At 46.0% G+C, this 144,179-nt stretch overlaps 1 protein-coding gene and 1 pseudogene across 1 annotated transcript; one reads left to right on the top strand and one right to left on the bottom strand.

Moving 5' to 3' along the window:
- Positions 1-10,018: 10,018 nt before the first annotated feature.
- Positions 10,019-10,635, bottom strand: LOC147709640 (28S ribosomal RNA; annotated as a pseudogene; the record flags this gene model as incomplete).
- Positions 10,636-32,964: 22,329 nt separating this feature from the next.
- EIF2B4 (eukaryotic translation initiation factor 2B subunit delta) lies at positions 32,965-120,986 on the top strand. The gene is made up of 13 exons (XM_086928160.1): positions 32,965-33,188; positions 63,948-63,988; positions 64,790-64,940; positions 67,506-67,706; positions 72,773-72,855; positions 78,132-78,223; positions 85,976-86,090; positions 89,232-89,308; positions 103,525-103,627; positions 104,414-104,541; positions 105,096-105,273; positions 119,668-119,848; positions 120,720-120,986. Exons 1-13 carry the CDS (start codon positions 33,122-33,124, stop codon positions 120,917-120,919), a joined length of 1,617 nt encoding a protein of 538 aa, XP_086784286.1. The 5' UTR covers positions 32,965-33,121; the 3' UTR covers positions 120,920-120,986.
- The last annotated feature ends 23,193 nt before the right edge of the window (positions 120,987-144,179 follow it).

Here is a 144,179-nt window from a genome sequence, read left to right as displayed (position 1 = left end):
GTATGCCCCTTTCAAATCCAACTTGGTGTAGATACGAGCTTTCTTGACCTGTTCCAGAAGTACACTGATGAGAGGCAAGGGGTACCGATTTTTTATGGTTAGCGCATTCAATGCCCTAAAGTCCACACAGGCTCTCAGCTCCCCATTAGCCTTCGGGATGAAGAAGAGTGGCGAGGCGGCCGGAGACTTGGACGGGCGGATGAATCCTAGCTTGAGGAGTTTATCCAGGTACCCCCGGAGATGCATGTTTTCAGGCTCCGTCAGGGCATACAGCCTGCCGCTGGGAACGCTGGCCCCTGGCACCAGGTCGATCTGGCAGTCAAACTGTCTATGTGGTGGTAGCACTTCCGCCTTCACCTCATCAAATACATCCTCAAAACTGTGATAAGCCTGGGGGAGAGCCACATCTTTTTCTGCCGCTGTAGCCATCGTCTGACTCCCGCTCTCATCTGCGTCAAGGGATTCCGTTCGTATTCCACAATGCAGGGTGCAATACGGTGACGTCATTTCGATGCGATGTGTTGGCCAATCCACAGAGGGGTTGTGTTTCTGTAGCCACGGCAATCCCAATATGACGCCATATTGGGGCGCTCGGATGATGTTAAAATCGATTTGTTCCAAATGGTTCCTCCCATATCTCATCGGAAGGACCCCCGTGTGCTGCCCGATGGGCCCCGTCACCAATCGCCTTCCGTCTACAGCATAGACGTCTTCGGGTACAGCTTTGGGAAGAAGCACTAGCCCTAGCCTGCATGCCTCGTTGTGGTCCATAAACATGCAAGTGGCCCCTGAATCCACCATGGCCACAACGGGTATCCACTGGTCATGCACTCCCACGTGCACCGTGAGAAACAGGTGTCGTTGTCCTTTAGTGACCGAGTTGGAAAGTGAAGGGATGGATGAGTGACTCCGAGATGCCCCTTCTTTGATCTGGGAGTCCTCTAGTTTTCCGCCGGTATGTCCACCACGGCTGTTACCGACCGGTTGGCCCGATAACGTGACGTCTTCGGTTTGGCAGGGCATTCACGTACGTAGTGGCCTTTTTTGCCACAATATAGGCACAATCCTTGTTTACAGCGTGACTCTTTCTCCGTGGCTGTGAGGCTCGCTCGTATTGCGCCGATGTCCATGGGTTCTCCCTTGGATGCGGTGGAAGTTTCAGGACTTCCCACCGTCACATAGGATGGAAGGGATTTTCCTTTTCTCCCATGATCCCCCTTTCTTTCACTTAGCCTATGTTCCAGCCGTAATACCAGGTTGATAAGGCCCTCATATGTCTTGGGTTGAGGGTCAATATGAGCCACGGCGTCATTGAGCTCATCGCATAGCCCTTGATGGAAGAGCGCCGTCTGTTTAGCAACAGGCCACTTGGTTTCCGCAACCAGCCTTCGGAACGCGTTGAGATACTGTACCAGGTCATTGGATCCCTGTCTCAACTCAAGCATTTCACGGTCCGCCGTGTACGAGTCAGCCCTTCTGTCGAATACCTTCAGGAATTCCTCGCGAAAAGCACCCCAAACACATAAGATGGGGTCGTCCCTGCTCACCAGAGGTACGGCCCATTGTGCCGCGTTTCCAGCCAAATAGGAAATAAGGAAAGCCACACGAGCCTGACTCGTGGGGAACGCCTTTGGTTTGCACGATAAATGTAGCGCCACTTGTGTGAGGAATACCTGCACTGTGTTAGGATCCCCACTGTACCTCTCTGGTGTTGCCAAGGGGATGGCTACCGGCATTTCCACTACTACCGCAGGGGTCTGGTTCGTGAGAGAGGTGCTGGGCGTGAGCGGGTCCAATTGGATAGCATCCAGTCTGGCTTTTACATCGGCTGTTTCTTGCCTAGAGGCAGCCAATTCAACTTGCACGGTCGCTAAAGCAGCCAGCACATCATCAAGTGTTGCCATGTCTGTTATCGACCGGGAGACAGTTAGTGTTATTAAGGTCGGATATTTTGTAACGCCCTGAACGTCTCAGGATCGTTTAACAGACACGATAATGAGGACGCAACCACTTGTGAAGGGTTAGTTATTTTAATGAAGGCAAAAATAATACAAAGAGTAAACAAAAGTTATAGTCACTGGAATCCTCCAGGCTAAGTACGTTACCAGCCCACAGCACGGATGGTCCTAACCGTCCTCTGCATATACGCCGATCCCGGCGTATGCCAACAGAGGGCAGAAATGAAATGGCCGACAATGCCAATCGGTAGGCTGTGAGGGGCACGAAGAGTGTTGGGGAGAATCGAGGAGTCAGGGAAACACCCAGCCGGGGTCTCTACCTGAAGGGAGCAGCCGCTCAACCTCTTCCTCAGACTGCACCGGGACGCGGAGTCACCTCCTGGTGATGCGTCGCCGATACCCCAATCAAAAGCAAGAAGACTGAACCGAGAGCAGCCGCTCGATCGATCCTGTGGACTTCCGAGTCTGTAACGCGGCAAACACCTCCTGGTGTGCGTTACAGCTGGCAGTCCCTGTATCTCTGGTCGGGCTGGGAGTTACGACTCCAACCAGCAAAAGCGCCACTGCGCTTTGACTCAGCCGAGTCAAAAAGCGTAGCTCAATGGTTGACCGGTAGAGCTTCCGGGTCCTTCACAGGTGACGATGGGGCAAGACACGGCCCAGGGAGTAACGACTCGACCTACCTACGTTCTTGCCTTACTGGAGCACCACTCCGGAACACTGCTCTTCACGAAGCAGGTACGTCGGTGTAAACACAATATCCGACAGCGTTGTACCTCCCGGTTCCTCCCTTTATAGGGCGTGTTTTCCTTGAGTTATGTAACAGCTCTCCTGTTTACATAAGGGCGTGTTTTCCTTGAGTTATGTAACAGCTCTCCTGTTTACATAAGGGCGTGTTTTCCTTGAGTTATGTAACAGCTCTCCTGTTTACATAAGGGCGTGTTTTCCTTGAGTTATGTAACAGCTCTCCTGTTTACATAACCTCTCAACCGCTAAGCATCCTGGGAGATGTAGTCCGTTTTCGCTGGTTACCGTTTTCCTCCCCTCGCATGACAGGAATTCTTGACATGCGCCGCATCAAGGGGCAAGCTGGGGGCGTGTGCCACGTTCCGTACTTCATGCCATCTGGGTCGTACATTAATCAGATCGTCTGCTGTGGCCGTGTGCTGGGGGCGTCACAAAGGCGTTCACCTCGAAGTGTGGTAAGTAACCATTCGCTCGACTCCCTTGGGGGACTGCCCATTGTCTCACACATACTGGGGGTGCCGAATGCAGTGTGTGCCTTGGCCTGGGTGCACCTGAAAGGGCAGAATGCAGTGTGTGGCTTGGCCTGAGTGCGTCTAAAAAGCACTCAGGGCCGAAGAGCGTCGGTGTGGGTCATAAAAAAATAAGAACAGCGGGAAACAATCATTCAAGACTCACACAATTCTAATTGTTAAACGGTCGCCGCTGGCCCTCGAGCGGGGGCACATGCGACTGAGCGTGTCTGCGGGGACAATTACTGCAGCCTCTCATGTGCGCTGTTACTGAACTATCACATTAAACCAAATTACATGCGCCTGCTAACATCAGCCAGGGCTGTAGCCTAGCTCAGGCAGCGGATCACTACACTAATTACACGCGCCTGCTAACATCAGCCAGGGCTGTAGCCGGGCTCAGGCGGCGGATCACTACACTAATTACACGCAACTGCTAACATCAACCAGGGCTGCAGCTTGGCCTCAAGCTGGGGAACACGTGAATGAGCGTATCTGCGGGGACAATTACTTCAGCCTCTCATACTCGCTGTCACTCAACTCTCAAATTAAACAGATTTACCCGCGGCTGCTAACTCTCTCATTAAATGAAATTACACGCGACTGCTAACATCAACCAGGGCTGTAGCCGGGCTCAGGCGGCGGATCACTACACTAATTACATGCGCCTGCTTACATGAACCAGGGCTGCAGCTGGGCCTCAAGCGGGGGAACACGCGAATGACCAAATCTGAATACACACATTACACACATTCTATTTCATACCCGGACAACGTCGGGACAGCCTGCTAGTACTCTATATGTTACTGAATTAAAATTGTTCAACAGTTAGTTTAGTTTGTAAATTCAAATTGTACAGTACGACAAGAAAGGATTGTAATTATCTTACCTAGATGAAGGTTTTCTCCGCACTGCATCTGGTTGGTGATTAAAACTGAAAATCTTTTATTTTTTTATAAAACTCTTTTTTATTAAACTTGTTCATTATACATCAATAAATTAAACAGTCTGTACCGGTTACTGAGACAGTCACATTGTGCTATCAACATTTGATCAATTTACCGTGTTCCATCACAGTCGGGTGATTTGTTTATAGTTACATCTTTAAATAGCAGATAGTCAATGTATTTATCATTTATACTACAACAGATCTATTGAAGGGCCCAGCACTCTTTGTGTAGTTGTACTCACCCCAAGTCCAGTGCACGATATGCTTGCCATGGCATCCATATTTTTTCACATTTTTTTAATGCAGCCCCTACTGCGATATACTATTTCATCCGCCCTCTGGCACCAGTCTACGTCCTCTTCCAGTCAGCCACCGCTGGTATGAGCCTCGATCCCCATTTCCATGCAATATTCCTTTTAGATACCCCCCGGCCAATGCCAACCATATTCGAGCATGTCTGGGCCAGTCTTCTTCCCCTTGTATCAACAGCAGCAACCCCTTTGCCTCAAGCAGTACCTCCACTGAGAGTACCTGTGACACGGTAGCAGTTACTGCCTCCCAATATCCGCAAATCAGCTGACATTCCCATAGGATGTGGAAAAAAAGCCATCCTGCCCGCACCCCCTCAAGCTCAGAGGGTCTCCTGCCCTTCCAATTTGTGTATTAGACTGCGCAAATAATATGTTCTGTGAAGAATCTTAACCACATCCCTGCGGCCAAGATTTACCCCCGGTGCTGGGCCCTAATGAAAACGGGCGTGGTCATGACGGAACGGTTCCGTCATCAGCACTGCCCGACTGATGCTCATGACGGAACCGTTCCGTCATCAGCATCGAAAGGGTTAAGTTGTATGAATTATAAATCGCACGTGGATCGCTATTTCTCTGGGACCCTCATCTGTAATGTCACCTAGGTTGTCAGTCCATTTCGCCCTCAGAGGTCTCAGTGGGTCCGGTGAGTTGTTTAGCAACTTTTTATGTACCACTGAGACTCCCTGTTTGTGGATAGGGTCTAGTAGTACATGGTCTTCCAGGGGGCGAGGAGTTGGGGAGAATGCTTCCCTCCTGGATGTGCACCCTGAGTTCCTGGCCCAGCCTGTAATATTGAAGTGTTTGAGACGTTGCCAGATCAAACTCCTGCTTTAGGGACTCCAAGGAGATGAAGGCTCCACTTCTCCAAATAACTCCCAAACGTTCAATGCCTATTTTTTCCCATCTATAGAAGTCAGTCCAGTTTGAGACTTCTGTCAGTCTATCACTATGCCAGAGGGGAGTCGTAGCTGTCAATATATAACGGCTTCCTACATGGGTCTCAGCTTCTGTCCAGCACTGGACGACAGCAGCCATGTGATTGGGAGGAGTCCCTTTCTTCTTCCTGTTGTACAAAATGGCTTCATAGTTTTTACCTGCCATTGCTTCTCTACAAACCCTATAGGCAGGTTCATCTCAGCAGGAGTACACCCAATAATTGATTACAAACATCTGTGAGGCCGAGTAATGTAATTTCATTATTGTTACTGCTAGACCCCCATCATGGATTCCTCTATGTAGCTTCTTTAAGGCAGTCCGTGGGGTACCTCCGCTCCATAGCAGCGTCCAGAGCTCTTGATCTATTTGGCTAAAGAAGGTCAGGGGACCAGGGTAGGGCGTGTTTTGTAGCACATACAGAAGTCTTGGGAGGGACATCATCTTGTTTAGGGCTGCCCTTCCCATTAAAGTTAAAGGGGGATCTACCAATGCACCACATCCGACCTGAGTCGTTCTATTTGAGGAGCAAGATGACATTTCAGAAACAAACGTTGATACCTAGTCACAAATATGCCCGGGCATTAGAAGGCCACCAGTTCGATTAGAGCTGCAAACTGTGACGGCAATCTTGGGGGAAGAACCCGACATGGGAAAAACCACTGATTTGGTCCAGTTGATTCTGTAGCCCTTGTAACTACCAAGCAGCATGAAAATGTGGAGAATCCAAGCGATTGAATAGTACGACCTTGATACATATAGCATGATGTCATTGGCTTATAGAGAAATACATTCTTCCCAACCGTCGCTTAAGGTGATTCCTCATATCATTGGGTCGGGCCTGATCTAGGCCCCCAGCGGCTTCAGTGCAAGGGCAAAGATAAGGGAAGACAGCGGGCATCCCTTCCTAGTGCCTCGTCCGAGCAGGAAGGGCGCTGATAATGCTCCATTCACCCTTACTCTTGCCAATGGGTCTTAGCTTTACCCAGCTACAGAACTTTGGCCCAAAGCCCAGTCTAGCCAAAATAGTGAATAAGTATGGCCATTTCTTAAATTAAACAGCGATAAGATGGAGGTGCTAGTCTTCGGTAACAAACCTGATCTATGGAGCCCGAGACACTGGCCTTCGACCATGGGTTCCTTACCCATTTCATCGGAACGAGTGCGCAATCTTGGGGTCATTATTGATAAGGATCTATCTATGAAAGACCCGGCCAACAAAGTTGCAGCCACCTGTTTTACCATCTTAAGGTGGCTGAGAAAAATCTTCTGGATTCTGCCTTCTGACACCCAGAGATCCGTTGTGACGGCCTTGGTGACCTCTAGACTAGACTACGGGAACGTGCTCTACCTGGGGGCTACCAGGGCGGTCATACGCTGTCTCCAATTAGTTCAAAATGCTGTTGCACGGCTTCTCTGTGGTTGTCGAAAATGCGATCATATCACCGAGCGTCTAAAGGAGCTGCACTGGCTCAATCTTGACAACCGGGTAAAATTCAAGGCATTGTGCTTTATGCACAAGATCAAAATTGGAGTTGCCCCCTCCTATCTTCAGTCCCTTGTTAAATCTTATGTACCTGCCCGTTCTCTTAGTTCTTCTTCCCAACACCTTTTTTGTATTCCTAAGTTCAGGCTCTCGAGAATGGGTGGTCGCTCTTTTGCGACCTTAGGACCCAAACTCTGGAATTCTCTTCCCTTGGACTTGCGTATGGAGAACTCTCATATTCTCTTCCGTAAAGCCGTAAAGACCTGGCTTTTTGTCCAATAAATTTCCCTCTGGATTGTATTCTGCTCCCACTGTCTTTCAGCGCCGGGAAACGCTTACGGGTAGCTGTCGCGCGATATAAAATTAATAAATAAATAAATAAAAATAAAATAAAATTCAATACTGCTGAATGCCATAGAGGCATCCTGTGCCATCAGTGTTGTTTGTGCCATATGTGGCTGGGCCGTCATGTGTAGCACTCCGAATAGCCTCCACCAGTTTTAGAGAGTGTTTCTGCCTGGCATGAACCCTGATTGATCAATATGAAAAACTGAAGCTAGAGCTGGCTTCCGTCTTGCCGCCAGTACTTTAGTGAGTACTTTTGCCTCCATATTAAGCAGGGAAATAGGCCTATATGAGTTACACTCATCAGGATGCTTGCCCAATTTGTGAATTACTACAATAGTGGCTATAGTGGCTGTGTGCTGGTCGACTGCGAACTGTCCTGACTCTCTTGGTGTCTCGAACATTTCCAGCATTGGCCGGGTCACTGTCTCAGTTATGCTTTTAAAACGTTGAACCGGCAAACCATTCAGTCCCACCGCTTTCCATGATTTAAGAGCATGGAGGGCTCCTGATATTTCTTCCACTGTCAGATCTGCCTCTAGGGCCTCCACCCTGGAGGCAGAAGCATCCGGAGGGTGAAATCTTTTAAGAATTTGTCACAGTCTGTTCCTGTTCGGTGCTGGCCTGTGTGTATAGGGAAGTGTAGTAAGTGGCAAAAGTAGTGGCTATGTCAGTATTTGTGGTCCGCAGTGCCCCAGTTTCATCTCTAATCCCGACCACCCATGCCCTATGTCTAGCTCTCTTTTCTAGCCAGGCCAGGAGTTTGGACGACTTATCCTCCACATTGTAGAGGTGACATTGGGTCACCAGGGTATGAGATCTCGCTGTGTTGTCAGCTAGGGATCTCAGCTCCTGTTGGCGCAGTCGTAGCCTATGTCGTGTTTCTGAGCTCTCACCGCTCCCTACCTCATTTTTTTTCTAGAGCCAAAATTTCCCTCTCAATATCTTTGCACTCCTGTGAAGTATCTCCCCTTCCCAACCCCCCCCCCCCCCCCCCCACCAAGGCCTGGGCTTGTCCCCTTATTACGGTTTTAATGCTCCCCACAATATGATTGCGGATGATACCGAGACCTGATTCTCCTCAAAGTACTGTTGTGCGGCTGTACATAGTTTATCTCTTAATTCCTCATCTCGAAGATGCCAGGGATTTAGGCTTGGAAAGGTCAATTTGTTGGAATATGGACCCACAATAGTGACTCCTATTGGTGAATGATCCGATATCCCTGTGGCATAATGCTTAGTATCCATGAAGGAGCCCACTTGACCCTGAGAGGCAAACAGGTAATCCAGACATGACATGGAGTCGTGAGAGGCATAGAAGAATGTATATTGGGTGCGACTGGGATTGTGGAATCTCCACAGGTCTACCATTCCCATTGCTTGGTCAGTTTAATAACTTGGTCCTCTAATCTTTTTGTTTTGGATTGTAAGCTACCTATATCCGTCTTAGACAGGGATACTTTCTCTGCCATTCCCAGGAAATCCTCATGTAGGAGGTTCACTTCCACATCCAGCTTGGGTTCCAGCGTACTCTTCAAGTCTGTGCTTGCTTTCATTACATCCCTGAGAGAAGGGTCTTGTGTGGGGTCATTCACCCAGGGGGCCTCGAATGTCCAGGGGGTTTCGCTACTTCTTCCACTGATGCAAAAACAACAGTTGATGGACAGAATGCAGAAAAATGTCATACATTGACCCCAGTACAGAGATCTGGGCCTAAATCCATCATTTTTCTGCTCACCATGTCATTCCAGTTTGAACCCAGGCATATGCAAATCAGTCTTGACCCGGTGCCTCATGGGAACAGCCCAGCCCGAACTGCCAAGGCAGGTCCTCCCTGGACTGGAAACAAGCATCCTAGAACCGGTTTTGGGGTTTCACCCCTCTTCAGCCATGATAGGTTGGTTCGAAAGGCGTGGAGAGCAAGGGAACCACGTCTGGTCATACCCATCCCACTCGAGGTGACAAATGCAAAAACAACAGTTGATGGACAGAATGCAGAACAATGTCATAGATTCACTCCAGTACAGAGATCTGGGCCTAAATCCATTGTTTTTTTTGCTCACCATGCCATTCCAGTTTGAACCCAGCCATATGCAAATCAGTCTTGACCCTGTGCCTCATGGGAGCAGTCCAGCCTGAACTGCCAAGCCAGGTGCTCCCTGGACTGGAAACAAGCTTCCTATGACCGGTTTCGGGTTTTCACCCCTCTTCAGCCAGGATAGCTTGATTCCACTGGCATGGAGGCAAGGGGTTAAGATGGATTTGCATATGGCCAGGTCTAAACTGGGGTGGCATGGTGAGCAAAATAATGATGGATTTAACCCAGCTCTTTTGACTGGGGGTGAATGTTTTGATTTGTTCTGCATTCCGTCCATCAATTGTGTGTCTTTTGACCTCTTCCACTGAGCCCAGAGATACAGTGTACTTGTCTTTTTTGGTTAGACTGTCCAGGGTGGGGGCCCTTTGTGGGTACCATAGTTATCTAAAGTGAGGGATCAGATGTAGGGTATATAGTGTGGGGTTCACAGAATTCTTCAGACCTCCTTTGTGGTCGTGATCTATATTCTTGATTTATGTTTCCAGCCTCTTTGCACCGCAGTATGCCCGAGTTTCTCTCCTTCTATTTGAGTGGGAGTCTGGAGCTGGCCTCCATGCTTTGGAAAATTTTCGGAGGGATTTTAGGGACAATGTTCCTTTGTGCTGCCCGTCAAGCAGCGCACCAAGGCCACGCACACTACACACAGCAGAGGATGCCCAGAGCTCTAAGCTCCTTCGTGGCTCATCAGTAGGGTAAATCTAACCTGTCTCACGATGGTTTAAACCCAGGCCAGGTTCCCTATTAGTGGGTGAAGAATATAACACTTGGTGAATTCTGCTTCACAATGATAGGAAGAGACGACATCTAAGGATCAAAAAGGGACGTCGCCATGAAAGCTTGGCTGCCACAAGCCAGCTATCCATGTGGTAACTTTTCTGACACCTCCTGCTTCAAACCCAAAAAGTCAGAAAGATCGTGAGGCCCCGCTTTCATGGTCTGTATTCATATAAGAAATTGAGATCAAGTGAGCATTTGCCCTTCTGCTCCGCTGGAGGTTTCTGTCCTGCCTGAGCTCTCCTTAGGACACCTGTGTTATCGTTTTACAGGTTTACCGCCCAAGTCATATTCCCCACCGACCACTGTCCTTGGATCGGGACGCGGCAGCAGGCACCGGGCGCTTGGAGCCAGAAGAGAGCCCCAACGGGGCTCGCCCCCCTGTCTCACTGAGTAAGTGAAAAAATAATGAGTAGTGGTATTTCACCAGCGGCCCGAGGGCCTCCCACGTATCCTATAGCTCTTATGTCTCTTCACAGTGCCAGACTAGAGTCAAGCTCAACTGAACTTCTTTCCTCGCTGATTCTGCAAAGCCCGTTCCCTTGGCTGTGGTTATGCTAGATAGTAGGTAGGGACAGTGGGAATCTCGTTCATCCATTCTTCCGCATCACTAATTAGATGACGAGGCATTTGGCTACCTTAAGTTTACAGATATTTTGTTTACACAAAATAAAGATGTTAATGTACAGGCTTGCTTATAGCTGCACTGAAAATACTGACCTATAATCAAAAGTATTAATTATGTATTATTTTACTGTTTATGCCTTTTATGTTCAACTTTTTCAATACCTTATTCATTCTGTAAGTCTCTTCATAACACTGTTGTTTAAGGGAACAACTCAACTATAGATGTTACGGCTAGATCTGCTGACTGTAGAAATAGGGAGACAGGTTTGAGTCTCATGTTGACTCAACATCCTGTGACTCAGGAGAAATCACAGTCTCCATGTGTCTTAAAAAAATAACATTGAAAATGTAACTGGTGATCATATAAAGACCACCTTTTTTGTTGAGTTTATACATATAAAATTACAAAAAAGCCCCTGTTGTTATAGCTCAAAAGACCGCTTTGATGGGATTTGCTTCACAAAATTGCACAGACAAAGTTCACCAAACTATTACCAAACACTTTCCTCACATTTTTATATTGCTGTTCCATATTTAATAACAGGAAGTCCTATTCGCTTTGACAATTTATTTATTTTTGTTGCAGTTTTAGGTAGCAGAATTGTACCCGAAGGTATTGGAGCTCATGAAATGAGCACTAGCAGTCCTGCCAAGTAGTGCTACAGCGGGACTCCAAAACATATTTTAAATCACCATGGCCATTTCTCCAAAATCTCAGAAACACACATAACATTCAACAGTGGGGCCCATTGCACTGCATACTTACTTTACTCATTTAATTCAGCTCAAAGATTTGGCCATCAACTCAGGAGTCTCACTATAACATTGGCGGAGTGTCTAAACTTATTTAACTATTTATTATTTACACCTACAGTTTAAGACATTTTACTATGGTTTCTTTAATCACAATTTTATTCAGACACACTACCATAATGGCAATGGATCTGCTAGAACGAAAATGAGGCATAGGAAGAATCAAAGACCAGCTTTTAGCTTCTTCATCATATTTTTATTCAAAGCAAACTTTAGTATATCCGACATTTAGGCATTTCTTTCTTTCTTTATTGAATAAGAATCTTTAACTTTATTTTCAAACATGGTCATTTATTTTAAAGCTCAGAAATAGACATTTATTTTAAAGTTCAGTAAAGTTTAGCAAAGAACAGATAGTTCCAAATTCATTCTCTCCTAACATCCCTAGCTAACACCCTCATCTTATCCTAACAGACCTGCAAAGAAAAATAATCAATCAGAAAAACAAAGTTCTTACATCCAAGAAATCGATATTCAGTCCGGCAGCATCTCCAGAGGAAATCGAAAGAGCGACCCCTTCTAAGCAAAATCAGAGGTTTTATACACCAGGGGCCAGATGTAGGTAGCCCTTTACCGATCGGAATCGGCCGAAAATACCGATGTTGTATATTTGATCACATGTCCATGCGGAAAAGAGTATGTGGGAATGACAACAAGACCAGTGAAAGTTAGAATTAACGAGCACAAAAGCAATATTAGATGCAAGAAGTTAACAACAAAAATGTCAGCCCACTTTATTGAACATCAACACTGTGTCAATGAGTTACAGTGGACAGTGATCGAACAGTTGCCTTCTGAGGCAGGACTTTTGGAAAAAGAACAACGGTGGGTGTTCCGTCTAGGGACCGATACTGCCGGCCTCAATGACTCCATTCCATGGAATCTGCTAAGATGAATAGCATCATGCCTTCTTTTTTAAAAACACTGTATTTCTGCTATATAGGAGACGGTCCTAGTAAATTGGGCCTTCATAATCATCACTGATAGAACCTCTCATCACTGTTCCCTTTGGGACCTTTAATCGGTAACATCGCAATTTTCTTAAAATGATCCTTCTAAAAATGCACCTACTAATTAATAGGCTTATTTCTCTATTTAATTTCCAGCCTTGAGGGTCTTAATATGCCTAACCTTCAGGCATTTCCTGCCCGTTACACCGCCTGTTTTATTAGAACTCCAATCATGGGAAGAACTCGATTGTATTATTCTTTAACAGCGCTTCCGATTAGTGAAAGAGCTGTGCGCATGCGCATTTACATGTTACCTCAGTGCAAATGTTTCGCGCATGCGCGTCTTCACCCGCCTTCGCGCATGCGCATCAATAACGGTGGCACTGTTCGATGCACGCATGCGCGGCTCGCACCGACTCTTGACTCAGTCGGGCGCGCAATTCCGGATCTTAATGCTTAAAAAACTCCGTATTTGGGCATTTTCCGAGTCTTATCATTCAATCTCCCCCCACTAATTACCAATTAGGAGAGTATAAATAAGATACCGGCATAACCTAACGCTCACTTCATCGGAGCAGCGTTGAGGGGAAGGCAGGCGACTAGCTTTGCAGTAACCGTGAGTAAGGTCATAACAACAAGTACTACTTCGGTGCTTTAGATAGTTTGTGTTCAAAACAAACTAAATCCCACTTATTAATTTAATTAATTTTTTTAGGTTGCTTTACTGGGCAGTATGGAAGGATCCCCCCAATAACACGCATAGGCTCATGAGGTTATGAGATTGAGAACAATAAGTAAGCCTTTTAACCTGTTTCCCTCTTTTCCCACCTGAGTAGGGAGAATTTACACACTGTGATTGCATGTCTTTATGTTGCTGTGTCTGTCCTACTTTATTTTTGATTGCCTTTTTACAAGGTTTCTTGAACCTCATTTTGGGTTCACCCTTTTGCACTAAGAGAATCATTTCTTTTCCCTTAGTTTGTAAACTGTAGACCATTGTGTTTATTGTGCTTTCTTTTTACAGGTTTTCTTCAAACGCCAATTGGGCGCAACTGAACACACCTATATATAAACATTGTTAGGTACATTACACATTGTTGTAATAATTTTTAAACACTTTTACATCCACATGTGAGTAAGGTGAGGATATGTGCTTATCCTTGTCCTGAAGAAGGAGCCTCTGCGCTCCGAAACATGTTGACACTTTGATGAGGTTGTAATACCCTAACACGTATATTTACAACCCCACTCTGCACTCTTTTTAATAATACCAGCCGAGGACTTAATAAAATTATTTTTTTCCCTACGTGCCAGGTATTTTTTAATATTTCACTTTCACCTCACCTCACTCACTCTTTCCCTTAGTAACACACCCCCTCACATAGTTCACTATTTAGTGCTCCTGCGTAGTCGTGAGTCGTAGCACGCCGCATCCCGTAGAGGGGTGCGAAGGCCACGATGATGAAGCATGACACCAAGGGGCCTGTTGGTGTGTGAGGGGCATTTAAACAACACTGTGTGTTCCCCATCACTTTAGGGACCACCACCACTTTGAGTGGATTCTACTTTGTTCATTCAATGTACAGAGAGGCCAATGATTGGATGAGCATGTGTTCAAAACTCCCTTATATCTCACTGACACGCACTGTGAGACGTCTGCCCTGCCTTTGGCCTGAACTCCGCGACTCTCAGTCCTAGCCCACAGGACTCGCACAGCCACATAAGAGCTGTTGTTTTCACACTGCTTTCTGTACATGAGCAATACTTTGCACGAAGAACTACACAAACAAAGCATCAGGAATAAAGCAAATGCTGTTAGGGAATGCAAGGGTAAAAATGCAAAATGTAAAAAGGAACAACGTCGCTACACTCCGGCAGAGAGAGCTGTGTAAGTTTTTGGTGGCTGCGACTGTCGCCTGTGGTGAGGCACAAAGGGACATTTACAGGTTCAGCTCCGGCACCACAACTGCCACCCATCTAGGTAACAACTCCTGCCACCCAGTGCGGAGCCCAGTCACCCTTTCCTAAAAACCTCCCACAGATTTAGATACGCCACATAATTACACGACACTCAATGCAACATACACCCCAAATACCACTCAGTAACACATAATTACACGCCACAAATTTACACTCTACTGAATGCAACCACACTCCACACAATACCACTCAGTGTGACCACTGCGCCTCCCGGCCTGGTCACCCACACGCTCCTGGGTCTCCCGCCACCCCAGCCACTGAGGGCCGCCGAGCCCCCTGCCTCTCGCCACCCCAGCCACCGAGGGCCGCCGAGCCCCCTGCCTCTCACCACCCCAGCCACCGAGGGCCGCCAAGCCCCCTGCCTCTCGCCACCCCAGCCACCGAGGGAAGCCGAGCCCCCTACCTCTCGCCACCCCAGCCACCGAGGGCCACCGAGCCCCCTGCCTCCCGCCACCCCAGCCACCGAGGGCGCCGAGCCCCCTGCCTCTCGCCACCCCAGCCACAGAGGGCCGCCGAGCCCCCTGCCTCTCGCCACCCCAGCCACCGAGGGCCGCCGAGTCCCCTGCCTCTCGCCACCCCAGCCACTGATGGCCGCCGAGCCCCCTGCCTCTCGCCACCCCAGCCACCGAGGGCCACCGAGCCCCCTACCTCTCGCCACCCCAGCCACCGAGGGCCACCGAGCCCCCTGCCTCTCGCCACCCCAGCCACCGAGGGACGCCGAGCCCCCTGCCTCTCGCCACCCCAGCCACAGAGGGCCGCCGAGCCCCCTGCCTCTCGCCACCCCAGCCACCGAGGGCCGCCGAGTCCCCTGCCTCTCGCCACCCCAGCCACTGATGGCCGCCGAGCCCCCTGCCTCTCGCCACCCCAGCCACCGAGGGCCGCCGAGCCCCCTGCCTCTCGCCACCCCAGCCACCGAGGGCCGCCGAGCCCCCTGCCTCCCGCCACCCCAGCCACCCGAGGACCGCGCCAGATTTTCCCGCCGCCCCAGCCCGAGGCCCCGCCCCCCCCCCCCCGCCAGCCGATTGGCTCCCGCTCCCGCCCCCTCCGCAGACCCTCCCTCCCGGCTCCCTTCTTATGACGTCCCCAGAGCGACCGCGCAACGGACGCGCGCAGCGGGAGCACCGATTGAGCGCCGAAGGTGCGCCAAAGGTAAGCCCGTCTGCGCCCGTCCGCGCCTGGACCGCGCCCAGCGCCAGGACCCCTGGCCCCCGCAGACCCCAGCCCACCCGCCGGACGTACGACGCCGCAACCCTCAACGCACTCAACGCCGGCCGAGTCCCGGGCTGCTACCGAGCCACCCCGAGACGCACCCACGGACCCTTCTGCTGCAACTCCTGCAAGTTCACCTGCATCCGGACCTGCACTACAACTACACCAACCAAGACGAGCAACAGCAGCAGCCACCTGAAATGCATCCTGCTCAACACCCGCTCCATCCACAGGCACGCCATCGAGGTCTGAAACCTGCTCGACACCACAGCCCCAGACGTCGCCTTCTTCACGGAAACCTGGATGAACGCCTCCTCAGCGCCTGACATCGCCATCGCCATCCCAGACGGCTATAAGATCATCCGAAGGGACCGTATCAACCACACCGGAGGAGGCATCGCCATCGTCCACAGGAACACCATCCGCATCACGACCAACACCGATGACACCCTCGCAACCGCCGAGCACCTGCACTTCCAAGTCCACATCAACCCCAAGACCACCCTCAGAGGCACCCTCATCTACAGACCCACTGGACAACGCACACAATTCAGCGAAGACATCGCCGACTTCATCAGCCCACACGCCCTCTGCTCCGCTGACTACATCCTCCTAGGGGACCTCAACTTCCACCTGGAGAACAACAACGACCGCAACACCACCACCCTGCTGGACAACCTCGCCAACCTGGGACTCAAGCAACTGGTGACCACCCCCACCCACTACGCCGGACACACACTCGACCCCGTCTTCTCATCCAGCAAGGACATCGCCTTCAGCCACGCCACCGGACTCCACTGGACGGACCACAGCTGCGTCCACTTCAGCTTCGCAAGGACCACGATCCACCACCACCAGCAACAGGCTGCACGCAGGAACTGGAACAAGATCACAGCCGACCAGCTCGCGTCCTCCCTGAGCATGAACCCTCCCACCAGCACAACGAACCCTAGCCAGGCGGCCACCAACCTCACGAAGTGGATCAGCGACTGCGCAGACGAGCTCGCCCCCCTGAGGACCCCGCCCAGCAGACCCGGCAGCAAGAAAGCCCCATGGTTCACCGACGAACTCAAGAGCTCCAAGAAGAACTGCCGAGCCCTCGAGAGAACCTGGCGCAGAGACCCAACACCGGACAACATGACTGCCCTCAAGCTCGCCACCCGAAAACACCACCAACTCATCCGCGCCACCAAGAAAACTGCATTCAAGGAACGACTGGACAACAACGCACACAATAGCAAAGAACTCTTCAACATCGTCAAAGAGCTCTCCAACCCCAACGCCGGAAACAACAACATCACCCCTTCGCAAGACCTCTGCAACTCCCTCGCCTCCTACTTCCACAACAAGATCGCGGACATACACAACAGCTTCAGCACTCAACCGACGAACACCACGACCAAACCACCGCCCCCCACCACCACCCTCCGCGCCTGGACTCCGATCAGCACCGAAGACACCGTCCGCACGATGAACTCCATCCACTCCGGATCTCCGACCGACCCCTGCCCTCACCACGTCTTCATTAAGGCCGACGCTATCATCGCACCCCACCTGCGGGACATCATCAACACCTCCTTCGACACCGCTACTTCCGGGAGAGCTGGAAGCACGCCGAACTCAGCGTTCTACTCAAGAAGCCATCGGCTGACCCCACCGACCTCAAAAACTACCGCCCCATCTCGCTGCTCCCGTTTCCTGCAAAAGTCATCGAGAAGACCGTCAACAAGCAGCTGGCCGCCTTCCTCGAGACGAACGGATCCCTCGACCCCTCGCAGTCTGGCTTCCGGGCCAACCACAGCACCGAGACCGCCCTGATCGCAGTCACCGATGACATCCGAGCGCTGCTCGACAACGGAGAAACAGCGGCCCTCATCCTCCTCGACCTCTCTGCGGCCTTCGACACTGTCTGCCATTGTACCCTAGTACAACGCCTCAGCAACGTCGGAGTCCAGGAGAAGGCACTGGAGTGGATCATCTCCTTCCTTGCCGGAAGGACACAGAGAGTCCGCCTCCCTCCGTTCAGATCTGAAGCCACCAAAGTCATCTGCGGCGTCCCTCAAGGCTCCTCGCTCAGTCCAACCCTCTTCAACATCTACATGAGCCCCCTCGCAGACATCGCACGCCAGCACAACCTCAACATCATCTCCTACGCCGACGACACCCAGCTGATCTTCTCCCTTACCAACGACCCCGCCACCGCCAGAGCCAACCTTCACGAAGGGATGAAAGAGGTAGCCGAATGGATGAAGAACAGCCGCCTGAAACTGAACTCAGATAAGACGGAAGTCCTCATCCTGGGATCCTCACCCGCCGCTTGGGATGACTCCTGGTGGCCCCCCGCCCTAGGCAGCGCACCCAAACCAACAGACCACGCACTAAGTATGGGCGGAAAATCCGTTCCGCTCGCGGATTTTGCGGATTTTCGGTAAATTCGCAATCCGCGAGATTCGCGAATTTCCCGCAAAATCCGCAAATCCGCGAGCAGCGGATTTTATGGCTTGCTCGCACTGTTCGCGTGAGTTCGCGGCTTCCCAGTTCAACTTCGCGCCCCGCGAATAAGCGCTAAATTGCAGAAATACGATCTTAGCAAAACTGAAACTACTTACCAGGTTCAAAAGTTCAAGCTCATCATTAGTAGCCATTTCCTGTAGTGCTTCCTGAGGGGCCCCTCCAGAGTTCAGTTGCCTACTTGCAACTATTATGTGACCCTGCTCTGACCCTCAGAATAGTTACACATATGCCACAAAGGTCCTGAATTACAGCTAAGGGAGACAAGCAGGAGCCAGGCTGGAAGTTCAAATCCAGTGACACATTAATCAGCCCCTAATTCATTATTGTCAGTTGGGGCAGGGCAGGTGTTGTAACTAATTTTGCAACAATGAAAGCACTTAGCAAGTGCAAAAGATCACTAATCAGGAAGCACTAAGGAAGCAGGTGCCAGCTAAAAGAATATTCTGTGACACATTAATCAGCCCCAAATTAATTCAGGTCACTTGAGGCAGGGAAGGTGTGCTTTGCTTTGCCACAATAATGTACACTGGACAACCAGAGCGTGCTGTGATGAAACAGAGGGTGGCATGGGTGGGCCAGAGGGTGGCATGAGTAGTCAGAGAGTGGCAGTGGTGACAGAGGGTGGCAGTGATGAAGAAGAGTGTCCCAAACAGGCTGGACACGTAGAAACAACAAGTTCGCAAAACTTGCGACCCGACAGGTAAGTTCGCGTTTGCGAAATTGTACAAAACCCTCGCGAACTGGCAGAAACCCGCGCGAACACAAAAAAAAATCTGCAAATTCGCGAGAATTCGCGGATTTTGTGGGTTGCGAGTTCGCAAATCCGCAAAATTCGCGAACGCGAGATTCGCAAAATTCGCCCATGCTTACCACGCACGCAACCTGGGCTTCATCCTGGACTCCTCCCTCTCCATGACCGGACAAGTCAACGCCGTCTCCTCGTCGTGCTTCAACATCCTGCGCATGCTACGTAAGATCTTCCGGTGGATCCCCACCGAGACCAGGAAGACGGTCACCCAGGCCCTCGTCACCAGCCGTCTGGACTACGGCAACACCCTCTACGCCGGAACCACCGCCAAACTCCAGAAGAGACTCCAGCGGATCCAGAACGCCTCAGCACGACTCATCCTGGACATCCCCCATCGCAGCCACATCTCCGGACACCTGAGAGATCTGCACTGGCTCCCGGTCAACAAGAGACTCACCTTCCGCCTCCTCACCCACGCACACAAAGCCCTACACAAGCAAGGCCCAGGATACCTCAACAGCCGCCTCAACTTCTACGCTCCCAAACGCCAGCTTCGATCGACCAGCCACGTCCTCGCCGCCGTCCCCCGCATCCGTAGAGCCACCACAGGGGGACGGTCCTTCTCCTACCTCGCCGCCAAGACATGGAACTCCCTCCCCACCCACCTCCGCCTGACCCAGGACCACCTCGCCTTCAGGAAGCAACTCAAGACCTGGTTGTTCGAGCAGTAGCAGATCCCCCCCCCCCCCACCCAGCGCCTTGAGACCCTCTGGGTAAGTAGTGCGCTATATAAATGCAATGATTGATTGATTGATTCAGTGCCACATAATTATATGCTACATAATTGCACTGCACTCAATGCAACATACACTCCAAATACCACTCAGTTCCACATAATTGAACACATAATTACCCTCTACTGAATGCAACACACACTCCACACAATACCACTCAGTGCCACATAATTACATGCTACATAATTACACTGCACTCAATGCAACATACACTCCAAACAATACCACACAGTGCCACGTAATTACACGCCACACAATTACACTCTACTGAATACAACATACACTCCACACAATACCACTCAGTGCCACATAATTTTATGCTACATATTTACACTGCGCTCAACGCAACATACACTCCAAATACCACTCAGTGCCACATAATTACACTCCACATAATTACACTACACTCAATGCAACATACACTCCAAATAGCACTCAGTGCCACATAGTTACACGCCACATAATTACACTGCACTCAATGCAGCATACACTTAAAATACCACTCAGTGCCACGTAATTACACTGCAATCAATGCAACATACATTCCAAATGCCACTATGTCACATAAATACACGCCACATAATTACACTGCACTCAATGCAACATACACTCCAAATACCATTCAGTGCCACATAATTACACACCACATAATTACACAGCACTCAATGCAACATACACTCCAAATCCCACTTAGTGCCACATAATTACACGCCACATAATTACACAGAACTCAATGCAACATACACTCCAAATACCACTCAGTGCCACATAATTACACACCACATAATTACACTCTACTGAATGCAACACACACTCCACACAATACCACTCAGTTCCACATGATTATATGCTACACAATTACACTGCACTCAATGCAACATACACTCCAAACAATACCTGTTGGACTTGGCCCTTCTGGCAGGTCCACCCCTGAAGTTTTTATGGTATATGTAACCTGGGGATGGTGATTCCCCCTCTGAGTGTGTGTGAAGAGAGAGAGACCTACCCTTCCATAGGAATGCATGGGGAATGAATGTGTCCTCTGTAGTTCCCGATGCGTAGGGTGTGCAGGGTCAAGTCTGGTATGTATGAACTCGTGTGATTGAATGCTGCGCAACGGTATATGTGGCATGAGTGTGTCTAGTGTAGAAGTCCCCCTTTTAGAAGTTGGCATATTTGTGGAATGTGTGCCTGGCGTATGATTGGCTGAGGCTGGCTGGTGAGCCTGGCTCCCAGAATCTGGGAGGGTCGGCCCCGGTGGTGAATGGAGTGTTTAGCATGCTGATGTGAGGGGAGGAGTGAGCCTGGGTCTGCTTGTGGATTGACTGTCTGGTTTGAGTGTCATGAATGAGGCTGGGTTTTCCCCACACAATGCTGGCTCCACCCCCTGGGGTGCGTCTGATGTTCCTAGCCTGGCCAGTGTAAAGAATCCCCCCATAACCAGCTCCAGCTGGTTCTCTCCCTGCCTGCCCCTTCAGACCAAGAATGTGTGTATAAAAAGGGTGCTGTGCCACTCTGGAGTTGTTCTTGTTCTCAACTTGAATCTACCAGGGGCTGCTGCTGCTTGGGCACAGGGTTGGCTTGCCTCCCTGGGCCTTGCCCTACTCCTGGACTGCTGATGGTCTTTTCCCTTCCAGGAGCTGCTGTGCTCCACCTGAGGTCCTGGACGACCTATGGACTTGGCCATTCTTCATCTAGCGCTTGGGAGCGCTTTCTTTTGACCCCCCCAGCGCTTTGGGGAGCGCTGTCCCTTCTGCCCAGCGCCTGGAAGCACTGATCCCTGCCCTCTAGCGCTTTGGGGCGCTTCATTCATGTACTAGCGCTGGGAGCGCTATATTCTACAAGCCGGTGCCCACCCGGAATCTGCCCCATTCCACGGAGGTTCTACACCCCCAGCGAGAGCCTACCTCGCCATTTGCCTTAATTTTCGAGGGAGCCTGGCCCTCGTCATTTCCCCCGAGTCACCGCCGCCGGCCCGGGACCCCTTGTGATGTTATCCCCGGGCCGCGCTGGGATTGGCTGCCGGCCCGGGATTTGTTGCTGACGTCTCCCCGGGCCGCGCTGTGATTGGCCGGCGGCCCGAGGAGCTGGGGAGACGTCCGGAGAGAGCCGAGAAGGCAGGGGTTGGCGGGAGCCTACTCCGCGCCCCTGCGTCCCACCAGGACAACTGCCGCTTCCCCCCCGGGGCCTCCAGGAGCGAGAGGGAGCCCCGGAGAGCGAGGAGAGACCGCCGCAGGCCAGGTGAGTGCTGCACGCGGGAGGGGCATCGGGGCGCATTGCCGGTGCCCGCCCCTCCCCTCGAATGATCCTCCTGGTGTGATCCGAGGCCTTTGGGGCCCCCAGTGATGCCGGGTCCCCCGAGAGGGGACCCCGCCTGCCCACACCTTTGCCCCCTGAGCCCCGAGAGGCTCCACCATTGACCTTTGTCCCCTGAGCCCCGAGAGTCTCCACCATTGACCTTTGTCCCCTGAGCCCCGAGAGGCTCCACCATTGACCTTTGCCCCCTGAGCCCCGAGAGGCTCAACCATTGCCCCTTGACTCCTCGAGCCCGGAGAGGCTCCACCTCAGTCCCTTTGAGCCGAGCCCCGAGAGGCTCCAACGTATCCCCGAGCCCTGAGAGGCTCCACCATTGCCCCATGTCTTCTCGAGCCAGCGAGGCTCCGCCCAGCATCTTTGTCCTGGAGTCCTAAAGGCTCCATCATGGGGCAATTATTTCCCTGAGCCTGCGAGGCTCCCCCGATGCCCCTCAGCTGCCCAGCACTTCGTGGGCAGCTGCCACGTTTAGGTTTGCCCCTGGCTACTTGCAGCCTGCCCTGAACATCGAGACTCTTGGGCGCCCTTGCCCAAGGAAGGCCAGCTGGCCTGTGGAGTGCTACTGACTAATATCAATGTGATGCTGAGAGTTATTATGTGTTGCCCTGCTGATGGGGGCCTCTGTTGTGTTATGTACCTTGTCCCTTCCCTCCTGAATACCCGATGTCCCCTGTATGTGATTCCTGGTCAGAGTGAGTTCTACTGCTAGTTCTAGGAAGCTCCCAGTTGATATGTGTTCTAATGCCAGATCCAACATGTGCATACCCCTGGCAGGGGGCCCCTTGGCCCTGCCCTGTACCTTTTCCCTTGTAACCCCTGCCGTGCCTCTGGCACATTGTAAAGTGTGTGTTCCTATGTGTTCTTCTTAATACAAAGACTATTTTCCTATATACTTTGTGTGGAGTTCCTTTTGTGGGAGGCCCTGGATGTTGTTGTTGGTGGGTGCGTGCGCAAATGCTTCACACATGTCCTCCGAGATAGGCCTGACTGCTCGCGCCGCGTTACCTAGAGGGTGAGCAGGGGTTGTCGTTACATAGGAGTGGCGGTCTCTGACTGGCTGTGGCGCAAGCCCTGGCCGGCCGGGGGTCCCATTTCTTACACTGGTGGCTAGCGGTGGGATCCGGACTTGTGTTTGCGCAGTACCACAACGATAACTGGCCTCCCTACAAAACTCTGCATTGTAAATGGTCGCAAAGAAAGGAGATTATTGTTTTTAAGAGGTTACTTAAATGTCCGTTCTGTGAAAAATGTGTTCTGGTACACTATGAGTTAGGTGGCCCTAGCTCGGGTGGGTAGATCAACTCCCTAGTGCAATGTATTTTTCTGGATTCACCAGAAGGGTCGTATCCAGTGGTGGCAGCGTAATTGTGTTCAATGTGTATGGTCCCTGTCCTTTCCATGGAGTAATGGTACCTGTGCCACATGGGGTAGGGTCAGGTTGCTAAAAATGTCTGTTCTGTGGAAATGTTTAAAGATTAATAGAAATACCTGTTCTGTGGAAAGTTTTAAAGGTTACTTAAATGTCTGTTCTGTGGAAAAAAGTGTGCGTGTACACTGTGAGTTAGGTATCCCTAGCTTGGGAGGGTAAATCATCTCCCTAGTACAATATGGTTTTCTGGATTCACCAGAAGGGTAGGATCCAGTGGTGACTGCGTAATTGTGTTCAAATGTGTATGGTTCTTGTCCCTTCCCTAGAGTAATGGAACCTATGCCACAAGGGTCAGGTTGAGGAATCAGGGGCGGTAGAAAACTGTCTTACCAGTCTAGGGGACGGTGTGTGGATGAATGTTGAGGTGTGCTGAGTCATGGAGTGTAAGTTCTCTGGGATGGGGAGCTTGCTGAATCAACGATAATCCTGTCCTTACCCACCCCGCTGAATGTATTTGATGCATCATGTGTTCCGTACACCGCTAAATGTGTTTTATGCGTCAGGTGTCCTTCCTTACCCCGCTGAATGTGTTTGATGCATCATGTGTTCCGTACACCGCTGAATGTGTTTTATGCGTCAGGTGTCCCTCCTTACCCCGCTAAATGTGTTTGACGCATTATGTGTTCCGTACACCGCTGAATGTGTTTTAGGCGTCAGGTGTCGCCCTGGCTGAATGTATGTTAAGTTGTATCCCGGTCAAGGAAGACCTGCTGGCTTGGCCGCGGCTTGCCTTAGGGGAGAGCTGAACACTGGGGCCTGCTGACGCTGCCGCGGCTCATCTTGTTGAATTTATGGTAAGTTGTATCCCGGACAAGAAAGACCTGCTGGCGCTGCCGCGGCTTGCCTTGGGGAGAGCTGAACACTGAGACCTGCTGGCGCTGCCGCGGCTCATCTGGTTTCATTTATGTTAAGTTGTATCCTGGACAAGGAAGACCTGCTGGCGCTGCCGCGGCTTGCCTTGGGGAGAGCTGAACACTGAGACCTGCTGGCGCTGCTGCGGCTCATCTTGTTGAATGTATATTAAGTTGTATCCCGGACAAGGAAGACCTGCTGGCGCTGCCGCGGCTTGCCTTGGGGAGAGCTGAACACTGAGACCTGCTGGCGCTGCCGCGGCTCTTCTTGTTGAATGTATGTTAAGTTGTATCCCGGACAAGGAAGACCTGCTGGCTCGGCCGCGGCTTGCCTTGGGGAGAGCTGAACACTTAGTTCCCAGGTGGAAGACCAGTGGAGGGAGGAAGTTCCAAGACTGGTAGGAGAGTGTGTTCTGAGGGTGTTTCTCCTGGGAGAGCGCGGAACCTCAGAAGTAGAGGTAGGGTGGGGCATTCTTGCCTGTGACCTCTGGCAAGCCTGAGGGTGCGGACCCTAGGTGGAAGGAACAGTGGTAGTCGTGGCTACACTGAGAAAGGGAGTGGAGAATGGCTATTGTGGGCCAGGGGTTACCACCCCCCACTTCGGATTAGCAGGGACCAGTGGTATCTGGGTGGCTTAGGGCCTGTTCCTAGTCATGGACAACTAAGGAGTACCAGGTGGGTAGCCTGGTTGGGCCTATGTCTTCATTATTATTTTTTTTATTTTTTTTTATTTTTAGTCTGTGTATGTCTATCGGTCCATGTGGCGTAGAACTGGAGGGTGTCCCGGCAGTGCGGGCCCGCGTCCATGTTTTATCGCCCTACAGCAGGGAAGTCCATCACGGTAGTGATTGGTCTTGTCAGGATTCCCCGGCCGCTGGTAGATCACTGCCTGCAGTTCGAGTCCGTAATGGGCTTGAAAACTACAATACCCAGGATTCCTAGCGCGGCGCGGCGGAATGACGCTATGCGACCGGAAATGGGATAACACGGCACTCGCGGAGAGACGCGCTGCCGATTATTCCTCCCGGCGAGCAAGAGTGATTGCTCGAGTTCCCAGTACTTGTCGGTGCTTATTGCTGTGGGCTGAGGTAAGCTCACGCCGGCTGTCCGTAGGACTTTGTGGATTACTTTGGAGGGGCTTAGGAAGTGCCCGTGCTGTTGGTAGCAGTGTGCTCGCTACTTGGAGATTCGTGTCGCCTTCACTGGTGGGACACTTAACCTTGGATTACTTTGGAGGGGCTTAGGAAGCGCCCGCAGCTAGTGTTGGAAGCTTCGTATCAGGTTTACTCCGTGGGGGGTGCTTGTATTTGTGTACATTCTTGCAAACTACTTTTCCTCTACTCTGAAACCAGATTGGGGTTGGTTTCTATCCCTGCCGGACACCTAGGTTTTGGGTGCCTATCGACTTGGGAGGAAGTTTTGTCCCTGCTTTATATTGCAGAGACGTATCTGCATTGAAGCTGAGTTCTACTCCATTTGTTTTGTGCTGGGCAGCTTTTCTTTTTGTTGGTTGTTAAAAGGAACGTACATTACAGCCTCCATAATAAGGTGGTGTATGAAACGTGAAGGGTGTTTGACTCTTATGCACTTACTGTTCTGACCCCTGACTGTGCTGATCATTAATCCACCTCGGAGGGGAAATATTTCCGAGAACTGTATTAGTTACCTGGAGAAGAGTGATAGGTGATCATTATATTGATCCTTGGGCTTCCAGGTATTCCTCATTCCCATTTGGGTAGGTGTGCCTACATATCCTATTCTCTTGAAATACTGTCACCAGAGGTGGGGAGGAAGTTGCATATTTATGTTCTTCTTTGTTTATTTAAGTAGGAAAACCTGGGGATTGAGAAGACGCCTATTCTATTACTCTCTGCTTCAGTATTCCTGTAATATATTTCAGGTGAGGAAAGGCTTAGCATATTATGTAGATAGGTTATCAGCCTAGGGTTACAATTCCACTTATCCCATGCTTTATATATTTTCAGGTTTCCAGTTCCAGCCGCCCAGCTGTTCCCCTCCGGACCTATCTTTTTTCCCCCGCTTGATCTCCTTAACAGTCTGTGAGTCTGATAGCCAGACTTGGGATGATCTAGAGGAGGGCCCCCTTTATAGCATCAATCCAATCCTGAGGATCAACAACGAAAGACCTGACAGGTCTACCCTGCGTTTGGGCTGGGAGGGGCATGTGTTGGACTTGGCCCTTCTGGCAGGTCCACCCCTGAAGTTTTTATGGTATATGTAACCTGGGGATGGTGATTCCCCCTCTGAGTGCGTGTGAAGAGAGAGAGACCTACCCTTCCATACGAATGCATGGGGAATGAATGTGTCCTCGGTAGTTCCCGATGCGTAGGGTGTGCAGGGTCAAGTCTGGTATCGATGAACTCGTGAGATTGAATGCTGCGCAACGGTATATGTGGCATGAGTGTGTCTAGTGTAGAAGTCCCCCTTTTAGAAGTTGGCATATTTGTGGAATGTGTGCCTGGTGTATGATTGGCTGAGGCTGGCTGGTGAGCCTGGCTCCCAGAATCTGGGGGGTCTGCCCTGGTGGTGAATGGAGTGTTTAGCATGCTGATGTGAGGGGAGGAGTGAGCCTGGGTCTGCTTGTGGATTGACTGTCTGGTTTGAGTGTCATGAATGAGGCTGGGTTTTCCCCACACAATGCTGGCTCCACCCCCTGGGGTGCGTCTGATGTTCCTAGCCTGGCCAGTGTAAAGAATCCCCCCATAACCGGCTCCAGCTGGTTCTCTCCCTGCCTGCCCCTTCAGACCAAGAATGTGTGTATAAAAAGGGTGCTGTGCCACTCTGGAGTTGTTCTTGTTCTCAACTTGAATCTACCAGGGGCTGCTGCTGCTTGGGCTCAGGGTTGGCTTGCCTCCCTGGGCCCTGCCCTACTCCTGGACTGCTGATGGTCTTTTCCCTTCCAGGAGCTGCTGTGCTCCACCTGAGGTCCTGGACTACCTATGGACTTGGTCATTCTTCATCTAGCGCTTGGGAGCGCTTTCCTTTTGACCCCCCAGCTCTTGGGGAGTGCTGTCCCTTCTGCCCAGCGCCCGGAAGCACTGATCCCTGCCCTCTAGCGCTTTGGGGCGCTTCATTCATGTACTAGCGCTGGGAGCACTATATTCTACAAGCCGGTGCCCACCCGGCATCTGCCCCGTTCCACGGAGGTTCTACACCCCCAGCGAGAGCCTACCTCGCCATTTGCCTTAATTTTCGAGGGAGCCTGGCCCTCGTCATTTCCCCCGAGTCACCGCCGCCGGCCCGGGACCCCTCGTGATGTTATCCCCGGGCCGCGCTGAGATTGGCTGCCGGCCCGGGATTTGTTGCTGACGTCTCCCCGGGCCGCGCTGTGATTGGCCGGCGGCCCGAGGAGCTGGGGAGACGTCCGGAGAGAGCCGAGAAGGCAGGGGTTGCCGGAAGCCTACTCCGCGCCCCTGCGTCCCACCAGGACAACTGCCGCTTCCCACCCGGGGCCCCAAGGAGCGAGAGGGAGCCCCGGAGAGCGAGGAGAGACCGCCGCAGGTCCGGTGAGTGCTGCACGCAGGAGGGGCGTCGGGCGCATTGCCGGTGCCCGCCCCTCCCCTCGAATGATCCTCCTGGTGTGATCCGAGGCCCGTGGGGCCCCCAGTGATGCCGGGTCCCCTGAGAGGGGACCCCGCCTGCCCACACCTTTGCCCCCTGAGCCCCGAGAGGCTCCACCATTGACCTTTATCCCCTGAGCCCCGAGAGGCTCCACCATTGACCTTTGTCCCCTGAGCCCCGAGAGGCTCCACCATTGACCTTTGCCCCCTGAGCCCCGAGAGGCTCCACCATTGCCCCTTGTCCCCTCAAGCCCGGAGAGGCTCCACCTCAGTCCCTTTGAGCCGAGCCCCGAGAGGCTCCAGCGTATCCCCGAGCCCCGAGAGGCTCCACCATTGCCCCTGGTCTTCTCGAGCCAGCGAGGCTCCGCCCAGCATCTTTGTCCTGGAGTCCTAAAGGCTCCATCATGGCGCAATTATTTCCCTGAGCCTGCGAGGCTCCCCCGATGCCCCTCAGCTGCCCAGCACTTCGTGGGCAGCTGCCACGTTTAGGTTTGCCCCTGGCTACTTGCAGCCTGCCCTGAACATCGAGACTCTTGGGCGCCCTTGCCCCAGGAAGGCCAGCTGGCCTGTGGAGTGCTACTGACTAACATCAATGTGATGCTGAGAGTTATTATGTGTTGCCCTGCTGATGGGGGCCTCTGTTGTGTTATGTACCTTGTCCCTTCCCTCCTGAATACCCGATGTCCCCTGTATGTGATTCCTGGTCAGAGTGAGTTCTACTGCTAGTTCTAGGAAGCTCCCAGTTGATATGTGTTCTAATGCCAGATCCAACATGTGCATACACCTGGCAGGGGGCCCCTTGGCCCTGCCCTGTACCTTTTCCCTTGTAACCCCTGCCGTGCCTCTGGCACATTGTAAAGTGTGTGTTCCTATGTGTTCTTCTTAATACAAAGACTATTTTCCTATATACTTTGTGTGGAGTTCCTTTTGTGGGAGGCCCTGGACGTTGTTGTTGGTGGGTGCGTGCGCAAATGCTTCACACATGTCCTCCGAGATAGGCCTGACTGCTCGCGCCGCGTTACCTAGAGGGTGAGCAGGGGTTGTCGTTACATAGGAGTGGCGGTCTCTGACTGGCTGTGGCGCAAGCCCTGGCCGGTCGGGGGTCCCATTTCCTACAATACCACTCAGTGCCACATAATTACACACCACACAATTACACTCTACTGAATACAACATAACCATCCCATAATACCACTCAGTGCTACATAATTATATGCAACATAATTACACTGCACTCAATGCAACAGACACTCCAAATACCACTCAGTGCCACATAGTTACACACCACATAATTACACTCTACTGAATGCAACACATATTCCACACAATACCACTCAGTGCCACATAATGATATGCTACATAATTACACTGCACTCAATGTAACATACACTCCAAACAATACTACTCAGTGCCATATAATTATATGCTACATAATGACACTGTACTCAATGCAACAAACACTCCAAATACCACTCAGTGCCACATAATTACACGCCACAAAATTACACTCTACTGAATACGACATACACTCCCCCATATTACCACTCATTGCCACATATTTACACGCCACATAATTACACTCTTCTCAATGCAACATAAATACACTCCACATAATACCACTCAGTGCCATATCATTACACACCCCATACTTACACTCTACTCAATGCAACATAAATACACTTTATCTATCTGTCTATCTATCGCCCTCACTCTGTCTATCACCCTCACTCTATCTATCGCCCTCACTCTATCGCCCTCACTCTATCTATCGCCCTCACTCTATCTATCGCCCTCTATCTATCTATCGCCCTCACTCTATCTATCGCACTCATTCTATCTATCTATCGCATCACCATAGCATCACTCAGCACCACCACAGCATCACTCGGGGGCACCACACAATTACACTCTACTGAATACAACATACACTCCACACAATACCACTCATTGCCACATAATTACACACCATATAATTCCATGCTTCTCAATGCAATGTAAATACACTCCACATAATACCACTCAGTGCCATATAACTACACACCTCATACTTACACTGCTTAATGCAACATAAATACACTCGATATGTCTATCTATCTATCGCCCTTACTCTCTATCGCCATCACTCTATCGATCTATCTATCTATCTATCTATCTATCTATCTATCTATCGCTCTCATTCTATCTATCTATCTATCTTTTGCCCTCACTCACTCTATCTATTGATCTATAGGCCCTCACTCTACCTATCGCCCTCCCTCTATTTATCACCTTCCATCGATCTATCTATCGCCCTCCCTCTATTTATCGCCCTCCCTCGATCTATCTATTGCCCTCCCTCAATCTATCTATTGCCCTCCCTCGATCTATCGCCCTCCCTCTATCTATCGCCCATACTCACTCTATCTATCTATCGCCCATACTCACTCTATCTATCGCCCTCACTCACTCTATCTATCTATCGCCCTCACTCACTCTATCTATCTATCGCCCTTACTCTATCTATCTATCGCCCACTCTCTGTCTATCTGTCGCACTCACTCTATTTATCTATCACTTCACCACAGCATCACTCAGCACCACCACAGCATCACTCAGGGGAAATACAACATTACTAGGTGCTACCACAGCATCACTGAACGCCACAGCATCACTCGTCGCCGCCACATCACTCAGCACCACTACAGCATCAATCTGTGCAACCAATCAACAACAACTGGTTCAAATATGTTCTCTCAATGTTTCAAGCTTTATTACAAATGTCACAAAAAGATGTTTTTTACTTCTGTGCTTGGATTTTCGTCACAATAAAATACAATTAACAAAATCTTCACAAAAATTATTTACAAAAGTTTAAGCTATTGCCATTATAAATGACAATAACTTTTATTTAAGTATTAATTATTAAAAAATGTAAAAACCATTGTTATTTGTAATATCAATACATCTAAGTCACGTAAATACAACACATATTGCATTACAAATGCTATAGGTTTCACATTTGCAAAATTTAAAACTATTGGCATTGTAAATGACAAAGCTATTAATTTCGCTATTTTCAAAACCAACACATAAATAAAAAATGTGTCATTTACAATACCAATAGCTCAAACTTTCCTAATGCGAGACCTATTGCATTGCAAATGCTTGTTTCTTAATTTCATTATATTTTCTGGTGCACTGGTTTCTAAAGTTTACTGTGTGCCTCTGGCAATCAATCAATCAATCAAAACACTTGTATAGCGCGCTACTCACCCGGAAGGGTCTTAAGGCGCTTGGGGGAAGGGGGCCGCTACTGCTCGAACAGCCAGGTCTTGAGTTGTCTCCTGAAGGCGAGGTGGTCCTGGGTCAGCCGAAGGTGGATGGGGATGGAGTTCCATGTCTTGGCCGCCAGGTAGGAGAAGGATCTGCCTCCGGCGGTGGCTCTGCGGATGCGTGGTACTGCAGCGAGGGTGAGGCTGGTGGACCGTAGCTGGCGGGTGGGTGAGTGGAAGTTCAGGTGGTCGTTGAGGTACTTGGGGCCCAGGTTGTGAAGAGATGTGTGTGCGTGGGTGAGGAGCCTGAACCTGATCCTCTTCTTGACGGGGAGCCAGTGCAGGTTCCTCAGGTGGCCGTAGATGTGGCTGCGTCGAGGGATGCCCAGGATGAGTCGGGCGGAGGCGTTCTGGATGCGCTGTAGTCTTTTCTGTAGCTTGGCAGTGGTTCCGGCGTAGAGGGTGTTTCCGTAGTCCAGCCGGCTGGTGACGAGGGCCTGGGTGACCGTCTTCCTGGTTTCGATCTGGATCCATCGGAAGATCTTGCGGAGCATGCGGAGGGTGTGAAAGCATGAAGAGGAGACGGCGTTGACTTGTCTGGTCATTGAGAGGGAGGAGTCCAGGATGAAGCCCAGGTTGCGTGCGTGGTCTGTCGGCTTGGGGGCAGTGCCCAGGGCTGGGGACCACCAGGAGTCGTCCCAGGTGGAGGGTGATGGTCCGAGGATGAGGACTTCTGTCTTGTCTGAGTTCAGTTTCAAGCGGCTGTTCTTCATCCACTCGGCGACGTCTTTCATCCCTTCGTGGAGGCTGGTTCTGGCGGTGTCGGGGTCTCTGGTGAGGGAGAGGATCAGCTGGGTGTCGTCGGTGTATGAGATGATGTTGAGGTTGTGTTGGCGTACGATGGCTGCGAGAGGTCTCATGTAGACAAAGTGGCAAAGTATCTATTCAGGATAGATGTTTTGTCAGGCTAAGCAGAGGCCCTCTGCAACCTTCTGTATAGTGTCTGAATTATGATGGTGCTGTAATTGTTTTAGTAGTGGAGTCATCTTACAAAGACATTGTAGGTCTCTGACCTTCCATTTTAGGGGTATTGCTTTAGTTTCAAGAGGTTTTCGAGCTTCCCATTACTCAAAAACGTGTAAATTCTGCTATTTAGCTCTTTTCAAAGCACTTCATTGCTTGGTTTTCCTTGTGATAAAGTGTTGCTCTAAGTGTCATACTTTTGGCACTTCTTTAGTTTCTTGTTGATCAAATGTTTGTAATTTCTGATATTTATAAGTTCCCCCGTCCTCATTTGTTGATTTTTCTCGCGAGAATTAAGTGTCAATCATGGTTGTTGAATGTCACTCATAATTAGACTGAAATTAAAAAAAAAATCACATATAAGCGATCTACAACCTTGGCAGCTATGCACTAGTTACATTATCCAAGGAACACATTCATTTTGTTACACAGGGAGAGATTACGTCGTTTGCCCAGACTCAGAGGATGTTTAGGTGACGCCGAGACGCTAACCTGGTTACTCAGGTCCAATATTGGCGGCTCTGCCCGTTACGCCAGACCCCTTTGTTTGTTTCAGAGCGAGCATCCACGAGTCTGGCTAATGATGCACACGTTTCATTCGCTTGCTAAATGGGTCCCCAGTTTGCATGATAAAATACGGTAATTTCACTCCACTACGCAATGTTAAAACAAATAGTGTTTCTAAAGGCCTGCCCTTCTTAAAGATGGGGACCAGAAGTCACTCGTTGTCCTGTGCCCAGACTAGAAATGGCGGGCGGAAGTCGCTGCAGCGCTGTGCCTGGACTAGCAATGGCGTCAGCGGTCGCCCCGCTGCAGTGTTCCCCTCCAGCCGCGGGGGTCGCTGTCACGGTGACTGTAGTGGTTCCTGACAGTTCCATCTGGAGTCTGTGGCCGGCTTCTCCTCGGTACCGGCATCTGGACCAGCAGCATGGCGGAAACCGGAGCGGCGGAGGGGGCCGGAGGCAGCACCCCCGGGCGGGCAGCTTCATCCCGCGGTGAGAGGGCCGCACGTGCTGGGAGAGGAGGGCCCAAGGAAGGAGAGGCGGCACGGGGGCAGGAGGGCTGACAGCTGGGAGCAGGGGCAGCACAGGCAGACAGCGCTGAGGACAGGCAGGTGGAGGAGCACAGGCAGGAGATAGATCCGGGGGAAGGAAGAATGGAGGGTGAGGGTGACACTGAGAGCGACGGGGCGGGGAGGGCAGGGAGTGTAGAGCAGGAGTTACCAAGGCATCCTGGAAGGAAGCCACTGGGGCCAGGGAACTGGAGCAACCAGGGAGTCAGGGAGAACACAGCACAGAGTGAGAGACAGAGAAGTAATATACAGAGAGGGAGAAACATGTCCTGGAGGGAGCCAGGGACCCAGGGAGAACAGAGCACTGAGGGAGTCACAGAGAAGCATTGCACTGAGAGAGGTAGACAGAAGCATGTCCTGGAGGGAGCCAGGGAGAACAGAGCACAGAGAGAGAGACACTGGGAAGTAATGTGCAGAGAGGGAGAAGCATTTCATGGAGGGAGCCAGGGAGAACAGATCACTGTGGGAGCCACAGAGAAGCAATGTACTGAGAGGGAGAAGCATGTCATAGAGGGAGCCAATGAGAACAAAGCACAGAGAGAGAGACAGAAGTAATATACAGAGAGGGAGAAGCATGTCATGGAGAGAGCCATGGAGAACACAGCACCGTGAGAGGCACAGAGAAGCAATGTATTGAGAGGGAGAAGCATGTCATAGAGGGAGCCAATGAGAACAAACCACAGTGAGAGACACAAATAATATACAGAGAGGGAGAAGCATGTCATGGAGGGAGCCATGGAGAACAGAGCACCGTGGGAGCCACAGAGAAGCAATGTATTGAGAGGGAGAAGCATGTCATAGAGGGAGCCAATGAGAACAAACCACAGTGAGAGACACAAATAATATACAGAGAAGGAGAAGCATGTCATGGAGGGAGCCATGGAGAACAAAGCAGAGAGAGACAGAAGTAATATACAGAGAGGGAGAAGTATGTCATGGAGGGAGCCATGGAGAACATAGCACCGTGGGAGCCACAGAGAAGCAATGTATTGAGAGGGAGAAGCATGTCATAGAGGGAGCCAATGAGAACAAACCACAGTGAGAGACACACATAATATACAGAGAGGGAGAAGCATGTCATGGAGGGAGCCATTGAGAACAGAGCACTGAGGGAGCTACAGAGATGCAATGCACTGAAAGGTAGAAGAATGTCATGGAGGGAGCCAGGGATAACTTAGCATATTAGGTTATACTTTTATGCAAGTGCCCCACTTTCATCACTACTATAACTTCCATGGCGAGTGTTGCTGAAAGAGTGACCCCACTCCATAAAAGTTTAATCTGCGCTTCGGAGTTACATTGAGAAAATGCCATGCCATCACAATTTCAATGACACAGAATATGCACTATGCTACAGATCTGAGAGCTCCAGTGTTTGGTGCTGGGATCTGGTAGTCAAGAGGGCAACTGCTAATTCTGGAACCATTTAAGTATAAGTCCAACTCTTGTTGTTCCGGGGGAATCGCAGTTTTAAATTATGATTGCACTGTAAACGTGTAGTCCAGTTCCCACTTTGAATTGTGGACGCATTTGGGTACAGTGGGTGCCCACAGTCCCACCGGTACCCCATTCATTTGCAAATGTTGATTGATTTTTATTTACTTATTTTCCTTTTCAGGTTACTCCCCCATAAAGTTTATAAGCCCCCCACCATAGGATATCATAGTTAGACCGGTTTGTCATTCATTTGTTTTCTTAACAGGTAGCACATTTGAGCTGGAAACAGACTCCCCTGGAACCTTAAAACGTAACCATTTACTTTCATTTTGGTCTGCCCCTTCTTTGAATATGTCCCCCTGCCCCTCCCTCCAATCAATTTTTTTTGACCATTTATTACTTGAAATTAAGCAGTTGGTGCTTTGGTCCACTCAGTGTTGCAAATTTTCCTGTAAGGTGTTTTAACCTGACAGGGGAATCTATGTATTAAAGGTTTAAGCAATATCCCCTAATTGGTTTTAACTCACTCAACACCAACACTTCACACCACCCCACCAAGACATCTCTTGCACTCCTCAAACGACATAAACCAAAGATCTTTGCTAAAGTGACCCTGCATTTAACTGATGTAAGACCTTTTACATTGCAAATGCTTATACTGGAAACAATGCATGCTCTGGAGGCTGCGTACAGGCTGTGAGCTGAGTAAATGTAAATGTATTGGCATTTATATAGCGCACTACTTACCCGTAGGGTCCCAAGGCGCTTCGACCGCTGCGAAACCCTTCCTGGCTTCCCTGAGAGATGGTCCGTTAATGGGTATCTCCAGGGTGAGACCAGGCATCCCACGGCGGTCTGGTGGGGCCGTTAGTGAAGATGAGGCAAGCTAATGCCCAGAGTTGCCGAGTGTGATCGCTGATCAGAGTGGGCACCGAGGCGAGAGAATTATCGAGTCCGCTGACCCTGGTCCAGAAACCTGCAGCGCCGGGAATCGAACCCTGGTCCCGGGCCGCCCTCTGCTCTCGGGTCTGCCGCCTCTAACCAGTGAGCCACACTGGGAGAAGAGGAGCTGTGGGAGGGAGAAGGGGCATGAGGGAAACGGAGAGTAGGGGCAGGCAGCGAAAGTCAGACAAGGAGAGAAAATGATCAAATAAATAAATACCATATCTCGGAAAGCCGCGAGTGCTGTCTGGCAGGAAACAAAACAATAATTTGTAATGCAATAGGTCTCGCATTAGGAAAGTTTGAGCTATTGGTCTTGTAAATGACTATTTATTTATGTGTTGGTTTTGAAAATAGCTAAATTAATAGCTTTGTCCTTTACAATGCCAATAGTTATAACTTTCGCAAATGTGACACCTATAGCATTTGTAATGCAACATGTTTTGTATTTACGTGACTTAGATGTATTGATATTACAAATAATAATGGCTTTTAATTTTTTAAAATAATTAATACTTAAATAAAAGTGATTGTAATTTATAATGGCAATAGCTTAAACTTTTGTGGAGATTATGTTCAGTGTATTTTATTGTGACGAAAATGCTTGAACAGAAGTGAAATATTAAAATTTTTTTGTGACATTTGTAATAAAGCTTGAAACATTGAGAGAACATATTTGAACCAGTTGTTGAATGGTTGCACAGATTGATGCTGTGATGGCGCGGAGTGATGTTGTGGTGGCGACGAGTGATGCTGTGGCATTCAGTGATGCTGTGGTAGCGCATAGTGATGTTGTGGTGGCCCTGAGTGATGCTGCGGAGGCCCTGAGTGATGCTGTGGTGGCGCATAATGATGCTGTGGTGGCGCATAGTGGTGGTGCTGAGTGATGCTGTGGTGGTGCTGAGTGATGCAAAGTCAAAGTCAAAGTCAAAGTTTTTTATTTGCTTTGGTACTCAACTGAGGACCACAAATTTAAAAAAACAGTTTACAGAATATAAGCGTAATCAATATAGTTTTAGAAAAGATTTTAAAAATTTATAGAAATTATAGCAAACCCATTCGTCAGTTGGTCGTTTACATAATGCTAGTAAATTGTTTACTGTAGTAATATTGCATTTCTGATATATTGGCTTAAGATATCTAGCCCGCGCTTTGACTACATTTGCGTGAGGACAAACAAATAAAATATGCACAATGTCTTGATCACCACCTAAACAGAGTTTACAGATAGGGGAGTCTCCTGGTGACCATTTAGATGTGACGGTGGAAACTGGGAGAATGCCCAAGCGCAGCATAGTTATGGACCTTCTTGCTCCATGTGTAAGGCAAAGCCCCAGATATGGCCGTAATTGCTTATATTCCAACGACTCTATGTAAGTTTTATATGTAGATAACTTACTACAATGCATAAAATCAAGATCGTAACTTAGTCTTGGGGTAAAGCATTTCAAGAAAAGTTTTAACTGGGGTTTTGTCCATGATAACAGAATATCTTCAGTCAGGTTCGCTGTTTCAAAAGCTTCAGACATATTTTTGGAAAAGTTAAGTTGTCGAGAATCTGTTTTAAGTATCTCAGTCTTCAACAAGAATCTCAACGTTCCTTCCTTAGCATGCAAGATGTTGTAAGCCCATCGAATGACATTTGCCATAGCTGTTGCATATGAACTTGTCAATGCAAATTCCAGTCTGAGAGCCTGTACAGATGTTGATGTAGAAACCTTTAGTATTCTTTTCAAGATCTTTCCTTCAGTAATGTCCATGAAAGACCAATGTTTTGTAGGTAAATGTTCAGTTGCATAAGACAAAACCGAGGGTATTTTTACTTTATACACTTTGAGCAATGAGGAGAAATGCCTACTTCCTGTGGCAGTATACATTCTAGAGAGTGCCCCGGCATGGATATCAGATTTTTTCTTTAAATTGTTTATATGTTTAGAATTTTGTAAGTTCTTAGTAAAAATCCTGCCAAGGTAAGTATATTCATCTACTTCCTCTACTCTTGTCCCATCAAGGTTCCAGTGATATTTAGCGCTTTTTTTCCGGCCAGAAAACGCTACCACTTTTGTTTTTGTTAGATTAGGGATTAAAAAATGATCCTTCGAGTAGACATTTAAAGAATCCAATAAATTTTGAAGACCGAAAGGTGTGAGGTCTAACATAACTATATCGTCTGCGTATAGCAGCGCGTGTATGCTCTGAAAGGCAATCTTTGGTGGCAGGCTAGAGCATTTTTGTAAGTAAGATGGTAGATCGCTCAGATATAGTGAAAATAGAATTGGTGCAAGGAGGCATCCTTGTTTGAGACCATTCGAAGTATTAATTGATTTCGTCAGACCTTTTTCACTTCCCATTTGTACCTGGGACCAGGTATTCGTATGTAATTTGATTATAATTTGCAACAAATTTTCAGAAATCCCCAGTCTTCTCAATTTTTTCCAGAACGTTGGTCTATCTACGCGATCAAACGCGGTGGAATAATCTATAAAGGCAGCATACACTGGTTGTGATTTCCTCCCAATGTATTTATCGAGAATAGTTTGAAGTATTGAGATATTATCTGTTACTGAGTGATTAGGACGAAAGCCAGCTTGAAACATCGGTATTATTCCATTCGAGAAGCACCAGTGTTTTAATCTATCCAGTACCTCCGCTGCGAAAATTTTACCAGTAGCGTCCATTAATGCAATTTGGCGGTAATTACTAGCAACATTTTGATTCCCTTTTTTGTATATAGGGATTATTGTACTTCCCTGCCATGATTTTGGTATTCTCCTGGTACAAAAGATAAGATTAAAAAGTGATGTTAACATCTGACTCCATTCCTTAGGATTTGACTGCAGAACTTTAATCGGTATCAGGTCGGGGCCTGACGCTGAAGTATTCCTGGCATTTCTAATATGATTTTCAATAGAATATGCTGTACTTTTTTCTATTGGTATTAAGTTGCTTTCCAAACAAATTTCAGCAGCATTACTGTCAGTTTCAGTTGAGTTCGCTTTATATAGGTCAGTTAAATAGGCTTCCCATTCCTGGGGAGGTACTGGTATAGCATATAATTTCTTTTTTGTTCCAGTTATTTTGGCTATCAAAGACCAGTATTTTCTTTGATTGTATTGTTTCGCCGCCTCTTGAATGTCCACCCAATTTTTGTCTTGTAGTATTCTTTTTTTGCTAGTCTTCTCTCTTCTAAGTTGATTTTTTAACTTATTTATCTCTTGCTGTATAGCAGGTGAGTAATCTAAGAATTGCCCTCGTATAAGTTTATTTAGTTTCCTCCTGTGTATATTTTCATTAAAGTTCTTGTAGGCTTTGTTTTTGCGTGGTTTATCCCTGTTGAGAAGAAATCTTTTAAGAATTGTCATGATACATTCGAAGTTTATTATTTGATCTTCCGAGTGTATTTTGGTTAAAATGTTGTTTTGTAGAATCTTTCCGTTTATATAGTCTAGTGTCCCTGAATTCCAGAAGATTTGTCTCTGCTTATTATCAATTTCAATATTCCCATTAAGGTACTTAATTGGGTTCGACGAGGCTGGTTTTAGCGACCAACCAGTTTTTAGGCATAAAAGCGCATGGTCGCTGTCTTCTGTAAAATTAATTTTCAGATGATGGAATGTGTCCGATATCTCTATACTACATATTAGATAATCGATGGTAGAAGGGGATCCATTTCCACGCCTTGTGTAAGATGCTGGTCTATCGCCTTCTACGTAACCATTCAAGATTGAACCGTTTATACTTGGGAGTGATGCTAATAACATTTTCCCTCTTTTATCGGCGACTTTTCCTTTTGGGAATATTGGAATAGGTAAATCTATTGACTCATCCTCGTATGTTTTTGCCCATTTGCCAATTTCAGTATTAGAGAGTTTCCCGTTCACATCACCCATGATTAAGTACGGAGTATTAGCTCGTTCTTCGATTATCTTGGATATTAAATCTATGGTTTCTACAAAAGAGGCATCCTGAGATGTGCCTGGAGGATTGTACATGTTGAAAAACAAAAGGGCTTTTTTTTTTGGTCAGAAATATTTGTTTTTAGTATGACCTTGATGCATTGAAAATTGTCAGATTTGGAATCGATTATTTCTTGAGACCATTGATGTTCCTCGCTTAAAAGAATAGCCAAACCTCCCTTGGCATGACCTCTGCTAGTTGTTGTAGCTGGGATAGTATAGACATAGTAACCCTTCTGTTTGAATGATTTTATTGCCCATGTTTCCTGTATAGCTAGAATATCAGGGTTGTCTTTTAGTGCTGTGATCATTTTGTTGGATAGTTTTCCGGCCATATTCCACGAGGTGATCTTTAAGCTACTGTTAAACAGTGCATTGCAATCGATGTACTTGTTTGTTGCTATTTAAGGCCTCAGATATCCAGGCCCAAGATTCTGTTGTTTTTCTGGCCACTTTTTCTTCCTGATATTGGGTCCATACATTCCTTTGACCATTATTTACCTGAATTTTCAAAATATCCTTCCTAGAGCTGGTTCGCCCCAGATCGACATGATCAGAGATGTTTGTAGACCAATTGTTTGTGTGGGTATTGGTAATAGTGTTTTGAGGGCCAGTCAATTTGGTTGTAAAGTTCTTTGATGGAAATATTTCAATGACATCATATCCATATTTATGCAATATTTCTTTTTCCCTTACAATGACCCCGGGAACAACAGTTGACCAAAAGGCTACTTTCGCGATTTTTTTTATTTTCTTTTATAGGAAATGTGACTAAATCTATTTCTTTACTAGTGATGGATTGTAGCGTATAGAGTTGTTGCAGCAAATTGATTATCCTTTCTCGATTTAACGATAGATCATCAGTAGGAAAAAGTTCTTCAAATTGTAGATATTTGGTCGAAGGTTGGTCGCCACCGAGGGATAGCATCTTATTAGTTCTGCTTTCTTTATTTGTTTGATCAGTACTATTTCTGAGAGGTACATATTCAAGAGCTTTATGAGTCAGTTGTTTTGTGGGCAGTATGTTTATGGTTTCATTTTGTTCCTCTACCATAAATTGATTAGTTGTTACCTTTTCCAGAGATCCTTCCTCAATATTCTGATCAATGATTACGTTTTCAAATCTGATCTTTCTGGTTTTCTTTTTATTGATTCTTCTTAGTGGCCTCCTATTGCTAATTTTTCTTTTTGATCTTTTGTTACATTTCTTTTGGCAGGGTTTTTCATTTCCTGCCTCATCTGATACAGGTACTAGAGTAGTTTTTTCATTTCCTTCATCGGTATCTTTTTATCATTTTGGTATTCTTAATCGAAAAGATCGGATACTCTTTGGTTATCGATGAGGGATCCTCTCTAAACAGTTTCTTTAGAGAGTATATTCGGTCCCCATTAGGATTTTTCTGGGTCGTAGTGTTAAATAGATGTACTGATTTTTGATCAGATGTTTGAGTACTGTTGTCACGTTTATTTTGAGATTCAGGAGTTGGAATTTTTGTTGAAAGGAACAATTCAGAAAACTCTTTTCTTTCCTCTTGAGTCTGTGTACTTTTTGTTAATTCAATATGTTCTTTTTTTTCCTCTCTTCTTCTACCAAAAATTTCAGAATGCCAATTTGAACATCCAAAGTTTGATCTGAATTTTCTAAGATGTTACCTAAAAAAGAGAGGACAGATTCAAGTATTTCCTGTAAAGTATGTAGAGCCTTTGAAACAGGTGTCGCCATGTTAGTAGAGTTCATATTATTTGGAAGAAATGTGTCCAATGATGTATCCAAGTCTATTTTGTGATCAAATAGTTGATCGTGAGATTCAGTTTGCAGATCTACTGAATTTGGTAATATCTCAGAAATATTTTCTATCGGTTTTATACCGTTTTTGGGCAGAGATCCTCAATGTCAGAAGAGTGATTTATTTGTTTTACCGGTGTGATGGTAATTAGTTTTGAAGAGTCAAGAATCAATGTTTGAACCTCCTGTGTTGAACGAAATATCTGAGGTTTTGATTGAGAACCTTGATCACTTGAAATTGAGGTAGACTGTGCATCCGTAGGAGGCAACTCAAAAGCCTCTTTAGATGGAGTTTTTTCCATTGTTATAGGCGATTCACGATCAGGTAAACAAGATTGGTATTTAGGAGTAAGAGCTAAGAAGTATTTACTAATAGCAGGTGTGCCAATTAACCGACCTTGTTTTACTGCTTTTACTGAACTTTGCCTTACAGCTTCCTCTGTACCCATTCTCTTCATAAAAATGGTACGAGATCTTAGTTTTTTATATGCCATAAATAATTGTCACAGTCAAATATATAAAGTATATTGTCAATAGTTACCGTGATGTTATCAGATGTGTGATTTATCAGCGTCGGTAGTCAGCGACAGGTACTTTAAAAAGAAGAAGCTTTTCCACGGCTTAGCTGAATTCTCCTAGTAACAAAGACTGTATGACTATCGAACGTTTTAATCCAGGTATCAGTTTCACGACGATAAGCAAGGAGATGAAAAAGGGGTGGCCCGTCCCGTCCTTATGCGTCCTTGGACGGCCTTAGACGGCCCGCCCTTTGCCCGGGCTTCGCCCGGCGCCCTCCCGCGCAGCGGGACTCTATAGTTGATAATATACTGTCTGAGGAGGAAGGGGAGGGGCCTGCAGGGAGAGCGTCCCAGCTGCTGACGATTGGGAGTTGTGGGCGCTCCTGGGACTTTGAGTCCTGCGCCCACAACACGCTCGCAGCCCTGCAGGTCCCAGTGCCCAAATACAGAGTCCAGTAAGTAGCGCTGTCGAAGGGTGCCCTCTGGCGACGCGGGACCCGCGCAGCGGGTACCGCTAGCTGTGGTGGAAAAGGTGAAGGCAGAGTCTCTAAAGCACAGCGAAGACTCAGTGTCAGGACGGCAGCAACAGAGCAATTCAAAGCAGGAATCCCAGTGATGCTGAGTGGTGATGTGGTGGTGCTGAGTGGTGATGCTGAGTGGTGCTGTGGTGGTGCTGAGTGATGCTGGGGTGGTGCAATATCCAGTGCCACTTTGCTAGTGGCTGTTACCAATATCTGCTCATGGAGTATGCAAAATCGTGCCTTTGACTTTGAGAGGAAATTCTTGACCGGTGTTCGCCTAGTATGCCCGGCAATGCTGCAACACAATGCAGTTAATGCTTTTTTCACATTAACACGACATGACAGCTAAAATGATTCTTAACTACGTAGAATGTCGGAAATCATCACAAATTCACGGCTTGCAAATTGCAGCTGCAGTAGAAAAGATAAAAAATACGCCCTGAAGATCTTTGCTGGCTGTCTCCCCATTAACTGCAGCCGGCATGGTACAGTCCGTTGACAATAAAATCAGCTGTGTAACCTATAAGCGGTGACTCTTACCGACGGGGCTACTCCTCAGAATGGAAAGCCACGCGCACGCAGCACTGATGAGCGCACCGGTGTCTGCGCGCGGCGAGGCTCTGGCAGAAAGTGGCCGCCTCGGCCCTGCAGCAACTCATATTCCAGTGCATTTCCATAGGCAAAGAGGAGCTTCTAGAACTGTTCTGGCGCAGAGTCGTAAACCATTAACACGAGGAACTAAACGCTGAGCCTTAGGGAAGGTTAGCTGCTCTCCGGGCTTGTAAGCTACAGGTAGGGTGGGTGGGACGAGTGTTGAACACAGCGCATGTAGTTTTCATAAGAGTGAATGGATATTTCATTGTTGGCCATTGTGCGTTTGTTACTGTAACGGGCTGCCACTGTCGACTTGCAGTTTAATTCAGATGTGCACTTATTTGCAAGTTGATAAGTGTGAAAAGGGTGCGTCATTTCTGTCTCGTCAAGCTGTTGGGTGGGGCGTTGTTAGGGGGGGAGGAGAAATGCGAGACACGGCCTGGCGGCCGTGAAAAGTGTGAAGCAGGGGGCGGGGGAGCGGATCCCTTTGAAGTGAAGCTCTCGGAGGCAGGCGGCTCGGGGAGCAAATGGCAAGCGCGTGCACGAGCACATGCACTTGACGTAATCCGCCTGGTGGTTTTAGAGCTTGGTTTGACCTCAATACTCTCGTCTATTTATCACTTACGTGATAGAATAGTCGAGACCTAAAAATGTGAGTGTTGCCATTATAGCTCAAACTCTCAAGACCTATTGTTGTGAGTGGCGCAGAAGAAAATAAAGACACGGCTCGCCAAATTCTCCCCCCCAAATATTTTATGCTTTTAGAAAGCAGCGTTGCCTGTGCTCTGCTGCTTATTAAAAGCATAAAATATTGAAAAAATAGAGCTCGAGAAGCGGTGCCTTTCGCTGGAGTAGTGCGAGGGGGGGCTTGCAGAATACCCAAACAGAGTGTTGAGCAGGGCGAAAGAAAATAAAGGTACGGCTTGCCAAACTTTCGTTGGAGTGGGTCGATGCTTACAGAGACGAAAAGAAAGCTTTAAGACACACTTTTGCTGCCCCCCCCCCAAGAAAACAATGGTGCAAAAATAGGGTTGGGCGAACTGCACACAAAACGAAAGTTGCACTGCCGCCATTGCTAAAGTCGAAGCATGCTTTATTTAAAAAAAATTAAAATTACATTGCGGGAGCAAGCAGCAGGCAGGCAAATGGGCCTGTAAGACAATAGTGCTAACAGATAGTAAATAAAGCATACTGAGTAACAGCACATGTAAAAGGGCCAGTCCTTCTGGGAGGTAACAAAAGAAGACAGGGAGGCACTAAGGCAGTACTAACAGGCTTATTAACATATCAAAAGCCAACATTTACAAAGTACGGTGACAGCAGCCAATTAAAAAGATGGTCAGAGAGTGGGAGGAACTTCAAGCCCATACCTGATTATAGCATGTGTCGTAGAGACAGCGCAAGTGCTACCTAGCCGTGACCTAAAAATCCTAGTTTTCAGAAAGTTTCTTATTTTACTGTGTCACGCTGTATGTGAGTTTCTGACCCTGCTGCACTGCTCATCTTTTCCACTGCTGAAGAGTTGAGCAAGTTGTATATTGACTTAGATCGCGATAGTAATGGTTCCCTGAGACATCTGTGGGAAGTGACATTACCCATGGAGGATGCTGGCAATACAATTTGACTGCCCAGAACCCAAAGAAAATGGCAAATACACAGTCCCATATATGAGGATAGGCAAGCACACCTATTACGGGGGCTGGGTAAAACTGTAGTGTTGGAGGAGTACACAGCCTCCCCACCAACCACTACTGCCAGTCACCTCATAGCCTTGTAAGATGGGAGGTAGTGACCCTTAATATGTTGTATACCCTCTTTTAACAGAGCTTCTCCAATGGGCTCACTGATGTTTGAACACAAAGTAGGTCAGAAGAAAATGGTTAGACATGATGGTGCTGGTCTACAAGCCATGGAGACGTGTTAATTTTTATTAACCGTTTTTACTAAGCATTCTAAGTGCTATAAAACTATCAACATAGCACAAAATGACATTTCTTTTGTCATAGTCAAAGTGTGGATATACAGAAGCCATGGAGCCGTCTTCTGTTAGCATGTGATAGGTCTTTAAGGTGTACAGCTTTGGGGAATCGGTGTTTCAGGATCACTGTTTCTGAAGATGGATACTTAAGAGTTGATGGGCATAATGAAGCCAGCCTACTGTTTAAAAAGAAACCCGCCCATTCCTTCGCCCCTCTTGGTTTGTGACCTTTGCTTGAAAATTAATCTTTTTTTTCTTCCTCTCCAACACTCTTCACCCACCAGCTTCCTGTCTCACCCTAATTCCGACTCTAGCGTTTTTAAAACATTCACACTTTGCACTCCACATTTGATCGGTCAGTAAAGAGGGCACAAAATGGCAGCAATGTACTCCATTGCTCTTCGGTTTAAACTTACTATTTATGGAGTCATTTGGCAGTCACTGATTCGGAGAAGAAAGGGAGAGTTTCAGGAGAAGATGCAGTGGTTTGTAGCTTAAAGGGACTCTGGGAGAAAACCGGTGAGAGCGGGATGCTAAAGTAAAGAGTTGTGGGTGGAGGAGACAAGTGACAAAGTGGCAAGGGATAGCAGATGCTCTTCAGGCAATGCATCTGGACCCAAAACAGTAAGCTGTTTCACCACAGAAGATTGTTCTCAGCATAACTTTAGACACCGTTCTTGAGATAGGAGGATCTATCATAGCGCCAAGACGCCCATGGGCATTCGCGCGCTCTACATGTTGACAAATCAAATCATTGACATTCGAAAGATGAAGTGCTCTACACCTCTGGGCTGGAATAGTGTTTACAACAGTTGTCTAGGAAAAGGGAACGGTAACACATGGTAGTCGTGTGTGATGGGAAGTACTTTTGTAAGGCAGTATTCCAGGCAGCATTAGAGACACAGGTGAGGCTGAATGTAATAGGCTGAAAATGTGTGGGAGCCAGACGCACAAAGACTTGGTTTCGTTCCAAAAACCAATAATGGATTCTTTTGTGGTATTCTAGGGAAGATATTAAGAAATTTAATATGTCGCTAAAAGTGTGTACATGGCAAGAGGGCTCCAGAATCAGTTCACTTGTACTGTGGAGAATTAGTTCTAGAAAAAGTGATAGATCTTTCATTCTCTTGATACACATCGAAACTGTACATATGTGGACATTGTGAACTTTATTCTACTTCAGACATCAAATGTGTATGTGTGTGTGTATATGTGTATATGTGTGTGTGTGTATGTATGTATATGTATATATATATATATATATATATATATATATATATATATATATATATATATATATATATATATATATATATATATATATATATATATATATATATATATATATATATATATATATATATATATATATTTGAGTGTTGCAGTGGTATACCAACATAAACATATTACACAGGGAACGCTGAAATGTAAACAGTATGTCATGGTTCTCTGTAAAAAACAAAACCATAAAACCTTTTTGATCATCATTATGACAACCCCCAAGCCACTCTGTAGAACTCTCCAATTGTCAGGGCTGGAGGACCGAAATATGTGGCAAAATTATCTAGGTTCTGTAACTAGAAGGGAAAATAATGTGGAACATTGGCAGTATTATTTGGGTACAGTTTATGCTTTACAATGTAGATCTAAGATGAAAGGTTGTATTTTAGAACACTGATGATAAAAGGCCAAAGTATTTTACCTTCCTGGACTTCTGTGGACGGTCAAGAGTTGAACGAGTCCGAAGAAGCAGTTCCGCATCTTGAACAGCATTTTTCAGCACAATATAGCATAATTGTTTTTTTTTTCTCCCTGAGAACAACGCACGGACTGGAGTGTGAAATCCTGGTTCACTTCACTTGGGATGTTGGTATCCTCTTGTGAATTTGAGATTTCACTAAGCAGTTGATTAGGAATTAGTTGTTGTTATAATACATTATTAGTATGTTATTATAATTTTAAAAACTCAGGAGCAGCTCTCTTCCTTGTAGAAATCATTGACCGTAGAATAAGACATTAGCGTACTTAGTATAGAATCATCCCTAGAAAAGGAGGAACTCTTTGCAAAATGCAAACTGGCTCCTTGCTCTTGTCAAGTCAAGCTCAGTGGCGTAGCGGGGTGCGATCCGCCCAGGGCAGCATGAGTTTTGGGGGTGCCCCCGTTCTTACCTGCAGCCTTCCAGGGGCGGCAAACGAATGCAGGAATCGCCAGCAGCCCTCCACCCCGCTTCTAACCCATAGCCGCAGGGCGGCATAGGGTCTAGCTACGCCACTGGTCAAGCTACAGCCAGAGGTCTTCAAACTGGGGGGCCGGGATCCTCTGTGGAGAGGGCTCAATTGATCTTGAGGGAGGGGGTGGTATGCTTGGCAAGCGTGCATTTGATTGCATTTTTACAAATGGGAACTGAATTTGACTGCACTGTATTGTACTTGTATGATTTTAATTAATCGAATAAAGTAGTCAGACTGACTGACTGCACTGTTTAAATATGTTTAGACATATTTAAACATTGCCTATTTGTTAGAATATTTGTAAAAACGTCTAGGGGGGGGAAGGCCAGATGTGTGTGTTTTTTTTTTTTTACACAGTGTTTGGGGTCACAGCATTAAAAAGTGTGTAGCCCACTGACCTACACCAATTCTAAATCTTTCTACACAGAAAGAAAGGACAATAATAGGTCACTATTGTAGAATACGACTGTAATAATTGTTACTGATGTGAGTCTTATCGCCCTTTGGCTTTGTTTAAGTGTTGTTCTGCTATTAAGAAATCACATAGCCATTTTGCTAGGGAATGCATGATCATCAGTTGAAAACCCAATGACAGTGCTGTGTCGTCTGATCAAAATGATTTACTAATCCATCTACAAAGTTATGTTCTGAAGGTCGATAATGCCTGGACACATTGTTGTAAAGATGTACTTAAGGGTCCAGTGTTTGGAGACCTATAACTTGATCCTATTGATTCAGTTGCACGCATCATAATAAGTTTTAACAACACGTTGGTGCAAATGAGATGTTATAAGAATATGATATCAGAATAGAAGTGTAGAAAGGAACCTAAATATCTGTCGTGATTTCTTTGGGTCTACCATTACTTTCAAGTGGTCAGTGATTTCTGGAAAGTTTGTGACCTTTAACAGCAAAAATATTCTTGGTTGGACACATCAAGGAATGCTTGACATTATGCTGTTACGTGGGAAAAATACAAGCCATTAGAAGGCTCTAGGAGTTATTTGATGGTGGTCTTCAAAGAATGTGTGTCACATCTTTTATATGCTGTTTGAATTTTCAGAGTGGTTGATAAAATTGAGGTTTAGACAGTGGTGTTCTCAGTTGATAATTTGATTGTCGGGCATAAGGACACTTTTTAAGATGTGTTGGGGATGCTGCAAGATTTTGAATTCACTGTTAAGCTGAGAATTACCCTTTTCCTATTGAACACAAGATGAGGACAGTATTCCTCTTAGTGTCAGGTAGGAGCTTGAAAAACATGAGTCAAAGGGATTTATCAGAGGCCTAGATAGCCCATTGTGCTTATCCCCTATTGGTATAGTGCACAAAAGGAACAAGGAGTTCAGACTGTGTGTTGATTTACACTTGCTTAGTCAGGCCATCTGGGCCAATGCCCCTCGGCTAACCAAAATTGATGATCTTTTCATCCATTTCAATGGAGCTAAATTGTTATGCATACTTGCTGTACATTCTGTCTACCATCCAAGTTTTTATACCCTACATTATCTCATCCCTTATGGTTCTTGCCACCCCAGATGACGTTTACCTTTAAAGACCTGTTCCATTCATGCTATCATCTGCCTTTGCTGTTTTTCAATGCTTGAGTCATTGTTTCAGTGTCTGATGGAAATCCTGGCGTTCAGGTCGACTTTCTCATGTTTGGCAGGAATTCAGGATAGCAAAATGTTATGGGGTGTTGTCATCTGGTTATGTCACTGTTGTCATTGTGCCCAGGAATGTGATGATGTATTAGAATCCTGGACACCGGCAACAGTGACAGTTGGAACGGGAAGGCAGGGAAGCCTCACAGATGTAGCTGGACTCAAATAAAACTTGCAAATTACAGCAAAGTGTCATGTATATTTATTCACAAAACAGTAGACTTGGCCTAATGTTGCATGTACTCTGAGCGAATTGTTTACTCCTTCGAGTTGATAAGTGCCTGTTTGCCAAAAAGCACATAGTGTGTAGGGCATGTAAACACTGCATGTGGAATTAAACCCAAGCCTGGTTTAGTAAGAACGACGGTAGATGCTTCATCTCCTCCTAGGGATAAGGAAAAAAATCTTTCTTTTCTCAGCCACTGTGACTTTCATTTTAAATGTAGTCCCAATTTCGCAATTTAACAAAACACACTTACTAGATTACTAAAGAAGAGAGTTGTATTTAAAGGGGGAAAAGAGCAAGGTGAGGATTTAAAAAAAAATCAAAATGGAGTTGGCTAATGCTCCGTTCCTTCTACCTTTTCCCCCTTGGTTTGACTGTGTGTTTACTGTGAATACTAAAGAATATGATTTGGGGGCTATTTTTACTTAAGAGTACAATCGTTGGATAAATTGTTGCTTTTGCTTGTCTAATTCTCAAGGAGATAGAGAAGCAAAACTGTCACTGAGAAGGAGATGCTCACCGGCCACATGGGTCACTTAAGAAATCAGAATGTTAGTTCACTCTTAAAATGGATCGTAAACCTTTGTTCTACAAGCTAGAAACTCCAGGATATCCTTGAAGCAGAACTACGGCTACATTGCCTAGATTGTGAACAAAGTTGCTGGAGCACAATTTTGATGTGATACACATCCCGGGAAGCAAAATGAAAGGGCTGATTTTCTTATCAAGGCTTCCAGTTGCAGATCTTGGGGGATCGGAGAGTGATTAAAACGACCTGGAATGGATGAACACCATATAGTCGCAACATTTCATTCATTCAATCCAGGTAAGTCAAGATTCTTCAATGGTTGAGTAGTAAAGTCTTTATTCTGTTAAAAAAAGCATGGATTCTATCTTCATAAAAACAATGTTGTAGCCGGTGCCTACGCGTTTCGTCCAAAAGGACTTCTTCAGGGCTACAAATAACACATATATACACATTAATTACAATTTATACATTTATACAATTTCAAAGTCTATTTTTACTATCAAATATTTTAAAAAAGGTCAAAAGGAAACGTTTTTTTATATATATACACTATTTACATACTTTACATTTGTATGACTTTTAGAGATCAAAAAAAGACTCCATTGAAGACCACTTTTCTTACAAAGTTTCCAGTTTGTTCTAATTTGGGACTAAAATATTTTTATATATGTCCTTTCCATTTGGGCACAACCATTTATCATAGACTTTACAGTACGGTGGGCAGAACAGAACTTATTGTCAAAGCTGGAATGAGCCGTAAGAACAACATCTGGGCAAAGATTATAACAAATACTAGGATAGGTACTTAAGAACACCATTAGGGTAACCATTATTTTCTTTGAGCAGGAGCACACTTTTTAAAGTAAGCTTGACATTTCCCTTAAAAAAAGATTTGTCCATGGCATTTTTTTCAAAGCATCAGAAAAGTCAAAGAAGCTCAAATCTGGACCAATGCCAGCTGGAACTATTCCAGACAAGCCAAGAGTTGTTTACAGGAGAGGAGAAACACTAAAGAAAAAAATTATGTCCAAGTTATGTAACCAATACCAATATCACACCCTCATCTAGAAACTGGCTACCAAGTAGGCCAGTAGGATTCCACATTTGTGGTTCATGTATTGTTTGCAAGATTGGACTCAATAAAAAGATTGAGTTCAAATACAATACTCAGAAAAGCTATACAATACGAACCTTCATAAATTGCAACACAACCCATACAGTATATGTTCTGGGATGTGCTTGCGGTAAAATCTATGTGGGCAGCAGTGTCAGAAGCCTAAAAATCAGGATACAAGAGCATGTACGAGCAATTAAAAACAGAGACATCAAATATCCAATAGCTGTTCACATCCAGGAACAACATCCTGAGAAAAGGGACATATGGTTCCATGCCTTGGAACACATAAAGAACCCACCTCGAGGAGGCAACAGAGAAGTGAACCTGAGAAAGGCAGAGGCAGGATGGATTTGTCGCCTACGGGCTACAACTTTGGGACTTAATATTAATAATGAGTTACATCACTTTTTATAAACAAGGTATATAATCTAAAAATATTCCCCCCTCCTAAGAAGTAGACAACGGAAATATGCTAGTTTGAGCAATATATCTAGGTACTATAGATACTCCTCCAATATATACCTGTATTCACACTGAATCAACAGCTAGCAGGTTGGAAGGAGCGTTATATAGATACTTAACTAGAAAACATAAATCCATCCATGCTCTATAAAAATATAGCATAAAATCAAAAAGTAAGGTTTATAAATAATTTGCCCATAAACAAACATGGCTAATATATTTAATGACCAAGACAAAACTCGCTAAAAAAGATCTTCGAATATAATACATGACAACATCTTCTTATTTATCGCGAAAGAAATATAAATAGCCACTGTTGGACATCGATGATACCATAACGTAAACCCTTCCAAGATGGCGTCAATCTAATCCGGCATGCAATACTAGTACATGCCCGGAACGCTCGTGACTCACCAGTGTTGCTTTTTTAAACAACTATCAACATTATCGATCGCTAATAAACACGGAAACATTAATAACTATTATCTCCAGCAACAAATGTAATCTTTCTATCACTTGCCGTTAAAATATGGGTAACTGCAAGGGAGGCTTCGACTCATTTCCATGCACGAAACGAGACCATCTCAAAATGGCGACCGTCATTTCATGCATCAAACCGAGTATAACACTGACGGTTTTAGATGCATGAATAAACAAACAATAAATTTTAAGACAAAACTGCATAAAATAATATTGTTTTGTCTTTTCTGGTAGAGCTATTTTTTACAAGGAATCGCCATACCCCCCTTGAATAACAAAGCAGTTGGCTACACTGTAAGATGGCGCCCATGCATTAATGCGAAGGGTGTCGTTCCTCCAAGAATACGATCAGCTGTGCTCTATTAAGAGATTAGAGCGTGCTATTTAAACCGAGGAGAAACCAGACCCATTTGTAAGTGGATGCGGTTATGATGCCATGAAGTTCGGGATCCACGTTTTCACAACAAGTAAGTGCGAGGGAAATACTTTGCTAGATGCGCTTAGCATTAGAACTAAATTCGTGACGCCATTTAATTTAATCTTTGAAACCTAAAAGACACGAGTCCGGGATTGCAACCTCGTCCCCATTGATAAAAAACACCTTAGACCGCGATATCTCTGGGAAATTAATTGGTTTCTTGATGCTAACTTTCAATTAATGAATGTTCAGGGATTGCAACCTTGTCCCCATTTATAAATAATGCCTTAGACAGCGATATCTCTAGGAAATGAATTGATTTCTTAAAACAACTGATGTTAACTCTCAATTAATGAATGCCTGAACTTTTACGGAATCAACAACAAATATGGCTTATCTAGCAAATAGAAACCTGCCAGGCATAGGCAATCCAATGGTGGCTACGCAACTATGTATTGTCTAGCTCCAAGCGCATTTTAAACTATGCAAATGCTTACAAATCTCGGTTTATAATACAAACTAAACGAAGTGCATATCATTTCCCTTAATAGTGAGTTGGACCTACGATAATCCGGCTCAGTAGAGACCTTTACTAAAGACAGCACGAAAATACTTTTCAAAGATACGGGACCCCCAACGAAAAGACTATACTTACCGATTACAAGGTAGGCTAATACTCAATGCAATAGCTGACAACTAATTGCCTAACAATAAATACTGTACTAGAGTTTGCTCATTTGTGCACCAGCTTTTAATTGAAACTAAGGAGGGACATTTCCAATCTAAACAAATTGTATACATATTTTTCTCAGATATTTAACATAATGTTTGTGAAACCATGCGGAGAAAGTAACTCGCAGACAACTCCTTAGATGAAGCGACAGATTAGATAAAGACTGTGACTTACCTGGTAAGACATATTGCAGATATTTATCTAATTTGTAATGAATAGAAAATCAAGGTATGCTGAAATGTTTAGAACGTAATGTGTACAGACATAGTGGCAGAGCTTCTTTGACTTTTCTGATGCTTTGAAAAAAATGCCATGGACAAATCTTTTTTTAAGGGAAATGTCAAGCTTACTTTAAAAAGTGCGCTCCTGCTCAAAGAAAATAATGGTTACCCTAATGGTGTTCTTAAGTGCCTATCCTAGTATTTGTTATAATCTTTGCCCAGATGTTGTTCTTACGGGTCATTCCAGCTTTGACAATAAGTTCTGTTCTGCCCACCGTACTGTAAAGTCTATGATAAATGGTTGTGCCCCAATGGAAAGGACATATATAAAAAATCTTTTAGTCCCGAATTAGAACAAACTGGAAACTTTGTAAGAAAAGTGGTCTTCAATGGAGTCTTTTTTTGATCTCTAAAAGTCATACAAATGTAAAGTATGTAAATAGTGTATATATATAAAAAAACGTTTCCTTTTGACCTTTTTTAAAATATTTGATAGTAAAAATAGACTTTGAAATTGTATAAATTGTAATTAATGTGTATATATGTGTTATTTGTAGCCCTGAAGAAGTCCTTTTGGACGAAACGCGTAGGCACCGGCTACAACATTGTTTTTATGAAGATAGAATCCATGCTTTTTTTAACAGAATAAAGACTTTACTACTCAACCATTGAAGAATCTTGACTTACCTGGATTGAATGAATGAAATGTTGCGACTATATGGTGTTCATCCATAAAGAATATTGTTGTTTTCTTGGTTATTATACCATATAGAAATAGATCATTTTCATACTTCTGTAGAGTGCTGGACATTGTGTCAAATTGTGTATGTATGAGATTTTTTAGTCTCAGGGAGACCTAGGGGTCTGGATCTCCTGTCCTTAGCACCTAAAAATTGCAGATATTAACGTGACGCTAGTGGATAGGTGCAATATCGTATAGCCTCAAACCCCTGTGCTCGGTGTATATAAAACGACCTGCAATGTTTGGTGGCAGCCATCAATGTTGAGGAAAGGAATTGTGACTCCGAGGTACAATGGAAATGCTGGCAGTGTCTGTGCACCAGAGAATCTTGAAGGTTGTAAGAAAGGTTTGGCATAAAGAAAGACATTTGAGTAGGGGTTTGCAACGTTTCAAAAAAGTTGCTGTTGAATTGTCTATTGAATATATCCTTTTAGGAGATTAAAACATTTTGGTTCCTCCAGCACATCTGACGAGCAAATTGGAGGATCTGGCTCATATTGGTCATATTGGCATCACCTTTAACAAGAGAATATATTTGCGAGACTGTGTACGAAGAATGCACAATGATGTGCAATACAAGATGTATGATGTGCCATCCCTTTTGAAATTCCAGGAAAGATCTAAGAGAAGTAGCTTTGCCTTTACATGGGTCTTGGATTTCCTCTGATTTTGATATATTACCAGTCTATATGGGTTGAAGTTAAATTTGTAAGACCGCCTGATATCCAGGAAGTCATACATTTTCTAAGAGAAGTGTTTGTGCTTGAAGGACTTGGGATGAAGCAGGTTTTACAGGAAACTGGGACAAAGTTGAAAAAGAAGTTTGTAGCATCCCTGTCGAATTGGCGTTTTCGGAAAGGGACAAAGGGTTGATAGGTGCGTGTGTCAGATTAGCTTTGTTAAGAAGGTTGTCAGTTTCTAAAGTCATTCAAGAAATGCTGTGGTCCTGTCATTCAACTCCGCACTACCACTGGCGTTGCACGCAACGGTTGAATCGTGTTAGAGCCGCAGTGGTTGAATCTCAATGTCCGGAAGCCTGGGGGTGATGTCTGCAAAGATTTGGTAGTTGATTCTGGGTGGGCCCAAGTCTGATCTCAATATGATGCCTTGTATGTGTTAAGAGAAGCCATTTTAAGTCAGGGTGATTAGTTTGGTTGAAGCATCCTCGTGGCATTAGAAGCTAATGGAAGAGGTCATGGAAGAGGTTCCTGTGTCTGTTCGAGGGAAGGTTGTCTTTATTTGTGTTCAACCGCTGTTATCTTAAAGTTGTTTCATTTGTTGTTGTGTGGCCCAGTGTTGTGTGTCTGTTGGTGGTCTGTTCGGGAGTGTCATTTGTCCTCTGTCTCCTGTGTGGTGTTGTCTGTCCCGCTGTCTCTTGCACTGATGTCTCCAGCCATGTTGTTATGTAGAATGTTGCTCCGGCTTGTTGACAGCGGAGATGAGCGCTTGAAAGAGATGGCTGTATTTCTCCTTTCCTACCTCCGTAGGTTGGAATAAGCAAGCATGACGCATTAGTGTCTTTGTAACATTTACTTGCTTAGTTGAAGTTCTCGTCAGCAATCTTGTTACTCTAGTGAGCAGGTAGTTGGCATTTTACCAGGTAACAATGAGCTCTGTGGTCGGGGTAGTGTACCCCAGAACAGAGGGGGCGGAGGGTACTTGTGCAGCATCTGCTGGTCCTAGGTAAGAACGGCTCCTCCTTGTGATTCCCTCAGTCACCGGGAGAAGTGTGTTGAATCAAGGAGTGATCGAGCCCTGGTCATGGCGCCTGTGCTCCCTCTGGCTGTCTCTCTGGTGACCTTGGGATGGTGTGCGCACACATGGTGCCTAAAGCACCTGTGCTCCCTCTGGCTGTCTCTCTGGTGACCTTGGGATGGTGTGCACCCACTACACCTAAAGCACCTGTGCTTCCTCTGTATGTCTCACTAGTGACCTCTTGAGTTGATGTGCACTCTTTGTACCAGAAGCACCTGTGCTCCCTCCGGCCATCTGTATGGTGACCTCTTGAGGTGCCGTACACCCAAAGTATGGGTCTCTGCGCTCCCTCCGGCTGTTTCTCTTGAGACTTCTTGAGGTGGTGTGCATGTCACTAGTACCGTGAGTTAGACTTTACAAGATAACTACTGTTGTATGGTCTGTGCTTCGCCTTAGGGTGGATCATGGGCTCTGTACTTCCCCGGAGAGCAGGAGCACACTGCTCTGCATGCACCCACCACTCCCAGAGGGAGGCGGGAGGGCTGTATGTGTGTCAGAGATGGCGAGCTTTATCTGTTCTGCTCACTCCAGTCCAGTGAGCTCGAATTCTGGAGCTGATGCAACGAGGGCTCAGGAATTGCATCATGTCAGCAGCTCTGCAGCAGACTGCAGTGAGCCTGCTGTTGTTTTCTATGACATGTTCATTCTGGGCCAGTGTTTCGTCTAAGCTTTGTTACATGGAGCGAGCCACGGGTTGGGTATGTCGGTGTTCCATAGGGCACTGACTTGCTCTCCCTTGGGCAGATTAAAGTCACATGACACATAACCCACTGAAATATTGTTGAGAATGCAGATGAGACATTAGAGGCAAGCAATGACCATTTGATGTGCAAGTAATCTAAGCCTATCTTTTGTACTCTCTTCATACCCTGGTGCACCTCCAACAACCCCATGCACCCTGGTCTCCAGCTTAACCTTGTTCTTCCCTCAAACAGCCCTTTAGTCTGTTTCTTTACAGCTCTGGGTTTCTCCTACTGCCCGGTGTCAGACAGGCCATTTTGGAGTAGATTTTCCAGCTATGTGCCACTGTATGCCCACCAAATGTGTGTAATCTTCTTGCGGCAGGTGGGTTGATTGACTCCATATGCGAAGGGAGGAGACCATCTACATTCTACCTGGAAAACCTAGACTGTGCCTAGAAAGTAGGATAGCTGATCCCCCCCAACCTAGAGATGTTCTACTATTGTAGTGTCGCATCACCAGAGAATCTTCACATATCCTTATAATCGTGCCTCAGTGACCCTATACCATTGACTGACATTTTCTGCATGTTTACTGGCCATAAATAGGCACAACAACAAGCTCCATACATAGCAAATTGGCAATAAGAGTAAGAGTACTGAGAATAAGTTTCCAAATATGAAAACTCTAGAAATATTTGTGTTCATCCTGAATTGTTCTATCCTGTTTAATTGGATGCTGTGGTTTTAGCAGTTTTAATACCACCCAGTTGGTAGTGACTATCATGCACTCCCAGAAATAAGTGCCTGAGCACTGCCAAGCCTCAAGTGCTCTGGTAACGTTTGTATTAAAAGTAAATGATGGTGTTGGGTGGCCATGCACATTAAGATAGATGCGATTGCTTTTCTACCCCGAAGGAAGCGGCATGATCTGATATAGTATATGTGGGTAGAGCAGGTATATGGCATGCATTGAACGGAGAAGAGGGGGCCCACTTCATTAGTCGCACACATATTCCTTGCACTTTTGTGGCACCGGAAGAGCGAATGGCCAAACACTGTTTGTAAGCCTAGTATTTAGGCAGTAACTGTGCAAACTTCCAGGTCCTCAAGGACACCCAGGCAGGCTGATTTGGTGTCTCGCATGGGCACGAGTCAAACCTCAGTAGAGTCCAGCACATCTCTGAGTAGTTGCAAACATGCAAGATAACTCATTTATCCGCAAGTACTGGAATAACTTTGGAAGCAGGTTTAGGAACTTTGTATAGCATAGGTGATCTAGTTGTCCAGTTTTATCTCTTAGTGCTTTTCGGTGTCTAATTATATCTCTTAGCACTTTGAGGTCCAGGTATTTCTTTTGGTGCTTTGCCAACATGTGTTTCAAGGCTTGTGTCACTTTCTCAGGACAAATGTCAACTGTGAACTATGATAAACAAAAGTGGTTCTGCATAATTTGTGAATGCTTCTGTTCTCACTTCACCTCTTGGCATTGGTCGGTAGCACTGGAATGGAACACAAATTGATATTTTTCAATGGAGTACAAGAATAAATACTATTTTATAATTACAGAGTCATAATTACAGAAGACATTCATGAACAACAGAAGGTCATTTAGCATTAGTCAACTTTCAAAAGAAAGAAACCTGTTCTTTCTCTCGTTCCGCCGCATTGTGTAAATGCTTCTCAACAGAGGTGCTACTTTCTGGGTGTTTCAGCACCTCTTGAAAGCCCTCGAATTGGGCCTCCCAAGTTCTCAGCTCTACCTTTCAGCATTGTAAGGATAATGCTGTGCACATGCAGCTCCCACTAGGGACCAGTGACCGGTCCAAGGCACCACCAAAGAATTCCTTTGTGAGCCTTTAATATAGTTTAGGCAGCCTTTGCTCTCCTAGCCTGAAATGTGATTGCATCAACTTTAACAACCCTGTAGAACTGTGGGCTTCTGGTCGTAAGTTGCTTATAAATACTAAATTGTCACTGGCATCTTGGTTCCATGTACCTCTTTGCACCTGGCTTCGGGTGGACACCAGACCATTTGATGTCTTTGCACTTCTGACCTCTCCTTAGTTGCTTCTGCCTAACAAAGGTTAGGCAGACGTGGCTGGTGAAAGTCAACAGGTGTCTGTGAACGGGGAAGGCCGCAAAGTGACTTTAGAGTTGGGAGAGGAAGGAGTCTTACAGGTTTTATTTATTTACTTTGGAAGCACCACTAAAAATTTAACTTAGACATGTTTTACAGCGGTGTTAGTAAACATGGCTAATGTCTGGTATGTGGTGGGTGACAGTAACCCAAAGACTGCATTTGACAATGGATTGCCAGCTTGCATCCGTAGCATAGGTAAAAACAAGGTGACACGACAAGTTGGTATACAGATATGCAATGTATTTGTTTACAGGGTTCTGAAGAGACGGAGCAGCGCTCGCTCTTCTTTCAAGTTGCAAGAGATGGCCCTTCAATTATTTCTTTAACTCTTGGGGATTGTCCAGATTTAGAACCATTGAAAAGTTTTTTGTGTTACTTTAACAAATTCGTTCCCTGTTGCAGTGCATGTTGACATAAATGTGGCAATAACACTTCTTTAATGGTAAAATAGTGATATTGAATCAAAAAGTGTACTTAATTTAAATATGCTGAGCGGTCTTAGTCCAGAACAAGTTCGCTCGGTGAGGGCTTTTTCCTGGGCCCTGATGCTGTCCCTGATCACCATGGGGTGCCCTCTGAGAAAACTGTAATTTAAAACCTGTGTACGAAACAAAATTATCTTCCAAATGGATGACCAAATAACTCCTTTTTGGCAATTGACTGAGTAGCGAGGGCCAGCAGGAAAGACTTCTGCAAGAGCTGGAGAGGTTAGAGACTCATCTTTGTATGATATATTCAAATACCTAAATGATATCAATGGCCAGTCATTGCTTTATTTAGATTTCTTTTTTCTTTTTAAATTAGCAAGTAAGTATTATGAGTTAAATTTGTACATATAAAATCAAAAGTTGTGAGCACCTTCTCAGACTGCGATAGGACCCCGCAATCTTATAGCGTCTTAGGCAAATATCAAAAACATAGCTCTTAACCTTGACAGCCACTGTTACGTATTGGGGAGGGGGGATTGTAATGATCAGCTTGGGCTTTTTGGAACCTTTTGGGTTCTGCTTTAGAAACCGCTAAATACTTGTAAAAAGGTCTAAAAGGTGGGTAAGGGCTATTAATGTAGGAACGGAGGACCCAGCTGTGGCCTGGGCCAGCCTTGGGCACCAAACAGTTACAAGTGCTGGTATAAAAAGCTGCCACCCCTAAAAACAAGATGGGCCTAGAGTGAAAAAAGTATCACCCCAATAATATCTATATATACCAAAACCAGGTCACTCCCACCACTAACATTTCAGGCGCTCTTGTTGCTTACAAACACCCACAGGAGTCAGTGATCCAACCACCTCCACAGCATAAACTGCAGGTACCACTGGGGGCTACAAAGATGGGTCAAATAGGCTACACGACTAGAATGACCGCCTCTATTCAGGGCAGCTCTTCAAACATTTGGTGGTGAGAAGACGGACTACCTGCTGTTCCTTTGTCCAGAATCCAAAGTCCGACCACTATTGTACCATGTAGGTATATTGGTCTCAGACTGAGGCTCATATCTGCTCCCTCTTCCAAGGGAGACCAGCACAACACAGAAAATGGGGGATGTTTTATCTTCGCTAGACAATGTAACGGGCTGGATACCTTCTTTAACCACCAGGCGTACAAGTTTTGTGACGGACTGGAAAGGGGAATATAGTACAAGAAGGTTGGGCTGTCAGAGATGGAACTCACCAACTCAAACACCATGGAGACCACCGCTTGTGCAGTGCACTCGGGGCCCAAATGCAGCACATATAAATCATCTCATTTCACTTCCCAGACCCGACGGGCATAAGGGAATCCACTTTTTGGAATGGAACGGACCTATACTTGCAGACTCCACATTGTGGGTAAGAGCAAAGAGGCTTTTGTCTTTGGCCATCATCTTCATTGTCTGTCACAACATAGCTTAGGTTGAGGGGTCAGGGACGATTTCCAAAAACAATGTTAAGTGCATCTGGTGGGCTCACATGATGCTCGCGACACTGTGACAAAACACAGGGAACATTTGGAAAAACATGAACGGGAATGTTTGTACAGCATTTTCAAGCCAGGCAGAGGGCTGTCCTCCTCGCTCTCATTTCCTGGTTTTGTATTCTTGCCTCCTGTATCCTGCCATACCTGGCATTGCCTCTATTTTCTCTCCTGCTAACCTTTGTTTTGTTCTCCTTCCACCCTATGTCCTTTTTAGGTCTTGCCTTCTCAGTTCGTGCGTTGTGCTGCGAGACATATGGTGCACAATTCGGTGGGTTTAAAACCCGCCCACAGCATTTCATCATTTGTTTTCGTTATGACTCTCATTTGAAGTCTTACGGTTACTTAGCTCCCCGATGCTTCACTTCCTTGCTTGTGTTCGCTCCTCTTTGGAGTATGGACCAAGTGCATTTGTTCTTCCTGAGCCAAGTACGTGTTTTTCATCGTCTTTGTTCTTCCTCGTCATTTTGCACCACACTTTTTTGTATTTAATTTTATAACTGTTTTGATCTTATTCCTGGATGTGCAATGTGTTTACCTACTTTTAACACAGGCATACAGCTTCCTATTTATGTCACTTTTACCCTATTTGTCATCTCTATTGACGCTTTAGCTACGTACAACCACAATTGTACTACTCTATGCTACTCCGCTCTATGCCACTCCACAACACTCTACACCACTCCACTTTATGCCACTCCACTTTACACCATTCTATTCCAAACTACTCTACTATAAGCCAAGCCACTCTACTCTACCATTACCCACTCCTTTCTACCCTACGTCGCTCCACTCCATGTCACTCTACTCCATGTCACTCTATTCTATGCCATGCCACTCCACACCATTCTACTCTACGCCATTCCACTCCACACTTTGCCACTCTACTTCGTCACTCTGATCCGCCGCCCTCTTTCTCTTTTAATAATCTAAAGGCTCGCACGTTAATCGATTTTACTGCCTTTCGACCCCTCTGTTCCAGATTCCAGCTTACCCCAAGATGCAAAAGTGACCATTTACCACAAGAACTACTCCTTGCCCTGACCATGGATTACCAGGAGTTGACTGATGCACTACAAGGCTCCACGTATGCAATAAATGGAAAGAAGCTCAAATTAACATACTGCACAATTACTGGTATGCAGAGTCAAAACTCATGCAGGCAACAAACTTGGACAGAGCAACCTCTGCCCATATGGCTTGAGAGCAATTCGTGAAAAAATTCTAGGATACCCGCACAGGCAAAGATGATTACCCTAAACACTATCAAAACACCTTTAGGCTGCCAGAAAACTAAGGCATTAAAACGAAGTCTGAACCAAGCACTATGACTGCACCAAAGACTCCCCAGTGACAAAGCTCTAAGAGCACATTTGCTCAAGTCCAGGACAGCATACAGGAAACGCCGGTGGGAACTGCAAAGAAAAGCCTTGGCTAGTCTTATCTGCTAAGCTTCTATGCAAACGTAGAGGGAACAGAGACACAAGGTTTTGGAAGCAGGTGAACAGTTTAAATAACCTTTCTCAATCAATAGCCACAGTCAACATCTCAGAGGCGACCTGGCACCAGTTCCTCACTCTTCACTTTGGTCACCTAAGCTCTGCATCAAGCCAGGACACGAGTCCCAGTGGACAGACAGCCATAACCGGACAAACTGAGGCATCAACATCATGCATGACATTCGTTCGGGCAATGGCAGTTGAAGGGCGAATATCCAAAAGTCGAAATAAATGGCCTCACTGACTAATGGCATGCCAGCTGCCCTTTTCAAAGATGATAAATCGTTCTGGGCAGCTCACCTGAAAACAGTCTATGAAGGCGTAATATCATTCAATTCCATCACCCATTCATGAAAAGGCTCAATTATTACCCCAATCTTTAGAGGGCGTTCAGCGAACGACCCAGCCAACTACTGGCTAAAAGCCCTCCTGTACATGGAGTCAAATTACTTTGCAGGTTCCTTCCTGGAGGAAATGAAGCCTGGGCATCAGATAACAACTTAATCTTGTTTAATCAAATGGGATTCTCCAAAGGTGCTGGTTCTTCTGACAATCTCCTGGCCATATCTTTCTTGTTTGATCACAGCAGGGGCACTAAACAACCTCTACATCCATCATTCATAACCGCAAGGCTCGCTTTTGATTGGGTAGACTGAGGCAAACTGTGGACCAAGCTAAGTAACTAGCATATTCCTAACCACTTGCTGAGAGCAATAATCCTTCTGCACACGGATACCTGGTCCAGCTGGTTCAGCTTGGGGGAGGTTCCTACCTCTCAAGAGATTCCGACTCACCAGGGCTTCTAAAGGGGCGAGTGTTAGCTCCAATTCTTTTCAACCTTTTCTTGGCTGACTTGCGAACCAGCCTAACACTCCTGAACTCCCATGCCCCAAAACTGGGGAACACCTAATTGCCTTGCTTAATGTATGCAGGCAAACTGATTCTTCTCAGTCGAACAAAATCGGACTTCAAGGGCTTCTGAACACTACAGCTGAATACTCCGCTGCCAATGCCCTGATTATTAACCTGAAAAAGTCAAAAACAATGTCTTTTAGAAACCTCAGCAGAGGCGAAACTTATTTGCTTTGCCAATGCTTGTTCTGTATTGTCTGCCCCACACCTCTACTCCATCCTTGCTCCTTTTACACAAATCCTGCTCTAACTTCCCACCAGACTTGATGCCTCTCTCCCTAGTGTCACCTTGGTAAGTTCATCATGTGTATTGGTCCAGCACGCAAGTCGTCAGCGCTGAAGCTGTACCAGGTCCTCTTATTTGACTGGACCTGTCTTGTCTTAGTTTCTTAAGCTTGTATCTGTGGTTTAAAAAGTTCAGGAGCTGTTATTTTTGTGTGTTTCGCATGCGCATTTGCAGAGCATGAGCCAGATTCTAAGGGAAGGAAAAAGGTCCTTTTGGAACAATGACTGCATTTTTAAGGCGGGTTTCAAGGTTTGAGGGTAACTCATTTGCTGCCCATTTTGCCTAGAACTGGCCTAAACAAGTCATGGCACAGTTTGGGCACAGTGAAGAGCATTGTGTATGAGAGAGGACTCCAACTTGTACCATGAACATAGATGGTACTCGTTGATGATACTGGGGAAAGGATCTTCAGTAGACAAAAGTGATATTTTGAGAACAGTCCTGGTTTCTGGAAGATGAAACTTCATTATGTTTACATTTGTTTTGCCTAAGGAGCAATCTAACTTCTAAAGGAAAAAAGGCAGTCAGGAGTGTTTGAGCAGTTAAAAGCAATTACAAGTCAGCAGCAGGACAGGTGTTTTCCTCGCAGAGCCTGATGACTTTGAGGAATACCCAAGAATCTCTGTAGATTATGGCCTAAGATGGGAGAAGTATGTGTTGAACTACTAATCGGATTGTGTTTGATGCAGTCCTTCCTTCACTGCCAAGGAAGACATCTTGGGCATTTGTGGGAATGTTTGGGGTCTTACAGTATCAACATAGAATCTAAGCAGAAAATCACAATACCCTGCTATAGGTTTTTAAAATATTCTGTCATAACATAAAATGGTACTCCATCAAACATGTGTAACTGGCATACCTCAAAATAAATCCTCTTTTTTTCTGTTTTTGTTTTTAGATGGGAGCAAAGGAAAGAAACATGAGACCCACCAGCCAAAGGTGAGCAGTGACTTGGCATTGTATGTAGATGTGAAGGTGCACAACGTTTAAGTTCCTTACTGCGGAGTTGTAACTCAGAGCATCAGTAAGTAGCCTCAGGGGTGTTCAGTGCTGCACTCCATCTCTGCTTTCGATAAACCAAGATGTTGGGGTGAAAACAAAGAGAATTCTCACACTCCTCCTTCTCCCAAACTTCTAGAGGTGGTCCTAACCTTCCAATAGCAACACTCCATTAGCCTCACCTTTAGAGTCCCCTACTCCTTAGGGGCCTCATTCTTGCTACCATGCTTTAGCTCTGAGTCCAACTTGGGGAATTTGGAGCTCAAACAAACCAGAAGGAATAGTCATTGGGGTGGGTGGGGGTTGCTACAAGGGAGAAGATTTGGGTCCTTAGATGCAAGACAGTTTATCCACACCTCAGTCAATCAGCAGGACGGTTTTATGCAGTTCTCAAATACTGTATTTTTTGAGGGCTTCAAAGTGGGTTCTCTTCCTTCTGGGATAATATCAGCCGGTCAATCTGGGAGGAGGGTTTCCTGACCATGAAACATTGGTGCGGGAAGTATGTGTGTGCCAGAAATTGAAAAGGGTAGTTCTTCTGTGAAAACAGAAGACGTGAACTAAAGGCATTAGAGAAGTATGTAGGGGTGGGCAGAATTTGCGGTATATTTTCTCCATATGTTGTTTTTTTTTTTGTTACAGGGTTTGACCTGAAAAGGTCTGGCCATTGTTTTGTTTTTTTATTTGAAGACCTGTTTGGATTAGAGAGCCTTGTTATTAACAGCAAACTGTCTCTTTTAGTCCCAGCTGGATGGACCTGAACTCTCAAAGGAAGAGAAGTTGCGCTTGAGGAAAGAGAAGAAGCAGCAGAGGAAGACTAAGAAGGAAGAGAAAGATCACAAGGAGCCAGAGAAAATAATTCCAGTTGCAGTCGTGGAAGTACAGCCACGAGGTCAGTCTGGAAGAAGAGGCCGATTGCATTAGGCGACAATCTGAGGTTTCTTCCATTGTATGAGAGGTTGGTGCAGAGAGAACTTGTGTGAGTAGTCACAGTATGCTTTCAACCTCACAGAAGGGTTGCAGTTTTCAACCTTTGCTAGGTCCCCTGTTTGAGATACATCTCCCTATGGCCACTGATTCCACCCACATGGGTTTGGCCAGTGAGCCTTGACTAGAGTTTGAATAGCATGTTGGCCAGTTTAACACCAAGCCAACAAAACATTTAACATGCACCTGATATCTTTGTGCAGCTGCCAAGTAAAGTTCAAAAAGACTTTAGTGAGCTTATAACATGTTTCTCATTTTGCAACTTCCTCATTCGAGTCTGAACAACCTTTTACAACCTTTTTAGGTGTCTTGGAGTGCTTGCCTGTTCACAATGATGTGATATAAAGAACCAGTTACCCTGTTACGGGTAGCCTCATTGAATTCATAAGCGCTAGAATACAGAATCTTTTGTTTGATCCCATAACGCATTTAAACTGAGAATGTGACATGGTCCTCTGCTCTCTCAAGAGAATGGTCACTCTGCTGCTTGAAGGCTCCAGGGGGCTTCACAGTGCTGAGTAGTGTCAGATGGACAGTTAATATTTCTGCCCTGTGGAGTGGATGTCTCGGATAGTGGCTTTTTTCACTCATATTTGTTGCACAAGTGTAGTCTTCTGGCACAATAGTCCACATGCTCTTACCTCCGTCTTTGGTTTGAAGGCTTTAAGTGGTTGTGATAAAAACTTTCCAGGTTCATTCCTTTCATTGCAGGTTTGGCTACTTGTTTTTTTTTTTGTTTTAAGGCTTCCAGGGCCCTCTGTTTAACAAAATATGGGCTAAAACATTACATAATTACTCGGCGTCAGTTTTGTATCCAGCTAGTGATCAACCATTTATTGTGGCCAGATGCTGCCTCCAGATGTAGTGCAACCTACTTCCATTAAAGACATGGGTACTCGCAAACATTTTCCCAGGGGCCAAAAATCTTGGTCGGTGGTGTAACCGAGGGTCGCGCTGATGCCAGCAGTGAGGTTGTTTGGGGTGGGAAGGGGGTGGAGGAGAGGGCACGGAAGGCGGGTGTAGGGGAAGCGAAGCAGGTGCATCTAGTGACCAAATTAAATTGCACAATGTGGAACCATAAAACCTGAAATCAATTCCAGCTTCCCCACTTGACCAAATTGTGTGATTCTAGGCAATTGTTTTAGTTCACTTTCTCTCTTTTTTCTTCATTATTACATATGAGGACTTCGAAATACATTACTTTAGGATATGTGCTGTACAAAAACTTCTATGTTTGATTTAATAAGCTATAATGTTGTCCATGTACAATAGCAACCCGGCCACCCAAAAAGTGCATATAACTGATTTGCCTCTTAGTTTACCTTTTGGCATTGTTGTCAATGTGTGTGGGTGGCTACGGGGTATGAAAACTATCACTTGAAAAAAAATACTTTTCAAATCACTGATAGAATCTGATGTACTAAGTTGAAAAGGTTCTGCATGTTAATGAAATACACTATTTTAATTTTGAAGAGAGTTTATCATAGTTTTACATGTTTACTGCAAGATGTCTTTATACATGAAGGGGTTCCTAAAGTTAAGCGGTGCAGGACACCCTAGTTACTTCCTTTCTTTAACTTCAATTAACCTTTAAATACACACTTGCCAGTTTGTTTAACAAATGTTTAATGTTGGTGCTGAGTCGAGTTAACAGCCCAGTGCTGCTGTTGACCAGGGTGCTGCATGTAAAGTACAGGAGGGCAGCAAGCTGCCCCTGGGCCGAACTTTACATTTCACTGATCTAAGAACTCTCCCTGGATCTAGTGGCTTAGTTTGCTCATATATTTACAAAGATTGTGATGTGGTGCATCAGATGCATAGGATGGCGTCTCGTGCCCAGGGGTAGTTAGTGGCACTCTGTATGACACAGCCTCATCATGCGAGGCGTGGTTCAAGCCTTGCCTCATTCCAGAGGTGGACCATACACTGGTAACTTGACGTTGATGGTAAATGCCTGATTTGTCTTAGTTATGATGACCTTCTCGTACATTGCTGTAGTAATACATTTTTACACTGTGATGCGAGTACGGAAAGACCACCTCGGAGCCCCCTTGGCTTCTTTCAGAATCCTTGAGAAGGGTTTTTGAGTCTTGCTGCCTGGCCCTGGAGAATATAGTTCCTTTCAGTGAAGGACGGTGTCACTCCCAGTCTGACAGGTGTTGTCATGGACAATGTTTTAGGTGGGAAGTTACAGAATTACATTTTTTTTTTGTACTTCCTTGACTTAACCATTCCTGTGGTCTGAGGACCTTGAGGCTTTAGTGGACTGGGTTGTTTTTTCAGCACTGGGTCCTTATTGTGATCAGGTTTCAAGGATGCTTTTTTGCTATGAACTGGACACTTTTGGATCACAGAAGCCTAGAGAAGGTTAGCTTCTGATCTGACTAGAATTTACTTTATTGTACTGGTATGTTTAATTGTGTCAAGGTATTAAAGCCAAATTGTAAGTAATGTTTGTGTTTTAACGCAGTGACCGCTCCAGCTGCCCCTCTCAATGATGTAATCAGCGGAGGCGAAAAGACGACAGGAGGCAAAAGCAAAGCCGAGATGCGAGCAGAACGTCGTGCTAAACAGGAGGCTGACAGAGCCACAAAGCAAGGAAAGAAAGTAGAAACTACTACTGCACCTGGTCCAGGCAAGCAGAAGCCTGTCACCAGTGACTCACAGTCAGGTACATGGCTGGTGATGTGATCTTTGTGATTCAATAATTTGTTTTAGTTCAAAGAATGACTAGCATCAGCACACACTGTGTCAACTCCCTGTATGCCATGCTGCTTGTTCGTGTCATGTTCCCTGTTCATGTGCTACAACACATATGAATTTGGTGAGAAATAGCATGAAAAACTGAGATACCAAGAATAGATTTTGAGGAAATGTGGAAATAGAACAGAGTGAAGATGAGCAACTTAAAATAACCCGCCAAATTGTCTGAAGGGATACTCCTGAAGAAGGACTTGTGTTGTGTGCAAGATGAAGCGTCTCCTATTTTATTATCTGATGTGTAGAACAGATCCAGAACCATAGCAGTATATGCAAGACATAGACCCAAATGCATTGATCATCACTTCTCGCTGCATAGCGAAGCAGAAGAAAGAGCCCGTGTCTTCAAAATCTGCAGTGACTAGTTGCGAAAATTACCTCTTCAGGTCACAATGGGAGCAAGATCCAGAGGCCGTCTTAGTCTGCAGCTGTTCATTCAAGGTTAGCAAAGTGGACTATCACAAATTCTATCTGTCCACGTCTATATGGGCAAGGAGTCAGAGCCGGTCCTAGGCCTTCTGAGGCCTTCTGAGGCCCCGGGCGAAAGGGAACATGTGAGGCCCCTGTAAGTGCCTTACTGCCTGCGCGAGTACGCTTTTCCCGCATTTCATATCGGGCCCCCTGCTCTGCGGTCTACTCTGCGGGCCGGCAGCGGGCCCCCTGAGTGCGAGGCCCTGGGCAGCTGCCCATACCGCCCATGCCTAGGACCGGCCCTGCAAGGAGTCTTGTGTGGCATTGGCTAAAAATGTTCAGAGTCTACAAATCACGAGATTGAAAGTAGATTATCAAAGCTTTAAGGTTGGTCAACTCAAGTTGCCTACTGGGACGATATTTGCAACCTTTCTGAGACATAGTTGGTGGGATCTTGCCAGCGTTCCCAGAAGAGTTTAGGGTCTCCCTGGCTTAGTCTATTCAAGATGGTTCGATACAGCCTTCACTGTGGCCTGAACACTATTGATTGTTAGGGGAAAGCAGTCTACACTAGCGTTGTGCTCCTTTGCTACATGGATGATATCCACAGGCTTTTTTGGTGCTGTGCAGGCATCCTTTATGGATCTGCCTTTTGAAGAAATCTACCTTGTTGGTGAAAAAGCAGATTCCGTCCTAGAGCGCTTTCAACACCTGCCATACAATTCCCTCATCCGTTTCGACTCTTCTGAGGCTACTTCACCATGTTTTGATGAACAGGCGTCAACCAACATCTCACACCTACCCACCCTGCCACCACCCCCCAATTTCCTTGCACCACCTGAAATCCAACTGCACAGCCCACTCTCCACCCCCCTCCAACCCCCTTCACCCCACCCCCCTGCTGCAGTCCTCTCAGCCTTCTCAGGCAGATATCTTACAGGTTACCAGGGACCTTCCCATCTACCCAACCCTGCAGCATAAGCCCCTAAGCAGCTTTAGTTTACCCTTTATTGCCTATGTCCACCATGTGGGAGGCAGAATCAAACTTTTTCTCCAAGGATGGTAAGCTATCACGTCTGACAGGCAGGTCCTCCAGAATGTTCAGCGGGGCTATGCCCTTCCATTCCTTTCTGACCCGCCGTATATTCTGCAAACATCAGCATAGTTTTTAGAGGAGAACATGCTCATCTTGGTGCAAGAGGTGCAGGCTCTGCTATCTAAAGGGGCTATTGAGAGGGTACTGGATTCGGAAATGGGGAGTGGTTGTTGCGAATACCCTTCTGCAGAACGACTAATTAAAGATGCTCACACTGGATCGGGTCGTGTCTGTCCTGATCCGGTGAGTGGACAGTAGCCTAAGACCTACGGAACTCCTAATTTCCTGTGCCCATCCTGCAGTCCCACCAGCGTTGCCTGAATTTCAAGGTAGGCCAGAAGAATTTTCAATCTACTATGCACGCCTCACTAGTGCCCCTCTAGTGTTCACAAAAGTGATGGAGGTGGTCGCAGCACACCTGGATAAAGAAAGATAAAGATTGTTTAGAAAATGACTTTGTCAAGGTGGATAGTCCTTTGCTTTTTAGCCAATACTTAGCTAAACGTGATGTAATCTCTGGAAGTATTGCGGGCCACAACTGCGTTGGCACAGAGTGCCAGCCCTTGACATCCAGACTTAGAAAAATTAGTGATCCACTTGGAGAGAGCTATTGCCTATTCTCTCTTGGCAATGCACAATACCAAAGAACTAACAAGACATTTAGTTCTATTCATACAAAAATGTTCCTGCTGTTTTGAAATAACAATAGTAGATAATAACAAGGAAGGCAGCAGAAGCTACAAAACACGGCACAGTGCACGTGAATTGTGACAAAAATTATCTTTGGTGCACTTGTGATATTAAAACCAACAAAGAATATATATGAATATATATATATATATATATATAACTGCTTAGCGAAATCGCCATTAATGAAATCATTCCATAATTAATTACATTTAAAAGGATGGATAGTCAACATTATCTTATCACTATACCCATCCATGTAGTGTGCAAAAAGGGATTTCTCAATGTCTCATTGGAAGAAAAGTTGGAGATTCTTTCCATTTCCATTGTAGTTTTTGGGAGCATATGAATGAACACTTTTTTTGTTTGCACCTTTCTGTTTTATTTTTTAAGTTTCTTGAGAGCACAACGCTAAAACCTTTGAGAGAGTACACTCTAATTTTTAAGCATCTAGCTGTAATTTTTTTTTTTTAACATACCGGCAGTGTGCATCCAACACCCATGAGGGAATCCTGATGATATTTAGAATGGCCCACACTGGCGGTCCTACCCTAACCAGACTTAAGCAGCCACGCATAAGTCTTCCTCTTGCCACTGGATCGCAATGCCGAACTATTTTCCGTTTTTTCTGTTGAAGTAGTTATTTCTTTATGACCGATATTGAAAGGCGTGCTGATTCTTTGGAAGTCGTTTTCGCTTTTTAAAGAAGCATTGTTTCCCAAATGGGTGAGCTGGTGTCTAGGCATGTAAACTTGATGATTTTGTGTTCTACATGTGGAAAATGTGGTGGTCTCTGAACCTTCTTGCTTTTTAGTTAAAAATGTTTTCCCTCTCTTTGGTTGTTAAAGTATTCCCTCTTTTAGGTTAATACATAATTACTTGCCATGCATTGTGCCATTATAAGGTGATTGCGCCTATTCAGTAACAGGTTGCATGCCACTATGCACACCGCTCGACCAATGCGCTGTTTACACCGCTGGTACGTTATATTCGTGATTTGGTGTATCGTATCTTTGCACTAGCTCTGCTACTGAGCATTGTATAGAACTCCACTGATATAAACAGTTGTACATTCTCAGACTCATTCCTTACATATTATAGGATAAAGCGTAAAATGATGAAAGGAAGCCACTCCTTATCGCCTTTGAATAATTGGTGATCTAGTAGCATTGGAACACCCCTTTTGGCAAACCAGCAACATGGAGAAATCCCTTTGCATACCACCGGGTAGGTATAGGGGTATGGTAATACTTGTCAAACCAAAAAAAGTTTTCAATTTTAGCTACTCTGACAGTCTTTAGTGGCTGATCTATTGAGTTTATTTGTTTTTAGGTTGCTAACATTTAGTAGTCTTTATGAACCTTTTAATGAAGTTGCAATAGGGACTCAAAATGTTGCCTATCCGGTTGACTGTAATTAATTATGGAATGAACAAATAGAAATTTCATTAATGGTTTTTTGTTGTACCTAAATGATTTTTCCAAACAGTCAACACTGTCTATATATTCTTGGTTGGTTTTATATCGCATGTGCACCAGTATTCACTTTTGTCACAATTCACGTTCACTGCGCCGTGTTTTGTAGTACCTACCTTCCTTGTTATTATCTTACCATTGTTATTTCAAAACAGTAGGAATACATTTGTATGAATATAACTAAATGTACTGTTTGTTCTTTGGTGTTGTGTATTGCCAAGAGAACATAGGCCAATAGCTCTCTCCAAGGGAATCACACATTTTTCTAAGTCTAGATTACGTACGCAGGATCCCAGGGATACAGGCTTGCCTCTTAACTATTTCAGATGTCCTTGACATCTGTCCGGCTGCAACATAGGCTTCAGTGCACCAGTTCCTGAATCTCTATTGGCTTCCCAGCCAGGTCTGACGGGAAACAGCATTTCGCTCTTCTGTCCTGCAAGACTTTCTGGTATGAAGCTACTCCACAGACCCTCCACCTTGGGATATACTGCTTTGGTATCGATTGTAAAGTTGAGTAATATCCGGTAAGAAGTATCCACCAAAAGAACAAGTTACTTACCTTCTAGAACACTCTTTCTAACCACAGATTCCTCACTGCGCTTCCACCTCACCATTCTATGTAGTGGTCTGTTCTTACCATTTAACAAGATCACAAATTGGAGATCTGCACATTGGTACCTGCTATTTTTTTGTGCTCCGCGTCCAAGGGCACTTAAGGAGTTCAGAAAAGAAACGGACGCTAGAGTGCAAGGGTTGTGCTCATATGCTCCTCCGCTTAGTTACGTCTGGGGTGGAATGAAGTAAACTTTGACCCACTATGTTCCACCTATAGTCGTTCTGGAGTACTAGTGGGAACCCTTTGGGATTCAGTCTGGCACATAGGAGCACTGGTGGGAAAGCTTTGGGATTCAGTCTGGCGCATGGGTATATTCAAAAGTGAGGAATCTGTGGTTAGATAAAGTATTCACCAGAAAGAGCATTACCGAAGGTAAGTAACTTGTTCTCAGCGGTCATCTGATATGGGAACTCACAGATGATCTAGCACAACGTTTGCAAGGCTGTGATCATTCATAACTATTCTTTATGAAACAAGTGCACATTATGTGTGGGTACGCACCTTTGGATGTGGCTGGGAGGCAAGTGCTGCTGCTTCTGGCCTTCATGCAACTTTTAATTCTGTCACAAGAGCTTTTTCTGCTGGTCACGTTGGATATGTGCTTTGTGCTAGGACGACTTGATAAAATATATTCACTAGAAAAAAAGCTTTATCCAGTTGGTTTTGTCCATGCTTTTTTGAATTAACAGTGGTGAAGAGACTTCCTGAGCACGTCCAAGTGGACGATCCTGCAGCACAAAAGAAATTGGCCAAAAAGCTGGAACGTCAGCAGGTAAGATACCTAGAGATGCAAACATGATTCCTTAATGCTTCGGAGTGTGGTGTTGCTGCCCATGTGCCCCAAAGGAGTCTAGGGCCCTGAGCAACATGATAGCATGACCACACAGGAGACGGGGATTGTAATAGTATTGTGCTGGGCAGCAGCCCAGCTACAGACAGTGGTTAAAAGCCGAAAAGCTCAGCATAATCATGGAGCTTGTAGCATGATGGCCTCATGTTGAGTGGCTTCTCCTGGCAGGCGGTGGGAGGAGGTACTTGAGAGGGAAAGAGTTGAGTAATCTTTAGCAGATGTACTAAAAAAAGTCTACACTCTGCATCAATTACTATGGGTATACACTCTCTCTAAGCATAAAAGTCTCTTTAGTAAGCCCCTACTTCTTTGAAATCCTGGACCTCCCCACCCCCCCATTCCACAGTCACCCTGCCATAAAAACATCACATGACCCTTCCTAAATCAACCCACCACCATTAAACGTGCTGACAGTAAGGGCTACAGAATTCGAACCAAAGCGCGCACAGTGCTGAATAATGTTGGTGCAAAGAGCTTAGCAGTATCATTAACTTCAAATATGGATCACTTGGAGACTTTATCACAGTAACAACCCCTTCGCTTCTGTTCAGCAAAACTTGCTTAGCTCAGTTGGATGAGCTGCCACACAAATCCGAGTATTTATTTATTTAGTTATTTGATAACAAGGTGTGTTTTACTGTGCATAGATTCAAGTCAAGTCAAGTCAAGATTTATATAGCGCGCTACATACCCATAGGGTCTTAAGGCGCTTGAGGAAGGGTGGGGAATTACTTGTGGAATATCCAAGTTTTAAGTTGCTTTCTGAATGCTAGGTGGTTCTGAGTAAGGCGAAGGTGAGTGGGAAGAGAGTTCCAAGTTTTAGCTGCCAGGTAGGAGAAGGATCTACCTCCCATGGTGGTTTTGTTGATGCGTGGTACAGTGGCAAGGGCTTGGTTGGAGGATCGTAGCTGACGGGAGGGGGTGTAGAAGGACAGTCGTGTGTTGAGGCATTCGGGTCCAAGTTCGTAAAGTGCTTTGTGTGCGTGGGTTAGGAGGCGGAAAGTAATCTGCTTATTTACGGGGAGCCAGTGGAGGTTTTTCAGGTGACCAGAGATGTGTTCTTTACGTGGGATGTCTAGTATGAGCCTGGCTGAAGCGTTCTGGATGCGTTGGAGTTTTTTCTGGAGTTTTGCAGTGGTACCGGCGTATAGGGTGTTTCCGTAGTCCAGGCGGCTCGTGACCAGTGCGCGAGTGACCGTTTTTCTAGTTTCGGTGGGGATCCAGCGAAATGTTTTTTTGAGCATGCGAAGAATGTTGAAGCAAGATGATGAAACGGCGTTGACTTGTCTGGTCATCGAGAGTGAGGAGTCCAGGATGACGCCCAGGTTCCGTGCGTGGTCCGTCGGGATGGGTGCTTTTCCAAGGGCCTCTGGCCACCAGGAGTCATCCCAGGCGGAGGGGGAGGTGCCTAAGATGAGGACTTCTGTTTTGTCTGAGTTCAGTTTCAGACGGCTGTGCTTCATCCACTCGCCTCTGCTGTTTTGTAATGTTTGGTCTCTGCACATTTAGCCCAAACCGCCATCCCATCAGACATTTACAACTCAAAAGGCCACCCATAGCCCACAACAAACTCTTGCATCCATTAGCATCAGACGCTGCGTTGTTTCTCACACACTTACTGGTGCCTTTCATTTCACTGACTTACTACAGTCCTCACAACCGTGTGTGCGGAGCATTGAGCTGCAGTGCATGGTCTTGATATGGGGAAGAGTAACGAACCTCACCCTGGGAGCCAGACCTGCAGGTGATGGTTTTGGCCCCATACCAGGGCAGGGGCCCTCCATCCAACTCTGGATGAACCGGTCTCCTTTCTGCACCCTCTGAAACAAGCCTGAGGTACTCAAGCCCCCCAGTTGAGGGATCCCAAAAGAAAAGTGCTTGTTTTCTTTGGATGTCACGCCATTCCACCTGCTTGTCTGTATTTTTCATGTGATACGTGTTGGTGGACAGTTCGTAACAACGGTCATTGTGACGGCTGAATGCATAAATGAAGAAACCATTATTTATGTGGAGTACCCTACACTAAATTGTCGTCTGCACTCAAACCATAGTTGAAGGTAATACCCAGTTCAGGGATAATCCCTTACTGATACCTTGAAAGTAAAGACTGCCCTGGAATTATTGATTGGCATTTGTTCAAATGTATCTACATCATTAAGGGGTTTATGGTCAGTGTTCTGGCATTGGGCCACCTTTGTTTATAATGCAAAGATAGACATTTATGGCGCCCAAGTTCTGTTTAGAATGCAGAGTTCACAGAGTTGTCTGGTATTTTCATCATGATTGAGGCCTTGCGTGGTGTCTGAGTTTCACATTAGAAATTGGTATCTGGCTGTCACTGAGCTAATTGGTGCCTGTTGGTTGCTGGTCTTGGTTTGGATTTGAGGGTGGTTGAGCTACTGTCCACATGGATTTTAGCTGAAGTTTTGGTCATTTCCATCACCGAGCTGTACTTGAGATTTCGGACCCCGGATAGTATTTGACATCTGAATGTCTTTAAGCTGTGTTTCGAAGGGGTGGATGCTGATAACAGAAATGTATTTGTATTCAAATCACTGAGACATGTTTGGCATCTTGCATAAAAAGCTGAGCAATATTATTAATACAGGAGCATACTGTTTTATTTTTAAACGCCGTATTAATCCCTTAAAATCTAGTGATTTCAAGCTCTGCTTAGATTGTAGATTTCAGGTATCTATGTTTGATTGCCTACCTGTGTTCATTGTGTTGTTTGTGTTATTCTTGTTTTACATGTTAGTAATGTGATGCTCTTGGTGAGCCAACCCTGCAGCAAAACTAGTGTGAACACTAGAATGGAACTTGCTGCCACACTAGTGTTTTCATGGACCGTAGCTGACTTGCAGAGTTACAGTAGTTTCCTGATCAGTCTTCAATTCTAAACTGCATTTTGAATCTGTATCTAGTGTCTCGGAGACTCCTATCCAACTCTGCTTCTGCAATATTAATTGAATCTCCCATTGTTGATCAGCTTTGATAGGAATCTGCTTGTGCTACTAAATTGTCCATGGAATCTGTCCTTATTTCGTAAGGTGCTGCCGCTGCTGCCTATTCAGGTTAGAGCAACGGTGGTTAGGAGTACCATCCTTAGCCGCCTGGATTACTGCAATGCTTTGCTTTTGGAATCCCCGGGGTATCTGATTACCAGACTACAAAGTATCCAGGCGGCAGCAGCGAAGCTAGCACTCTCCCGACCTCACGGCGCCTCAACAACACAAGCACTGGCGGATCTACATTGGCTCCCAGTAGCCCAACGGATCCCTTTTAAATCCTTGTGCATTGTGTATAAAGCACTTTATGAGCAAGGCCCTAAGCCACTTCAGGATAGATTTCAGTGGTACAAGCCTACCCGCAATCTCCGCTCCGCTACTACCAACTGCGTAAGCGTGCCCAAAATATGGAGGGTGACCCTGGGAGGAAGAGCCTTCAGCGTGGCAGCGGCTCGCCTTTGGAACAACCTCCCCTTAGAAATAAGGAGAACACAAGGCTTGCTGCTGTTCCGTAAGAAAATTAAGACCTGGTTATTCCCCAGGATATAATATGCCTCTCCGTGGGGGGTAGAAGTAGATTCTCTGGATAACATGAAGCTCTCTTATTGTGTAGCTAACAGCCTCTGGGCTGTATAATATAGTTCTCTTAGCGCCAGGATGCCCGTAGGGTTACAGTGCGCTCTACAAGTGTTTATAATAATAATAATAATTATTTAGAATCTGAGGTCTCTATAATACTGCAGTAACATTGAGCTGTCCTTGTCATTTGCCACAGTCGCTGAGCTTTGTGTGAAATTTTGAGGAGGTGTTGAGGTATTACTTTGCTTAAACTCCCCACTAAGCCATGGTTTGATTTATCAGTATCACTGAGCCCTCTTTAAAACTTCCTGGGTTGACAAAGCTATGCACCGGATCACTGAGCGTTGTTTGGAACAAGATAAGACACCTGAAACTTGTTAAGGAATTGTGATCTCATTGCACCCCTTTTAATATGTGGCTGCATCACTTTTTTTTGTTTTAGGTACACTAATTTATGGAATATAGCAGCTTTTTTGTTTACTGTAAGTGGAATTTGTGAAGCTTATTGAGCTGTGTTTGGAACTTGAAACATCATATCTTTTACATTGTCCTGCCTCACTGGACAGCATTTGGAATTGACCTGGAAACTTGAGCTGTTTGAAACTAGGAGGCATTGATGACCTATACTTTTTATGGGTTTAGAAATGTGGTGACTGTACTTTATTTTAAATTTGAGGCATCGCTGAGCTAGGTTTGGTATTTGTATGCACTGCTGAGCTTTGGTAATGTTTAGTAATATTTGAGCTGTGTTCGAAATTTGACTCCATTACTGATCCTTGTTGGGAATATGGTGCAGAGTTTGCTGAGCCATAGTTGACAGTCACTAAGTTTTATTTGTAATCTGGTGCCCTATCGGGGTCACTGAGCCCATGGCTTGACCTGTATTGGGGCATGCGAGTAGAAGATCCCTGAACTGAAGCAGACCAGGTGGATGTATGCGTTATCACCTGCTCCCGTTTGGAATTTCCTCGAAGTCCTGGTTGGAGCTTTGTGAGGTCCATGTTAATAGTTCGAAGGAGGTCACTAAGCAACTAGTGTGACGTATTGGTTACGGGTTCAGGATATGTTCATCTTGTCGCTGAGGATCCTTGTGCCATGAAGACAGTTGAGTCATTTGTTAGATCTAAAAGTTCAGCTTACCAACATTCATAACCGAGCTCCTTTCACAGTCACTATATGATTGTTCACTACAACTCTTTCTGTTTCTTTCAGGCTGTGTTTAGCAGTTGCTTTAAGCATGTCCACGCAATAAAGGTTTGCATGTTGCACTTTCTGAAATGCTACCTAGCTATTGCTTTTAATAGAGTTGTGTTTGTGTGAGTGGTGTATTGTCATTCATCCAGGGCCATTCTGGATTGTATTCCTTCTTTCTTTTTTGCAAATTAAATGCCGCCTTCCCATTCTGTGTTGGGTAACTCCAGCTTCCGGCCTGTGACCAAACTAGTGTTACACAGAGTGGGTAACGCTCATGTGGTGGGGAAGCACAGCTTTTGTTTCGTTTTTATTTGCTTGCTGTGATGTCCTAACAAGTGGTCATGTGTAGTTTACATTATTATTGAATTGTGCCTCTCCTGATCTAACCATTTCTTTGTCCGGACATTTGCCTTCCAGGTCCCTTTGAGGCCAGATTATGGAACGAAGGTCAACCTCTTCTCCCACCTGCATCAGTACAGCCGGAAGATTCCTCTGACACAGCAGATGAGGTGCGTAGAAGCAATTGTTTCTGTTGCTGAGCTGTTCTTGTTGTTACTCGTGTTGCAACCCACAGAGTTTACCCTCAAATCATGGTTTACATATTAGGTCAAGTCCCAAAAACAAAACCGGTTCATATATAGGAGTGAGGCAATCCCAGTAGCTGCTTGCAAGTATTTGCTTTACCACTGTGCCTTTTCATACATTACCATTCTGTGGCTGGACCTGAAAGCAGATTGTTCATTAGAACAGTGGAGAAGGTTTGAGGCAGGCACCAGTCCGCTGTTAGCGGATCTTTTAATGCTTCGCTAAATTAACAAATTAAGACATAGAGTAGTTGGCCATTTACTCCCACTGCCCCAGCAAAAATAGTTGTAAATGAAGCATAGTAGGAGAGGTGTAGAGCTGGGGAACACAGGCAGGAGTCTGACTGACCCTTTATAGGGTAGGTCACAGAGCTTGGGTCAGTGTCGATACTATTTCTGACCCACCAAAAACTCTTGCAGGGTCACTCATAAAAATGGGGCTTTGAAATCTGGGAAGTAAAGATAATACCTCAAATGTATAGTTAAACATTTGTATTACATAGCCTAGAGCATTGGAAAAGACAATTATGGTAATGTTTTTTTTTTTTTTTTTTTTTTGAAAACCTTTATTTATCTCAAACATAGTACACAGCGTCAGCCTACAACCACTGCTGGCCGGCCGCTATGACAATATATAACCTTCCAAAGTACCTTGCTTGCAACAGTTGGCAAAAAATAAGCAGCATTACAATAGACTGGCAAGGAAACACCGGAAAAGGATAAAGAGGGTTTCGTTTTGTAATTTTGACGAATCGTCCTAGAGTCAGACAGGGTAGCAGAGTGGGCGAACTATATAAGAGGATAACCACAAGTTAAACATCGTTATAAAAATACTGAAGTGGGTCATTACGACAAGGATAACTAAGCACAAAGGTAGATGTCGCCCTAATTAGCGCCCGCCCAATCAACATATCACATCAGGAATTGCAACCTAGCTCGACTACGATACGATAGGATATAGGAGGGACCACTACACACAAGCAATAAAAGGATCCGACGACGTATGGAGAGAGGCATTCATTACATGGGAAAATGCGTGATAGGATATGCGCCCTCAATTGGTAGCAGAAGAGGGAAGGAAAAACAGGATATGCAATCATTCAGTAGCTATGAATTAAAATCGACGTCTTGGTCATACTGTCAACAGAACATGTGGTAAAGACATAGGCACAAAGCGCAGAGAACATCCCGGAAAAAATAAAAAACCCAAAAACCCCACCTCCCGTCTGACCCAAGATATGAAGAAGAGAAAGAAAAGGAAATAAGAGAGAGAACAAGAAGAAAGGCCATAGAAACAAAAAAGGAAGAGAAATCAAGCCCGAACCCCCCCACCCTGCACGTCGAAGAGGCTACGGCCCTCCCCCCCCAAGAACGTGCCTGTCGCCCCAAGAATACCCACATAAGGGAAAAGATTTAGGGAGAAAGAACAGAAGAACCTGATCTATACCTCCCGGTGAAAGCGGAGGAGGACATAACAAGTATACATAGAGCAATCAGTATGCGCAACCACGATCGACCATCCCCGAGCCCCGAGACCTATACAAAACCAACACTCAAATTCCCGGCTCATACATTACAGTTCCAGCAATAAGAGTTTCAGCAGGCAAAGGAGAAAGAAGCAGCCTCAACCCAGCCCCTTACGGTCCAATGTGCCAACAGAGTCCAGCTGCAGGATAGCCAACCCGGACGGGGCAAGCAGACCAAACGGCCACGGCAGGGTAGAATGATGACCGCCATGGAATGTCCAACACGGAGTCCAGTATGCAAGAGGCGTATCAGAAGGAATGCCATGCAGCATTAGATCGCCAAAGAAAGTCAATCCGAGCAATAGTATCAGTCCCAGGGGAAGATAACAAGTTCCATCAGTGGACCACAGTGAAGTTGCCGGACGTGGCTCTCGTGGGAGAATCCCTCTCCGCCGCGTGGGACCATGAGTAGCAGACGTCTTCCGAGCTAGCGCATGTATTGACACGGCGGGGGTCGGATACTGCGCCAGTGGCGCAACTGTGGACAGCTGAATAGGCAATCCGTAGTAATAAGGCATAGGATGTGGCGCAGCGCCCAGCACTCGCGGACAAGTTTGGTCGGTCGGTTGCAAACTGGATGAAATGGCGGCCAGCCGATCCTCCAGGTCTCTAGCGGCAGCACATTGGGCAGCACGCAGATCACTCAGGGCTATTAGGACGTCAATAGTCCGCAGGGGCGTCTCAGGAAAGAAGGGTGCAGCACTACCCTGTACGTCGGGCAGGTCTTCAGAAGCCGTTATTCGAGATTAAACGCCATCATCCCAGGGGGCGAGTCGATCTCTGAGTCGCCACTGTACACATCGCTCACAGGCGTATGTCATGTCCTGAAGCCGGACGCCATCGCCCCTTACAATCAGCCGAGCACCCCGTCGGCACTCACAGCAACATAGCCAAACAGGGGATACAGGGGTAGTCCAGTCCATTTCTGCACCTCTCACGATGGCAGGCAATGTAAACAGTAAAAGGGCTCCAGCAGCACCGTGGGGTAGTCTCTCACCAGTAGCGAGTGGCAGCTCTCTAAGATGGCGTCCCACATGGAAGACGACACAATGTATCAAGGATTGCCGTCTGAGGGCCGGAATGACGATACACTGTGGCGTTCTCAGCCCCGAAGGCAGCCTAAGGGGAAAAGCAGCAAGTTGGGCTGCCGCGGCATGGAATTGAAGGCAGCAGTCGTTTCTTCGCGGTCAGCGCCGCCCAGCACGAGATGGCCGCCACTGCCGCTCTCGGGGCCGGCCACACACGCAGGACAAAGACCTAAGCTCCGTCGCGAGGCATCAGGGAAGGGCGAGGGCGCACCGTCACCGCCACTGCACGGAACACGAAGGTAAGCACACCCTGGGAACCGGGTTCGTCTCCCGACTCCGGAATCACCGCTGAAATTAAGGATCTTTGACAGGATAGGGCAGGAGACGGGAGGAAAGCGAGACGGTCAGCGGAGCCGAGGAATCAGGCGGCCATCGTGGTTGCTAGCTAGGCTCCTCCTCAATTATGGTAATGTTTATTCAAACCATCAGTAAAGATTAGAGAGGCAGAGGATAGTTCAGTTCTATAGTATATTTTATGCCACTTTCTAGACCTGTATCCTAATCCTCCACACCTTTCCTCTGGCTAGCCAGGGAGCGCACAGCCAGTCTGTTGCCAGCACTTAAGTTCATGCGCAGAGCGCCCATCATGCTAGCGTTGTGTCCCCCGACATCCTGTTTTCCTTTCCTTGAGTTGCTAAAACTCTGGGTTTTTATAGTGGAGGGGGGAAACCCTAGCTCGCTTTACCACCTTTATTTAGAAGGATGAGTAAATGTATGACTGAACGTTCTCACGGTTGCAAGAATGTACATGGGGAATGTACCTGCGTGATGCAATGGTGAAATAGCAGGGCCTTACATTGAAATATAATGTATGCAGTGCACCCTCAAGAGACAAGTAACAGTTATGAATTACTCATGTAAAATGTAGACTATAAGCACCAAGCATACTCCGAAGGTGTCCACATATACTTGCATGTAGACAGGCATATCGCACACAGCATTATCTGTTAACCACTGTTATATGTAATGTATCTATGAGTAAATCGTGAGCACTGTTAATGTGTCGTAACATTAGGCTACAAAATGTTCTAAATATATTAATAAAGTAACACTGTCACTTGCTCCACATCCCCAAAGCAGGTGACTTGAGACAACATAAATCTTTCAGTGTAAGCATCTGACAAATTTAACCAGGGGCCAAACATCATTACTAAATTATGAAACCAAAACTGTAAGAAATAATAGGTGTGTCTTGATATAATCATTATTTTATAGATTCTGTTTATGGGGTCCTCTGTGTCAGTACTGTGTTTAAAGCCCCCCTAATTTTGTAGTCTTGGGCAAATCATCTCTTGCATTTTAAATGAAAAGGACTTATTGGTGGGTGGGCGAAAGGAATAATACACCATAATGGCAAACCGCATATTTAACGCAAACTCCTTTTGGACAGTGTCTCAAGAAGCTACTACATGCAGTGGGTTTCTGCAAGGTTCTTTGTGTCATCTGTGCTATTGAATATTCACTTGCCCTCCCATTCCCCATTTGAATTATTTAAGGACACATAAGTGAGGGGGACAATTGGGCATTGGCGATATGCAATTCTCTCTCTATTTTTTTTTTAATGGAGTTTTATATAGCGGGAACTTGACCCGAAGGTATCAGGTATCGGAGTGATTTACACAAGCCCCAGTTGAGTTCCATGAGGACACATTAATTTTTGTTGTGCACAGGGAGATGACATGATTTGCCCAGAATCACAGGGTGTTGTGCGTCTTTGCAGAGACTCGAACATGGTTCCCCAGATTTGAGGTCGACCGTCCTAGCCGTTAGGCCAACTCCTCTCCCCTCTATTAGTTTGTTCTGGATGGTACCTTACTGATTGAACTCCAGAATTGACTGGAAAGCATTTGAAATTGAATGCACACTAATTAGTTAAGACTTTGCAATTGCAGGACTGACAGCATCCTGTTTGGTGATACAGTGAGCCTTGCCTTGGGGCCCTATTACAAGTTAGAAGGGACATGAGTGGAAATTCCAAGTAGCCAGAATTTCAGTTTTTTGCAGTTGGTATTTCTAAACATATAGAGTTCAAACCCACAGAATGGGAAATAACTGTGTGGAATTGAATTTCCCAGGGAATTCCAATTTGCAAGAGATTAATGCAGCATTTACCACTGGAAACGTCTACAAGGCAGCTGATGCAGCGTGGTGGGGATGGTTGAGGAGAGAACGCGAGGATGTTGTCTGGCGTGGGCACTATATACTACTCATGTGATGGACAGGAGCTTGACTAGACTACTGTCCTTTCCGAAAGCAAATTTGCAGGTCTGATTTTCCTGCCAGTACAATCTGGCACAGTGTATCTGCACCAGTGCGGAAACACCGTCCCACTTACTATTATTATGGGGATCGGAATGTCTCCAGGGAGACATTCCTTTAGGGTAAAAATCTTTGGCTTATTTTTGCTGAAGACTCTGAATGCCCAGTTAGGAAAGGTTGTAGGAAGCTGTTTTCAACTTCTGGCTGAAGTCCAGATTCTGCCCACAATGCTGACTGCCGCCCATAAAACCATAGGGGTAAGAGCAGCAATTAACGTGAGTGCAGACTATCTCAACAATCTTTATTTAGGTTTGCCAACCATCCCAATTGATTTCCTCTGAAGGGCTCAAGATGTGGCTTTTACAGTAGTCGCGGAGCTAGGCAGCTGAGATCATGGCTCCCAGGTAAGACCAGCAACACACTGGCTCTGGCACAAGGATCATATCTGCGTTAGGCTGAGCTGTTGATTGTTTACAAAATATAAAAACCTAGCTTCATTATGCTTGTTGTAGCAGATTTGCCTCTTCCATCTACAAGCTTGGAGAAAATAAAACACCCCTCCGCCACAGGTTGAATGTTGCGGACAGATGTGTTAATGTAACCATCTGATACGCAAAGAAAAAAGATCCTTCAACTTTCAGAAAATTCTTTTTTCTCCAGATAACTGCAGGAAACTTCTCGGAACAATGGGAACCATGTGTAATTCCCAACAGGGACGGATTACCTTGTCCGCTGGCGACAACTTATTTACAATCTTGGATCTTTCATTGAGGAGAAAATCCTTAAAATATTAAACGCCCTTTCTTGCATTATTCCACCATTACCCTCCCCTAGAGACGCCGATCCCTACAACTACAGACAAATGTTCTTTCACCACCCTTGTTGAGTTTTATCCCCATGTCTATTGAGTCCTGCTTTCAGCTCCTCCAGATGAGTAAAATATCAGGGTCATCCCGAGATATGTCCCCACCTGCTCCCCTTAAATGCAGTGGGACCGCTCTTGTCCCTCGGTTGACACAAATACTCATCGCTTCTTCAATTGATGGGGTTGTACCCACCAAATTAAAGTCATTGTGAGACCTTGGTTAAAAAACATGTCCTAGACTCAGACACCTTGGCACATTTTTAGGCCTACCTCACCTCGCCCATTCTTATAAAAATACTGAGAAAATCATGACTAAACAACGACAACAATTTGCATGTTTTGACATCCTTTTCAGATGTCACCAAGCAGGCTGGTTAATGTGTCAGCGGTGAACAATTTTCACAACCTGATAGATGGAGGTGGCTTAGGAATATTACTACTCCAAATCTCTACGCAGTATTTAGCACCATTGACCGTAGGATTCTCCTTGTCTCACTCATTCGGTAGTAAGGGCATGGCCCTTAAATGGATGTCCTCATTTCTGACAGGTGGATGCCAATCCTTCCAATCACGTGCCTTCACCTCCTTCTCATCCCATGTTAAGTGGCGTGTGCTTCAAGTATCCTCTCTGTTGCACTCCTGTTCAATCTATGCATGACCCCTCTGGTTGGCCAGCTTGGGTATTTTAGTACTAAATGTATCCTACTGAGTCTACGCCGATGATACACAACTTATCAACTTGCATAATGATCCCCAGAACCCCCAAAGGGGAGCCAACACAACCACGAACTTTGTGAGTTGGATGTGGGCAGCACTACCGCAAGATCAACCAATCCAAATTAAACATTGTACCGATCATGTGTACCTCAGTCTGTGGGACAACTGTCTTTGGCCCTCCAACCGAGGTTAATACCCATCCCGAATGCAGAATCTGGCTGGGTCTCTTGTTGCATATGAAAGTGGACTTTAAATTTCAGATCTTCCAAATAATGAAAATATGGCTACTTGGAAGAGTCAAGACAACAGCGGTCCTATGCAAGGAGGGATATAGTCAATAGGTAAATATAGACACAATGGAAACTATATTGTAAATTGACTTGCCCAGCCGGGCAGAGGTCTAATATTTAATTTAGAACCACAATATTAGGAGATACCTTCGCCCGCACTTGCAGTCGTCTGTTAAGGCTCGTGAGGAATCAGCCCATTGTTGGCGCCTCAACCACTCCACGGGGAGATTGATCTCCGTGGCTTACCTGCCTGAAACCCAACCCTGCCAGAAACGTAATCACCGTTTAAGCTGCCCGTTTAAATTGGGACTATCCGGTTCCTCCGCGGATAACGACTGCCCCCTACTCCCTGCCACCGGCCGGCACCCACTGTGTGCGCCTCGCCCAATGCGGCTATCATGGCTAGGAATGATTAGGCTTTACTCAGTCATCAAGTGAGAGAAATGGACACTTGTAACAATTCTAAACCATTAGTTTAAAATACTATGGTATCCTCAAAGGACCCAATGTCTACTGGTGTTGCGGTATATTTCTTTCATCCGCCCCTACATTGTGGTCTTCGGCAGTTATCATTGGATACCATAGAAAGTGTGGGTGCCTGCCTCATCCAGTGGCTCCTCTGGTCTAGATTGCAGTGTCCAGAGATGAAAAATAGGGTTAGTGCAAAAAAGGAAAAAAGGGGATAAAAATAAGGTCAGCACCTTAGTCTTATTCATCAAGAGACCTGCTTGCTAGGTAGTGTGTGCATTATAAATGTTTTAATTCATTTGTTATTTATGATTCTTTGGGACTTTCATCAGTTCCCTCTACCCCGCATTTCACTGCTTTGCTCCTCAGGAGAGAATTGAACTGAAGCCACTGTGTATCCTGTCAGTAGCGTTGCTTGTGTTTGTTCTACTGAGTTGCTAACATTGGTCCCTGTCTTTCTTCAGCATTCCTGCCACAGTCATTCATCCATCCGTGGTGCGGCTTGGGCTGCAATACTCAAACGGCATCATCACAGGATCCAATTCCCGTTGTATAGCTCTCCTGCATGCATTCAAACAGGTATGTGATGAAGCAAGAGCTAAGTTCATGAAAGACATTCAGTCCATCATTGTCTCTTGCTTTCAATTTATATTTCTTTACACAGGTCTATCCTGCACCGCGCTGCTGCCCTTATGTACACAGGGAACGGAGAGCAGCTCCAACCTGCCTCTCCTCACAATGTTCTCCTCTCATTTACTCCCATCTTTATATTCTGGGCTAGTGAGAAACATGATTTAATCCAACTGTTGGAACTACCGCCTCTGTGTTCCTGGTCACTGCCATTAAAGGAATGTTTTATTTACATTCAGGACCATTGTTCATAGAAATATGGTGATTGGAATTAAGGACTTTGTACCAGAATGTACGAACACCTTCTGGTCTTGGTGGTGTCTCCTAGATTTAATTGTACTGGTACCTGCTAGTTGAAGTTTATAGCTCTTGTTTACTAAACTACTGTAGTGTATGTGATGACCGTTCTCACAGTTCTCTGCCTTCATACCTCACGTTTTTGCTAGTGTAAGTCTCCCCCTGACTGTCCCATCACAAAGTGTGCTCATTACAAACCCTGATAAGCTATTTTTGCATTACTTTGATGCTTTTAATTGTCATGGTTTTGTAGGGAAGTGGGTTTCTGTTGCAGTAACCCCCCCTCCCAGCCCCCCCCCCCACTTTTTGCCTGATACCTGATGCACTTTTCCTTGGTGTGCCCTGGGTCCCTGCCAATCAGGTACCCAGGGCCTGTGTTCCTGCCCTAAAAGCTAGACTAAAGCCTAAACCCTAAACCCAATTGGCATCCCTGGCCACAGGTCCCCCCTGGTGGGGGCCACTTGCTGTACTCAGCAACTGGCCCCCACCAGTTCTGACCCCCACTCTGGTGGGAAGACTGGCGGGAAACCCTATTTTAGGGAAGGGGGTGTGCCAGCCTGTGCCAACTCCACCCATCAGGTGGGATAGGCGAGGTGAAGCACAACTCCGGGCTACCGCCATATTGAGGATGGGGAGCCCTACCCACTCACAGCTAGGCTCCTGCCCCCTCCCACAGGAGAGGAGCAGGTATACCCACCCCAGGAAAGGGACCGATTGGTCCCTGCCCTCACCCCTAAATTTAGTATTATGGGGCACCCTGAACGTTCCTTCCTCAGATCCTTATTCCGAAACAAGAAAGAAGAACAAGGAACAAGAAGACCTGCCGTGCAGCTGCTAAAAAGAGGAAGACACCAACTGATTTGGCCCCAACCCTACCGGCCTGTCGACCCTCGAACCTGCTAAACCCCGGCGTCTCCAGTGGTCAGCAATCTCAAAAACCCCGGTGGACTTGACTGCCTTGTGACTCTGACTACCTGGGTCTCCCATGAGCAGTGGTACTGCTCAAAGCAAGTAACAAAGCCCTGGCATCAGCCCAGAACCGCAAACCCTGCACACTCTGCACCCGCCAAGCCTGGCCTGTGCTGGAGTGAACCAAGACCACAAAGACGTCCCCCCGGCGACTGGGACCCGAAGTCCAGTGCCCAAAGACCACCCTCGACGAACCAGATGATGCCTGCAGCCTCAGAACCAGGGACCCCCCTACCGCGACCAGCTGAGGGTAAGATTTCCCGACGCCAAAAGACACCCCTGCGTCGACTGGAAACTTGCTTGAAACTAAATTCTGGAAGCTGGTGAGGATTGCGCGTCGAAGGAATTCTGTTCCAACATGGAGCGCTGGAAACACATCCGAGCCCGGTGGCGGAAAAAAACAATCTGGGGATGGAGCCGATGCACATGCGCAGTATCGTCCAAAGGAGGAGTCACCTATCCCGTGACTTTTCTACAACAAAAACAAACTGCAAACATCTGGGCCCAACACTAGGTGGCCATCTATGCACAGTGTGTGACCTGCTATCAGTCGAGATCCCAGTGCTGGATCTTGCCGCCCAGCATTGACCCTGAAAAGTAATTACAACCGTACTTACCGCTAACTTAATTTTCTTCCATAGGAAATCATTGACTGCTTTTCTGTGACATTTCTACTAAGTGTAGATTTTTGCAAATTACAAATATTCCTTTAAAATCGTACAAACTACAAAAACGTAATTACTTACCTGTTTAAGATAGATGTCCCAGTGCTGAACCTAGGAGCCCAGCATTGGATTACAAAAGTAACGCAAACATACTTTACCTGCAATCTGAATTTCCTTCCATAGGATTACATTGCCTGGTTTTTGCTGAAAACGTTTCTAAGTGTCGATTTTGCAAACTTACAACTATTCGCTAATAATCAACTGTATAACAAAAACACAATCCTTCAACTGTGTACAGGTGGTTCACCAGTGCTGGATCTAGGATCCATCCCTGAAGTAGAAAGAGTAACCATAACCCCACTTACCTGCTAAGTGAATTTCTTCCATAGGAAATCATTGAGTGTTTATCTTCGAAACTTCTTCTGTCAACTTTTAAAATACCGAAATATTACTTAAAAATCACTACTGTGACTTAAACGATTTTGCTCAACAGTTTACAGTACCTGTCTCAGGACTGAATCTACGATCCAGTCCTGCAGTTAGGAAAGTTATCCTGGAAGTAATCTATTGCCTTCTTTTAGAAATTCCCATTGAGCTCAGTGTCTTGTTGGGTTTGAAATTGTGTTGCCTATTGCAACAAACTGTAACTATTGCATTCCAAAAGTCTATTGCCAATTTGCAAAGTATTTACCTAAAGTAACTCATTCTGAGAAAGTATATTTTGATACCTTGTTGGTTCTAAAATAAAACAACTATATCTTTTGATATAAAACAGTTGGCGTAGAGTTCAGTTCTTGAGTGTGTGAGACCATTTGCTGACTGAGGGTTTACAACAAATGCTTTACACTGTCCTCTGATACTGCCTTACTGCTCGACCAAGCTACCACTTTAGAGAGTAAGGTTATATCTAACTTTAGCCTCTGCCAAACCTCTGGGGTCTGTGAACTCTGTGCACACTGTACCTATTTGGGAACAGTATATACAGAGCCACTTTCCTACATTGTTTGATACTTGCAAGACACTGGTCCTATGAAAAGTGCTCTGCAAACCATTGGGTCTTCTTCAGGCTGTATAAAGTTGTTAACAAACAAATCCTACCCCATGCATGAAATTACTTGGCAGATTCTGAATTGTAAACGGTTTTCTTGCCATATTTTAGGTCATTCACGACTACTCCACACCACCCAACGAAGAGCTCTCCCGTGACCTGGTGAACAAGCTGAAGCCCTCTATCAGGTGAGCGTCTACTGACAGGAGATGGGAAGCAATCGGGTGCAGTGGATGCTGGTCCTGGCCCAGAGTGAAGAAAGCTCTGTGCTGTGGAGCCGGTTGCTTATGAACTTTCAAAACAAAGTAAACTTGGTTTCAGCTCTCAGCTCCACAGATATTCCAAGAATCTCCTAATTCCGTAAAGATTTATTATTTATTTATTTTATTTGAAATTTTATATAGCGCGCAGTTACCCTCGGGCATCCCAGCGCTTGTCCAGACGCCAACAGTTAACCAAAGGCCAGTTCAGTGCAATCAAGCAGGAAACAAATAAGTTTTGAGACATTTACGAAACCGCACAGTGCAGGTCTCAGAGCTCAACTTTAAAGGGAGCGCGTTCCACAACATAGCTGTGTTGACCGAAACGCGCTCCCTTTAAAGTTGCGCTCTGAGACCTGCACTGTGCGGTTTCGTAAATGTCTCAAAACTTATTTGTTTCCTGCTTGATTGCACTGAACTGGCCTTTGGTTAACTGTTGGCGTCTGGACAAGCGCTGGGATGCCCAAGATGTTATGTTAAATGAAAAATACAGTTTATGACCCACTGTCCTTAGTCCCTTGGTGTAACTATCGGCACACAACTAGTAGGTGTACATATGGAACGTACAAAACTACTGCACGAGATGGGCTCTTGATCGTGTTTCAAAAGGGACTTGTGTGCCACAATATAATAATGATCTGTTGAGGACCATTAAAAGGCCAACTGTCTCTTCTTTTTCCATTTTGTGTCACTTTTCTTTACTTAAAAGAAGGCAGGTGCAACACCATACACTTGTCGAGACACATCACTGTTGCTGTCTGAGCAATGTGACCTAATGACTCACTTGGTTAAATGTGACCCCATCTAATCCTCTGTGTTGATATTAGCTTCCAGTTCCTTAGCGACGAAACTCATGTCTAACTAGGAATAATCGTTGATAGAAGAACTTGTGCTAGGATTGTAGCTGTGGATCTAATATGGAAAATGCCTATTTGTTCAAGTTTCTATTTTACCATTGCATGCTACCTTTACATCGACTCATTTGGTAATAAACTTTGTACATAATAATAATAATAAGTAACAGCTCTGATGAAAAACGTCTCCTAAACAGATCAAAAACAAGCTATGAAGTAACTGGATTGAAGATGAACCAGCTGTTAAAAATGGCAGATGAAGATAGGCATCTTGATTTTAGGATAGTGCAAAAGTCTAGATTTTGTGTTTGGAAGGGGGAGGGCATTTGGGATTTATGCATATTTTGAAAAGTTCTGATTTACATCAGAAGTGTATCAAAATCTCTTGGCAGCTGGGGCTCTGGAGCTGTATTTTCCAAAGAATGGAAATTACAGGATCTCAAAGAAGAAAAACTAAATTACATGTAGCTGATTAAGTGGCTGCCTGTGCCCAATCTCTGCATGCTTACTCTCCTGAGCTGGCCTGCTTCGACATCAGTGAAAGAGCCATTGGTCTCATCAAATAAGATCAAACATCTCAAACACTAGTGTGCCTTTCTGCAGGCATAATGTCACACTAATCTTTTTAAGATGATGTCAAAGACAGTTATAAGTGCCTTATAGCTTAACACAACAGATGAGATTACAGTAAACCTTAATGGGCAAGCCATAATAAAATATAACATTATAAATTCTTGCGATGCTTATTTTTGGGGGACAAAGTACGAAAAGAGGATGGCAACATAGTTTATCAAGTTGAATTTCAAAAGAAGTGGATAAATGAAAGGGCATGTGTAACCAGCACTGGGGAGGAACTGGACCCAGCAAATTGCTGATATGCAAGGTGTTAATGTACACCAGCAGGAGGTGGTGTGAGGGGAAAAAATTGAAATGGGGGGGGTGGAGGGTAATAACAATTTACAGAAAGCTTGCTGTGTACTATCCTATTTTTGACTTTTGGATATAATTCCAAGGTTAGTATAGGTGCACACTATTTGTGACGTAAGAAGTGGTGGCAGCTGCTCAAAAAGAAGGAACACATTTTTAGATTTGTATACATGAGTTTTATGTTTGTGCGTAAGTAAGCATTGTACCTTTCGCCATTCAGTCAAATTATCGTTGTCACCGTAACTCTTGAAGGCATTATGGGAATATAGATCAATCTATTAGGCTGGAAAAGCGAAATGCACTAACTAGAAAAAGAAAAGCTTTCAGTTTAAAACCTAATATAATCTATGGAATTAACAAGTAGTTTGAAATTCAAACATTCCATTTTTTACATTTCTCGAATACTGCATCTTCCTTTTGCAAGTATTCACCTATGTTGTAAATGACCTTAACGCTACTACTCACACCTCTTGATTTCATCACTTAACCATTGCTGCTGTGTTCCTTAACCCGCACACCATACCCTTTGCTTGCCCTACCCCTTTACCTAAAACTAAGACTCTCTCCACTCCATCAATACACATGACCTTTACCTCATTTTGAACCATTAACCTAATCTTCACCTCTAAGACTAACCCAATTTATATATGTTTTAAACTTTTTGGACCTTGTCTCATACAATCTGCTTTTTTCGAACTTGAAATGTATGTATTTCTTACAATTTTATTAGTTTTTTAAATCTAATACAAATGGATTTTTCTCTGTACCCCACCATTATTTCAGATAATTTATTTCATAGGTATTTCAAATTTCTCGAATTTTAAATATTTTCCTAAAATGTCAGTTTGCAAAGCAGTCCTCCAAGGTAGCTGTATGGTGTCTTGTGTTTGAGGCAAAACACCTTCTTTCTTAGCTTTAGTTTTTTTAGAGGGCATAAACACACTATCTCCATACTTAACACTTGTAGAATACTTCCATATTAATTGTCAAAACAGCACCTTTATTTCTGAAAATGAAAGGTATCAAAGTTTACATTTCGTCGAACATAAGTGCTATTAATCTTGGCTTGTATTTTAACTTGGGTAACCCGTGCTTGTTTGTGCAAGTCCTAAAATAACTGACCGTAGTCTATCTTGGCGTAAGTAAATATCCACTCAAGATGCAGTATTCTTCTTACATGAAGGCCTGTTATTATTCATAGACGTAGCATATTCTTGAACAGTTTGCATATTGTTTTACTCTAAAAATTATGGGGGAGTACCGATTGTGGTTTCTAATTGTAAACACATAAGAGGCCACCTGTTTTCAGTTTACGTTACAGATTGCATGCGTAGAAATGCTATAGTCTTCTTTCGTGAACGAAAATATGGATTGGTAGCTCTTCTCCCATGAATAAGATTTGAGTAGAGTTGTGCTTCCAATTGTGCGTGTTTTATGCCTCTTGTGTGAAGGCTGTGGTGTTTGAGTGAAGAGGAGCGCAAGTTGCTTTAGTTTGTATCTAATTAGTTTATGGACCATGTGTCTGTTCTGTTGTGCTTTTGAGGGTCAGGTGTGTGGAGTAACTGTTTTTTTTAAGTGGCAGTAATAGTTGTTTTCTCTTGACGTGTCATGATGTCTGAACCTAGGCTATGAAGTCTCTCTCTAGTCTAGGGTTGTAGACTTTTGCGTGGTCAACTACAGCTGTGTGTAGCCTGCAGCCTTTTAGGTATCTGTGGTGTCACTGTGTTACAGAGCCCGTTGACTGCTTTAGCGTGTTGGATGGTGTGTGCAGTTCCCAGACGGTTGGTGATTCCAAGGGGTTAGAGTGTTGTAAGACGTCAGGTGTAGGGAGCTACTAGACTTGTTCAAGTGTCTGTAGTGTTTACTGTCAATCTGGGGTACGAGGCCTCCAGACTGATGTAGCTTGACTTGGGTATGAGCCCAAGTCAAGACTATAAGGCATGGAAGACTTGTAGACTTCATCCTGTAGTTGTGCACATAAGTAATCTATTGTGTCAGACGTAGGGTATGAAGACCCTGATGTGATGCATCAGTTTCAAGGTCAGTCAACTTAATGGCACCCTTGTCGTATAATTCTTTGTGTTTATGTATAATGGTTGGATGGATTAATTGTTTGATGTTGCTGGTTGTGTAAGTAATGATAGGTGTGTAGTAGTGAATGCGCTGGAATCTGGTGATGACAGTAATTGGTCGTCAATGGATCTAAGTGAATGAGATGTTTGGAATGAAGTGCATCTTGCTTTTATTGAGAAGACATTTTTTGTTGTACAAAGGAAGTGCATGATGTCTAGGTGCGAGGTGTTTGCATGCTCGAGTAAGAAAACTGGAAGATGGAATGTGTGCTGCATAATTGCCAGTGTGTGTTTATCACCAGGAGTCAGCCAGGAACTTGATTAGGGGAAGGGTTAACCGTACTTTAACATTGAAATAGACTGGTGAACTGGACCGTCCTACGTGCAGACAGTGAATCTTCCATCGCCTAGTCATCTTGGCTGTGTACTACAAGAGTGTACCCCATGTGAATTGGAAATGGAGGTACAGGTGTTAAAGGTAATATATTTGTTATGCTTGGTCAGTCTGTGGAACATTGGGCAGATATGATGCAATAGAAGGCTGGGGTTGCACACATTGTATGTGGGTTGGAGGACACTAATCCACCTTCCCTGGATGTATACACAGCATTTTTGATCCTTTGTGTTATTATAGTATCGACAATGGCGATTGTGGAGTTCTGTATGGTTCAACTACATTTTCATTGATAATGTTATTAGGGCGAGGCCTCTCAGACAGCGCAGCTGTCTGGGTGCAAAGACATACTAGGGTCATGCTGTAAACTTCCCTAGAAATACATTCCACCCATTGCTTCCCGTTGGCTTGGTGTTTTTGTAACTCACATTTCCATGCTTCCTATTTGCTGGCTTTATTTGTTTTTGCTGTACATCATGTATTTGTTCCTCCCACCTCTCACGCTGGCACCTTGTATTCTTCCACGACTGCTTGCTTACTAGAAACTTTTTTTTTTCATGAGACACTCCAAGAGAGTACATGCATGTTTCAGTTGTCTCCTGTGTGGTAGTTCACAGCAGTAAATATTCTGTATTTCTTTGAAAAGATTTCCTAACTCCTGTCTTTCTGCTTGACTGATCCTGCTCATCTCTACGAGTAAATCAATCTGGAATGCCTGTGATGAACAATTTTATGTCTACAAGATTGTTTATTTTGGTCAGTGCTGTTTACTAATAGCATGACTTAAAAATTCCTCTTCCACAATTTCAGCCCATGCCGTTGTTATTGGACGTAGGGGAATGAAGGGTGCTGAAGCACCCCCAAAATAACAATGCTGGACTTCAAAGGTTAATGAGTAACAAATAGGCCTTTAACATTTTGTTTTTCTCTGGACACATTTGCTGTGCAAAGACCGGTCAAATGTTAGGCTATGTCTTCCAGGGAGCTTGGTGTTAACTTTTCTTTCTCTGACTGCAAGGGGAGAGGATTTATGTGATCATCTTGCTTGGTACTGGAGGTGTGAAAGGAAAGACTTTTGGATTTTGTTTTTTTTCTAGCGCACAGCAAATTGTTATATTTGTCAATGCTTAGTTTTTTTGGGCCCTGTTTGACAAATGTCCATGAGATTTGACACACATTTAGTGAAACTAGCTAAGTTTTGTCTTGCCAGCCTTCGTGCTGATCTGTGTATGGGGAAAATGTTAAGGGAAAAGGGGAGGCCAAAGATATGCATTTTCAATTTTAGCTTCTTGGGAAATTTATCTATCGGCTGCATTAAAAACCAGTAAACGGAATTACACAAATTTTGGCATAAAAGTAGAACTTTACTCAGAATTTTATATTTTATTTATTAAATTGGAGTAAATCCATGCAATAGTTTTTGAGATATTGGCATTTGAAAAAGAGGTTAGTGCACTTGAAAGGATTCATTCTATTGTGTATGTTGGCCGTTAATACTTTCAAGTAAACTCTTGACTTCTGTCAGTCACATTAAAATTTTTCATGAAATGTTAATGCGTGATAACAGGCTTGAATTTACTATTGATCATTTGAAATTCACAAATTCAGCCAAACTTGGAAGTTTTGCATGTGAAAAAAAGTTCCCATAGAAAAGAGAAGACTCCCATTATCCGTTCCAGGTTACAACGGGGAGCAGGCAGATAAGGGTGGAAAAACACCACAATACAGAGACCAAGCATTGGGTGAAAGAATTCCCCAAAACTGAGAACATTTAGCCACCATTTTGTGTTCAGAAACTGGTGCCATTTACCCAAGCTTGCAGTGAATTTGTGACTTTCACAAAGTCAAAAAAGAATACATATTTAGGAACCACTTGAGCAAGATTGTGCGGTAGGGTGGATAATGAAAAGAAGACATATGTCAATGGGATTCAATAAAAAACTCTTGCATGCAGTATGATGTTGTGAATAAATAAAATCTGAAAGCTTAAAAACAAGAATTTTAAGAAAATCACGAATTTCAAAAAGGGGAAAAAAGGCTGAGGTCATCAGGCTTGTGGTTGGCTGCAGGGCCTTGTTGGGTGTACTGACCTAAGACCAGACATGAGTGCAACTCCTGTTGTGCGCTGTAGACAGCAGTTCGCCATGGTGTTTGTGCACAGAGGCAGTGGCCCCACATTCAACCTCTAGAAACCCTATAAATTCACTGAAATCACAAATATAAAAGAACACACTGGTTCAGGCCGTGTAAACACTAACATTTGAAATCAAAATCTACACGCCTCAGAAATTCCTCACTTTTTTTGTTTTTTTTATAAACATTTTTTATTCTTTTCCAGTGTAGCAAACATACACGTTGACATGCAATACGACATTAGTGCTATGAAACTTTAGATGTACAGTTGTACATAATAATCGCAGTTCAAAATTACGTTTTCCGTTGCGGTACTCCACTGTGCACCCCCCTACGGTCAGTAACTCGTCTGTATCAGTCCCATTCCCCCTCCTCCTCTTCGTCAGAGCTGGCATCATCGTCTTCTGGCAACGAGTCACATATGTCCCCTCTATACACATTCCAAAAAGTCCAGACTTTGTTCCATTTACGAGGGCAAGCCCTAGTCACATACACTGCTCGTTCTGTCAACATCAATAAATCCATGTTCCTGCTCCATTGCGCCAATGTGGGTAACTCCGAAGCGCCCCATTTTTGTGCTATATCCCTCTTTGCCACCATAATAGCCAATATTCCCCATATTTGACCATACCTGGATAAGTCATTCGGAACCCAAATATTCAAAATACATTTACGTGGCTCTGGTATCAGTGAGACCTTCAGTACTTGTGAAACAGTGCACATCACCTGTCGCCAGTAGTTAGTTATGAATGGGCAGTCCCAGAGGGTATGGAGTAACGTACCTTCTTCACCACAGCCCCAAAGACAATAGGGATGTGGAGCTCTTTGCCTGTGTAGTGTAGTCCTAGTGTAGTAAATGCGGTGTAAAATCTTTAGCTGTACTATTCTGAACCTAGCCGAAATGCCCACTTCTCTTGGATGCCAGCGCTTCGTTCCATTCCTTATCCTCCATGTCGCCCAGTTCTTCCTCCCACCCTTCCTGCAATTTTAGTGTAGGGTCTACTAAGTTATATTTATTAATTTTTTGTAGGTAAGTGAAGTGGCACTGCGCTGCATGTAGTCAGTGAGCAACCTATCCTCTAGCGGAGAGGATTCCGGGACTTCGTTGTCTACCGGGATGGTCTGGAGTAATGCGTGCCTGATTTGCACGTACCTGTAGGTTTCGTTTGGCCCTAGATCGTATTGTTGCTGGAGCAGGGCGAACGGGATTACTGTCCCCTTGTCCCATAAGTCTCCCACCGCGGATATTCCAATATTATCCCATTCTGTAAACCCCTTACTCCTCCTCAACCGCCCCAATGCCTTGGTGTCCCAGAGTGGGGTGAGCTTAGTGATGGTTCCCCTCCAACCCAATTTCGTCTGTGCTGTGTGCCATATTGGGGCCATATGCTTTGCCGGTCCGAGCAATTTCGCTGCCTGGCTTCTGTTATAAAGCACTGAGAGCATGCTGTCTGTGCCTAATTGCGTCCTGTCAGCTCTGTAGGCTGGGTCATCCTGCGGAGCATGAATCCACTGGTTGACAATTTTGAGCTGGGCAGCCCAATAGTACAGTTGCAGGTTGGGCAATGCAATTCCCCTCTCATACCAACTTCTGTTCAGTTTGATATGGGCAATGCGTGCCAGTCGGTTACTCCATAGTAGATTGGATACCAGCGTTGTTACCTGCTGACAGTATCGTGGAGCGACCGGGTAGGGGGTGTTCTCAAGGGCGTAGAGAAACCGTGGAAGAGCCATCATCTTGTAGAGCGCTGCTCTACCGGGAGCGTTAATGGTAATAACGCCCAGTGCCTGAGATCATTGCGCAGCCCGTCCAGGGGTGGTTTCAAATTTTTTTTTCATGAATTCAGTCTGATCACCGGTGATATATATACCAAGATATTAGAAGGAGACCGTGTCTAGTATAAGCGGGCAGTCCACTGTGAGCCAGGGCGCTGGCCTCCTCAGAACGTACAATACGGATTTCGACCAATTCAGGGTGTACCCCGACGTTTTCCCATAGGCATCACAGAGTGTGAGGAGTGCTGGTATACTATTTTCCGGATCTGTCAAATACACCAACATGTCGGCGTAAAGTGACACACCATCCTCCCATCCTTCCTTCCAGCTAAGCCCTTTCAATAACGGCGTGGTTCTAATCAGTGTCGCTAGTGGTTCCAAGACGAGAGCAAATAATAAGGGTGTGAGGGGACATCCCTGCCGGGTCCGGGTCAACTGGATTGTGCGTGAGATATGGCCGTTGGCTGCGATATGAGCCACTGGGTTGGCGTATAGAAGGCGTATTCACGCTATGAACTTGGGGCCAAATCACATGTGGGACAGGACCGCGAAGAGGTGCCCCCATTCCACCATATCAAATGCCATTCTGGCATCTAGCGAAAGGATCACGGCCGGTTCTAGTAATAACGGGGCTCGCGCCAAAACTCCATGGACACGTCTGAGACTGAAAGCGGTGCTCCTATTCGGCATAAAACCCGATTGATCAGGGTGTATCAGTAGGGGGAGATGAGCCATTAATCTAGTGGCTAAAAGCTTCGCAGGGATTTTCGCTTCTGCATTGAGAAGCGGAATTGCGCGATAAGATGCGCAGTCTGTCGGCGGCTTACCAGTCTTCGGAATCGCCACTATCGTCGCTGTCCGCTGATCCAGCGGGAGTTCTGCTTTCGTTAGACTCTCCGTGTACATTGCTAGCAGTGGCGGGCTAAGTGTGTCAGACATGAGTTTGTACCATTCTATGGGGATCCCACTGGGGCCCAAGGCTTTCCCGGATTGTCTTGCGCGTATCGCCAGTTGTATTTCATAGATAGTGAGGTCTGCTTCTAGCTCTTGGACCGCTGCCTGTGTAAGTGTCTGTGTTGCGATGTGACTGAGGGAGTCCATGGCTGCACCCTCCGTGACTTCTCTGTCAGGGGTATATACCCTCTCGAAGTGATCTGCCAGCGCGTCTACAATCTCTTCGGGGTGTGTCTGGATTTGCCCCTCGCTAGTGTGCAATTGCTGTATGCCTCTATTGCACACCCCCTTTCTATCCAGCCAGGCTAACATTTTCCCGGCCTTGTCTCCCACATCGTATACTTTGTGGGCTGTTGCCGAGATGTCGCCTAGTACCTGCTGTCTGAGATGTTCCCTATGCTGCCGCTGGTGTAACTGCAAGGTGTGTGCTGATTCCGCAGTGGGAGCCGCCATATGGGCTATATTCGCTGCGTGTAAGGACAATTACAACTCTGAGAGTTCCCTTCATTGTGACTTTTTGTACCCCGCAATGGACGCCATTGCTTGCCCTCGGAGGACCGTTTTGTACGCTTCCCAAAGAATCGAGGGAGAGGTCACTGATGTTTCATTTTCGGTAAAGTAAAATTTAGTTTTTTTTTCAGATCTTTCTTTATCGTGGGGATCTTCAGAAAGTTAGGATATATGGGGTATATTCTCTTACGTGTCTTCTCTTGGCTGGAGAGAGTCAGTATTATCGGTGAGTGGTTGGATATTCCCCTGGGCAGGATCTCTATGGTGTCTACAGCGTGCATACCATTCCCAAGTAGTAAGAAATAGTCTATTCTAGATAAGCTGTTGTGTATTGCTGCATGGTGGGGTGTTTGTGTCGCCAGATATCTCCCAGGCCCAAGGCCTCTAGGAAGCCTTGGAAATTGGAAGGACCAGGTGCGTGAGCCTGTACCGGAAATTTATCCAACCCTGGGTCCACCACCGAGTTAGTCTCCCCTAATGATCGTGTCTCCCGCCGGGAGATAGTAGAAACTCTCCCAATGCCGGCAGGGCTACTGTTTGAAGCGCCGGTGGTATGTAAACTGATACTACATTTATGAATCGACCCTCCCACTGCCCATGTATTGCTGCGAAACGTCCTTGATCTTCTACTTTGTGCTGCAGAAAAATTAACAGGGAGGTTGAGTCTCGCCGGGAATAACATCGAGTAAGTCAGTTCTTTTGCTCGCAAGGCTTTCTTGACCTCTGTGAAGGTTTTCCGACGACGGGCCACTTCGGCTGTGTATTCCGGAAAGAAGGTAATCGTGGAGTTATGTATTTTGATTGGTGGCGAAGTCCAAGCTGATTGAAGCATGGCATCCCTGTCTCTGTCCCTGAAGTTGAACAGTCTTGCCAACACCGGCCGCGGGTACCCTGTGTGCTCTCTCAACTGAAAAGAAATGGGACAGCCCTTTGGTTTGCAGCTTGGTCTTGATTAGCTCTTCGACATACAGGTCCATCACCCGCTTGCCCTCCGATTCCGGCACTCCTAGGATGCGCATGTTGTTTTGTCTCGAGCGCCCTTCCTGATCGTCCAATTTCTCCTGAAGCTGTTTATTTGAGGCTTCCATGCGTTCCATTGGCAGCTGCAACTCTGAGGTGTCTTCTACCAGGGCCTTCGTGACCACCTCTACTTGTGTCACCCGCTCTGTTATTTTATTAAAGTCTGCTCGCAACAGACTAACATCAGTGGAGATCGATCCCACCGTCACTGTACATTGGACAACGTCTTCATTATGTCTTCCAACGTCACTTTTTTGGCTCCGGGCCTTTCCCTGAGAAGGCACATTGGTTTTTTAATTAATCAATATAACAACCGTTAATTAATAACATATATGGAGGGTTTTTAGGAGGATGTCCAAAAGTGAAAAACGATTCCCGTTTCAGGAAGGGTGAACAGGCGATTTTGCTTGACGCCATCGGGTATCGTCCCGATCTGGATGTTGCCATTGTGCAACCGCATAATTAAATTGAACATTCATATATTCAACTCGGCAGTGGACCACTAACATTAAAGAGCATACCTGTAATATCGGGTGCCGCCTTGACTGCCATATTGATGTATTCAGTACTCATCCTACTAGAGACTGTTTAATTACACCACTACAGTGTACCCGGCTGGGTCAACTGTAAGTGTATTTATTTATTTATTCCATCACATATGGTGTTCTATCCCTATCTTAATATCAGTTGGCCAACGTGCTTTGAAACAATCAGAAGTCCCCCACACCTCTCTAGTCCTGAAGAGACCCACTATACTAATTGGGTCGAAACGCCGTCGACGCCCTTAGAAAACGAACCCTAGAAACAGTGGATAGGATTCATGATAGTCATTGGGACATATATTCTTGTCTTTTTTTATCAAATAGCTGGTCGTTTTCTAATTCCTTTGTATAATAATCCCCTTAGAAACCCTACATAATTCACTTTGTAAATGGTATTTTATGTTTGTTTTTTGGTTCTGTTAATACACTTTGGGTCACATCTGCACTTTTTGTATTTAAAACACTATATGTATAAATGTAAATTGAATAATTCAAATGGTTTGAAAAAATGAAATATAAATGATGATTCAACATCTTACTGTGTAGAGTTTCTTTCACTTTTGGACATCCTCCTAAAAACCCTGAATATATGTTATTAATTAACGGTTGTTATATTGATTAATTAAACAACCAATGTGCCACGTGAACCATTGTTTCTGATACATAGTTCATACCCTGGTTCTCCTGTGAGTAGGGTTTCCTTGTCTCTGTTTGACTTTCCCTGTGGAGGGGCGTCCCTCTGTCTGCGACGTACCAGTCTTTTCATAGGCGTACTTGTCTAGTTTCGCCTGCGTCGCGGCGTTCCTCCGTCCCCTGCCCGCCATGGTTGTCGTAGTCTGTGTCGCAGGGTATGGGTACTCCTCCACCAGTTCGCGTCTTGTTCTAGGGAGCTTCTATCCTGTATCGTTGCGGATAGCACAGTGTAAGGGGGACCGTCCACGAGGTGGGTTATGACAGTATTTTGCACGGTACCTCAGTTTTTCTGGTCGCCAGTGATGTCAACGTCTTGTTGCTGCTTGGGGTTATTGATGTGGATTCGCCGTAGGTAGGCGCTGTTTGTTTATCTCCTTTTAGATAACTAGATATTGCGAGCCCACTGCACCTGGGCCGATTTACAGGCTGCGTCTTCCACTGGGTTTGTCACGTAAGTGCTGCCTCATGACACTATCATTCAAGATAATGGTGGCTAAGTGTGATTATAGTGATCCTTACCGCAAACTACAGCTCTCGATCAGAACAATGAGGCACTCCGCCAGCGGTGCTCCCGAGTCCGTCTGTGGGCCTCCCCACGCTGCCTTTCGAACCGGTATGTCAACCGGGCGCCACACGTCCCCCCCCTTGCGCCGTAATAGTTAGATGCGGTTCAGTTCGTCCGGTGCTGGCTGTCATACAGGTACTGCCACGATCCCGTAGAGCCCACACCTCCTCTGGACCTCCTGCGCGTGTTCAGGCTGTGGCCGCGCAGCGCCCGGTCACCGGCGATCGTTTTTCCTTGGGGGGGGGGGGGGAGGAGAGGGGGTGAAGCAGGCGTGCGTGACGATGTTCCCACCATGCGAGTGCCTTCGTTACGTATCCCCCCGCAAATAAGTCCGGCCGCCGAGTCTCTGACCCCGGGGCGCGATTTATGTCACCGCTGCGTGGTTCAGGTCCAATGTCAGCCAGAACTCCGGATTATTATTTGTGCGGGTCGCGTGAAGCTCGTGCCCCTAGCTCCGCTTCTTCGCAGGTCGTGCCGCTCCAAGGATCGCTATCGCCATCAGCACCAGCGCTGACTTCCGGTCTCCCTCCACTTCCGTTCGGGCAATTTGGCACCCGAGCCCGGCGTTGCTAGCGTGCGGACAGGCCCCCTCCGGACACCTGCAGTTTCGCCCTGCTCCCGGTATCGGTCGTGCACCGGAGTTACTTCGGACGGTGCCGCTTGGTCTCCCACCGCGGGATCTATCGCCAGAGGTAAGTTTGGGTCGGATCAGTGGTCGGATTTCTGTGACGGAGCCGCTTTGCCCACCGAGCTCCTACGCTACACAGCCACCATGTTTGGCTGCTAGCCACGCCCCCCGAAATTCCTCACTTTTAAGCCAGTTATGGTTCTGTATACTTGCTGTTATCTCAAGCTTCTGCCACAAACAATAACTCTCTCCTAAATGAGCTGCTTGTGAACTCACAATATGTATACCAATAAACAACTGGACGTATCAAAATATCATTGAATATAATCTATAATAAAATTGTACTGCATCCATGTCAAAAGTAAGGCGATATGTAATGTCACTAGTGATTTTAGTCAATATTAAAATGGTTCCTGGAGTGCAGCCAGACCCTAAGGTAGGCTGAGCAGGTAGGTTGTGCTGACCTTGATGGGACTCCTTATCTAGTTATTTAATTAGACAAACAGTAAAGCCCCTCTTTGTCCTGCCTGATTGAAAAACTAAGGAATTAATATTAAATATTTTACTTTTATCTTCAAGAGAGAGAGAGAATCAATAATATGCTATCTAGATCCTTTCAGAAAAGCAAGTATGAAATGCGAAGGTGATAGAAACCCTGGATGAAACCTAAATATCAGAGATAAGTGTCCAACCGATGGAGAATGCATCTGTAGCCAGAATAGATAGGTGGGCAACAGATACAGTGTAAGAAAAGGTTTTTAATCGGGGATTTTGGTTGTAACTTATCTACGCTGCAGACGTTGAGCACCCAATGTATGACTAGTAATTTTGTCTCACCCGCTCATTACTGCACTCATCTTGGTTGGTTTCGCTGATGTTTTTGTAAGGGCTTATTGTGTTTAACCTAATTAAAGAAGCAATGCTAAGAAAAACATCCTTTAATAGTCCTTTAGTAAGTATTGAATACCAAGCTGCAGAAAGTTGAAATAAAATTAATTGTAATCTATTGAACAAAAACATCTTCAGGAATATCTTGCTGGTATGAAAATTCTCTTCTATTTGTACCTTGCGTGCAGCTACCTGAACCAGTGCCGGCCACTGTCCGCCAGCATGGGGAATGCTATCAAATTTGTGAAGAAAGAAATTTCCAATATCCCGAGCACCATGAAGGAAGAGGAGGTAAAGTGGGCAGAGTATGCCGTGTGCATCCATACACTTCCAATAAAGGTAGCGATGAACTAGGCTGCGTTTAGGCTGATAGGCATGTGCATGTGCTGGATCATGGAGCTGTGAGCATGAATATAGTTCCTACCAGTTACAGGCCTCCTTGTAAGAGAAATCTCTTTACTAAAATGACTTTTTGCCCTGACTGTAAAATGCACATTTAAAAGGAATCACTCCACCCTCCGTTTCAGGGTCAATTTTCATCCAGAAATGACCTCCATCGACTCTCACCCTTTGTGGAGGAAAGACAAGTGTTAAAATAGAACGTGATATATTATGATAAACTTGTTTTAACTGAATGACTGGCAACTAGAAGAGCAACATAATCTGTCCACGTGCTTGCAGAACCTTGAGGACACACAGCAAAGGAAGGTGATCCAAAATACAAAAGCCACTTACCTTGAGTTGTGCTCAGTAAAATAACATATGGCTGCTGCAGAAACCTAGTGATGTTGTGAAACACAACCTATGATTGCTCAGGAATCAGGCATCCTCTTTCTACTCCACATTAGGGTTCCATACTGTCGGAATGCTTCGATTTTAATTCTTCACTTTTCCTGTTTAAGGGACATCACCAGAATTGAAATGCAAACTTTTGCATACCTCTAAAGACCAAGAAAGAAGCCTTTTTTAAAGTATGATCCCAGAGAGGTTTCCAAATGTCTAGAGGCAATGTGGAAATTGTCAGGGCTAGCATTAGTCCTTGATAGCTCTTAGATTTTTTATTCCTTTTTTTTGCAGGCAAAAAGAATACTTAAAGAATCAATCCAAGAGTACATCAGGGAGAAGATTGTTCTAGCATCAAAAGCCATCTCTAAATATGCCTTGGAGAAAATCAGTGACCAAGATGTAATCCTGGTGTTTGGGTGGTAAGTATTGTTAAATGTGTGGGGAATGGCTGCTCCAGCCCCTCAAGTGGCTTGCTGCTTTTTTTCGTAGGCGCTAGGCTTTCCTAGATGTAGGGTGAGGGATTGACTCAGATAAATATGGAAGCAAATGAAGAAGGGACATAGAGAAAGATTGAACGAACATGGAGTAAAAAACATGGGGTTTTTAATGTGCAGAGTGCCTCCGGGTATGGATCGGCACAGTAGTAAGATAGGAAGGGCTCAAACATGGACTGTGATGGAGCAACGATTGACGAGAAAGCTTACGCAGAGGTTTCAGTTGGGGGAACAGAGTAGGGACTGTTCACATGCCTGAGTTAGCATTACTTATCACAATAGAAGTGATAGCTGGATGAAATAAGTGCTGCAGGAGAATATATGGATTAGAGCTCTACTGTGAAGGGTGTGACGCGTGACGTGGCCGAGCATGCTATTAAGCAGGTAGGTAAAAGTGGGTAGAATGAAAGTGTAATGATGAAGCTCAATAAGATTTTAAAGAGTGAACACTCCTTTCACACTAATCTTGTCCTGCCCAGCTCATCCCTGGTGAACTATACATTGTGTGATGCTCATTCCCAAGGACGGAAATTCCGCGTGATTGTGGCAGACAGTCGGCCACGTTTGGAAGGGCGAGAAACGCTCCGCAGACTCGTGCGGCAAGGAATCCATTGCACCTATGTGATGATTACAGCCATATCATACATCCTGCCCGAGGTGAGTGCAATAATACAGGGCACATTCCATATGTGTTTCTGAACTGTGCACGGCAAGTTATGTTTAGGAGTTCTGTTAATGGTGAGGAAAATTGTAGTGGGGTGTGGAACTTTAGTGTGGGTGTTCTATTTCCTGAAAGTGCTTCTTTCACTCACAAGGACTAGAATACACTCTATTTTTGGACATGGCAGTTTTTCGCATTTAAAATAATGCATTGTCTACTGTCCCCAACCATGCCCTCCACATTCTTGTCCCAACAGTGAGATGGCTTGGGGCAGAGAAGGCCGTCAGTGTTGTTTCATGTGTTGTAGGTGAAATCTTTCCCAGTTCTGGTAGGGACAGAAGTATGTCGTGGCCACAGTCTGTGCTCATGTCTACGGGGTCAGAAGAACAAGCTACTTACTTTGGGAACTCATTTTCTGGTAGAAACACTAACTGCAGATTCCTCACATTGTGAATTTCCCCAGGTGCCAGACTGGATCTGTAAACCTTTTGGTAGCCGTTCCCTTGCACATCGGCAGGTGGCGTTGTGTGGCTCTGTATTGGATGCATCCCACCCCAGATGTGATGTCAGGCCCCCATATGTGCACCACCATCAATTTGTTTCTGATGTCTGCCTGTGCCGTCGTACATGGAGCCAATCGAATCAGAATATGATACACATTGCAGCCCCTGACAACAAGGCAACCCCGAGTTGAATTCGAAATACTTCCATTGAGCACCTGCAGCGACAGAAAATTAGTTTAAAAAGGAGCCTGTCTGCTCCAGAGTTCACTGAGTGTAAGAAAAGATACACTGTTACTTTGAGGAGCTAGGACCATCCCTTCCCAGCAAACACTGCACTGGCAGTTTGCCTCACAGCCTTAGTTCTTTTTGGAAAGCGGTACAATGTGTAGAAAAAGGTCCATATATAACAAGTGTATTGAAAACTGGGGAGGAGGGAGGGTTGTTTATAACTTTAGTGAAAATACCTACAATGCAGAACTAGGAATATAAGTAACTTTTCCTTCTGCATCGTAGGCTCCTCATTGATACTTATAAACACAGAATAGAATAGCAAGCATATCCCTGGCTCGCTGAAGTCAGTTTCAGTTTATAAACTTTATTCGACAGTTTAAAAAAACGTCATAAAAGTACACAAATAAAATCGTACATGTAACATTACACAGGGAAAATACATATCATCATGGGTTGATTTCAGGGCATACAGAAGTCAAGCAATAAAAAAAACAAAAAAATAGCTAAAAAACCATACATTTTCTTGCAGCAACAGATTTCAGGATAAAGGTCGCGATAAAAAAACACAGATCCGGGCTAGCAAGAGAAAATAATAATTTCATGGCATTTGAAGTAGAAGACACAGAATATTTTTTAAATAACGGTTTCAGATAAACAATACGTAGGGCTTTATAAAGGGGGCAGATTAACATGAAATGAAGGGTACTTTGTTTGGTTAGTCCATCACATGGACAAGCAGATGTTGGATAATTTTTCATTTTTGGAAAGGCCACAAGTTTGTGGACAATACCAAGTCTAAATCTGGATAGGACGAATTGGTGAGATTGCCTGTAGATTATTTTAAGATAGGTAGGCAGACCAGGACCCTCGTTTGCATTGGAGGAATAGAAAGCATGGGTTGAGTAGTTACTTGTATCTGCTTTCCGTTTATCGAATTTTACCCTCATAAATTCTTCTTTCACCTCCTTTTTGGATAAAGTAGTTACAATCTCGGGATCTTTACGTACATCCAAATCAAAGAGTTCTTTAAAAGTAGTGGTCACATACTTTATCCATGGTATATTCTTGAAATTATCCAAAAACAAACAATCTTTGATAATGCTCTTTGTGAAACTTGTTTCGTCCTTCAGCCAAATAGACCTCCATACCAGGAGAGGTCTCAATTCGATTAAATCGGCTATATGGTCCAACCTTAGTTCCTCGTGGACCAGGTAGTTAGATGCCGATGAAGGTAAACAAAGTAACCGTTTCAGAAACAAATTTTCCAGAATTTGCAAGTCTTTGTTAGACCCGTACCCCCATACCCCTGAACCATAAAGCGCTATTGATGAGCATCTGTGTCTATAAATATTTAACATTGCTGGAATCCGTCGGCTGCCCAGTTTATTGGCAAAACGGAAGACACCTAGTGAAGCCTTTCCCATCCTGGCTTTTATGTTAGTTTGTTCAGGTGTCCATGAGCCCCGACTGTTAAAAGTAATGCCCAGATAACAGAAGTTATCTACAACCTCAATTCTGTTATCTTTAAAATAGAAAGACTTAGGGTGATTCACCTTTTTGCCACAGACCATTATAAATGTTTTAGAGTTGTTAATTTTGAGTTTCTTGCCCTGAATAAAATCATAAAAACAGTTCACTAGCCGCTGGAGGCCGATTGGGGTTCTGGATAATAAAACAGTGTCGTCCGCATATAACAATACTGGAATTGGTAGGCCACCTGCTTGTGGTGCATCTGCTTGGACCTGTTTTAATTCTTGTTCCATGGAATTAATAAAAAGGGAAAAAAGCAAGGGGGCCAATACGCACCCCTGCCTAATGCCTGATTTTACCATAATCTTTCTCGTACACTCTCCTGCTGGTCCATATCGAATCTGTGTGGAAAGGTTGGAATATAACCTAGCTAAGAAATGGATAATAGCCGAGGGTGCTCCCATATCAAGAAGGGTTGTCCACAGCAGGGAATGATTCACCAGGTCGAAGGCACTAGAGAGGTCCGCAAAACAAAGGAATAAGGAGCCGGATTTGACCTTAGTATATTTACCTATTAAAAGGTTGAGGTTGACGCACTGGTCAATGGTCCCCAAACCCTTTCTAAAGCCATATTGGGATTGTGCCAGGCAAATTTTAACAGAAGACCATTAAGGGAAGTCCCATATGGGGAGTGTTGAAAATGTGCTAAATTCTCCCCCGAATCCCCATCAAACCCACAAACTGGGGTTTGAGAGTGCGGGCACGTTCTGATGTTGAAGTCCCCTCCCCATATGATGTCGTAAGATGTGTGGGATTTATTACAGATTTTATTTAAGAAGGCTTCCAGTTCGTCCACAACCAGGGTGCTGGTCGGATCAAATGTGTTATTGTAATGATTGATCAGTAAAGTGTTCCTACCCTTTTTGGCTTGTAATTCCAGAATTTGTGAATGTGTGCCAACAGTAGAATATGAACCTACAGTTATCGGGAGATCAACTGATATAAGAACAAGCAGGCCCCCCTTTGCCCTCCCCATAACAGATTCCTGGGCAACACAATTATAAGAAACAAAACCATCAAAATGAATGTCTATAGTGGACCATGTTTCCTGTAAACATAAAATATCAAACCCAAGAATAAGTTCCCTCCACCCTAGAGCCGAAGCTCTCTGACGCCAACCAGCAATATTCCAGCTCACCATGGAATACCCTTGATCACCTGAGGTAGATATCTCTTCTAAGGGAGAAATCATTGTACATCCCCTATCAGCAATAGCCTCATCGGGTGGTGAAAGGTGGACTTCAGATGGGTTATCGAGAGTTAAGGGGATCAGATCGGGTAGATCAGAAGTTATTTTGCCAACCGTTACTGGTAAGGTATGATACTCCACAGTAGCCCCGCTATCGACAGAATTAGTCTCGTTGGGTAGAGGGGGAACAGTGGTGTAAACACTGGGTAGTCAGTCGACTCCTTCAAGCCCATCAAGACAACTATATCGATTATAATCCCAGAAGGTGTTCTGCGGGGGCTGAAATGGGGGCAATCTGGTGTGTCTTGGGCGAAAAGGCCTTCCCCTACGTTCAACCCTAGTCCATTCATTGCTTCCATCACAGTACATGGGGTTAATAGGTGGTGGGAAGAAAAAGGAGACAGGGAGAGTCTGGATAGTAGAATCTAATGACCTATTAACACCCGCACATATGTAAGACACTGTACGTGGGTCTCTAAAACTGACAGTGATACAATCTCCCTTAATGGATTTAGGGGTTTTACCAATCCATGGTACCCTCCTCACCATGATAACTTCATTGTGCAGGTGTGCCGGTAAGGGTCGGTTCCAATTAAGCCATTTTATAACTTGGTTTTTGAGGGAGTTAAAGGTTTCAGTTTCACCCCTATCTAATGGAGGTGCTCCTGCCAGAATTACCATAAACCGGTTGGCCTCCGGTGGGAGGTCAGGCCGTCTAGTTCTTGGTGTTTTGAGATCTTCGGGTGGAGGCCCTTGGGTATCGATAGACATAAGTGCGGGTGGGATATGCAAACCTGGGGGGGGGGCCTTGGATATTCTGTGGGGCAACTAGGCTAACCGAGTTAGAAACTTGGGGAACAGGTTGGGTGCTTACGGTTGTTGAAACAGGAATTTGGGACACAGTAGCTGGTGGAATAATTTGGGGAGTAGGCATGCTAGGGGGGAGACCAGAACTATTAGGCTTGGAGGAGTTAGCTAAAAGTATAGCAGTTGATTTCTCTATATTAGACATTCTGAAATCAAGCCTATCTAGTTTGGCCTCTAGTGGAAAAATAATCGATTTTAGTAGGGTTGCTATTTTATCCATAGAAATATCGTTACTGGGTAAGCTCCCTTCACCGTTGGAATTCAACAATACAGATGCTCCATCTATTCTGGCTGTTTTAGATGCCCTCCCGGTATTTTTACCCTTACTGTTATATTGTCTCTTCGGTTTCTTAATAGCCCCTTCTTTCCCCCCCTGAGTTGTAAGGAGGGTAGAATTTCCATCATTAACAGAGGTAAAGGAAACATTTGCACAATCAGAGACATGGCTAGAATCAGCTACGACGATGGAGGGATTAGATATAACAACAAAATCTACACTATGCGCGGGGGCAGAATCGGGAAGTAAAAGTTGGGCATCCACCACAGGCAAGCAGTCAGTTGGTCTTTCAGGAGTTTTAGCATTAGCAAAAGGGCCCATACTAGAACGTTTAAGAGACATTAGTTCCTTGGACAGACGTTTCTCCAGTGTGACAATTTCTTTGTCAATAATGGTATTCGCCCTAGTAAGAAACTTCTCCATACCTCCTGCGGCAGATTGAGATCCTCCAGCCAACAGGGATTTGCTCCTGGTTTCGCGTCCGACCATGATCCACAAGAAATCAGGCAGCAGGAAGATTTAGGGGGGTAGTCCGGTCCGGTCACGAACGGGCACAAACGGGCCCGCTCTTGGCCCGGTCTTCGCCCGCTTCGTCGTCCGCGCGCGTCCCGCGTACGCGTTCCAGGCGTGGTAAAAATAGAGGAGGAGAGAAGGGGGCGGGAAGAGGAACCAGGTGCGCGCGGTGGACGGCGCTAGCACTTCTGGACCTCGCAGTCCCGCTCCCAAGGCAGATTGCAGTTCAGGCTCTCCCCCTGCCAAGGTGACCGAGCCGATGTGCTCCCAGGTCGCAGGATATGCAAATTAGAGGGCTCCGCTGCAGTTCTTGTCCCCGAAGCGTCCACAAGCACAGTACAACACTTCACACGCAGCTCGAGCGGCCCCCGCGCCAGCGGGGGCCGCGAGGAGTTTTAAAGGTATCCAGGCAGGTCGGAGGGAGAAGGGGGCGGGAAGAGGAACCAGGTGCGCGCGGTTGACGGCGCTAGCACTTCTGGACCTCGCAGTCCCGCTCCCAGGGCAGATTGCAGTTCAGGCTCTCCCCCTGCCGAGGTGACCGAGCCGATGTGCTCCCAGGTCACAGGATATGCAAATTAGAGGGCTCCGCTGCAGTTCTTGTCCCCGAAGCGTCCACAAGCACAGTACAACACTTCACACGCAGCTTGAGCGGCACCCGCGCCAGCGGGGGCCGCGAGGAGTTTTAAAGGTATCCAGGCAGGTCGGAGGGAGAAGGGGGCGGTAAGAGGAACCAGGTGCGCGCGGTGGACGGCGCTAGCACTTCTGGACCTCGCAGTCCCGCTCCCAAGGCAGATTGCAGTTCAGGCTCTCCCCCTGCCGAGGTGACCGAGTCGATGTGCTCCCAGGTCGCAGGATATGCAAATTAGAGGGCTCCGCTGCAGTTCTTGTCCCCGAAGCGTCCACAAGCACAGTACAACACTTCACACACAGCTCGAGCGGCTCCCGCGCCAGCGGGGGCCGCGAGGAGTTTTAAAGGTATCCAGGCAGGTCGGAGGGAGAAGGGGGCGGGAAGAGGAACCAGGTGCGCGCGGTGGACGGCGCTAGCACTTCTGGACCTCGCAGTCCCGCTCCCAAGGCAGATTGCAGTTCAGGCTCTCCCCCTGCCGAGGTGACCGAGCCGATGTGCTCCCAGGTCGCAGGATATGCAAATTAGAGGGCTCCGATGCAGTTCTTGTCCCCGAAGCGTCCACAAGCACAGTACAACACTTCACACGCAGCTCGAGCTGAAGTCAATACAATGTGATATGAAAGTTAACACCAATTATGGATGTAGAAATCAGGTGGAAAGAATTGCTCTAATTAAATAGATGTTCGAAGCTTGTGTGCTGTAGATGGATATGATTTGCATACTCCTGCCATCTATTGTTGGGTCCGGATGTTTGCAAGTTGTTTTTCTTCGAAGAAGTCTTTCCAGTCACAATTTAAGGGGACTCCTACTTTTGGTGATAGTGCACATGGGCATCAAATCCATTGTTAGATTGTTTTTTTCCGCCATTGGGTACGGATGTATATTTCTGCTCTCTGGTTTGAAAACTGTTCTTCGGGTTCCCCTCGGTGCGCAATCCACTCTACCCTCTATGGTATTGTTTCTGTATGCGTTTCCCTGTCCTCCACGTATCAAATCGTTCTACAAACTCCATTTTCAAGGGCAATCCGACTGGCGAGCTCATATTACACATGAATATGAAATTAAGAGAATGAAGGGATGCATGCTTACTGCCTGATGCCGAATATTGGTATCTAATGGCAGGACAAGGAAGATATCCATGTATTTATATATTACAAAAGGTCCTTAAGGGGGTTGCCTTCCCCCCCAGGTCGACCAATTGTTTCTGGTGTTGATATTCGATTACAAAGACATGTGAAAAACCTACCATCGTACATCAAGGATAGCTAGGACATACTAGTGAAATTTAAGGAATTTTCCTGGACTGATGAGTTACAGTTTGTGACATTTGATGTGACTAGTTTGTATGCATGTAAACAAAGATTTTTCATTACTGGCAGCTCATTACTTTTTGGATAAAGAGGGAGCTGACCATTATGAATATAACTGCATGATACTCGACATGGTGGACTTAATCCTCTCAAGAATTACTTTTTACATGACGGCCAGTGGTACCATCAGTTACAGGGGACAGCCATGTGATCCAGGTTTGCTCCTTCTTATGTCGGCCTGTAGGACTACCCTTAAGGAAGCAAGACGACCAGGCACAAGAACAACATATGCTTTTAGATGGAAAGATTTGTCATCTGGTGCCTTCAAAAAAATAATGATCCAGTTAAATGCCAAGAAAATGTAATCTTGCCTTTTTGTTTTATTTAATCCGTCTCGATTCAAACTACAATTCGACTCTATAAAAGTGTGTTGAGCGGTCATCCAACAACCTGCTCCTCCATGGAAATTAAACTTGGTGTTATCTAAATTAATGGCTTCTCATTTTGAGCCCATACATAAAGCCTCAATGCAGCATCTGACTTGAAAGTTAGCTTTTCTTGTAGCTATTAATCGGTGTGAAGAGTTAGCGAGCTGCAAGCTCTATCTTCTGTGGAACCATTTACTAGTTTTCACAAGAATAGAGTAGTTTTGAGAACCCGTCCTGCTTTTTTGGCAAAACTTGTCTCCGATTTTCACATTAATCAAACAATTTAACTCCCAACTTTTTTCACCAACCCTTCTTCACCAGCAGAAAGAACTCTGCATTGTTTAGATGTGCTGTGCGATCTAAAGTTTTATTTGGATAGAACTAAAGAAATCCGTAAAACTAATTTGTTGTTCAAAAAATTATGGACCCTTGAAAACTAGTATGACTTCATCAAAACAAATTATAGCCAGATGGATAGTATCCTGCATAACCTGTAGCTATCAATTAGCTAACAAACCTCTTACAGCTAAATCTAGAGCTTGTTCTACACGTAGTAAGACTACATCTGTCACCTTGATTAAAATGTTTCCAATTACAGAAATGTGTAATGCAACCACATGGAAATCAGTTCACATGTTTACTAAACACTACTGTTTGCATGAAAACGTAAGAGCAGATTATTTGCTAGGCCAGGCAGCTCTAAAAAATATTCTGTTACTTACCCAGTAAGCATCTTGTTCTTGACATGTAGAGCTGTAGATTCACATGCTTTGCTTACTCCTGCCATCTAGTGTTGGGACCCGGATGTTTGCAAGTTGGTTTTCTTCGAAGAAGTCTTTCCAGTCCAACACAATAAAAATCCAACACCAATTTATAACAATAGGAAATATTTTTATCTTTAAAATGATACCAATACGAAAAATATCCACTGTAGGGAACTAGAGAGAAGAATTTTTAAAGATTAAATACTTTCTAGTGCTTAGAAACCATTAGTAGACATTTGGTCGCCTCTGACCGGGACAAAGTTAAAGTTTGAGGCTGACTGCGATGGATCCCTGGTCGGATACACTAAGTGTGATCCCCGGTCAAGATTTTACCTTTTCTGGAGATTTTCTCACTAGATGTCGTGCAGCCTCCTCCAGCAGGCCGAATTTAGTGAGTATTCAGAGTGTCCATAACACAGTCCAAAGGTCTGAAATCTCCAAGATGGTCCTTGAAAGGTTGGGACCACAATTCTCACAATGCACCTACATAGCACCCTTAAACGTCCACTGGATACACTTGAGGCAGGAGACTCTTGGTGAAGTTGATGCAGGTGAACCCTGTTAACCTATGGCTTGCAGGGAGACCACTCTTTATTCCTGGAGATCCTGATGTTGCAAATCGAGTTTCCAGCTTGGTGTCCCCTCTTTCCTTTGAAGAACATTATTTACTACCTCTCGCCCTGGCATTCCTATACCTACCACTTTCTCCTCCCAGAATGGCTCCCTAACCCCAGGGATCATTTATCACCTCTTCAAAGCAGCCTGGCTAATCCACTTAACTCTGGCCAATCCGGTCCGAACACTAAAAGGCTGAATTTTGGTTTACAAACAAGAAAGTCTTATAACTTCCTGTCAATACATTTTAGGATGAATTCAACAAAAACATTTTGGATTTATCAATGCCATTCTACTGAGTCCTTGAATTGTATTTTAATGACACCTCTTCCTTTATTTATTACTCAATAACATGTTGTTTTTTTTTTAGCATTCTTATATAGTGCTCGAATCACCCTGGGGCATCTCTGCGCTGCTCAGATAAAACCGCAAGAAGACAGCTAGGAGTTGGTGGCCTTAGTACAGAAATGCCTTTAGATGTTTCCAGAATATTCGGTAAGATGGAATATCTCGCAGATTTGTAGGTAGGCTATTCCAGTATTTAGGGCCAAATATGAAAAAGCCATTCCCCCTGACCGTTTGAGTCTGATGCGGGGTATATGAAGCAACTGCCGAGAACTTGACCTCAAAGGACGACCAGGGGTATGTTTTTCCAATTTCTTTTGTAGGTATTTCGGACCCTGACCCTGTAGAGCGTTAAATGTCAGGCAGCAGACCTTAAAGAAAGATCTTTTTTATTATGGGTAGCCAATGTAGGTTTCTCAACAACTGCAACGATGAAGAGCCAGCCTGCATGTTCAGGATTATTCTGGCGGCTTTATTATGGATGACCTGCAGTTTGTTTAGGAATGTCACCCCAACCTCCGCTAATAGGGCGTTCCCGTAATCCAAGCGACTGATCACCATGGCTTGGGTCAATGTTCTGCGGTGCTCCGTCGGGATAAATGAAAACATTTTCCGAAGTAATCTTAACCTATAGTAGCAAGCCCCTGAGATGGATGCTACGTGGTCCTGCATGGAAAGGGATTGATTTATGTTTATGCCTAGGTTGTTAACACACTGTTTGGGAACAGGGGGGGTACCAAGCTGCGTTGGCCACCAGTCATTGGACCTAGCTGCTGCAGCCTTCCCGGATTCAGCTGGAGACAGTTGTTAGTCATCCAGTTTGATATTTCAAGTATACCCGTGGCAAAGCGTAGTCTGTCTGCTTTAATTTTTGTGCAATGTTGAACAGTAGCTTGGTGTCATCAGCGTACAAAATAGTTTTGAATCCCAGGGCTTCCACTACCTTAGTTAATGGTGCCATATAGATATTAAAAAGGGTAGGGCTAAGGCAGGAGCCCTGGGGGACACCTTTGTCCAATGGTGTTTTCTCGGACTGATAAGGGCCCAAGATGATAGTTTCAAATCTGTCCGTCGGGAAGTTCTGCAGCCATTTAAGAGCAACACCTTGAATGCTAAAAGATATTAACCTCTCCGCGAGCCTAGTGTGTAAGATGGTATCAAAGGCCGCGGAGAGGTCTTACCATGTCAACCTGTGTGGCCGGGGATCTGCAATAGGAAAATTGAGCTGGGAAATTTCTCCACTACCAGGGTTTATAAAACATCTTTTTATAAGGACCCTGCATAAATATACAGACCCCTTCCACCCCCCCCCCCACCCCTGGAACACCTAGAGGATACTTAAGGGGTTCTGAATATGTACAAATATTGCAGATCCTCACTCCACAGGCCTGCTAGCACAAAAGTTTGGAAAGCACTTTACCAAAATGTGGGGAGTGGGTTGTGGAATTTCACTAAATCCAGGGCATATATAACTTATTTTATTGGGGCCCTCCTTATAAATACCTGACCCCCCACTCCTGGGACACCTGGGGGTACCTAGTATGCCAAAACATTGTATTTTAAAAAAAATTAAGTGCCCTAAACACAAAAGTTGAGTTTGGCACAATTTGCATTTTAAAAGCAGTCCTCAAGGCAGCTTTTAATCTGACTTCAGGGCTCAGCAGTGCACACACGCAAGTGTAGAAAGGACTGCGGCCTCTAAACTGACATGCCCTATTCTATACTAGGGACTTAAAATAGTTTTGATCCCCCTGCCCTATTATGTACTAGGGCCTTATAGGTGAATTCATGCCAAGCATCGTGGTACCCTAACTCATAGTGTACCCTAGTGTATTTAGATGTTTTCAATGTATTCCAAGTGTCTTTTCAGTATAACACTGGCCCAGGGACAGTCCGTCAGTTACCACTAGAACCTGTCAGCAAAAACCGGGGGATGCCAAGGGCACAAGTATGACTTTTGACAAACTTGTTTGCCGGCCTTAGGTTGTGTATAGGCCTGAATTCCATTTGTTTACCTTTGTTGGGTACCAAATAATATCTGGAATAGGTACCTTTACCTCTTCATGAAAAAGTAACTGATCTATAGCTTGTTTTTGGAGTGAGGATAGCACCTCCTTTTTTAAATTGAGGCAATAAGTGTTTTGCTGCTGATTTTGGAAGTATTGCAGGAGGCTGATGTTTAAATTGGATGAAGTACCCATTTTGAATTTTTCCATGGTTATTAACTTCCACTCTGATAAGTGATGCGAGACACACCCTTCTACCGGAGCAGGATATGGAAGAGAGAGGGATAGTGATTCTCACTGTGTTGAAGCCGGTTTAGCTTTGGAGGATTATTGCCGGTGCGTTTGTTGTCCTCTGTGTATGTTATTTCTAGATTGGATTTGCTGTTGCTGATCTAGTTGTTGGCGACCTTGAGACTGGGAATGGAAAGACCATTGAGGGGATAGAACCCTCTGTCTGGATTGAACTCTGTAGTCCCAGCGATAGTAATGGGGACAGTAAAATCGTTTCCTCTCCTCCAAACCTAGTTTTTAGTGTTATTGCTTCTTTTTTCATTCTTTCTATTTTTTCTTCAGTGTGGACCAGAAAGAACAGCACCGGTGATAAGAGGTTCATAATTTTTGATTGTCTGGTTTAAGTGAAGTCAGTCTGAGCCATGATAATCTACGGAAAGATATTCAGTTACAGAATTGTATGCCCCCAAATCTGCCTCCTCAATGGCTGCACTGATGGATTGGTTTGAAACAGTTTGGCCACCTTGTACGATTTCCCTGAAATCCTGTTTCCTGTCCTTTGGTGGGTCATCTGCTAACACAATCAATGATTCGCTTAAGGCTCGGTCATATCTATGGCCTATAGGGCTGACGCACTGGAGTTTTTAAAAGTACCAGCTGCAGAGTTACACATTTTTCTCCCACCCACAACATCCAATCTTTTGCTTTCCTTTTCGGGAGTGACTTAAGTCTCTGGACCCAAAAGATGTTTCTTCCTAACTGCAGAAACTATGACTGAATCAAGCTTAGGGTCTTGCCTCGGATCTATTGGGTCTTGTTCTTAGGGTCTGTATTTCCTATGAAGCAGAGTAGTTGCCGCTTTAATGGTGAATGGAGAAAGGAATTTTTCTTCCACAAGCTCTGCAAAACCCGAAACCAAGGATAAGGTGGGTCTTGGTGAAACCCTTCGTTGTAGCATTTCCACTATAACAGAAACTGAGGCCTGTGGCGTTTGTAATTGTGTATTCATTTTATTAGATCCTCTGACTAAAACATCTTGAAATGTCAAAATGCCATCTACTGGAGATGTTCTTAAGGGTGATACTGCTGGAGACGCGTAGGTGGAGTATGAATGGGAGAAAGTTATAGTCTGCGATGGAGACTGAGAACGTGTTCTTCTTTTACGTTTCCTTAGCTTTGAATGTCTTGCTGTGGATGGCCTTCAGTACGAGAACCCTGTTAGTATAGGTCTTGGTTTTGATGTTACAGGACAAGGTATCATACACAAAAGGTGAAATAGGTCTTCGAGACAAGAACAGGATCATTCTGAGGAATTATCAAGGTAGGTCTAGTTCCTCAATCATCATCTGGCTAAAGCAAGTCAGAAAACCAAAACATTGAAAATTCTGATTGTCTCAACATCGATCTTCTTAACATCAAGTGTCTCGACGGCGACCCTGACGTCGACATCATAAAAACTGATCCTCTCGAAGTTGAACATTGCTACATCGGTGTTGAGTGCTCTGCAGTCGACAATCTCGCTGTCTGAACAGGAAGCGATGTTGAAGGTAAACTCAGTGGTACCTCAGGAGTCCTTGTCGGCGGGGCTGTCGTAGTGCTCCTTGACAGCGAGGAAGTTGGTGCTAGCGGCTGTCTCGATGTCGAACAGTGTTCTCTAGAAAGATGAGAATGACCAAAATGATGATGACTGTTTTTATGCCTTCTCTAACTGGATCTTCCTCTATCGGATTGTTTAGAGTGAGAAGGTCTTTTTTCAGAAGGAGGCCCTTCTCTGTTCTATTTTCTTTGTTTTCTGCTCTTCCTCCAGGCGTAAGTTCTCCAATTTGTCTCTGAAGCGGATGCCCTCTTGATCTTTTTGGGCTCGAAGACATTATTTTACATCATTCACACACTCTAACAGTGAGAGACCGGCAGGCTACACACACCGCATGTGGTTCTGAAGGCGCCTTTTTGCGCCCAAATGCAGGGCACTTCATGATGGGTGAAGTCATTCTGAAAAATAAATCGCCACTCGATGAAAAATTGTGACAATAAATCACTACTCTTGATGAAAAATGGTGAAAAAAATATAATATAACCTCAAAGCTGTTGCAAGAGGAATTAACTTTCAGACTGAAAAGTTAAAGAATAAACTGGATAAAGTAACTCAGAGAGTGTTCTCAGACACTTTAAGCGTGAGCCGTAAAATAGAATTGAGGATGTGACGCAAACTGCCATTACAGCATATGCTAGGAAGGGAGCTTCTGACTCCTTAAAGTAACGGTGTATTTTTTTTCTTGCATTCTGTGAACTCTTGACCCGACATGCTCTGTTTTTTACTTCAATTTGTGTCTCTGCTGGTGCTCAGTGGAAGTGTTTCTAATTCAGTTTAGGATTGCCTTGTTGTCTGGTGCTGCAATGTGTTTTTTTTTACATTGATCCGATACTTTTATAAGACCAAAAAATTCAGTCAAAAAGTAGGCCTGCCATTCCATATCGGAGGTAGCTCTACACTATGAAGACTGAGGTTTTACCTCCTACTAATGAGTTTTTCAAGATTTGAAGATAGTGTTTCGGCACCCCCATCGATGCATGGGAATATTCTGTATTTATGACTGTCAGCGAGGATCCTACCATGCTGAATTTTAGGTTCCCATTTCATAGCTAATCTGAAAAGGTGAGATACAAGTGGGTGGGATCTCCTGACACACAGTATCCTAGAAGGAGGTTCCTCCATAAATCTCTTTCCAAACACAAAACCAGCAAATGCTGGTTCTTTGCTATTCAAATATTTTCACTTGCATTGCAACGTGCATTGCCTAGAATATGAATCGAACCACTTTAATAGGAATAGCTGCATGCATATCCTAGAAAATGTTTTGAACAATTCAATTGCTTGTTTAGGAAAGGAGAGCACAGTTGTTCCCATTAGGAGATTATTTAAATAATGATCAATTTCTTTCTCTTTGTACAGGTTTCTAAGGTTCTCCTGGGAGCCCATGCACTGCTGGCCAATGGCTATGTTATGTCTCGACTGGGCACATCCCAGATTGCACTGGTGGCCAAAGCGCACAATGTCCCGGTCCTAGTGTGCTGTGAAACCTACAAGTTTTGTGAGCGAGTGCAGACGGATTCCTTCGTCTCCAATGAACTTGGTATGGGATCCGTGTGATTTTTCTATAACATTAATAGGGGAATGCAATGGGGCTAATTCACTAGGACTAATATTTATACGTTGTAGAGAATTGATGATGTAAGCGGAGCAGGTGCTCTGCATAGTTGTGTTGGGGCCTGTAGATGTTAAGATCTAGAACAACCAGCGAAATGTTTTAATGTTGCGGTGGCGACAGTCTCACATTTGTTCTATCTGCAGTAAGTGTGGATCCTTTTTGATACTATAAATGTGTCTGCTTTGTAATTTAAGGATGTGTCTCCTCATAATTTGTAGACCCCTGCACTCCTTGGCAGTTAAGTTGTGGCTGGACCTGGACAGGTTTCAGTTTTGCATGTTTCAACCTTTCGAACAAAGCAAACTTTCAAGTCACCAAGTTTTCAATTAATTTAATCAGTTTGTCTAAATGAATGGAGGGCCAAATGCATGTGCCCGAGAGAGAAGATTAGAGGGCTAATTTTATATGAGACAATCGTGAATTATTTTCCCATATGTCTACTCAACTTTGTATTTGGCGATGGACAAACACTGAAGTGTGGAACTTTAGGTCGTGATAGACTTTAATCTTGGGTCATCTGCTGGAAGTTTAAATGAACAGAAAATACAATTTAGTACGGGTTGGAATCGCAGGCTGATGACCAGTCTCTCCCAGTCCTTCACACAAGACTACTGACCGAATACATAAATGTGGGTCCTAGGAATAGTTTACTGTCGATCTTTCACAAAGTTAGATTTTCTTCAGCCCACAATATAAAAGTAAACTCTCCACATTTCTATGAGAATTATGGCTGTCATTTTGTGAGTCTCCTTCTAAAAGTGGAGGAAAGTTCTAATGGTATATTTCTTTTTTGTAGATGACCCCGATGACCTGGTTTTGACCCGGAATGGGAAAGCTCCTCTGGAAAGCTGGAACAGTAACACATCCTTGCACCTCCTGAATCTTGTTTATGACGTAACGCCACCCGATTTTGTAGACCTTGTCATTACAGACCTGGGGATGATTCCATGTACCTCGGTGCCAGTGATCCTGCGGGTTAAGAATGTCGAACAGTAGTAGGAATGATGGCAAGGGGAAGAGGAGTATTGTGTATTTTACCTGAATAAACTTATTGCATAAAGTTTCCTATCTGTCTGTTTAACATCAGTGAAGAGCTTGAGCTATTAATGTTCCCCACACATCTCTTTCAGCAAGAACGTTCATACCTATCCTTTTAGGTCTTGTACCCAATGAGCTATGACATTTACTACAAAGGTTTCTAATGCTCTGCCCACAGCAATCAAGATTTATTAGCAGGCTGCCTGCTGTACACAAAAGCAATGAGTGCAATGGAGTACTTTAGTGCGTGCAAGCTCATGTGCAAGGAGGAACCGACTGATTGAACTAATAGCTATGTACAAGTATCTAGGAGTATGATGCCGAACGCTCATTAACGTATTTGTAGTCAACACAAGAAAAAGGACAAATATTTTCCATTTGGAGAAAAAAAATATGGTATGCCTAAAAAGCAAGAAGGAACAATATAGACCTGATAGTTATGCTAGCAAGTAAAAATTATGGATGTATTTTTTTCGGTAAAGAAAGAAGGAATGAGCAGGATTGTGTTATTGCATTTAAATACAAAAACCTTCCTTGGTACATCATCAATCACATTTAAGTTTAAACGCTGAACTACTCAATACAGAAACAAAATATGGTACTAAGATGTTACGTTAAAAAAATATTTGTAGAGCGCACGTACACCATACGGTTTCTTAGCCCTCCTAAATTCAAGGTAATACAATGAGAATCTGATGTTGGAGGAGAGTGAGTTCCAAAAACGAGGGGCCAGAACAGCAAATGTGGATCCACCTAGTCTTTTCCTTTTAAAGGTGGGGATGACCAGGAGGTTAAGATGGGATGACCTCCAGTTCCGGGAAGGGTTATATCTCTGGATGAAGGTAGATACAAATTCCGGGCCGGGGCCATATAGGAATTTAAAGATGAAGCAACCAATCCTAAAAGCACTGCGTTGTTACTGGTAGCCAGTGCAGCTTCCTCATTAGAGGAGTGATGTGGCACTACCTCGGCTGCTGGTTGATCAGTCTAGCTGCCTGGTTTTGTACCATTTGCAATCTTCTTGTTAAGAGAACCGGAATGCCGAAGTAGGGCGAGTTTGCATAATGAATGTGAGAGATGACCACAGAAAGAACGACCTGGATAAGAGCTAGGAATCTACTGGTTTTCCTGATCTTCCGAAGCTGAACAAAACATGTGGAGACTACAGACCCGATCTGGGACTTCACAGAGAGCTCTCTATCGATTATGACTCTGAGGCTCTTTGCTGAGGTCGCGGGTGAACGTGACATCCCCAACTCGGCAGGCCAACATTTAGAGTTCCAAGGGTTTCAAGAACCACCGACTAAGACAAGTTCTGTTTTGTCTGGGTTTAATTTTAAATGGTTGTGATTCATCCAATACCTCATTAAGTGTACACGGTGTGCACAGGTATGGCATCACATTTCATTGACAGTAGGCAGAGGAGCAAAACCTCTGATCTCCTAGTCAGAGTAACTGCCTTCCCTCACGCAGCTCCGCCGTTAAGGCATTGCCCTTAGCGCCTTTGTGTTATCCAGGTAGGTGTTAGAGTCGTCCCTCCATCAACAGGCTCCTGCCTGCGCCTCATCCCTGCTGGTCCAGTGGAAGAGCCTGTTCTTCTGCTAGTTCCGCTCTGTGTGTCATCCTCTTTCTGTTTTTGCCTCTTTCTTTTTCCTGTTTTTGACTTTCTTTGTATTATCTGTTTTGCTTTCCTGTTTTTTGCCTTTTCCCCGGCGAGGTTGTAGGTATTGCAGTCTTTCAGATTCAGGGAGAGTAAAATCTTTGCCAAATTGCTAGAAGAGGATAACCCCAGTCTCATCCATCATTTTCCCCATCCCCCGACATTCTGATAGTCTCCAGTCCGTAAATACCTTGGGGTCCAGCCTGGGGTGAAGTCAGGATTATCAAATAGAGGGGACAGTGGTTAGGGGAAAGAGGTAAGACCACATTTGGTGTTTGTTTGATCCAGTGCTTAATTTGTAATACAGATACGAGCCAGGGTTCTCTCCAGGAGGCCTTGCAACTTGCCCCACCCACTGCCCCTTCCTGTCAATGACCGCACCAACACAACCACTAACCAATTACATTTCTACATGTGTGACAAACCAGACTGTCAGTTCCAGGGCCCCAAAGCCAAAAGAATAGTTTGGGCGGCAGGTATTAGTCATATTTAATGTATATTGAAATTGTAAACCACTGCTGTTTTGCTCACCTCGAAATCATACAAATATCGCTACCATGTGGCAGACTGTCAGAAGGGGCGGTGTTGACAATTAAGTGCTGGTGTCGAGCACTGGAAACTACCGGCCCAAATTAACAACTGGTTTAGTCCCATGCCTCCATACTCACTTGCGTGATAGATGCGAGATAGAGGTTTCTTGGTCTATTGGGTTTCTTAAGGAAGGGAACCTTTCATAGGGAGGTAACTGCCGCTGCTTTGTCTTGCAAAACCCAGTGTTTTTCCGATTCTGGTTGGTACTATTCCACTAAATACCGTATCTGTGCCACCTGGTAGTACTTTTGGAGATCAGGGATACCCAAACCTCCATATTTGGGTGGGGTGTAGCACAGTTCTTTTCCCATGCAGGGTTTCTTTCCGGACCAACAAATTGACAGATTTCTGCTTGTAAACTTGGCAAGCATTCTTTTGGGAGGGACTAAAGGCAGTGTTTAGAATAAATAAAGTATTTTGGGGAGTATTGTCATTTTGACCGCTGCAATTCAGCCTAACCAAGAAAACTGGTGGTGTTTCCAGTTAGTCATCTTGTGTCTGACCTGCTGTAAGAGATTTTTGTAGTTTATTGAGCAAGTCCTCTGACCCTCGGTCTGAGACCGCTCTCTCCCCAGCAGCTCCGCTCTGGTATGCTCCGCCGCTGATCTACTCTACCTCCCCAGGCAGGATTCGAGACCTCCCTGACTGCGCCTGTCCCCCGTGGGTATTTCCTCATTCTTGCTCGCTCCTTAATACTCCGTGCCCGCTTGTTGCCTGTTGTTGCTTGTGCTTTTTGTGCCCCACTATTGCAGTTTTCCTTATTTGACCCCCACTGTTGCTGTCTTCTTTATTTGGCCCCAATGTTTTTTTTTTCCCTTAATTGACCTTGTTCCGTGTTGTGCCCGTTCCAGCCACCACCGCCACCGCCCCCTTGACCGCCCCAGCACTCGCCTCCCAGCTGCTTGTTCCTCCCCCCCTCCCCTACTTAATGGCGGGCACTGCATGGTTGCGCCACTGGCGCGCCAAAGGCACGTCTAAGGCAAGCCCGACCGCGACCAGTGGCAGGAACCCTGGTCCATGACCTTACACCGCTATGACTTTGCCGCCCTCCTCGCACTCAACCTCGGAAAACTCAGAGACTGCCAACAGGCCTCGCCGAACTCTATCCACGGCCAATTCTCATGCCTCCACTGTTGTCAGACCTTCACCACAACCCCGACCTCCGACACCACCACCTACGACACCCTTAGATGCATCCTCCTCAACGTGCGGTCCGTACACAAACACTCCATGGAAATCTGGAACCCAACTCGAGTATCTCTCGCCCGACGTCGCCTTCTTCACGGAGACCTGGACCAACGCTCCCGACTTCAACACCGCCATCCCGGACGGATACAGGACCGCCCCAACCACCCGGGAGGGGGCCTCACCATCGCCCACAATAACACCCTCTGCCTCACCACCTCCAGCGATACCTTCCCCTCCGCAGAACAGCTGCACTTCTAGATCCAGAACACCCACAACACCACACTCCGAGGAACCCTCATCTATATACCCCCCGGTCCCGAACACCCTTCGCCACCACCATCACCAACTTCGTCGCAACCCATGCCGCCGCATCAATGAACAACATACTCATTGGAGACCTCAACTTCCACCTCGACAACACCAGCGACCCCAACTCCACCACTCTCGGTGAGAACCTCGCCAACATCGGACTCAACCAACTTGTCAGCACACCGACACACCGAGCAGGACACCTCCTCAACCCCATCTTCGTGGCAGGGAACAACATTCACTTCAGCCACACAACGCAACCGCCATGGATCGACCACCACAGCGTTCACTTCACCGTCGACAAACCCAAGGCACCAAAACCACCCCTCCTGCCCCGCCAATCACAAGGGAACTGGAGCAACGTTACCGACGAACAACTGCACTCCACCCTCACCTGAAACAACCCCACCTGGGCATCTGACGTAAACACCGCAGCCAAAGGACTCCACACTTGGATCTCCAACTGCGCAGACAAGCCTGCCCCACTACGCAACCCCGTCAAACAGCGCTCCAGGAAATCACACCTTCCCAAGACCTCTGCGACAAGCTTGGAACCTTCTTCCACTTCAAAATCAGAGCACTCTACGACCACTTCATCTGCCACCTACAAGACGCCGCAGCTGGCCCCCGGCCTCCCCAAGACACCAGCCAGCTCATCATCTAACTGGACACCTATCACGACCGAGGACACCACCACGACCATGAAAGGCATCCAATTGGGGGCACCCACCAACCCCTTCCCCCTGCACATCTATCACAGAGCAGCGGACACCATCGCACCTGAACTGCAATGGACCATCAACACCACCTTAACAACAGGCACCTTCCCAGACAACTGGAAAGGCGCAGAAGTCGGGCCTTTGCTCAAGAAGCCCACAGCCGACCCCACTGACCTCAAGAATTACCGGCCCATCTCGCTCCTCCTCTTCGCAGCCAAAGTAGCAGAGAAAGCAGTCAACAGGGAACTGACCCGATTCATCCATGAAAACCACAGCACCAAGACCACCTTACTCGCCACCACAGACGACATCCGCACCCTCCTGGACCAAGGCCACTCCTCGGCCCTCATCCTACCCGACCTGTCTGCAGCCTTCGACACTGTCTCTCACTGCACACTAGTCGCCAGACTACACCAAGCTGGCATACAAGGAACTGCCCTAGACTGGATCCGATCGTTCCTCAACAGAACAAGCCAAAGGATCAAACTTCCACCATTCCTCTCTGCCCCCATGGAAATCACCTGCAGAGACCCACAGGGGTCATCTCTGAGCACGACCCTCTTCAAGATGTACATGGCCCCCTTCGCAGCCATCGTCTGACAACACAACCTCAACATTGTATCCTACGCCAACGACACCCAGCTCATCTTCTCCCTCACTAGAGACCTCACCACCGCAAAACTCAACTTCCATTAGGGAATGCAAGAAGTTGCAGTCTGGATGACCAACATGTGCCAAAAACGTAACGCAGAGAAGACCGAAGTCCTCGTCCTTGGAACCACCCCCTCAGCATTGGACAACACCTGGGGGCTCACCGCCCTCAGAAGCCCACGTACCCCCACAAACCACACCAAAAATCTTCGCATCGTACTTGACTCATCACTCGACATGAACCAACAGGTCAACACTGTCACCTCCAGCTGCTTCAACACCCTCCGAAAGACTTTCAAATGGATCCTCCCGGATTCAGGGAAGATAGTCACCCACTCACTCATCACCAGCAGACTGTACTACGGAAACACGCTTTACGCCGGCATCAACAAGTCCCTACTCTGCTAACTCCAGACAATACAAAACACCGCGGCCAGACCTGTCCTCGGCATCCCCCAGCATGAACACATCAGCCAACTCCTGCGGAGACTCCACTAGCTCCCTGTGGAGAAAAGTCACCTTCAAAATCCTCACTCACGCCTACAAATGCCTACACAACAATGGACACAAATACCTCAACGACGGAATAAACTTCCACGCACCCAAAAAAAAATCTCTGATCTGCAAACCTCGCAGTGGCCAAAACCCCACGCATCCACAGAGCCAGAGCAGGTGGAAGATCATTCTCTGACATTGCAGTCACGACCTGGAATGAGCTACCAGCAGACATCAGGGGCGCCCCCTCCATGAACACTTCAGAAAGACTCTCAAGACCTGGCTATTCAGCTGAACGGACCTACGTTGCACCCCCCCCCCCCCAACCCCCAGATCCCTCCCCAGCTCTTTGAGACTCTCACGGGTGAGTAGTGCACTTACAATTCCCTGATTGATTGAATATTGAGGTTTGTTGGAGTGTTGGCACCAGTTTGATTCCCAAGTAAGGAAGCGCAGTGGGTAGCCATTGTATATGATATTTTGTTTGTAGTCTCATTACTAGTTCCTGGGGTATCGAGAGACCTAGTGCCTGCGACTTATCCATATTGATTCGAAAACCTGAAGCCCAGCAATATGCTTCAAGTTCTTCTAGAAGTACTGGTAAGATGTGGGCAGGGTTATCCAAAGTGAGCAGTATATCATCTGCATAAAGGCTTAATTTGTGATGCTCTCCCCCAAAGATCGCACTGTAATGTGAGGGTCCTCTCTTAGTCACTGGACTACGGTCTCCATGCAAAGAGCACATAAAAGGGGGTACAACAGGCAGACTTGTCTCGTGCCTCAACCTATCTCGAAGGAGTCTGAGATGTGGCCCTTCACCCACACTGATGCCATGTGGAGGTGATGATAGTTCATCATTCGCACTTTACATTTTTTGCGTAGGCCAAAAAAGTGTTATAACCTGTTCTAGGAAAGGCCAGTGCACCCTATCAAAGGCCTTTTCGGCATCTATAGCTAATGACATATTCTCCCTTGGGTTCTGTATGGTTTTCCGATAATGTGTAAAATATGTTTGGTGTTATCTCCCATTTGTCTGTGTGGGATACATCTGGCTTGGTCTGGATCTGTGATTGCGGGCAATAGTGGTCCCAATCTATGTGCTGAAATTTCGGTAAATAATTTAAAGGCAATGTTGAGCAAGGAGATAGGTCGATGGGAATTGCACTGCTGTTTATCCTTTCCTGGTTTGGGAACTGCCGAAATAGAAGCAGCTAGCATCGATGTGGGAATGGCACCAGGTTCTGTGAAGGAATTGAAGAGTCTTGTCAATATAGGGGCCAGGGCGTGACGGAATGTTTTATTGACGATAGAGGAATATCCATCCGGTTCTGGGGACTTGGAAATAGATGGGAAATAGCTGAAATGACCTCTTCAGAACTTATATCATCCTCCAGCTACACTGTCCGCTCCTGCGTGAAGCGAGAGGTATGCGCTTCTTGGAGTTGAGCAGTACTGTCTAAATGGTCCAGGTCTTGTCTTGTGTATAATTTTGCATAAAACTCCTTGCAGGAGTTTGCTATGTCATTAACCTCTGTGATAAGCTCATTCTCTTGGGATTGTAATGAAGGTACTCTCGTAGCCTTGCGTTTCATGCATAATTTATAGGCTAGGAGGCAGCCATACTTGTCCCCTCAACATAATAGACACGCCGTAGGCAGAGTCCTGCGTGTTCGGCTCGGTCAAGGTCTCGTCCAGCTAGCTGAGCTTAATATTTATTTATTTCACTTCTAGAGTGCACTATCACCTCCTATTAAATATTACGCCCAGATTCTGCACTACCTTCGCAGGCTTCACCAGTGGAGAAAAATCCACAGGCCAGAAGTTGCTGGGTAGAAGAGATTGTACCCTAGGCCTTGGGCGATATAACACCTCAGTCTTTCCTGTGTTAAATTGCAATGATTTGGCTTTCAACCAGTCCGCTGTATCTCGCAGGCAGTTCTGAAATACTTCCAAGGAGGTTGATTCATTTCCCTCCAAGGAGAGAATCAACTGCGTAGTTAACAATTTCGATCTTATATTGTTTGATGACCGTGATTAAAGGCTTCATATATATGTTAAATAATATCGGGCTAACTGCCGACCCTTGTGGGACGCCATGCGAAATGGTAGAGAAGGTGGATTGGAATGGAGGGAGGGACACAGCTTGTTCTCTACCCTGAAGGAAGGACTCAAACCACCCAAAGGCACTACCTGCAACCCCTACCTCTCTCAGCCTGTCCAGCAGAATACCATGGTTCACCTTTTCGAAGGTGGCAGACAGGTCAAGCAGGATCAAAACCCCTGCCTGTCCCCTGTCTGTCCGCCAACGAAGTTCATCCAGCATGGTCACCAGGGCCATCCCGGTGCCATGTGCTGACCGGAAGCCAAACTGAACGTCCCCCAGGAGCTTGTGCTGTTCTAGGTGTCTAGAGAGGGTGCCTGCCACCACCCGCTCTACAATTTTTGCTGGATAGGGTAGAAGCGAGATGGACCTGAAGTTCTTAAGGCATTCAGGATCAAGGGTGGGCTTCTTCAGTAAGGCGGTCACCACTGCTTGTTTCCACTGAGGTGGAACCACTCCAGTAGTAAGCGACTGGTTGCACACAAGACGGAGCGTAGGGAAAAACTCAAGCTCAAACTCCTTCCAGATTTTTGGTGGAATCGGGTCAAGCGGAGACGCAGATGTAATACCAAAGGCCACTTCCCTGAACTCCTCTGCAGACAGCTGCGCGAATTCCACAAGAGACTCGACTCCTCCCAGTTCATGAACGGCCCCAAGAGTCAACAGGCTGCCACAATCAGCTACTGCCAGGATTTGTTGCTGCTCCACCCCCAGATCATCAATAGTCAGTTTGATTTTATCCTGAAAGAACCTAGCTAGGTTCTCACAGAGTTCCTGGGAGGGGGGAATTCATTCTTGGCACAGTCTGGGCTAATAAGGCTATTCAAAATATTAAAAATGCTACGAGAGCTATTTGGGGCATCAAGAATCACACTAGAGGAGTACGCTGCCTTAACTCTATGGATCTCCATCTTATAGTCCACCCGCTTAGCTTTCCAAGCAAGCCTGTCCCTATCCAGGTATGCGTGCCTCCACCTCCTCTCCGCCTGTTTACATTCCAGTCTCAAATTATTGAGGCTGTCCGTAAACCAGGGGACTGAAGGTCTCCCCCTACTCCTATGATGTTTAAGAGGAGCAGAGGTATCTAAAACCGAAGTAATCTTCAAGCAGAGGGCAGCGTAATTCCCCTCATTCTGCAAGTCGGAGGCAAAGCATTCCTCAACCAAGAACGTGGATGAGGCGCCTTTTTTCCGAACAAGGGACTTCCAATCCCTGCTAACATACTCCCTCACTTGACTAGATGTCCCTGCAGTAGACGTGCCTGACTTCACAAAGAATTTAATCAGAGAGTGGTCCGTCTAGGCCATAGGTAGCACATCCCCAACAGTAAGGAGGTTGGTCTCAGAGAAAATCAGGTCCAACCGATGACCTCCTGTATGGGTTGCCTGCGAGACTCGCTGGGAGAGACCAAGGGCCTCACATGAATGAATCCTATTAAGAAATCCTGTGTTCATAGTGCCATTCAGCCACAGGTTAAAATCTCCAAGAATCACCAAATGGCTATGATTACCAGCCATGTTGGAAAACAATTCCAATAACGACTGCTGCCGGGCTAAAGTGAAGACCCCTGGGGTCTATAACAGATAATGCCAGTTAAGAAAAGCCTCTTTCGATAATATTCAAGTCCATTGTGTCTCTAAAAATCACCCCACCCCACCCCCCCCTCCCACTAGTTCTGGGCTTGTGGCGCATTTTAAACCCTGGTGGGCAAGCATTCCCAGCATCAACTTCACACTCCGGCGCAGTCCATGTTTCGGTCATACACAAGAAATCAAGTTCATGAGTCTCCAACACCAGTTGTTTCTTCAACACTGTGTTTAGGGAGAGACCTCACATTCAAAAGCCCACCGGCTATAGTGTCACTCCTCAGAAAATCAGACACAGGGAAGGCAGTGTTGGACAACATAAGGATGCCTCTATCACGCCCCCTCTCGCCAATGATATTAAGTTCTTTGCTGGTATAACGTCTGGGATCACCCTTTACAGCTGGCCCCAGTCCCAACCCAAAAGGAGCAGCATACCTGGCGCTGAGCGCGGATGGGCGCAGTCTGCTTTTGTGCCCGTGAGTCCTGGAGACTAGACCGCCACTCTGCTACTCCCAAGATGGCGGGTCCGCTCGCACGGACGGACCCCAACTTGAGGAGAGCAGTGGAAGTAAAACGCAGCTAGCCCGGGCCCCCTCTGCTCACAGGTAAGTGCAGAGTGAGATTGGAGACAATTTAAAAGTGTCCAGTGTAATTTAATACAAAATCCAATGAGCTACTAAAATGCCCCAAAATAAATATCACACTAAAGAAATATTTTTTAAAAGCAAGAGCCACAACCGTTAGCTCTTCAGCAGCAGCCTCCCACCTTCGAGCTGCCCTCACATCAGCTTGCAGTGCAGTTAGCTGGGGCTACACTCTTGGTGCACCAGTACAGTGGTGGATGCCTTTTAGTTCCTTGACCTGAGTGGAGAGGTTGTCTCTCTTTTCTATCCGTAGTGCATTGTCAGCAGCTGAGATAGAGATGAACTCCCTCCTTATTACTGTCTTCAGTGCATCCCACAGTGTTGCTGTAGATACATCAGGGGTGTCGTTGAGTGCTGGGTAATTAACAATAGCTGTTATGATTTGGGATATCACTGCGGGATGCTGCAGCATCGTTTCACACAGGCGCCATGTCCAACAGGGCGGAGCCATGATCAGGTTACTGACAGAGTTTCACCGCTGAATGGTCAGAGAGTACTGTTGGGTGAATGTCTGTTTCTGTTGTTAAGTATGGATAGTCTTCGTGCCCAAGAAGTAATCTAGTCTTTCATATGTTTTGTGTGCATGAGAGTGAAATGTGTATTCTCTTTATTCTGGGGGAACAGCCTTCCATATATCACAAAGACCCAGATCTCTCACACCTATACAGGCTCTTTGAGAGTCTCCCAGTCTGAACATGTTGTTGTGCTGATCTGTCAAGATCTATGTTAAACACTAGATGAAGGTCTCCCCCAAGAAGAACCTTAGTGTCTACTGTGAAAAGTGCCTCTGTTAATGCCTTATGTAAGGTTTGTGGCAGTCGTTAGGAGCTTGTAGTGATCCAATTAGGAAAGTGGTTTTCCCCAGTGTTATCTGGTATGTTAGTAATCTGCCTCCTTACGTCCAATTGTCCCCTTAAAAGAGTGCGCTATTAGTATAGCTACATCCGCTGTTTTGGAGGGAGCGGATGAGAATTGTTGTGGGAATGCCCACGACTAGAGACAGTGGCAGTCCCTGGATAGGAGATGTGTTTCTTGGACTAAACATATGTCTGCACCAGAATTCTTGAGGTAGGATAAAATTGCTTTACGTTTAACTGGGCCTTTTACATTTAGGGTTAATATTTTGAGGGTGCTACCTGGCATCACGTTGTAGGAAGGGGGTGAGTAGCGTTCGTATGGGCATGTGCATTACGGAAAGGTGAGATGATCATCTGGACAGGAGTATCGTGCGAAGTGTAAAGTGCAATCATGGTGAATCTAAATACAGTCCCCAACAAAAAGGTCTCCAACAAGGTGTAATCTAAAGTATATAGTGTTCGTGACATAGTTCCTGAGTCAGACTTCAGTTTTCCAGGTCTGAAGATCAAAGAAAAAGGGGTTCCAAAGTGTAGCTGGTGATCCCGTCCCTCACCCCATCCCTCTCAGGCCGATACACATTAGTTTAGATACTCATCTCTGCAAGGATCTTATGAGTCCTCTGTTTTGGCCAGGACCTCTGGGATAGATCGGAGTGCCGCCTGTTGCTCCTCTGCTATCTCGGCCCGGTCTGGGCATGTCAGACCGCTCTTCTTCCCGCTATTCTTGCTGTGGTTTCTGCGAAGCCTTGTATGGGAAGGAGATGTTGTTGATGGTTGATCCTCATTTTTGGGTTCAATGTTAAGGATTTGGAAGGTTTCGGTTAAAGAACGTTGTTGGTGAAGCTTGCCTCCTAGGCGCAATATTATACGAAAAGGGTGGCCCCGGGAGTAGGCCACTACCTTTTTCTCATAGGTGCCAGGTGACCGGCTTGAACTCACGTCTTTGTAATGTAATCGCTGCTAGGTCTTGAAATAGTATAGGTGTATGGCCTCGAAATTTAAGGGGGTGCTTCTCACGCGCTTTACAAAGTATGTCTTCTTTCTCAGGGACGTCAGGGAGGCACACCAAAATGTCCGCCGGGGGACCCCTTCTGGGCGTGCTCTCCCAACTGGATGGACATGGTCTATTTTGATAAGTCTCAGGGAGTTGTTCCCAGGATATGGCGGAAAAGGTCCCCTACATGTGCAAACCTGTCTCCTTCAGCCTTAGATGCCACTCATTGTATGCATATGTTGCTGCATCTAGACCTGTTTTCGAGGTCTTCAGTGTGAGCGACAATGGCCAGGTGTTGGTCTTGGAGTCTGACAACCTCCTGTTCTAGGGAGTGCATCTCCCCTTCAAAGCTGTCTCCATGTTCCTCTAGTGTTACAGCGCTGTCTCCCAGGAAATCTATGTTCCTTCGGACAACTCTTATATCCTGCGATAGGTCTCGCTTGATTTCCTGGAGATCTACTTTAAGGAAGGAGAACAAGGATTCCAGAAAAGCTCTGGTCAATGGCTCATCCGATGCAGCCTCGTCTAGGGCCTGAGACTTGTCTTGGGGGGGGTGAGTAACTTGAGCTCCAGCCGCTGTGCTCATGGGACCAGTGTGCATGTCCTTGATCGTGCGGTCTTTCTTGGAGCAAGGAGAGGCCATATTTTAGTGGGGGCTTGTCAAGTCTTTTGTTGCAGAAAAGCTACTATAGGACAGTCGTGTCAATGGGGCCTCCCTTCACTTGCTGTATTATCGGCTTGGAGTGCGCGCACTTCGGATGCTTCAAGAGGCCGTGTCCTCAGTTCGTGCGACAACCGGTATTGCAGCATCATGCTTGCAAGGGCTAGCGGTGATGGCAGGCAGCTGTGGGTCCCAACCACAATCGAGGTCTATCTCCATTGCGGTTGGGGGTAGCACCCTGTGCATTGATCAGTGTGGTGACTCCCACCTGTGTAGGGCACCGGTTCGAAAGAGTCTTGAATCAGGGGTCCCTCCTCTAGGCCCTCTCGGGAGAGGGCTCTGCACGGCTTACTTTGCCGCTGATTGTGGTCAGTCTCCTCCGGCTTCTAACCTTGGGGGCCATGTGACAGCTCTCCAGGCGGTCTGTTTGCTCTTGTTCTTCCTGATCTTCCGCCCTCAGAGGTAAGTTCATCCAGGGTAACCCTTTTAGGGATCTGCCGCTACTAGCGTCTTTGCGACTTCTTGGTGGGTCAGGGCCGCATGGGGGGGGGGGGGGGGGGGGGCGGGGTGGCGAATGTGTCTCTCTATGTTTACACTTTCCTCCTGTCGCAGACTGGTGGCAGGGTCGGGGCTAAGGTGTCAGGGTCCGTGAATGCACTTTTGTGCTTGTGGCCTAATTCAGGTCTCCAAGGCTCGCCCTATATGGGTCCGGCCTTCTTGTTGTAGCTCTGTCATCTCTGGGCCCAGGCATTGCAGTGGGCGGGGGGGCATCTACTCTCCGCCTCCACTGGTCAATGGAGTTGTAATCCAGCTGCTATAGCAAGCCTACCTGGATAAGTACCAGCCGATCCTCGCAAGTTAAAGTGCCTGGTCGGTCTGTAGCTCTCTTGGGCCCGGTTTAGTCTGTCGGAGACCTCCTCGGTTCTGCTCCTCCCTGTATCCAGTCGCTCTCAGCAGGAGGCCCTGGGCCTGCTCACTCAGTCTCCCAGGGCCCTCCTAGGTTTCGTCTCTGACGTGTGCTCTCTCCTGCCCTCTGTCGGTGTTCCGTCTTTCTCCTCCCCGGGGTGGCTGCTCTGCTCACTGTCACCAATTCTCCGGCACGTCTCTCTGCCCCAGGCCCCTCCTCCGTTGTTCCAGCCACTCCTCTCAGGTCGCTATGAGCGATCGTCTCTCTTTCCTCCGTGACCCCCACTCTGCTTGTCGGCTGCTCAGCTTGCTGGTGTCCGGTCCAGATTCACCAACTCTTCTGTTGTAGTGCGTCAGTCCAGGCCGTTCCGTCTCCGCTCCAGGGACTCACTTCGGTCCACTGCGATTGCTCGTCACGTCCATTTCATAGATTGCCGCCAGGCTCACCAGGAGCAGGATCACCAACACCTCCGATTTGGTTCACCGCTCTCAGAGGTATTTATGTTCTAAAACTGGCTAGATTGGTGACTGGGACGGAGAGACTGGATCAGGACATCTTACCCGTCTGCCATCTTCGCCATGCCCCCAACAATATGGCTTTAGAAGGGGCATGGCTACTTCCGAACAGTGCCTCAACTTGTCCTTGATTGCCAGTAAGCACATGAAGTCCAAGAAGAGCTTTGTACATCTGGCCTTCATTGACTTATCCAGTACCTTTGATACCATCAACCGGGACAAACTGTGGACCCTGATGGAAGATATGGGTGTAAAAAAAGTGGTAGTAGTCCTCCTACGGAGGCTTCACACAAGCGCATCGGTCATCATAATAAATGGTAGCAAGGGGACAAAAAATAAAACCCATTATCTACTGAAAGGGTTTGTTAAGGCTGCATCTTGGCTCCTTTCCGGGAATCGGCAGGACATGTGTACCTCTGCTCTCATATGCAGGTGATACAGTTTTGTTGTCAAAGAAAGCTATGGGTCTTCAGAAATCCCTTGATGCCTTTGAAAAAGTTATGACTTCCTTTGATTTAAAAGTTAATAGTAATAAATCATACTTCATGGTATGTGGTCCTCGTACCACAAAAAACAAAACGTTTGTGATGCATGGAAAGGTGATAGAAAAAGTTCAAAGTTGTTCTTACTTGGGTTATCTATTCAACACACACTCAGTTAAAATGGGATCCCCTCCTGAGTGCATCAGACAAGCAGGGCAGCGGAAGCCCTCTTGTGGTTTGCATTTAGGTTGGGGCAAAAACCAGTAAAAGAATGACTAACTCTATAAAGCTAAATGCCTCCCTATTGCCACCTATGGGCTAGGGATCTGGGGGTATAATATATGCCATCAGTTCAAGTAATAGAAAACAATTTCATTAAAAGACTTCTGATGGTACCAAAAAGCACCTCTACGATATTCTGTCATACAGAATTGTGCCTACATCTTATAGATAACCGTATTGGGCTTGCCCTGTTGTCCCTATGGGTTAGGATTTGGTGATCTGAGGATTTAGGGTTCTCAAGAGACGTCATTGTGGATTGCCTTGCGTCTCATAGAAATGATAAGATCCTCTGGCTTCACTTTCTGAAAGACCAATTATATGAGCTAGGAGTAGATCACTTCTTTGAAAAACCCCTTAACATTCCCCCATATGCTAAAGACCGTATTAAACAGGCTTCCTTCAATATGAGCAACTTATGTAAGCCACAACCTTCAGTTTGTTTGGGAGCCCCCCATCCCACTAAGGCCATCCTATAGTTTTATTTAACCTTTACCATTAATGTCAAGACTAGATTTCATCTTACTAGGTTTTGGGCAGGCACTGTGCACTTTTTGGTAGCGTTTTCAGTCAAGGAGGATGGTCAGATAAGCTCATGCCATGCCCCTGTGACAACTTACCCAAGCAAACCATGTTGTACTTTGTACTGTTCTGTGCACTTTACAAGTCTGTGAGAGTTAGATATCTACTCCTTTTATTTAGAAAGCTTCGACCATGCACATATAGCGAGGGTTTTTGCAATCTACTCTCCTTGGCCTATACCGATACCTGTGTCGCAGTAGAAAAAATGTTTTGGGGGCGCAGCTGTGATCAGAAAGCAATACAAGTAGAATCAGTTCTAGTTTTTTCTTTTTCACGCCTTTTAAAATTATGATGTCCCATGTGAGATGTAGGGGCAGAGAGGGAGATAAGGACTGGTCTAGCTGTTTTGATATCTATTGATGGCTTTAAGGTCTTTTATTGGTTCAGTTGTATTATTTTATTTATTTATTAATTTTATGTACCTTAACATCCCTTCAGAATCAGGCCAGGCTGGATATAGAATAGCAGCTCGGGTGACTGGGCGGACGCTATAATGGCATTCTTTTGGCTTTTACATTGAGATTCCTGTCCCCCAGGTGTAGGGTCTCATCATAAATAAGATGCACCTTATATCTCATGATGTTTTAAATGGTATAGAATGTCATTATGTTTAACAAGGTCTTTTCAGTGTATTGTAAACTTTATTATATGCGCTGTTATGGTTCATTGAATGGAAATAAAGCTTATTTGACATGACCTGAACAAGGAGGCTAGAAGACAGCTACATGAGCACTTGTAACTAAACCACCTCTTGCACGACCATCAATCCGAATTCAGACAAGGTAGTGGCACAAAGTTCCCTCCCCAGTATTCAAAACGGAAATACAGCTTTCCCCTGATGAAAACTGAAACTTTAAACATATCAGCAAGTTACAAAAACGTAAAACAAGACATCTTCCTAAGAAAACTTTAAGATCTAAGTGGACGGTCCAGAGCTGAGCTCGATTTGATCATTGTTTTCAAATCTCAACCAACAGTTGTGGATTAGATCCCCTGATTCCTCATCAAGCGCTTTATACTGCCTGAAGTTTAATGTGTAAGCCCACCAGCACAACTCTTCGAGCAACATCAAGTGACCTTAAAATGTATGCAAAAGACATACATTTTCCCCAGCTAAAAACTGAAGCACCCCTACTTGTTTGGATCACATTTTCCACTGGACAAAATAGATTCCTCTTCATGAATGGAGCACTCTACAAGATCCTACTATTAGAAGAAACAGTACACACCCCAATCCCCTTTGAATAGCCTTTAGTCTTGATGCACCACGATGCACAGCCCTGAAAATCTGGAACATGGAGATTATACTTAGCAATTTATTTTTCTCTCAAAGTCAACAAAGTGGACAATGACATCCATCAACGTCAATCCACCTGAAAAACCTTCCTGCAGGTCAGTGCAGACCCCCAAATACAGTCAACAAGAACTCTAGTGATGGCACACCTGGCAGATTACAACATCGCCTACACTGGGCTCTCTAAAAAGCTTGTTTAGAGACTACCAGAATTCCAAAAAGCAAGCAGCCAGATTATGTTTACATTTGCAAACTGTTGTTGACTATATCAAACCAGCCTTAAAAGGGCTTGAGTCACTCCCAGCAGACACAGTGATCCCATTCAAAACCCCGCGTACCGTACTCCAGTCCAACCGTGGACCAGGATACCTGAAATAAGTACTCCACATTAAACTCCCAACAAAAGTCTTCAATCTTGATCAACCCACGATCATTCAAGAGAGAGATTGCTGAGATTCCTGAGCCCCAGACCTACGGAATAGACTGAATCCGAGTCTGGAGGCTGGTTGAAACTCCTTCTGGTTTTGAAAATGAATTAAGATGGAATTGTTCCAGACCACCTTCATCTGAATTCCTTGCCACCGGGTGTAGCATCTGAAGAAGATTGGACTGAGGACTCACTGGTGCTGACTGGACTTGAACTTCACTGCAGGCTCAATATCCAGACACTTACTGCCCTGCAGACTTGCTCCTGTGTCCTCCACATGAGAGCAGTGACCATCTGAATGTTGACATGCATATAAAACTCAAAAAATGAATTAAGCCTTCATGGACGGATTCTGCGATGGAGCTGGATATCAAGAGCACAGTGGTGGATAGACACAGCCACTAACTTTCTTTTTTAATAACTATATTTTTATTTTTCTCTTTTAAAAGGCGCAGTTCATAGATGCACTGAACTAACTGGTATGCATTTACTAATATCCCAGAAATCCTATCTTGGCAATCCTCTTCCCCAGTGCAGTTGCAAGTATAAACTGCAACGTAAGTGTAATGAAGTATGAAGAATGACTGTTTAAAATTCTTTATACATAAGTTTTATTCATAAAACAAAGAATCACTCAACCTTCCCGGCCAGCCGCGATTACACAATTCTAACTGTCAAAGTATGGAACGTTCCACATGTCATATGGAATGCTGTCTATGTAATGTATAACCCATCTCCTTTTCACTGACATGAGAACACAATTAGAATTAAAATGATATTCAAGAACAATTAACACAGTACTCCGAGTGGGTGCATAATGAAGTGAAGGAGAGCAGAACATGGCAGGTAGGTGAGCAGGGGTGGATGGGAACAAACATCAGACAGGACACAGTAAAGGACACTGGGAGTTATAGACAGTGTTAGCTTTTAAGTTATCTGTTTTTAGAAAGCAAAATGCAAACCAATAACAATGCAAAAACTAAAAATGCAAACTGAAAATAATGCAACATACAAGACTCTGCTCATTTTCTTTACGCACAGAAAGGGGTTACTCGTGCAAAAGTTACATAGATATATAATCCTTCAAGTAGATAGGGGAGCTTTTCTCCTTTGCACCCCTTTCCACGGAACCGGTTGTTTCACATGGACCCTCCTTCGAGGACTTAGTAATACTGTTTATAATCCCTCTTTATGACATCATTGTTTGCTGATGACCATTGTGCAATTTTACCCAACTGCCACCGACAACTTTGACTTTGCAAAGACCCCTATCAACAATAGGCCTCCCACAGTGTCTGTGAATGGGGTCTCCTTGAAATTGAAGGGAGCGTCTCCCTCCCTCCCTTATGTATCCAGATACCATCCCTGAGAGGCCAAGGGAGGGGGCCCTTCCATTTCAAAGAAAGGTGACACCTTTCTATGTAATGGATCGCCAGGGACCCGACAGGACACATCACCAGTGCGTGGCCCCATGCTGGTGGGCTGAGTGCGAGGCCCTGGGCAGCTGCCCATGCCTAGCGCCGGCCCTGACTGCAATATTCAGCACTCTCAATCGCTATACAACACTTCAATAACACCCCAACATATTCAAAGGTTTATCCCCCTCCCTCCCCCAGATGGTGTGGGCATGTAAGTTCAAGAGAATACATCATGTGGTATGTGGTTGGCAGCGAAGAGTACGCATCTTAATAAGAACTGTAAACGTGAAGTGCGCTACCCGGTTCCCTAGTTCTCATCATCGTTCAGTGGGATTGATAGGGCCTGCACCAATACCTCCCATGCCCTCGCATACTCCAGCATCTTTTCCTGACCTGAACGTTGTGCCTGCCTCATCCGTACAGCGCTCTCACTCGTCGCCCATTTTCGAAGTTCCACCTTCCATCACTTATAGGACGGACCCTTCTTCGACTTCCAATGTAGGGTAATCTCTCTCTTCGCTAGTATGAGCCTCATATCTATAAACTTACTTGTTATTTTTGTTTTGGGCGTATGGGGGAACCAAAGTAACGGACACGTGGCCATATCATAAGTGAGCTCCCTACTTGTGACTTCATCCAACAGCTCTCCCACTTGTACCCAATAGCTCCCCAATCTCGGGCAGTTCCAGAGCATGTGTTCCAGATCCGCCCCCTCCTCTAAGCACCTGGGGCATGCCGCGTCCTGTACCTGGAAATATTTCTGAATCTTCCCTGGTTTCAGGTAGGCCCGGTGTAGGATAAAGAACTGTATTAATGGCAGCCTCGCGTTCCGTGTGCCCTTCCACGCCCATTGGATGATACACCCCCACGTCGTGTCCGTATAGGTCTTCCTATCCCCGCCTCCCATTTGGACTTCAAAGCTGCCAACGGCTGTATCCCCTCTTGCAGTATCCTGGAGTGGAGGCAGGTGACAGCCTTAACGGTCCCCGATGCCATTACCACATACTGGCATGCCATTGTCGTCTTTGGTTCCGTTTGGCCCCCCCGCCAATGCCTCCGAACCGCCACCACCACTGCGGCATGGACCAGGAAGTCACCCAATGGCAGGTCGTATCTGTCCCGTAGAGCCGCAAAGGTCAGCAATTCACCCTCTTCATACAGGTCTCCTACCATCTGAAGTCCTAACCGCTCCCATTCCTCAAGGGCAGACCAGTCACTCCTATGAGGAAGCGCAGTCAGCATCCCCAACGGGATCTCCAGAGCATATGGGTGCAAAACTCCTGCTTTACGCTGGCTACATCTCCGGCGTAACCCAGACGGGAGCGTCCGGAAGGAATAAAGGAGCCGTGGTAACGCCACCATTTTAAGTAGGGCTATTCTCCCCATGACTGATAGTGGGAGCGTGGACCAGAATGCCATGCTCCCCTTCAAGGCTCGTATGCACCGCCCCACATTCCCCTCCAGGACATCCACAGCATCATGGTATACTCAAACCCCGAGATAAGTGATGCATCGTGGTTCCCACTTTATTTCTCGGGGAGGGCCGGGGTCTCCGCATTTGGGCGGACTGGCAATAACCTCGTCTTCCTCCAGTTCACTCTGAGCCCCGACAGGTCCCCAAACCGGGTTAACAGGGTAATTGCCCCTCGCAATGCTTCTCCCGTGTTCTCCAGATATAGGAGTAGATCATCGGCATACAACAAGATGCGATGCGATATCTCATTTTCCCAGAGCCCATCAAAGCACTGTCCCGACCTTGCCCGCACAGCCAGTGGTTCTATCACTAGAGCAAACAGCGGGGACAGTGAACATCCCTGCCGTGTCCCTCTCCCAACTGGATACTGGTCAGATATCAGTCTCCCCAGCCGTACCCTAGCCACCGCCGACGAATAGAGGACTTTGACCCAAGTTCCAAAGTGCGGCCCCAAACCAAATCTGTTCAGCACTGCGTAAAGATATTTCCATTCCAGGGTATCAAAAGCCTTTTTTAAGTCTACTGAGAGCACCGCTGGCGTGTCCAGCCCGTGGTGGTCCGCGCCCATTAACCCCAGAAGCCGGCGTATATTCGTGGAAGTGTTTCTGGTTGGAATAAATCCGGCCTGGTCCGGGTGCACGAGGGTGGTCATGTATGGCAGGAGCCTAGTTGCTAATATCCTGCTCAGTATCTTATGTGAATGTATTTGAGCTTATATAGCGCACAGCTACCCGCAGTGGGTTTCCCGGCGCTTGCTTAGGGAACCCGTCCTGGTATTCCCCTGTGAGATAACCCCAGCAGGGTATCCACAAGGTGAAAGCCAGGCATCCCGCCGCGAGGGGCCGTTGTGGAGATTAAGCAAGCTATTGCCCAGAGTCGCAGAGTGTGAACCCGTGAGTCGAGAAGGCACCGGAGCGAGAATTATCGAGTCCGTGGAATTTTTTGGCCCAAGACCCGCCGAGGCGGGGAATTGAACCCTGGTCCAGGGCCGATCTCAGCTTCCGGGTCTGCCGTCTCTAACCCCTGAGCCACACTTCCCCAGTCATCAGCATAGATAACGGCCTGTACGATGTGACATCTACTCCGTTCCTGCCCGGTTTTAAAAGAGGGACAATGAGTGCTTCCCGCATGGAGGACGGCAGAGAACCCTGCACCTTAGCCTCCCTGTAGACTTCTAGGAGTCTTGGGGCAAGTAGATCAATGTACTGTGCATAAAATTTCACCGGCAGCCCGTCCACTCCCGGAGTTTTGTTCTGAGCCATAAATTGATTGCGCTTCGTACCTCAGCCAGCGTGATGTCCCCTCCCAGTAACTTAGCCTGTTCCTCTTCCAACTGTGGTATCTGAGACTCCTCCAGATATTCAACTAGTACGTCGCTTTCCGCCCGCAAACTACTTTCGTATAACACTTCATAATAACCCCGGAAGCGTGCCATGATCTCGTGTTGGGCATATACCACGGTGTCGGGTTCCGTCTCTATCGCTAGTATCGCATCCCCTCTGCATCGGGTCCGCCAGCCATGCCAACAACGCCCCTGTTTTGTCTCCCTCTGCATGTATCCTCTCCATATACTTTTTATAATCAAAGCTACGCAATATTTCCACCTCTACCGCCACTTGCTCCTTTGCTTCAAGCAATTGTGTTTGCAGTGCCAGCTGCTCTGGTCTCTGCTGTTCCAGTGTCCTCAGTTTCCCTTCAGCTTTGTCTATGTCGGCCAACAATACCTTCCTCATCCCTGCATATTTGCTAATATATACCCCTTGGACTACAACCTTAAAGGTGTCCCACTCTACCGCTCTGGATGACGCCGTTCCTGCATTTTCTGCAAAAAATTGCTCCACGCCTTCCCTTATCGCTGCCTGGTATGCCTGGTCCTCCAGGGCTTCCGGGCGCAGGCGCCATGTTGGAATGGACGATCTTGCTGACTCCCAGTTAAGAGAGATCAACAACAGGTTGTGGTCCGATATGGTCCTGGTCAGGTACTCTGATCTTCCCGCCAAGGAGGCTATCATTCCCGAGCACAGAATCGCATCTATGCGAACGTGGAGCTCATGGAGAGCCGAAAAAAAGGAATAGTCTCGGTCCCGGGGGTGCTGACTACGCCAGACGTCCACCAATCCCCACCTGTCCTGCCAGTTTACCCTGTTCTGTGTTAGCCGGCGCACCGGTGAGTCTGTCAGCGGAGGGTGAGATCTATCCAGGTCGACATCCGTGAGCGAGTTAAAATCTCCGCCTACTAATACCGGGTTAGTAAAGCAATGCGCTAGGGCTCCCGACAGGTGCTCAAAGAAGTGTGCCTGTTCAGTGTTTGGTGCATAGATACTGCAGAGTGTGATGTCCCTCCCATTCAGTCGGCCCTCCACCGCCACATATCTGCCCCCTGGATCCACCACTTGTCGTGTAGCCTGGAAAGGGACCCTAGCCCTGACCCATATTAAGGCACCTCTCGCGAATGCCGAGTACGACGTATAAAAGACCAAGCCCCTCCATCTACGCTGTAGCGCCTGCCCTTCCACTGTAGTTAGATGAGTTTCTTGGAGGAAGGCTATTTGAACTCCCCTCCTAACTAAATACGCGTGGGCCTTGTGCCGCCTTGTCATCGTGTGCAGGCCGCGCACATTCCAGGAAATGCAAATCAATTCAGGTAATGCTCCCATCGCTAATTAACCAACTCCCCTCAATCAGTGCCATGATTCCGCCCACACCAAACGTTCCCCTCTGTAAATCAACATTCCCAACTCTCCCCCCCCAGAACAGGACCTAACATCAAAGTATCAGCCCCCATCCAAACACAAGCAACAATTCAAACACTCAACTACGTTCCGCAGTAGCCACTGCAGATGTGCCTTAAGGGCTAGTGGGGTGTAACTCCGGCCCGACAGGCAGCAACGCCAGCCCTCCGTAGCGTAAGTTCGCAACATTCGACCCCCATCTTCAGTATTCAGGAATCATCAACCCTGTTTGTCCGGTAACCCCAACCTCCATCAGTTCAGGCGAGCTTCTCCATGTCAGGCATCCAGTACCCCATCTGCAGTGTTTGATGTGACCTTCGGTCCCTGGGCACTGTCCGTCTCTGATAACTCAGTTTCTGAGCACGTTTTGTGCCCCTCTGATTCGGTTCCCCGTATCGATGCACTGCGTTGCGTCCCAGAAAGTGCCTTCACCGCCTGCTTCTCCTCGCCCGTCTGGGAAGTCTAAGGTTTCTGTGAGCCCTGTCGCCGCCGGCGTATTCGCTGAGACTTTCAGACTTGTGTGGTCTCTTGAAGCTCCAAAGCACGGCACCCTCTGCGATCCGTTCCTGCTTTATAAGTTTCCAGCCACGCCCACGCCTCGTCGGGCGTTCCAAAGAAATGTGTTGTGCCGTCCAATATAACTCTCAACTTA

The sequence above is a fragment of the Lissotriton vulgaris genome, chromosome 6 (genome assembly GCF_964263255.1).
Source record: "Lissotriton vulgaris chromosome 6, aLisVul1.2, whole genome shotgun sequence".
Lineage (NCBI taxonomy): Eukaryota > Metazoa > Chordata > Amphibia > Caudata > Salamandridae > Lissotriton > Lissotriton vulgaris.
Note: the sequence above shows the minus strand (reverse complement) of the source record. Positions and strands in the feature narration are given on the sequence as shown.

What these genes read in the sequence shown, in the direction of transcription:
- EIF2B4 (XM_086928160.1), top strand. Translation starts at nt 33,122, where the DNA reads ATGGCGGAAACCGGAGCGGCGGAGGGGGCCGGAGGCAGCACCCCCGGG. An exon ending in GCGGGCAGCTTCATCCCGCG is followed by an intron (nt 33,189 to 63,947) that starts GTGAGAGGGCCG and finishes TTTTGTTTTTAG; the next exon opens with ATGGGAGCAAAGGAAAGAAA. An exon ending in CTTCGTCTCCAATGAACTTG is followed by an intron (nt 119,849 to 120,719) that starts GTATGGGATCCG and finishes TCTTTTTTGTAG; the next exon opens with ATGACCCCGATGACCTGGTT.